The sequence below is a fragment of the Cryptomeria japonica genome, chromosome 1 (assembly GCF_030272615.1).
Source record: "Cryptomeria japonica chromosome 1, Sugi_1.0, whole genome shotgun sequence".
In the NCBI taxonomy this organism is placed as follows: Eukaryota; Viridiplantae; Streptophyta; class Pinopsida; order Cupressales; family Cupressaceae; genus Cryptomeria; species Cryptomeria japonica.
This window is the reverse complement of record NC_081405.1, coordinates 157589037-157733215: the sequence shown is the minus strand read 5'-3', so window position 1 is coordinate 157733215 and position 144179 is coordinate 157589037. Positions and strand designations below refer to the sequence as shown.

The 144179-nt window shown below is 38.7% G+C and overlaps 1 protein-coding gene across 1 annotated transcript; it reads right to left on the bottom strand.

Annotated features, from left to right (window-relative positions):
- Window positions 1-55637: 55637 nt before the first annotated feature.
- LOC131048252 (probable NAD(P)H dehydrogenase (quinone) FQR1-like 1) lies at window positions 55638-108048 on the bottom strand. The gene is made up of 4 exons (XM_057982143.2): window positions 107706-108048; window positions 104934-105027; window positions 87482-87744; window positions 55638-56090 (listed from the first exon to the last, which is right to left on the bottom strand). The coding sequence occupies exons 1-4, from the start codon at window positions 107726-107728 to the stop codon at window positions 55859-55861; spliced, it is 612 nt and encodes a 203-aa protein (XP_057838126.1). The 5' UTR covers window positions 107729-108048; the 3' UTR covers window positions 55638-55858.
- Window positions 108049-144179: the final 36131 nt, after the last annotated feature.

The following is a 144179-nucleotide window of genomic DNA, read 5'->3' as shown; positions in this document are numbered from 1 at the left end:
TAACAATAGATTCCAGAGAGCTTACTCCAGGTTGCGCTCGCCTTACAATGTGAATGATGAAGCAGCCAGAAATATATACTATGTTGCACATGACTGCTTCACCTCTATGTTTGTCCATCAAACCAACCCTACTGATCTAAAGGCGGCCTATGATGAAACTTTCAAGATTGGCCTACGATCACCGACGACTACTGCATGAAAGATGTTGTGACCTAATCACACATCACCCCATCTCATATAGGGATGCCCTAGCTTTTCACCCCTTTTAGTCATTTGGTCTTAGTTTTTTGTGTGTTTTGGTGGCAATCTCTTCAATCTCTCCGCTTTGCAGATGTTCGAGGGTCAGTTAGAGTTAATTTGCTTCTCTATTGAGCGAATTCTATGAAGTCTAGGGCATGTTTTGTCCCTATTTAGGGTTTCTGCCTTTTGTCCTAGATTTTAGGGGTTTCTATTAGGGTTTTGGGAAAACTGAACATACAACTGGAATCAGGATCCTTCAAGAAACCTAGCAGTAAAATTTGAGCCCAAATGAAGCAACTTTCTTTTTCAGAAAGTCCCTATTTTTTAGGGATTTTTACGAGTCCTGGAATGACATCATTTTGCCAAAAATTAAACTTATTGTTTTTAATAACTTTTTATTTATAGTGAGTCATTCCTGCACCCTGTCTAGGGGTCTAATGCTGATACCTTGAAGGTTTCTATTTTTGAAAATTCAGTACTGGTAGGGTCAGTCACACAAGGCGACAAGGATCAAACGTTAGCAGACATTTCTAATTCCAGAAAGTTAGATAGTAGACAGAGAAAGCTATAAATTGGTCAAGTGCTAGAAGCCTATGCCTAAAATGGAAAGCTCAGAAATTCACCAAGGTTCAAGAAGTCATTCCAAAATTGCAAAGGGGTCAAATTGTCCTAGGTGTGGAAATTCGAACCACAAATTTCATGAATCCTTGGCCCATGAGAAAATCCGCCCAAATGTGGACTTGGGTGCCAAAATGGAGGCAAGGATGGATGGAGAAATTTCAAGAATCCTTGGCCCATGAGAAAATCCGCCCAAATGTGGACTTGAGCACCAAAATGGAGGAGGCAAGGATGGATGGACAAATTTCATGAATCCTTGGCCCATGAGAAAATCCACACAAATGTGGACTTGGGCACCAAAATGGAGGAGGCAAGGATCGATGGACAAATTTCATTAATCCTTGGCCCATGAGAAAATCCACCCAAAAGTGGACTTGGGTGCCAAAAAGGAGGAGGCAAGGATGGATGGACAAATTTCATTAATCCTTGGCCCATGAGAAAATCCACCCAAAAGTGGACTTGGGTGCCAAAAAGGAGGAGGCAAGGATGGATGGACAAATTTCATGAATCCTTGGCCCATGAGAAAATCCACCCAAATGTGGACTTGGGTGCCAAAATGGAGGAGGAAAGGATAAGTGGAAAATTTTCATGAATCCTTGGCCCATGAGAGGCCCAAATGTGGACTTGGGCGCCAAAATGGATGAGGCAGGGATGGATGGACAAGTTTCATGAATCCTTGGCCCATTAGAAAATCTACCCAAAAGTGGACTTGGGCGCCAAAATGGAGGAGGCAAGGATGGCTGGACAAATGAAAAAATCCTTGGTCAAGTGTGATTTGTGCCCAGACATGAGGGAAGGCGCTAAAGTGGCATGCCCAAGGAGAGAAGGACAATTCCATGAATCCTTCCCCCAGTGAAAATTAGGGAGTGATTGGGCACCAAAATGGACATTCCATGGCAAGTGTAAAAAAAGAAATATTCCAAGGCATAGTGAATTAAACACCCAAGCTAAAAAGTTCAAATTTTGCCTAAGGCATGGAATCCAGGGGGTCAAGGAGGATTAGAAAGTAAAATTCCCCTCGAGCAAATTTTTGAATTTGCTATTTTTAGACACCAAATCTCGCTGAAATGAGGAAATTTTTATAGATTCAGAATCATGGAAAAATTCTCCATCTAATGAACCTGACTCCTAAATTTTAGGAGGATCCCTAAAAACTCGAGATGTTGAAAAGAGACATGGAAATTCCTTCAAAGGTAGGAGACGCTAAGTTAGAATGGAATCAAGCAAATCCTGAATCCTTTGAATTCCCTCCAAAATTGGAAAGAATGAAAATCAATGAGTTGGCAAAGAGAATCTTCCAAGTATGACACATGACTTGCAGCATTTAAGGAAAGTTCTAAATTTGAACTCATTCGCATGGGAAGTTACCTTTGCATGGCATAGTGATTAAAAAAAGTATGATGCATTATGAATGCAATTGCTAAATTAATGCCTCTTAAGAATTCTATATAAGTTTGGAAAGGCATTTCATTTCTCACATGCAAGATTCAGGAAAGAAGAAGTGGAGAAGTGAAGAATAGTCATACTTAGTCTCTATTTTCATCATTTTTAAGGTGCTTCTAGGATGGCAGAATCAAGAAAGGTAGCTACTATCTCCAGGCAGGCATTGATCAAGGCAAAAATGAAAAGTTGTCTTCCTCATTCTCGATTGAATTCAAGATGAGATGAAATTAGCGATACTAACCTGGGCACATTCAACTTGGTTGCATTCAAGATCCAAATGTTCAAAACATCAGGGCACAATACATCCCCGACAGCTATTAGAATTATGAAAAGTGGAATAGTTGCGGCAGCTGGTTTTCCTCCCACTATTCAATGCCCAGACCTAGTCTTGGAATGTGCTACACATTATAATCTGGAGCGAAAAAACAATCTCAATGCTAGATGGCAAGCTGCTGGCAACATTAACTCCGCAGTTAATTGGTGAGGCTTTTAGAATTCCTTCACATTATTCCATGACGTACAAGACCAGCAGTGGAGCTCAGACAGTATATGAAGCAGGTCCTACCAGGTGTGTTGATTTGATCAATAAGAAGTGGTTGTTGAAGCCTAGAGTGCACGTTTCCAAGATTCCCAAAACTCTCACCATCTTTGAGTTCAAAGAGGAGTATGTAGACCTGATAAAAATGCTAAGCAGAGTAATGGGATGCCTGCATTCTATGAACTTTGAGGCCTGGATGATCTTCTACATAGGTGAGATCATGAATTCAAATATGATGATCGACTAGGCCAAATCGATCAGTCACTACTTGCATGAGCAGTTGAATAACCTAAAAGAGAAAAGATCCCAAACCTTTTTTATAAGCTCCTACCTGTTCTATATGCTTGCGCAAAGAGGAGGATTTGATGGGCTGCCAGCAAGAGGAATCATGGGTTGCAAAATAGCTTAGTTAAAAGTACATGAATTTTATCCCCAGCTGTGTCTCCACAATGTTAATTTCTACAAGTTGGCGAATGACACAATCACCATGTACTTGATACGACTTATGCAGGAGAAGTTGCACATAAGGGTGTCACCGCAAGCAAGTGCCTTGCTCCAGAAATATGGAGTTGCATTCTTACAATTTCCTAAATTCACCTACATTAGGACGCAATGATTCTCATTCCAGTCATACAAGTTGCCCATATATCCATCAGACAAGCTTGTATTGTTGGAGCTCATGAGACAGTTAACTGCCTATGATCAGCTGCAAAAGAAGAAGAAGAAGAAGCAATCAATTGAATTTCCAGTTTTCTTGGTTGACTTCATGGAAATATGCCCAGGCTTGGAAGCCATTGAAAGTGCAGTAGGGGAATTGGCATTCTATCACCTGCCATTTTATACATCCAGGGTCCAATATGATCCTTACAGCCAAATCAGAAAGGTTCCTGGCATCAAATTCATACATAGGTTTCACTTAGAGGATTACTAGGCAAGTGTCGAGGATGACCTTGACATCCAAAAGAGAATGCATTCCAGATTGCCCCTCAACACCATCAGGATAAGTGAAATTTATCAGGTGCCAGATTAGGTGGAGGAAGATGCAAATTTGATACAACCTGAATTTGCGAAAGTGAAGGATCAACCTATTCAGTTGCCAGATTGGTCAGAGCCTAAGGTGGATTATTTGAATATCTTAGCTAGACCAGTGTTGAAATTCACTAAGCACTGGATTGACAGGCAGGAAAGAAAGTTGGTGGAATAAAATGTCCATCTAACATACCAGCTAATGGGAAGTATAAATTCCCATAGTGAGGCAACTGAAAGCTCTTCACAGGTTTAGGTAGGAAGGGAACCTCGGATAGATAAAGGGAGAAATACCCCAAAGAGACCAAGGACAATGAAGAAGAAGGATATCCAGCAAGAATTCCCACAAGAGGTTCAATAGGAAGCCCAGCAGGAAGACCCTCCATGGAAGAGATCAAGGATAGAAAGGGAACATTCACTAGTTAGTTCCTTGAGCGTGCAGGAAGTAGAGATGTTTCCACATTCCATAGGTCCACTTCCAGGGAGTGTTCTAGCACCCAATATACTCAACATCAATGCTTCACAAGGACACCATCGATCGAGAAGTCAGAGGCAAGAAATTCCCCCGCACCAGGAAGAAGCCCGCTAGGATAGCTTCATGGAGGCTATCATTGGTGAAATGGAGGAAGAATCTCATGAATAGGAGCATGTAGAGGATCATAGCCACTCCATCCCCACTCTAGACTGGTTGATAGCCAGGCTAGGTAGTGAAGTAGAAGGAGAAACCAATCCTGCTCAGGAGTTGGAAGAATTATTGAAGAGGATGGATTAGTCGATAGAAAAGAAGGCCCCACATAAATTTTCCAAGGTTGCTAGGGAAGAATCTAGATCTCGAACCTTACACATTGTTGAGCCTATAGTGGATAAAGATAGAAGTGAGATCAGGCAAGAGGATTACGTCATCAGACAAATTGATCTTGGCCATGCTTGCACAGGTCAAGTAATGGGATTCTTTGAAGAATCTTCCTTGGCCATGAAGGACAAATTATTGAAATCTAAGGCAAAATATAAGCGGTTGAGGGAAAAAAGTAGAATCTTGGGCGAATACGTTAGGAGTTTCAAAAGACCCCTCAGGGAGGCAAGTCCTTCATTCACTCCTCCTTCCTCCCTTCCCAAGGAGGTGGTTGATGATGCAAAGCTTATTAGAGCAATGGTGCAAAATTCCCGGGAATGGGTAGAGGATGTTTATGTTGAGGTAGGAAAATTCATTGAGGATCTAGCTTAGCTTCATTCAAAGTTCATGGCCCTCCTAAACAAATTGGAGACAACAAAAGGATTATGGTTGGATGTAGACATTTACCAAGACTTAACCATTCTGCGACTCAGGGCTCTGACGAAGACTCCAAGGCAAACTCTGGTGGATGGGAAAGTGATCCAAGAAAATGAAGCTTATGATTTTCCCCAATGGTTCTACGCCATCAGCTCAAGAAAAAACACCTTTGACAAATTCAGCGTTAACTCTGTCACCTTGAAGGAGTCTATCAGAGGGGTATAGGAGGAAATCATTCGTGCAATAGAAGCATTATTTGCAAAGAAACTCAATGATGAAGGAATAACGGTGAACTCCCTAAAATCTCAATTGCACAATTTCTTCTTCATAGGTTCATTTCCTAAGGAACATTTTGCAAATGTTTCTTCATTCTTTGGTATAATGAAGAAGACATAGGAAGTCATGGCGGAGTGGGAAAGCTTCTTTTCCAAGAGAGAGGAAGAAATTGCCTTGATGGAATTTAACATTGAAAATGTGCCAAGTGTCTCCTTCGGAGAACTGGATACTGTCATCAGTAGATTCATTGTGTACACCATAAATGAATGGGATAATGGTCATCCATTTTCAGATGAAAGTCTTTTGGCTGAATAGTAGTGGCGTACTTATTGCTGAAGGAATTTTGACTAGGTGTGGGTCCAGTCAATGCATGTCACCATCAGATAAGGAATCTTCTTGCATATCACCTTCTCATTATAGTTTTATGATATATTCTCTATGCATGTCGTCGTCACTAGGAGATTGATGGGCATTTATGAAGGTGTCAGTTATATTCTGAGCAAAATCAACATCATCAGGCACAATTAATGTGCCAGTGGGTGCTATTTTAGGCTCTTTGAGTTAATTGTATATGGGCATAAGGGGTTATTAATTACCGATTCCCACCTTGTTGCACCTTGAGTGGGAATATTCTAGGGTTAACCTTAATTAGGGTTTGCATGACCTGAGGCCTATATAAAGGGGTGACCCCCCTCATTTGGAAGAGGAGAGATTATTGTTTGAGATTGTTGCATCAGGATTGTGAAGTAGTCAACTTAATGCATTGTTCAATTTGATGGTGTATTCTTGTTCTACTTTGGCAAGCTGCATGGTCTTTCTCTCTTCGATTAGATTAGATTTTCTTAAATGTTGTTAGAAGAACTAGATCTGATAGGAGAACTCGTTGTAGAATTCGAGATCATACTTTTGGTGTGCAGCCGATTGTTGTACGTCATGCAAAGTTATCATCACCCTTTTGATGTGTATGCCTTTAACTTCGGTTGTCAGTAGAGATTGTTCGATTTGATGGTCTGTATTGATGATCTGAAAAGCCTCCATGCACCCTTTGAAGATTGCACTGCCTTCGTGAGTTGTGCTCTGCTGGCAAAATGAAGCATGGTTTGATTTTGCATGAGTGATCCCATCTCCTGTTCTTAGGATTAAATTAGCTTTAGTGTATATTTTCTCTACCCTATTCCTAGTTACTTTCCGCATAATTCAAAATCTAAAAGATCCAAAACCAAAACTTTTATTGCAAATCATCCATGCAGAAATATTTGAGCTTGCATGAGTCTTCTCCAATTGAACATGCGTAAGGCCCCTTGGGTTATCAGCAAACCCATCAAATATCTGAGTCACATCCACGCACTGAAGGAACCTTGGGATTAGCCATTTTAACTTTAGGCAATCCTAACATACAGACTAATCTTGATCAAGAGAGGATAAGGTGACCATTGGTGACTTTATTCTATGTTAGATGATGTCATAAAAAACACATCAATAGAATTGGCGCTAGAAGGAGGGCATCTGGATTTCATTTGAAGCAGAATTTTTATTGCTCAAAGAAGAAATTATGACTCAAGATGGTGTTGCCTGGCACTAGAAGCTAACCTCCTATTTTGCAACCTGGTTTGGGATTTCATGATCATCAGGAGAATATCATTGCTGACATAGTTGATTTTGCTCAGAAAATAAGCACAAGCGAAGAATAGTACAATGAAATTTGAATGGTTTTACGAGGAGAATGAGAGAAGGCTATTGAGATTGTTGTTGAGATTTAAAGAGATTTTCTCAACCAAAGGTTTCCACTTGCTCCACGTGCTCTGCACCTCCAATGATCCAAGAAACTGGAGCGTAATAATTCATTCTCACCAAAAAGATATCAAATGATTATGTGATCCACCCCAGGAGATAAGGAATTCCAAGAGCTTTCATTCAAGCCAAAATGCGGGAAGAGGGAAACTATCTCCACAAGTCAAGGCTCACCACGTGTTGAAGATCTTACCCGTTTGTTTCAAACCATGCCGCCATAGTGGAGAATACCAAGAGTAGCTAGTGCGAGTATTCAACAAGGATTTTGTAGACACTTAAAAATAATTATTTTAATTATTTTTAATTCCTCGCATAATTAATTAATTAATTATGTTAATTCAAATTCCTCTCAATATTAATTAAATATAATTAATATTGTCACTATAGCATATGATTGATTTATTTAATAAATCAATCCCTTTCTTTATTCTTCTAAAAAAATCAAATCCTCACAAATCTTCCTCTTAGCTAATTAATTTCAATTAATTAGTTAACCTACATGATTCCTACAAATCATCTTCTTAATTCATTCTTCTAGAAACTCCCTAAACTCACTTAACATTATTCTTCTAATTTTTTTTATTCCCTCCACTCATTCTCTCTCCTAGTCAAATTCTCCTACAAATATTAATCCCACCTAACATTTCCTCTAATCCCCCTCCTAATGAGTCGTTAATGGTTAATCATCATGATTAGCCACAAAGTCAACTCTTTGTCCTTTTTCATCTAGCCACTAGCTTTAAATGCTCTTTTCCTAGGTGAATGTAAGATTTTCAAAATCACACATTCCTCTAAGCATCCACTCTCCCAAGGAATTTTTAATTCCTTTTTATTCCTCCAATCCCCATGATATCCTTTTTGGAAAATTTTTAATTCCTCCAATGCATCTTGTGGAGTGTGGAGATACAAAATGGCTTTAAGGCATATTTCTTGGTCTCCGCACCCTCTCTTGGACCTTGTGTGAGCTCACAAGTAAATCTTAGCCCTTCATCTCAAATTCATCCTAGCCATCTGTTTTCCTCTCCTCTTCCTATAAAATAGGGCTCCATCCCTTCATTCAAAACATCTTGAAATCCAGTAAGTTTATGCTGCCCTTTTGAGCCCAGGAAATCATCTTGGCAACTTGATCATCTCATCCTTATCATTTTTCAAATCCATTCCATTTGTGCACAACATTGGAGAGCCATCCACATCCAACAATCAAAGGAGCACATCAAGTGGAGCATTATCAAGGGGCGCCTTCACTTCATCAAGCTCAATCCGAAGGATAAGGTAAAATAGCGAGGTGAAATGGTCTTTTAATGATATTTTAGCATTCTGTATGTTTATTTCGTTATGTTTTGATCATTTGACCTTCAAATCTATTTTCCCCTCTTCAAATTCATTCAAGCACCAACACCACCAGTTGCCTAGCAGTAGCCTATACTTGCAATGGCACAGCAGCAACATCAACAACAACAACAACAAGCCCCGGGACTAAATTGGTGTCCTGTAAATGCCTCGCCGCTCGCTTCTTTTGCCACATATCATGACATGCCAAAGAACCTGGAGCATTTCTATACCAAGTTCTACATTAATGATGTCAATCATACTACTGAAGAGCATATTAAAGTATTTGAATATACTCTCCAAAATAGAGATATCCGGCACGAGGATGTCGCCTGCCGACTATTTCCATATTCCTTAGGCGAAGAGGCATTCTATTGGTACATTAACCTACCAGTGGATTATGTTGGAACTTGGCAACAAATGAAAGACACATTCTTGGCAAAGTTTAGATTGCATGTCTCCCCAACAGAGGTGTATCAGAAATTTATCAAAGTAAGAAGACAAGAACAGGAGCCAATTGGTGCCTTTAACAATAGATTCTAGAGAGCTTATTCCACACTGTGCTCGCCTTATAATGTGAATGATGAAGTAGCCAGAAATATATACTATGTTGCACTAAACTGTTTCACCTCTATGTTTTTCCAGCAAACCAACCCTGCTGATCTGAAGGTGGCCTATGATGAAGCTTTCAAGATTGGCCTACGATCACTGGCGACTATTGCAGGAATGATGCCTTATAATCTACAAGTTGGTATAGCAAATTATCTCCCTGCTATCAATCCAGTTCCCATGTCGGCGAATCAATTAGTGCCTCATCCAGGGGCCCCAATATCACAAGCCCTGCCATCACAGCTAGTCTATCTACAAAACACAGTCACTCCATCCAAAACTCAAGAACAAAGCGATGATATGAAAGAACTGATAGAACAAGTGAAAAGGTTGTCTACTGAGGTGACTTACCTTAGAAATCATAATAACCAGATGCAAAGTATGCACAAAAATTATCAGTCATACCAAGGAGGCAATAGAGGGTATCATAATAACCCTCCAAACCATCATGAAAACCATCAAGGACATAGTCATGGTTTTCAAAATAACAATAATAATCAAGGGTTCCATAAGAAAGCATGGAACATAGCACCAAATAATGGGGGTGTGCCTTCACCGCTGGACAATCTGCCACCCTCCGACAATAGATTGATAGATAAAGTATTCCTCGCAGAAGCTGTCCTGTCAACTTGGTGTAGGCTGCACAATACAAGTCAGCATTCTGAGCTACAATATCATGAATTTCAAGTAGTTGCTGATATTTTCCAGTAGGAAATGAAGAATTCTGAAGGTCTTGAAAATCTTCCAACAACGGGATATGAGATAGTCCCAACGTAAAGATATGACCAGGCCCTTATTCTAGAGGACTTCAGATTCCCACCTAAATTTGAAGACTATACTCCACCATAGGGATCCTACAAATTCCCACCAGCATCAGCAAATGGCCCTGTTGAGGCCCCAAGATATCAAGGATCATCAAAAGTCTCACCTGACAAACTTCAAGTCAAAGGTGGATATATTTTTCTTATGTGGAACAACAATGTTCTAGTGGAAGCGGTTGGTGAGGTTCAAGCACTTCAACAAACAAATGGAAATGCCACTCCAAGGGCATATTAGAGAAATTATCATAACCATGAGCCACTCACGTCTTCTATCCCTCCAAATAATTCATCAACTCCTTCCAATCCCAATGCCAACAATGTTCCTATTCCACTAAGGGATTCGCCAGAGTACAGACAAGCAGCTGCTCCTTAGAGTGAACAAGTCCCACCATCCGCTCAACCTATAGGACGGAGACAACAAGATAATCCTCCCAGGGAGGAATTGAAAAGATTAAGCTATTACATTCCGGAAGAGTTCAAGAAAATTAAGATAAGCTTGCCTCTATTCGAACTAATGAAGATCCCTAAAGTAAGAGTTTCATTGTTCGGAAGCTTAAGCGATGCTCCTGTACCAAGAAGTGTCCCACAAGCCATGGAAAATGTTCGAAGGGGCACTCCCAACAATCTAAACCTGGCATCAAACACAAACATTGTTCAAGATGTACCACAAGTCTTCCCCGACGTATTCGATGCCCCGCAGCAGCCCCCAAGCTTTATCGAAATGGTACAGAATTCTCCCTGTGATCCACAAGAAATGAATCCTGTGACAACTCAACCGGCTCTACAAAGTACCCCTGCAGCAAGGAAAGAAGAAATGACTCAGGAGGTTAGTGAACCTGTGAAGCCAACTTTTACTAAAATCATTCAGGCACTGGCTACGGGTCGAGATTCACAGCAAGAGGCAGGGAACCAAGAAGTTAACAACAGTAGCGAACAAAGAAGGAAGCCCACAATTTGTTATACAGGAAGGGATGAGCCTGCTCCTTTCTTGGTCTCTGTCGGGATTTTTGGCAAACTCTTACACAATTGCCTGATAGACTCTAGCACTTCAAACAATGTAATATCATTGGTAGTATGCCAGAAACTAGGATTAATGCCTCTACATACAAACAAGAAGGTCACCTAGCTTGACAAGACTAAAGTACCCATTATTGGAGAGCTTAACAACATCCACATGCAATTAGCTGTCGATCCTAGGGTGCAAAGATGTATTGATATTTCAGTGATGAACATCCCAGATGGATATGACATGTTGCTAAGTAGAGATTGGTCAAGGAAGTTAAATGGATATATCTCTACTAACTTTTCCCACATGTGGCTTCCATGGAAAGGCGTTCCCAACTAGATCAAAATTGATAGCACGCCTAAACTGCACCTAACAATCACTAAATATGGAGAAGACAACGAGATCTTGTTCCTGGAGACCGATTTGGGTACCTATAGGCCCAGGGTTGGGGAGGTTTTGATGCTGCATGGCTCGACAGAGATGGAACAAATGGAAGAAATACCTAACTCCACACAGATTCTTATTGAAGATGATCCTGAAGAATAGCCAGGTGGGGGAAACGATATGTTTGATAGTTTCATAGATTTTGTCCTGAGAAGTGTAGAGCAGGAGACCCAGTTGGGAAGAGGCATTGGCACCCGTGATCTGTTGCTACCCAATTGGTGCAGAATTCATAATGCCTTTCACTCAGAGCTCACCTATGAAATGTGTAAACTTTCTATCGAACAAGTGATCAAGATGATCCCGCCAAACCGAGCAATGGCAAATATTGTAGGAACAAGTAATGTCGGAGCCTGTTCCAAGGTAGCTTTGGAAAGCAAGGATGAAAAAATGAAAATTTCCCAAGAAAAAGAAAAGAAGAAAGACGCCATTCAACCGCCCCAAATTCAAAATGCCAATCAAATATGGACCTTAAGGTTTGATGGATCCAAATCCAAGAATGGGAGTGGCACTGGAATTGAATTAATTAGTCCAGCTGGAGAAGCTTACCTGGCTGCGTACAGGCTACAATTTCCCTGCACTAACAATGTAGCTGAATATGAATCATTGGTCCATGGATTGCTCCTTGCGATCTAGAAGGGTGCAAAGACCTTGCATGTGCTAGGAGATTCACATATTGTGGTACGATAAATTAGGAAATTATATGCTTGTCATGATAAAAGACTATGTTGCTACCATAACAGAGTATGGGACCTGAATGAAAGTTTTGATGCATTCAACATCAAGACGATACACAAAGGTGACAATGAGGTCATGAATGCACTAGCTCAAGCAGCCAGTCCCTTGGAGCCCCTCGCCATGGAAGGCTTGAAGAAGTTTATAGTTGAATTAACTTCAGTTCCCTCTGTGCCAGATAATGTTATAAATTTCCAAGTGTTCGAAGCTGATAAACACATTTTGGACTTTCTTACAAACTCATATGTGTTTACGGCACAGATAATTGATGAAGAGGAACTTGAAGAAGCAAAATTTGATGCTGACAGGATAATGAACTTGAAAACAAATACTATCCCTCGTGGAATGATTGAGTTAGAAAGACTCTTTGACCCTGATAGGTTGAGCCAGAATCAAACTACGGAGGGCAGTGAGTGTGAAGTTGTGAACCTGGGGAAAGATGGACAAACAAAGAACGTGTTCATTGGGAAAGTTTGTACCCCAGAAGAAAGGGAAGGAATTTTAAATAACCTGAAAGAATTCTCTGATGTTATCACATGGGGATACGAGGATTTAAAAACCTATGATACTTCTCTTGTCAACCACACAATTCCATTGAAGCTGGGAAGAAAGCCTTTCCGGTAGAGACAGTGGCCTGTGTATCTATTGCTAGAACCACCGATTTATCAAGAAGTTAAGAAACTACTCTCAGCAAGGATAATATTTCCAGTCAGGCACTTGACCTAGGTCGCCAATTTGGTTCCAGTGAGGAAGGGAAATGGAGAAATAAGGTTATGTATAGACTTCCAGAATTTGAATAGGGCCTCTGAGAAGGATAATTATCCCCTGCCATCTTTGGACGAGGTGTTGCAAATTGTCAATGGATCTCAAATCATGTCATTCCTTGATGGATACTCTGGATATAACCAAGTTCTGGTGGAAGAAGAGGAAAGACTAAAGACATCTTTTACCACCAAGTGGGCCACCTTTGCCTATAGAAGAATGCCATTTGGCTTGATCAATGTAGGAGCCACCTTCCAAAGGGCAATGGACATTGCATTTCATGATTTATTGGGAAAATGTATAATAATTTACATGGATGACCTCACCGTATTTTCCAAAAGAAGGGAAGATCATGTTGATGACCTGAAGAAAATATTCCAATATTGTAGAAGATACGAGATATCCCTGAATCCCAAGAAGTGCATGTTTGGCGTTACTGAGGGGAAACTTATTGGACACGTTATTTCCAAGAAAGGAATTTCTATTGATCCAGAGCGCATTGAGGCCATTTAAAGGATCGGCTTACCTGCTAGTCAAAGAGAATTGAAATCATTCTTTGGTAAGATTAACTTCGTCAGGAAGTTTATTACTGGATTCGCTGAGATCGCGAAGCCACTGAATGATATGTTGAAGAAAGGAGCAAAGATCGAATGGACAACTCCAACAAAGAAAGCATTTGAAGAAATAAAGCAAGAAATTATTAATGCTTCGATCTTGGTCAGCCCTTATTATACCAAATCTTTCTATGTGTATTCCTTTGCTTCAGAACATACATGTGCAACAGTCCTCACCCAGAGGATTGAAGAGAAAGATGAACATCTAATTGGTTTTATGAGTTCTCCATTGAAATATGTGGAGTTGAGGTACCCAAACGTGGAGAAATAGGCCTATGCATTGGTCAAAGGTATTAAGAAGTTCATACATTAGTTATTAAGAATCAAGGTGTTTGCCATTGTTCCTGACACAGTTGTGAAGACTTTATTGATGCAAAATAAATTAGGTGAAAGGAGAGGCAAGTGGGTCACCACAATCCAATAATATGACATCAAAATACAACCGATGAAGATAGTCTAAGTTCAAGCATTAGCATAGACAATTGCCACAACAGGGCTTGGACTTATACAACAGACTTATATTCTAGAAGAGGTATCTCCTGGAGAATGGTACGATGAAGTTGTTTTCTATCTACTGAACCACAGATGCCCTCCACATTTGAACCCTATCTAGAAGAGAGCATTAAGAATGAAGAGCCAGAAATACATGTTGCAAGGAGTTGTCCTATACAAGAAGAATCATGAAGGAATATATTTAAGATGTGCAGGAAAAGAAGAAGCCCAACAAATTATGGAACATTTTCATGATAGATTTGGAAACAGTCACGAAGGTAGTTTGGCTACAACACATCAAATTGATCGAACAGGATATTATTGGCCCACACTATTTAAGGATGCATACCAACATGTGAAGGCATGTCACACGTGTCAGACGGTTGTTGTTCAAGAAAAGAATCCTACTATGCCACTTCAGCCAGTTATTGAAGTAAGGCCATTTGTTCAATGGGGATTGGATTTTATTTGAAAAATCGACCCCCCTTCTTCAACTCAACAAAAATACATCCTTGCTACCATAGACTATTGCACCAGGTGGTCCAAAACCCAAGCCCTGAAACTATGTACCTCTAATGTAGCAATCAAATTCCTCAAAGAGAACGTTATTACAAGATTTGGATGTCCACACACCTTGGTGTGCGACAATGGCCCTGCATTCTCATCATTAAAGTTTTCTAATTGGGCCTTCGAGTACAAAATCATATTAAAATTCTCTTCGAATTACTATCCCCAGGGAAATGGGCTGGCAAAATCAACAAATAAGAGTCTGTTGAGTTCTATCAAGAATTTGTTAGACAATAATCCCAAGGACTGGCATACGCAGCTAAGGTTTTCTCTTTGGGAAGACAGGACACAAGTGAAGAATTCCTTGGGAACATCTCCCTATCATCTAGTCTACGGGTAGGATCCAGTGGTTCCTGTCCAGTTGAGAATCCCAACTTTGTAGTTCTTGCAAGAATATTTGGATGGTGAAGATGTGGTTCAGACACATCTCTCATAGTTACTACACCTTGAGGAGAAGAGGGACCAAGCATTAGACAACTTTACAAAGCATCAGGGAGTGGCCAAACAATGGTTTGACAAACAGGCCAAGGTCAAATGTTTCCGGATTTCCAACTTGGTTTTGTACTGGGATAAGGCCCAAGAAAGAAGAGGTGATCATGACAAGTTCGACAGGCTATGGATGGGTCCTTATCAAATTTTTGAGATCCTCGGGGATAATGCATTCAGATTAAAGGCTTTGACAGGAGAGGACGTCCCATTGCCTATCAATGGGAAATTCCTTAAACATTATTTCCAATCATAGGCCTTCGTATGAGGCCTTCTTTGTACCATATTAGTTTAGGGTTTTGAGTTCTTTCCTTTTGTTGTGTTTTACTTTCTTTTGCTTTGGTTTTGGTTTGCGGCTTTCGGTGCCAATTTCCCTTGATCTTGTCTACTCATGTGGTTTTTCTTAGGTCTAGGGTTTTTGGGTGGCCTTAAAGTATTTAGAGTCTCTATCTGTTGGTGGGGTGGTGATGTTGTTTTTCCTATCTTTTCCATAGTACCCGGACCTCTGTCCTGAGCCATTCAAGTCTTTTAGGAGAAGTTATGGTTGATGAAAACTTTACATCTTCCTTTAGCACCAGTGGAATATCCAAACCCATAGAAGGATTCACTACTTACGAGCCAAAGGAATTGACGGGAACAAAATCAAATACTAAAAGAGAAAGAAAGAAAGATGAAAAATAAAAGAAATATCAAAATATTGGCTTTGGGAATGTGTGGATAACTCCACCAGGGCTATGGGTGCTTGACCGGAAGTGGAGCAATATTCATGGAATTCTAGATACAACCTCGTCAGGGCTATGGACTCTTGACTGGCAGCGACGCAATGTCCCAGATGCTTTTGAAGTACATATACCACTAGCCTACCATAACTAATTCTTAAGAGTTTTGATGATCTCATAGAACAAGGTTGGTATCCATGCACTTGAATTTTACTCTGGGTTCAAACCCTAAAGTGTTTCTCAACACTCGAAGTGTTTTTCAACACTTCACTTGTGGAGTCGCCAAATGTTGTGACCTAATCACACATCACCCCATCCTAGATAGGGACCCCCTAGCTTTTGGCCCCTTTTGGTCATTTGGTCTTGGTTTTTTGTGTGTTTTGGTGGCAATCTCTTCAATCTCTTTGCTTTGCAGATGTTCGGGGGTCAGTTAGAGTTGATCTGCTTCTCTGTTGAGCAAATTCTATGAAGTCTAGGGCCTATTTTGTCCCTTTTAGGGTTTCTGCCTTCTGTCCTAGATTTTAGGGGTTTATGTTAGGGTTTTGGGGAAATTGAACATACAACTAGAATCAGGACCCTTCAAGGAACCTCCTAGTAAAATTTGAGCCCAAACAAGGCATATTTCTTTTTTTAAAAGTCCCTATTTTTTAGGGATTTTTTCGAGTCCCGGAATGTCATCATTTTGCCAAAAATGAAACTTACTATTTTTAGTAATTTTTATTTTTAGTAAGTTTCTATTTATAGTAAGTCATTCTTGCACCCTGTCTAGCGGTCTAACGCTAACACCTTGAAGGTTTCTATTTTTGGAAAGTTAGTACTGGCAAAGTCAGTCAGACAAGGCAACAAGGATCAGACGTTCGCAAAAAATTTTAATTCTGAAAAGTCAAATAGCAGACAAAGAAAGCCATAAATTGGTCAAGTGCTGGAAGCCTATGCCAAAAATGGAAAGCTCAAAAATTCACCAAGGTTTAGGAAGTCATTCCAAAATCGCAAAGGGGTCAAATTGTCCTAGCTCTGGAAAATCGAACTACAAATTTTATGAATCCTTGGCCCATGAGAAAATCTGCCCAAATGTGGACTTGGGTGCCAAAATGGAGGAGGCAAGGATGGATGGACAAATTTCATGAATCCTTGGCCCATGAGAAAATCCACCCAAATGTGGACTTGGGCGCCAAAATGGAGGAGGCAAGGATGGATGGACAAATTTCATGAATCCTTGGCCCATGAGAAAATCTGCCCAAATTTGGACTTGGGCGCCAAAATGGAGGAGGCAAGGATGGATGGACAAATTTCATGAATCCTTGGCCCATGAGAAAATCTGCCCAAATGTGGACTTGGGCACCAAAATGGAGGAGGCAAGGATGGATCGACAAATTTCATGAATCCTTGGCCCATGAGAAAATCCACCCAAATGTGGACTTGGGCGCCAAAATGGAGGAGGCAAGGATAAGTGGAAAAATTTCATGAATCCTTGGCCCATGAGAAAATTTGCCCAAATGTGGACTTGGGTGCCAAAATGGAGGAGGCAAGGATGGATGGAAAAATTTTATGAATCCTTGGCCCATGAGAAAATCTGCCCAAATGTGGACTTGGGTGCCAAAATGGAGGAGGCAAGGATGGCTGGACAAATGAAAAAATCCTTGGCCAAGTGTGATTTGTGCCCAAACATGAGGGAAGGCACCAAAGTGGCATGCCCAAGGAGAGAAGGACAATTCCATGAATCCTTCCCCCAGTGAAAATTTCGCCCAAGGGAGTGATTGGGCGCCAAAATGGACATTCCATGGAAGGTATAAAAAATGAAAAATTCCAAGGCACAGTGAATTCAACGCCCAAGCTAAAAAGTTGAAATTTTTCCTAAGGCATGGAATTCAGGGGGTCAAGGAGGAATAGAAAGTAAAATTCCCCTCGGGCAAATTTTTGAATTTGCTATTTTTAGACACCAAATCTCGTCAGAATGAGGAAATTTTATAGATTTGGAATCGTGGCAAAATTCTTCTCCATCCAATGAACCTGACTTCTAAATTTTAGGAGGATCCCTAAAATATAGGGATGTTGAAAAGAGACATGGAAATTCCTTCAAAGGCAGGAGACGACAAGTTAGAATGGAATCAAGCAAATCCTGAATCCTTCGAATTCCCTCCAAAATTGGAAAGAATGAAAATCAATGAGTTGGCAAAGAGAATCTTCCAAGTATGACGCATGATTTGCAGCATTTAAGGAAAGTTCTAAATTCAAACTCATTTGCATGGGAAGTTGCCTTTGCATGGCGTAGTGATTGAGGAAAGTATGACGCATCATGAATGCAATTGCTAAATTAATGCCTCTTAAGAATTCTATATAAGTTTGGAAAGGCATTTCATTTCTCACGTGCAAGATTCAGGAAAGAAGAAGTGAAGAAGTGAAGAATAGTCATACTTAGTCTTTGTTTTCATCATTTTTAAGGTGCTTCCAAGATGGCAGAATCAAGCAAGGTAGCTACTACCTCTAGGCAGGCATTGATCAAGGTGGAAATGAAATTTTTTCTTCCTCATTCTCGGTTGAATTCCAGATGGGATGAAATCAGCGATACTAACCTGGGCACATTCAACTTGGCTGCATTCAAGATCTGAATGTTCAGAACAGCTAGGCACAATCCATCCCCGATAGTTGTCAAAATTGTGAAAAGTGGAATAGTTGTGGCAGCTGGTTTTCCTCTCCCTATTCAATGCCCAAACCTGGTCTTGGAATGTGCAGCACATTATAATCTAAAGCGAAAAAACAATCTCAATGCGATATGGCAAGCTGCTGGAAACATTAACTCTGGAGTCAATTGTGAGGCTTTCAAAATTCCTTCACATTATTCCATGATGTAGAGGACCAGCAGTGGAGCTCGGGTAGTATATGAAGCAGGTCCTACCAAGTGTGCTGATTTGATCAATAAGCAGTGGTTGTTGAAGCCTACAGTGCACGTTTCCAAGATGCCCAAAACTCTCACCATCTTCGAGTTCAAAGAGGAGTATGTAGACTTGATAAAAATGCTAAGCAGAGTAATGGGATGTCCGCATCCTGTGATCTTTGAGGTCTGGATGTTCTTCTACATAGGTTAGATCATGAGTTCAAATACGTTGATCGACTGGGCTAGATTGATCAGTCGCTACTTGCATGAGCGGATGAAGAACCTAAAAGAGAAAAGATCCCAATCCTTTTTTATGAGCTCCTACCTGTTCTATATGCTTGCATGAAGAGGAGGATTGTATAGGCTGCCAGCAAGAGGAATCATGGGTTGCGGACTAGCTCAATTAAAAGTACATGAATGTTATCCCCAGATGCATCTCCACAATGTTAATTCCTACAGGTTGGCGAATGACACCTTCACCATGTACTTGACATGACTTAGGCAAGAGAAGTTGCATGTAAGGGTGTCCCCGCAAGTAAGTGCCTTGGTCCAGAGATATGGAGTTGCCTTCTTACAATTTCCTAAATTCACATACATCAGGACGCAAGGATTCTCATTCCAGTCATACAAGTTGCCCAGATATCCATCAGACAAGCTTGTATTGTTGGAGATCATGAGACAGTTAACTGCCTATGATCATTTGCAAAATAAGAAGAAAAAGCAATCAATTGAATTTCCAGTTGTCTTGGGTGACTTCATGGAAATATGCCCAGGCTTAGAAGCCACTGAAAGTGCAGCAGAGGAATTGGCATTCTATCGCCTACCATTTTATACATCCAAGGCCCAATATGACCCTTACAACCAAATCAGAAAGGTTGTTAGCATCAAATTCATACATAGGTTTCACTTAGAGGATTACTGGGCAAGTGTCGAGAATGACCTTGAGGTCTAGAAGAGAATGCATTCCAGATTGCCCCTCGACACCATCGGGATAAGTGAAATTTATCAGGTACCAAATTAGGTGGAGGAAGATGCAAGTTTGATACAACCTAAATTCATGAAAGTAAAGGATCAACCTATTCAGTTGTCAGATTGGTCAGAGGCCAAGGTGGATGATTTGAATATCTTAGCTAGACCAGTGCTGAAATTTACTAAGGACTGGATTGACAGGCAGGTAAGAAAGTTGGTGGAAGAAAATATCCATCTTACATACCAAGTAATGGGAAGTTTGGATTCCCACAGTGAGGCAACTGAAAGCTCTTCACGGGTTTGGGAAGGAAGGGAAGCCCGGATGGATAAAGGGAGAAATGCCCCAAAGAGACCAAGGACAATGAAGAAGAAGGATATACAGTAGGAATTCCCATGGGAGGTTCAACATGAATCCCAGCAAGAAGAACCTCCACATAAGAGAGAAAGGACAGAAAGGGAACATTCATCAGTTAGTTCCTCGAGCGTGCGAGAAGTAGAGATGTTTCCACATTCCACAAGTCCACTTTGAGGGAGCATTCTAGCACTTGATATACTCAGCATCAATGCTTCACAAGGACACAATCGACCGAGAAGTCAGAGGCAATAAATTCCCCCGCATTGGGAAGAAGCTCGCCAGGATAGCTTCGTGGAGGCTATCCTTGGTGAAATGGAGGAAGAATCTCGAGAATAGGAGTATGTAGATGATCATATCCACTCCATCCTGATTCCAGACTGGTTGATTGCCAGGTTGGGGAGTGAAGAAAAAGGAGAAACCAATCCTACTCAGGAGTTGGAATAATTATTGAAGAAGATGGATCAGCTAGTGGAAAAGAAGGCCCCCCGTAAATTTTCCAAGGTTGTTAGGGAAGAATTTGGATCCCAGACCTTACACATTGTTGAGCCTGCAGTGGATAAAGATAGAAGTGAGATCAGGTAGGAGGATTATGTCATCAGACAGATTGATCTTGGCCACGCTTCCACAGGTCAAGTAATGGGAGACTTTGAAGAATCTTCCTTGGCCATGAAGGAGAAATTGTTGAAATCTAAGGCAAAATGTAAGTGGCTGAGAGAAGAAAATAAAATCTTGGGTGAATATGTCAGGAGTATTAGAAGACCCCTCAAGGAGGCAGGTCCTTCATTCATTCCCCCTTCCTCCCTTCCTAAAGAGGTGGTTGATGATGCAGAGCTTATTAGAGCAATGGCACAAAATTCTCGGGAATGGGTAGAGGATGTTTATTCTGAGGTAGGAAAATTCATTGACGATCTAGCTTAGCTTCATTTGAATTTCGTGGACCTCCTAAATAGATTGGAGACAATAGAAGGATTATGGGAGGATGTAGACATTTACCAAGACTTAACCATTCCATGACTCAGGGCTCTAACAAAGATTCCAAGGCAAAATCTGGTGGACGGGAAAGTGATCCAAGAAAATGAAGCTTATGACTTTCCCCAATGGTTCTATGCCATCTGCTCAGTGAAAAAACACCTTTGACAAATTCAACGTTGACTCTGTCACCTTGAAGGAGTCTATCAGAGGGGTACAGGAGGAAATCCTTAGTGCAATAGTGATAGGGAGGCAGCCTAGTTTACCATCAATTTTGTTTCTTTGATGGTTTACTTCTATCCCTTTTTGTGTTCCAAGTCTACCCCTCTAGACTTCTAAGGGCTTCCCTACCATTTGTTTGCTTATCTCACCTTCCTCAAGCTCACAAAGTAAGCTTGTTCACTAAATCCTTGCAGGGGTTTAGGACACATACACATTCACTCTCTTTTTGCAAAACCACCCATCTTGTTTGGTTTAGCAAACTTTTCCCTATGGTTACACAATGTCTCATTTTTAGGCTTGTAGCCTTCTCGATCTTTTCCCAGTTCTCAGCAGTTTCCTTCCCCTGCAAGTTTCTCCTTCAAATGACTAATGCCTAGCCGGACAATCACCAAGCTCACCTAGGCTCAATATGCAGAAATGGCAATTGCCATTTCCTGGTCTCTTTCAAATGAAAAACTATTGTACATATCTAGATTTTCTTGACAACCTCCAATGATCTTGTGGAGTTTTAATTTAGAGCCATATGATTATTGAAAATAGGGAACAAAAACTGAAAGGGAAAGCTTTATTTACAAATCCTGAATTTATTCATGGGTACAAACTAGGAACTCACAAAATAGAGAAAAGAAGCCTTTACATTAGTAGCATACGTGAACTTAAAGATTCTAAAACATTATTTTCAATTCACAAACAGAAATTCAACTCTGAATGGGAAACCAAAAAATAGACTTCTCTCTTGCTATTTGAAAAAAATAGATTTGTTCTCCGAGGCCATCAACCTCTTACAGATGCCCATTGGGTCTTTTTATACATTCCATCCTCTGTTCGGAACTCCTCCTATTGGATGAGATAAATCTCGTTACCAACGGTTTCCATTTGCAACCGTTTCACAGGTTCCATCAAAACATCGGGGTAACATCCAAACAAGGTTACCGATGTCTGATGACAACCTCCAACTCTTCATACTTCCTATCGGGTCTTTGGTGAAACATCAAAATGGGGCTACCGATGACCGATGACAACACACATCGCTTCGCATTTTCCATTGAATCATCGTGGAGACTTCAAAACCTGTCTTCCGCACTTCGCCACCTAGCACCCCCTTATTGGCTCTGGGGTCCCTACTCTGCCACCTTAGTATGGCCTCGCTAACCGCCTGAATGAAACTCTTCTTTTTCGTTGGGTCCCACCATGGTTGCCAAGTCGCAGGGAAAAAAATTTGTGCATCTTGCCATAGTAGTATAATGACAATCGTCCAATTATCCTGGACATTATCACTCGTTAACTTGCCTGAGCTGCTCTCTTGTTGGGTCCCACCTTGGTCACCAAGTTGTGGGAGATAAACTTTGTGCATCTTGCCATAGCAGTATAGTGACTGCCCTTGATCCACCTTCAACTAGCACGGTCGTTAACTTGGCTCTTTTTCTGCACGTGCTTTGTCGCCAAGTCATGAAAATTATCTGGTGATCATCTTCCCATCATGGTATAGCAACAACCGTAGGATCATCCACGATCACGGTCCGAGTATAGGTCAAGTTAATCATCGGGGAAAATTGAAACTGCTCCTTCTGATACCCGATAACAATACTCTAAGCACTGACGACTTATCGGGTCATTAGGGTAAGTGTGAACCACTTCAAACTCTGGCGAACTCATCGGGGAAGACTTGTCGATCGGGGGTAGGTCTTGTTGATAAGAGAAAATTTTAAAAACTGCACTAAACAACCAAATAAATGGATTAGAGCCAGTCCTTATGTATTTACATGACCACTGGAAGGTCTCACAAGCCAAAATGGGTTAAGGGCATTTCAACCCTTAGGTGCTCCTACGCCATACTCCCCCCAAAACAAAGAAGTCAAGTGATTATGCTCGGTAGCAAGGAAAGATCAATTCCTGACTTAAGAAAGTCTGATGCAGGGACCCAAGTCACTTCAAAATCAAGTTTATGCATCCACTTAACAAAATGTTCCATGTAGACATGTTGTCTAGTCTTCTTGAGAACATGGGAATCCAACACTTTCTCAGCCTGAGGCATGGAAGGAGAAAGTAATGGCAGGTCGGCAAGTGACTGTTGAACATCTGAAACTCGCGCATCCTCCTTGGGAAGTTGTCTCTTATAGACAACCAAATCTGCGACATTGAAAATGGGAGACAAAGCAATATCAGATGGCAAATCAATCTTATACGCATTAGAGTCATACTTGGCTAAAACTTTACATGGGCCTATTCCCTCATTCGTAGCTTGCTGGGAACTCCTTTCTGAAGTCGAGCCTTGTTCAAATGTACCATCACCAAATATCCAACTGAAAATTGCACATCTCTTCGTGTGGTATCAACTCTAGCGTTAACTTTTTGTGAATAATCTTGGAGAGCTCGCCTAACTTGGTCATGAACCTCCTTCATAGATTGAGCGACATCATCAGCTTGACCACTTATGTGCGACAGATTACCAAGATCTTGTAATTCCATAACACCTCGTGGGTGCATACCATACACTATCTTAAAAGGACTCTTCCCAGTAGACATGTTGACACTATCATTGTACACAAACTCTGCCTGGAAAAGAACCTGATCCCAACTCTGTCCATACTCTTTTGTCAAACACCTTAAAAGATTTCCAAGAGTCCTATTGACCACCTCTGTTTGACCATCTATTTGGGGATGATAAGCTGAACCAAAAGACAAGTTAGTTCTCAGTCTTTTCCAAAGAGTTTTCCAAAAATGTCCAAGGAATTTGACATCTCTATCTGAAACAATACTAACCGGCAAACCATGGATTCTTATAACCTCTTTGAAAAATAAGTGTGCAATGTGACTAGCATTATGGGTAGTTTTACAAGGAAGAAAATGTGCCATCTTACTAAATTTGTCAACAACAACAAAAATGCTATCACAACCAAGCTTTTTTTTAGGTAATCCAACCACAAAATCCATACTGACACATTCCCATGACCTTGTAGGAATAGGTAATGGCTGATAAAGACCAGCATTACTAGTTGTACCTTTAGCTTTCTGACAAACCATACACTGCTCAACGTACCTTTTGATATCCCTCTACATTCTAGGCCAATAGTAGAACCTTTGCACAAGTTCCAATGTCTTATTAAGGCCAAAATGACCACTCTAACATCCATTGTGCTTTTCTTGGATCATATTTTCCCTCATCGATCCTTTGGGAACACACAACTGTCCACCTTTAAACAACAAACCATTCTGCAAAGTAAAGTCAGCATATTCACTATGAAAGTGATTTTGAAATTCTTGACAAACCTTGTAAATGGCTGCAAAATCTTCATCATTGGGGTACAAATCCTTGAAGTAATCAACTCCAATACTCTGAATCTTCACTTCTTGCACTGTTAGCAGCCTTCTACTCAAAGCATCTACTACTTTATTACACTATCCTTTCTTATGCTTAATAGAAAAAGAATATGACTGCAAATACTCAACCCATTTAACGTACCTATGACTCAAATTATCTTGTGAATTCAAAAAACTTAAAGCTTGATTATTTGTATAAATAACAAACTCTTTAGGTAACAAGTAGTGCCTCCACTTCCTAAGAGCTTGGATAAGAGCATACAACTCAAGATCATACGACGAATATTTCTTCTTGGTATCATTGAGTTTCTCACTAAATAAAGTTGCAGGTCTATTCTCTTGACTCAAAACAACACCAACTACTATATTACTTGCATCACATTCAATTGTGAACAACTTTTCAAAACTAGGAAGAATGAGTATTGGTTGTGTAGCTACCTTTTGTTTCAAAATTTTAAACCCTTTGTTAGTTGCATTGGTCCACTGAAACTTAGTCTTAACTCCTCCTTTGATGGTATCCAGCATGGGTGCACAAATCTCATTGAACCCTATGATAAACTTCCTATAGAACTGTGCCAATCCATGAAAACTTCTCACTTCACTTGTTTTCTTTGGTGTTGGCCAATTTGTGATGGCTTCCACCTTTGATGTGTCCATCTTCAAATCTCCTCCTGAAACTACAAATCCAAGATAGACAAGTTCCTTCTTCATAAACTCACACTTCTCCAAGTTTATTGTTAGTTTCTCATCATACAATTTTTGCAATACAATACCAAGATGCTCTATATTTTCCTCTTTAACTCTAATGAAAATCAAGATGTCATCTAAGTATACAACAACAAATTTACCAATAAAATATTTCAGCACTTCATTCATGAGTCTCATGAATGTACGGGGAGCATTACTAAGACCGAATGGCATAACAAGCCACTCATAAATTCCTTCATTTGTTTTGAAGGTTGTTTTCCATTCATCACCTTCTTTTATCATGATCTGGTGGTATCCACTCTTGAGATCAATCTTAGTGAAGTACTTTGCACCTCCCAAGCAGTCCATCAAGTCTTCAATTCTTGGGATAGGAAATTTGTAACTGATAGTGATTCTATTTATGGCTCTTGAATCTGTGCATAGCCTCCATGTTCCTTCTTTCTTGGGTGCTAATATTGTAGGTACGGCACAAGGACTTATGCTCTTTTTTATCAACCCTTGGTCCAAAAATTCTTAGACTTGTCTAGCCACTTCCTTGTTCTATTCAGGAGTCATCTTATAGGCTACTTTGTTGGGTAATGATGCTCCTAGAATGAAATCAATCTGATGGCTTATGGCTCTAATAGGATGTAGGGTTGTCAGTGCTCCATCACTTATGATCGCTTTGAAATTGTCTAGTATCTGTTACACTTCATGAGGTATTTGAACCTTCTTTTCTTGCTTTGCTTCCCTTGGTTTCACTATAAGACAAAACCCCACTCCTTCTCCTTCCTTAAGAGTGTTAATGAACTCTTTTTCACCTACCAGTAATGCCTTTGGGCCTTTAGTTTTTCTACTCTCTCCTTCATCACTTAGGGATTGAATATGGTATGTAACTCCATCCTTTTGAAAAGAATAAGAGTTCTTCTCTTTGTTGTGAATGGCCTTTCTATCAAACTACCATGGTCTACCAAGAAGTAGATGGCAAGCATCCATAGGCAAGATGTCACACAAGACTTTATCCTTATAACTACCTATGTTGAACTCAACCCATGTTTGTTCATTCACTACCACATGTTGCTCCTTGTTGAGCCAAGTGACCCTATATGGATTACTATGTAGAATTCTTTTCAACTTCAGTTTACTTACTGCTTCTTCTAACATAATGTTGTCAGTAGACCCTGAGTCTATCACCACTCTACAAACCTTACCAAGGACCTTGCATTTGATTCTAAACAAAACTCTTCTTTGAGTTGGTTCTTCTTTGATTGGTTCTTTAAACAAGGCTCTTCTCATCATTAAATGTTCTCCATCTTCAGGAGCTAAGCTCACACCTTATGTCTTTCTACTTTCTGCTTTCTACTTTCTACTTCTTCTTGCGCATATGTCACTCTTCTTTCACTTCCTTGAGATGAAGAGGATTTCTCTGGACATCTATAGGTAGGGTGACCCAACTTTTGGCAATTGTAACACTTCATGGTGGAGAAGTAGGACCCTCTTCCCGGTCCACTAGATCTATCTCTTCCTAGGTTTCTAGATGATCCCCTTCCTCTATAGCTTCTCTTGCTAAGTGAATCCTCACTTTTCTCTATAAGTTTGGACTCTTCTTGGGACCTTTGATCTACTCCTCTTCTACCAAAACTACCTCTTTGGCTTCTACCATCTCTCCTTCTGCATCTTTTTCTGTTGCTTTGTTCTTTCTTCTTTTTGTTCTTTTCCTCCACCTTCAATGCCAGTTGATAGCACTTATGCACAGTGTTAGGACATAAAAAACTCAACTCTTCTTGAATATTTCATCTCAAGCCATTCAAGTATCTGGCTACCTTGATACTCTCATCCTCTACCACCTTGGATCTCAAACACAACTTCTGAAATTCCTTACTGTAGCTGCTCACATCCAAGTCTCTTTGTCTCAGGTTTTGTCTCATGTTGTGCAATTGGATCTCATAATCTTCAGGGACATAGGCTTCCCTCACCTTGGCTACCATTTCGTTCCAACTGGCTATTTGGTTCTTACCCTCTTTTTGCCTTTCTTCTTGGATAAATTTCCACCAAGTCAAGGTTGCTCCTCTCAATCTAGACTTAGCTACCTTCACCTTTTGGGCTTCACTAATTCCATCACACTCAAAGTCATTCTCCAATCCTTCAATCCATTCCATAACTATTTTAGGCTCCATTTTCCCATAAAAAAGTGGCATTCCTTCTAGGGATTTTTCTCCTAAGGCTTTAATTGCTTTAAGGAAAGGTTCTTCAGGTAGGACAGGGTCTGGGGGAGTTATCCTATCCTCTTCCATTGATTCTTTATCCTTCCCTTCACTGACCTAGATTGTTACTTTCTCAGTTTTATCCTCAACTGTGTCTAGTTTTCTCTCCAATTGTAGCAATTTTTCTTTCAGGAGTCTATTCTCTTCTTCCTGATCTTCTACCATCTTGGCTAACTCTGCATTGGTCACCATTCTGAGACTATTTTCTCTTATTGATTTAGTATCTGACATCAACTACTTTCTTCCAAAGTCTAAACTTGCTCTGATACCAATATGATAGGGAGGAAACCTAGTTTGCCATCAATTTGGTTTCTTTGATGGTTTGCTTCTATCCCTTTCCGGGTTCCAAGTCTACCCCTCTAGACTTTTAAGGGCTTCCCTACCATTTGTTTGCTTATCTCACCTTCCTCAAGCTCACAAAGTAAGCTTGTTCACTAAATCCTTGCAGGGGTTTAGGACACACACACATTCACTCTCTTTTTGCAAAACCACCCATCTTGTTTGGTTTAGCAAACTTTTCCCTATGGTTACACAATGTCTCATTTTTAGGCTTGTAGCCTTCTGGATCTTTTCCCAGTTCTCAGCAGTTTCCTTCCCCTACAAGTTTCTCCTTCAAATTACTGATGCCTAGCCAGACTATCACTAAGATCACCTAGGCTCAGTATGCAGAAATGGCGATTGCCATTTTCTAGTCTCTTTCAAATAAAAACCTACTGTACATATTTGGCTCTGCTTGACAATCTCAAATGATCTTGTGGAGTTTCAAGTCAGAGCCGTAGGATTTTTGAAAATAGGGAACAAAAACTTAAAGGGAAATCTTTATTTACAGATCCCGAATTTATTCACAAGTACAAACTAGGAACACACAAAACATAGAAAAGAAGCCTTTACATTAACAGCATACATGAACTTAAATATTCTAAAACATTATTTGCAATTCATGAACATAGATTTGACTCTGAATTGGAAACAAGAAAATAGACTTCTCTTTTTCTATTCAAAAAAAATAGATTTGTTCTTCGAGGCCATCAACCTCTTACAGATTCCCATTGGGTCTTTTTATACATTTCATCCTCTGTTGGGAACTCCTCCTATTGGATGAGATAAATCTCGTTACCAAAGATTTTCCATTTGCAACCATTTCACAGGTTCCATCGGAACATCAGGGTAACATCCAAACAAGGTTACCGATGTCCGATGACAACCTCCAACTCTTCGTACTTCCTATCGGGTCTCCGGTGAAACATCAAAATGGGGCTACCGATGACCGATGACAACACACACCGCTTCGCATTTTCCATCGGGTAATCAGGGAGACTTCAAAACAATTCTTACGCGCTCCACTACGTGGCACCCCCCGATTGGCTCTGGGGTCCCTACCCTGCCACCTTAGCACGACCTCACTCACTGCCCGAAATGAAACTCTTCTTTGTTGTTGGGTCCCACCATGGTCGCCAAGTCGGAGGGAATAAACTTCATGCATCTCGCCATAGCGGTATAGCAACAATCGTCTGATCATCCCAGAATTTATCACTCATTAACTTGCCTGAGCTTCTCTCTTGCCAAGTCCCACCTTGGTCGCCAAGTCGTGAGAGATAAACTTCTTTCATCTTTCCATAGCGGTATAGCGACTGCCATTAATCCACCTTCAACCTGCACGGTCGTTAACTCGCCTCTTTTTCTGCACATGCTTTGTCGCCAAGTCCTGAGGATTATCTGGTGATCATCTTCCCATCGCAGTATAGCGACAGCCGTAGGATCATCCGCAATCACCGTTCGAGTATAGGTCAAGTTAATCATCGGGGAAACTTGAAACTGCTCCTTCCAATACCCGATAACAATACTCTAAGCACTGACAACTTATCGGGTCATCAGGGTAAGTTTGAACCACTTCAAACTCTAGCGAACTCATCGGGGAAGACTTGTCGATCAGGGGTAGGTCTTGCCAATAAGAGAAAATTTCAAAAACTGCACTAAACAACCAAATAAATAGACTAGAGCCACTCCTTATGTGTTTACATGACCACTAGAAGTTCTCACAAGACAAAATGGGTTAAGGACATTTCAACCCTTAGGTTCTCCTGCACCAAATAGAAGCTCATTATTTGCAAAGAAACTCAATGATGAAGGAATAACGATGAACTCCCTGAAATCTCAGTTGCATGATTTCTTCTTCGTAGGTGCATTCCCTAAGGAACATTTTGCAAATGTTTCTTCATTCTCCAGTATAATGAAGAAGACACAGGAAGTCATGGCGGAGTGGGAAAGCTTCTTTTCCAAGAGCGAGGAAGAAATTCCCTTGATGGAATTTAACATTTAAAATGTGTCAAGTGTCTCAATCAGAGAACTGGAGGCTGTCATCGGCAGATTCATTGCATACGCCATAAATGAACAGGATAATGGTCATCCATTTTTTGGACGAAAGTCTTTTGGCTGAATAGTAGTGGCGTACTTATTGCTGAAGGAATTTTGACTAGGCATGGGTCCAATCAATGCATGTCACCATCATATAAGGAATCTTCTTGCATGTCGCCTTCTCATTATGGTTTTATGACAAATTCTTCATGCATGTCATCATCACTAGGAGAATGATGGGCATTTATGAAGATGTCGGTTATATTCTGAGCATAATCAACATCATCGGGCACAATTAATGAGCCAATGGGTGCTATTTTAGGCTCTTTGAGTTAATTGTATATGGGCATAATGGGTTATTAATTGTCGATTCCCACCTTGCTGCACCTTGAGTGGGAATCTTCTAGGGTTAACCTTAATTAGGGTTTGCATGGCCTGAGGCCTATTTAAAGGGGTGACCCCCCTCATTTGTAAGAGCAGAGATTATTGTCGGAGATTGTTGCATCGGGATTGTGAAGTAGTCAACTTAATGCATTGTTCAATTTGATGGTGTATTCTTGTTTTACTTTGGCAATCTGCATGGTCTTTCTCTCTTTGATTAGATTAGATTTGTTTATATGTTGTTAGAAGAACTAGATTTGATAGGAGAACTCATTGCATAATCTGAGCTCATACTTTTGGTGTGCAGCTGATTGTTGTACATCGTGCAAAGTTATCCTGAGCTTGTTGATGTGTATGTGTTTAACTTCGGTTGTCAGTAGAGATTGTTCGATCCGATGGTCTGTATTGATGATCTGAAAAGCCTCCATGCACCCTTTGAAGATTGCACCGCCTTCGTGTAGTTGTGCTCTGCTGGAAAAATGAAGCGTAGTTTGATTTTGCATGAGTGATTCTGTCTCATGTTCTTAGGATTAAGTTAGCTTTAGCGTAGATTTTCTCTACCCTATTCCTATTTGCTTTCCACATAATTCAAAATCTAAAAGATCCAAAACCAAAACTTTTATTGCAAATCATCTGTGCAGAAATCTTTGAGCTTGCATGAGTCTTCTCCAATTGAACATGCGTAAGGCCCCTTGGGTTATCAGCAAATCCATCAAACATCTAAGTCACATCCACGCACTGAACGAACCTTGGGATTAGTCAGTTGAACTTTAAGCAATCCTAGCATATGGACTAATATTGATCAAGAGAGGATAAGTTGACCGTTGGTGACTTTATTCTATGTTAGACGTTGTCATAAAATACATGTCAATAAGAAAGATCCAATGGTTCAATCCAAACTTGTAGCATTTTTTTGTAAAACCGGTAACCCTCATTGAGGGTTTTGACAGTTTTCACCAAAACGTGCATAACTTGCTTCAAAGTGATTGAATTAAATGAAACCAAAAGGAAAACAAATTTAACTCATTCCATTATCATATCCAATAGATTTCTAATGGAAACGAATAATTTTTCATAAAGAAAAATGTGAATGATCAGACTGCAATACCCAGAAAACAATGTGGAATGTGTAAAACTTCAAATGTTATTAATTTCCTTCCTCCAATCATACACACCCTCATTGGATTTGACCAAATGATGAATATTATATCCTTCACACATCCATATGGCAGTTACAACTTCCCAAGACCAATTACATCCTTGGTTTGCAACTTTTAGAACATGGTTTGTTGTTTGACAACACTTTACATCATTGACAACTTTCACATTTTAGAAATAATGAACTCTAAACTTCACTTAGACACTTTGAACACCTTGTAATGGACTCAAAACAACCTTTTACATCATTTTTACCCTTTCATGACTCTTTTACACAAGATTGACCTCCTTGACCATATTAGGACCCAAATACTCAACTTGAGTAACTTGTTACAAATGAGTGACATTGCCTTACAAAATGATTCATCGTGCCTTGAATTACATCCAAATGGACTTAAAGACAATCATAGACTCAAAACCTTATGAAATTACTCATGACATGACTGTTGACAAGGTGCTCCTGTACCAATTAAGTTGTTGAAGGCATTGCAAAATATGTTGGTGATGCAGTTTTGAGTGAGTAGAAGAGGATCTAATCAAGCAAGTTGTGCTACTTCTACATCACACCACCTGTTGTTTTCTAATCACTACAACAGTCAAATTCCCGAACTGGGTAAGCTCTAACAAAATTCATTGTACAAATCCTTTAACAAGGTGATCCATTAGTTTAAATTCTGAAATCCTCTACTGAGGTTACTCCTAACAAGGTACTACCTTTAGCAGGGTATAGCTCCAAATAGAGCTTTGGGATCTTTAACAAGATTTTCTTCTAGCAGAGCACTTTTGTAAACCTTGACTGGTCAATTACCTATTACTGCAGATAGTTAACTTGTGAGTCCCATCTCACAGTGGTTTTTCCCATTTGGTCTTTCTACATATAAACACTTGTGTTATGGTGGATGTTTTACTTATTGTGGATGTTTTAATATCACTTTGGATTGCATGCATAATATTTAGTAAACTTGTTAAGTATCTCTATCGATCAGTGTTTAAAGTAGTATTGTTTTTGTTATCACTGATTCACCCCCCGCCCTCTCAGTGCTTTAAAAGTCTATCAATCAATATCATAGCCTAAATTCTTTAAGGCTTAATCACTTGGAAGGAAACCCTAAAGCCACCGTGGGGGATATGAGCTACTTTGGGATGTCTAGAGTGCTTCAAGCTACCAAGGAAGAGCCTGAAACCCTAAGGGTCAGATTTAAAGCTTAACAAGTCAAAAGGAGAGAGCTGACTGAACAACTATTGGAAATATCTGATAATAATTCTTTAGATGAAGCTAACATTGATGCATTGGTTGAAGAAGTTGAAAAATTGAACGGTGAGAATCTAAATCTTAGAAGAGAGTTAGAAGCCCTAACAATCTGCATGAGTCAAGAGTTGGAAGCTAGGAGGGCATTTGAAGACCTTGTTAAAGAAAGAGATCATGATATTTCTAGGATCAAAAAAGAGAATGAAACCTTGCATGAACATTGTCATGAAGAGAAAGAAGAAAAAAAGGCTTTGCGGCTAGATATTGAAATGGCATCATCCCTAAGAGAGACTCTTACAAAACACAATGAATATCTTACCAAAGAACTCACTGAGGCTAATGGAAAGCTAGAAAAGCTCAATAAAAGTTATTCTATGTTGGATGAGCAGATCCAATCTCATAGGATGAAAGGAGATACATCTAGACTAGGCTTTAACACATCTGATAAAGGAGAGTCTTCTGGAACAAAGAGCAACATTCACAAGGACAAAACTGCTCCTAAGGCTAACAAGCCTACTGGTAAGAAAGTTTTTAAACCTATTTGCTTTGTCTGTCATAAACCTGGACATACTGCAAATGTGTGTAGAAACAGACCCAATGAGAATGCAGGCTACAATGCAAATTCTAGGTATGTATCTAGGAGATTTGAAGGTCATTGTTTTACATGCAACATGTATGGACATAGATCAGTTGAATGCAGATATGGAGAAAATAATCCAGTACCTCACATGAATCCAAGACCTAATGGTAATAGAAAGAGAATCTATGACAACCTGGGAAATGTGAACTAGCAGAAACCCTATGTCAACCGATTTAGTCCATTTGAGATGGAAAAGGTAACCAATGTCATTTGCACCATTTGTAACAATTATGGCCATGTGTCTATGAACTTCAGAAGGAGAACTAGAAGAGGCAATGCAAGATCTTGGAGATCAACTGGAATGGCCTACTATCATTGTCACAAACCGAGACACATGGCAAAGTTTGGTAGAACCAGAAAGAACAAACTGGTTAATCATTATGTAGACTGGAAAGGTAAGCAGAAGGTAAATGTTGAGGAAACCAAAGAAGAGATGAAACGAATCTAGAAAAAGAAGAGTGATTGTATGCCTGCAGAAGAACCTAATCCTTCACCCAGTGTGAAGAATCCTGCACCGATGAATTAAGCATATTCAACAGGGTTAAGGGGAGCATAGCGATAAATCTACTTCAGGGCCCCTTGAAAGATGCATGGTAAGAAAGTGTGCATTTTTAAGTTGATATATGTGAAATATTGATATCTTTATTTATCGATTTTTTGAAAGACTGTCAACCGGTTTTACACTTGTTAATATTGGATATACTGTTAAGCAGTGTATTAGGGTTTGTAACCCTCGCGGTCGAGCAATTAATGCAGTAGGTAAAGATGATAAAAGTGAGTTTTACAATGTTATTTTTACCCTAAATACATTCAAAAAATAATTCTTGAGTTCTTGCAGACCAAAAAGAGAATTGCTAGCTGGTTGTGGACGAATTTGTGTTGTGAATTGCGTGATTTAAGTTGATTCAAAGATCAAAGAAGGTGGAACCGGTTTTGCATTTGTGTAATCAACCTAAAATCAAGGCAGTGTGGGAGAATTAAGGTATTTCTTTGTAAATCTCTTTCAAATTGAGTTTATCAGAATGGTGTCGTCATCTAAGCAAGTAGAGAGACTTATGATCACATCAGAACCTATGGAGATTATGTAATTTGAACAAATTGTGTCATATAATGCTTTGACTCAAGTATCTGATGATGTTATCATAAAAGGTGATTTGTCTAGTTATATTGATTCTAAAATTGAAGATTTAGGATCATTAACAATTTAGTCTCAATTGAAATCCCTGTGTGATAAGAGCAGAAAGATCCAACCCAAGTATATTAGGGTTTATGAGAATGGTTTTCATAATGCATCTTATTTTCTTGAGGATTTTGAAGAGGAACATATCAGAATCATTCTTAGTCAATTTCATTGGGAAAATATGTATCTAGAAAGGTCGCATACTATAACTAAGGAATCTATCCATGTTGTGACTGGTTTTTGGTGAACCGGTGAAGTTCCCAAGCTGAGGCAAATTTCTAAAGAGACTGTAACGACATTAACCCAATCTACCTCTGATGGGCGTACGTTTTTGTTAATAACATTAAGGACCTAATAGTTATATTGGCTACCATGGTTATAGGCTACAGGATATTCTATTCCAGTAGAATGAACAATGTACCATCTGTGGCAGTGCATACAACATATAGAATGATTGTTGAGAACATAGATTATGACCTATGTGAGGCCATAAGAAGTCAATTGATGTTGAATCTAAAGTCAATTAAGAAGGACAGCAGTCAGAAGTTCAAATTTGGTCAGTTATTGATTGGTTTATTCTTTTACTTTCAGAATTTCCTACCGGGAAATGGTGACATTGAATGGTCAAAAGACCTACCGGTAATTGCCCAAATCAAAAACAACATTAAGGTTGTTAAGAACACTTTCTCTGCTGCAATGAACAGGTACTTTAATGAATTTCAGAAGAAGATGAGTATGAGGGTAAGGCTACCTGAAGACGTGGTGAAAAACTTTGTTAAGGACATCATTTTCACAGTCACCACCGATTTTTGTCTCATGGAAGCTATCGAACCTAGGGAGGATCAAATGGATGACATGAGCTATGAAGTCGATTATGACTTATTGATCGGTTATGCTAATAACCTGTTGGCATCTCCAGTGGACAAGAAAAAGAAAATACTAGGAACATTCGAGGAGAAAACTGCACCGGCTCAAACCAGTAGTGCTCAACCCAATAGTCTTAAAGGAAAGAAGAAGAAGGTTGAGAAAGCACCTTTTGTACCTGCTAATACAAGGGTGACAAGAAGTGTACAAGTAAAAAAGGAATAGGCACCCAAAGTGAATGCTACAAAGTAGACTGCAACAAAGAAGAGAGGTAGGCAATTGATTCTTCAAGCAAAAACTGAGGATACTAACACAGAAGAAGAACCCAAGAAAATGAAATCAACTGGTAAAGTAGCTAAACCAATAGTAGAAGTGTCAAAGGAAAGTGTTCCTATTAATGTTTTATCTTATAAGCCTATGACTGATTTTGAGAAGACATTAAAAACATTAAGGGGGAATAGATTTGATAGTGTCAAAAAATGTTTTGATTCATTTGATGAAGACCAGAAGTAACAAATAGCTCAATAGGTAATCAGCTACTTATGTCAATACAATCGATTACCTCAAGACTTTAAAGATGATATTTCTGATTCTTTGTACTCTGTTCTTCAAATAAGTGGCAAAAAGATGTTGACCAAGATCAAGAAATTATTGATAATGTATTTATTTAATATTTTCTTGAATTATCTAGAGATGAATTAATTGTATTACTTGATAATTACAAAGGATGGTTTATTTCTAAGGCAAGAAGATTGAAGTTATTAAATGGAAAAGATCAATCTATTGAAGTTGAAACTCATTGGATATCTCAGAACATTCAACGGATACATAAGCATACATAGTCTTATAATGATGATCAAACAGAGCCTGATGTACGTCCGGAGATGAATGAGGAAGAAATAGTGCAAGCTGATATTGTTTATCCTACAAGAAAAAGGATGACACTACTTCCCAACTGGTGATCTTTGTTGATGACATACAGGATACCATTGATCTATCAGGAAATATTATTGAACCAGATAAACTACTACAACAACCATTGGTTATTGCTATTTCACGGGTTAAAACAGTGGATGTGTCGGCGACTCAACCTAGTGTGGATATTCCACCCCCACCGGTAAAACATCAACAAATGAAAATGCAACTACCACCAGTTTCATAGGTTACTCGGGAGAAACCTGCAGAAAAATTTGAAGAGAAGCCCTCTGAGCAAGAAAAGGAACAAGAGCAAGAGAAAATTGAGGAGAAGAAATCTGCTGAACTTGAAAAGGCATTAGTCAAGCAACATAATGATGATGACAACTCATTAGGCATCAAAGGGCCTATAGATGTAGAGAATATGAGTGCATCAAAACTTATGGTGATTGTAACTGTGATGCAATCCAAGGCTCAGAAGAAGAGGCTTAAGGAACAAAGGAAGGAAGCAAAAACTATCCAAACTGATGTGGAGATTTTGTCTATTCTTCTACCGGAGACTGCTATAGGAAACTTGTCAACTCCTATTGGCAAACTTGGCCAATTGGTTGATGATGCCTCTGACCAACTCAAGTCCCTTGAAGAAGCTGCTCAGACTTTGGCTGAGAAAAATTGCAAGAAGAAAAGAGGAGAACACATAATGAAAGATATTGATACAAGGAAGATTGATTTATCCTTGAATAAAGATCTTTTGAGAAAAGCTATTGAAACAGGAGGTAGAATTCTAACCTATACATTTAATGTTTCATTTTTCTATACTGATTTGATTAAGTGAACTGAGACAGAACTGGAAATAGAAAATATATGTAATTCCTACATACCTTTACAGGATTCAATCTTAGCTTTTGGCAAATTTGTTGATGATTTCCAAAATCAGTTAGATTTGTATGATTTTGAACAAGCAAAGAATTTTCTGCACAAGCCATGACTACCATTGAGATTACTGAAACCTTACTGGAAACATGGGAAAATGATTTTTCTCAAATGAAGCTTACTTTCAGTAATATTTTCTTAAAAATTGAAGTGAAAACTCCTTGATAAAGACCTTTACATTTTTGTATCTGTAAACTTTTGATGCAATTTTTTCTATATATATTTTTTACTTTTCAATTTGGCATTGTTGTCAAAGGGGGAGTAGAAATATATGTGTTATAAAAAATTTGTATGTATTGTTAAGGGGGAGTAGAAATATGTGAACAATTTTTGTAAGCACACTTAGTTGTAAAGTTGTAAAATTTTCTAAGTGTTGCCATCAATGCCAAAGGGGGAGATTGTTGGCTTGATGATGATTGTAATGGATGACTTCATGTGTTGTCATTGATGGAACATGTATACACACACATATATTCACATTGTCATTTTAATCTTAGACAAAACGATGTCACTTCTAAAGTTACTTGTATTGCAACCGGTATTGGATGTTTAGTTTGTGATGGTTTAGAGAGTGTTAAACCGGTATATGTGTCAAACCCGTATATGCAGGAATGGCTTGACACCAACGTGGATATTCAACAGAAACCATCAAAGAAGCAATGGAGGACAATCAATTTATGTATTGATAGTAGTTAACTCTTAACCGGTATCAGTGTTCCAATTGGTATTCATTGATTATGTGATGAGTTATCACGAGCCGTGATGAGTTACCCCTAACCGACAAATTTGGTGGCAATTTGTGATGAGCTATGTTTGATTGTCCAGATACACTACACCTAGGAAATTGTGATATGATTTCTAAGCCGACATGAAATATAATGTCTATATAATGATAATATGATGAACCATTTTTTATATATGATGTGATGCGAAGATAGAAGTGTTAAGTTGTTGAAGCCATTGCAGAATATGTTGGTGATGTAGTTTTGAGTGAGCAGAAGAGGATCTAATCAAGCAAGTTGTGCTACTTCTAGATCATACCTACCATTGTTTTCTAATCACTACAACAGTCAAATCCCCTAACCGGGTAAGCTCTAACAAGCTTCATTGTACAAATCCTTTAACAAGGTGATCCATTAGTTTGGATTCTGAAATCCTCTACTGAGGTTACTCCTAACAGGGTACTACCTTTAATAGGGTATAGCTCCTAATAGAGCTTCGGGATCTTTAACAAGATTCGCTCCTAGCAAAGCACTTTTTTAGACTTTAACCGGTTAGTTACCTATTATTGCAGATAGTTAACTTGTGAGTCCCATCTCAACGTGGTTTTTCCCATTTGGGTTTTCCACATATAAACACTTGTGTTATGGTGGATGTTTTAATATCACTTTGGATTGCATGCATAGTATTTAGTAAACTTGTTAAGTATCTCTACCAATCAGTGTTTAAAGTAGTAGTATTTTTGTTGTCACTGATTCACCCCCCCCCCCCTCTCAGTGCTCTATAAGTCTATCAGTCACTAGCAAAGAAGAGAATGTTATTCAAAGGAATGACCACTTGAGTCATTGGTACACAAGTTACTGTTTGACTTGTGTGGATGATATAGACAAGTTAACAGTATAGTATGTCACCGATAAGGAGAGTATATCAACTGGTAAGTGATGTGTTGACATGAAGAAGACAAATCAACCAAGTGAGTGGTTGCCAACTGACAAACTTATGACCACTGGAGTCACTAGTACACAAGTTAGTGTTTGACTTATGTGGATGACATGAACAGGTTACTAGAATAGTGTGTCACCTATAAGGACAGTATGTCAACTCATAAGTGATGTGTTGACATGAAGAAGACAAATCAACCAAGTGAGTGGTTGTCAATCGGCAAACTTATGACCACTGGAGTCACTGGTACACAAGTTAGTGTTTGACTTATGTGGATGATATGGACAGGTTACCAGTATAGTCGGTCATTGGTAAGGAGAGTATGTCAACTGGTAAGTGATGTGTTGACATGAAGAAGACAAATCAACCAAGTGAGTGGTTGTCAATCGGCAAACTTATGACCAGTGTACAAGCAGGATGAACGAGATGTTGAGTTGTTTTTTGTGATGAAGAAGTGGAATGTCACCTGAATCACATCAACACAAGAGGAGAAGGATGTACAGGTTATAGGTATGTTGTGTGGATGCAAAACAATAGGACTCCCACCGGATAAAGATGCACTCACCATGTGAAGAGATGACTAACAATGAATGTGCCCACACCAAATCACATATGCATGTTTGAAGATATGTTGCACAAACATTGAAGCCACATAAGTGCATTGCAAGATGCAGATGACAAGGATCCACTACCACCGGTAAGTGGATATTATCTCCTATTATGCATAGTATGTATCATAGTTATGTGAGATAAGGAAGAAGAGGTAAAGATGGGTGTCTGAAGGCTCACACTGGATCTACCGGTGAATCAAAGGGATGCCTCAAGTGCATGAAATCAGGGATATGCACTGGACCGACAAAGAAGGCATGTTGAGTTGTTGGGATAGATGAAGTGTGATGGGTTTGTCACTTTGACAAACCGGTTGAGATATGGTTTGGGTTGATGAAGAAGAAGGCAAGGCTGAGCAACTGCAGATAGAGGACAATGCCCGGATTGAAGATGGAGTCAGTTGAAGGTTGATGGCATGGTGTCATCAAGGTGTTTACTGGTAAGTATGTCCACCGGTAATACTGACAAAGTGCAGATGCAGAAGGCTCCCATTTGATGAAGGTGATCATGAGGTAGGTTGGCATATGTGCTAACCGATTTTGGTGCTTTACTGGAAGAGAAGTAGAGTGCAAATTTGAAGGTAGACCGGTTAGGGTATAACCGGTAGGGACTGTGAACCGGTAGATGAACTCGGTTGTGTGGCTGGTCGATGATCTTGTCTGGACTGACATAGAAGACTTAGAAAAGGTGAATGTCGACAAATGGGCCGCATGGAAGTGAAGTGGCATGCATGCACAGGTCAGTGTGATGTGTCAGTTAGATTGTTGGTGATTGGTCCAGCATTTATGATGACTACGAGGATCGAGGAAATAAAGAAAAGGATTGCAGCTCGAGATGAAAGAAACAACAAAGATCCAGATAAGGATGATCTTGCATATCAAAGAGGGTGAAGGAAACCACATCAATCACATAATTGATCAAACAAAAGGTTGAAAAAAATGCTACAGATGGCTAAAGAGAGAAGATGTGTTTCGCAGGGTAGACAGATGGGCAATGCTCATTGATTAAGTGTTGAACATCGATGAAGGACATGAGATCAAATTGGATTTGATATGTCATGATGACCAGAGATAAAATCGGATGCAGATTCAGTCTATGGCGGAAACCCTAATTGTGCCAATGTTCAAACTCATGTCTTGGTGGGAAAGTCAGGCTATATGTATGTGAGCCAAAGATATTGTTTGGGTTGCTGAATGATAGAGTGTTGTTGCTGCATGAGAGAGAAAATCAGTCAAGAACTCAACAAGAATAAGAAAGGAGACTGAGTGTGTGAGTAAGAAACGGGTTGAAGAGTTCAATCGGCAACAGTGAGGCAATCGATAGACAAGAGTTGCAAGAAGATTGCAGAGAAGGCAAGCTAAGGACCGGCAGGAATCAGATGGTAGACATCTAACTAAGTTACCAAGACCGGTGGTGGATAGCAGTTGTGTGGCAGAAAGAAAAGAGAACCAGCATAAAGCTAAACCGGCAAAGAAGGAGAAGAGGGTGGATAGGCAAGAGTGCAGTAGAGAGTGAGGTTGCAGAAATGTGAGGGTTAGCAGAGAACCGACAGTGAACTGGATAGAAGATCCAGCAGAGAGATTTACAGAAGAATTACAAAATCCTTTTGTAACAAGGTTATTAACTTGTAAATTATTATGGTTTGTATTCACTGAGTTGTAGCTCGGTGCAGGGGTTGTATCTCCTTGGGTCGGTGCCCTTAATCAGGGGTTGTAGCTCCTTGGGTTGGTGCCCTAAATCAGGGGTTGGTTCTCCTTGAGTTGGTGCCCTAAATCAGGGGTTGGTGCTCCTTGGGTTGGTGCCCTAAACATTGTAATTAGGGATTTACTGTGAGGATGGATTGGAGCAGTAGACTCGAGCAACATTTCTTGCCGAGGTTTTTCCCATCTTGGGTTTTCCTCGTATATGTTGGTGTAATGTGATGTCTCCTTTGTGTGTGATTGCATTTGTGTTGTTCTCTCTTCTAATTGTTAATTCTGCATTGAGTTAGATCTGATAACTGGTATACACACATAGGGTAGTTAAAGGGAAAAGTTTGAGAACCACTAATTCACCCCCCTCTCGGTGGTGCATTGTGTCTAACATCATACCCCCCTTACGAACAAAAAAACCCAAGCAGTAATAAAACCGGCCAAGAACAACCAGAGGATGAGAGTCGGCCAAAACCAAGATTGTACGAATGTATAGGAAGGTATATATATCCAAGCCAAAGCATAAAAGAAACCTAGAAATAATAGTTTAATATTCTCAAGTCTAAATTTAATAGGGAAAAGAAAAATATGATTTAAATAGTACCAATGTTTAAACCTGGAAGCATTCAGATGATTGAAAGAACAATAACCATGATAGCTTACATACACATCAAAACCAATCAACACAAACACATTTACAGGTTGTATCCCCATTCTAAGATTCTATGTATCCACAGAGATTAACATTCAAATAACATTGCTCAAGAGAACAATTTGACCAACTTGAAAATGCAAAAATCCAAGACCTGAGCAAGTTGGAAATCTCTCGATCCAGACCACAGCTCCTCTACACTAACTTCTCTCTGATCTCCTCCCCAAATTTTCCCCCCCATTTTGTTTTTTTACAAAACCAGCCCTTCCTTTCAAAACGCTTCCCGAGGAATTAAAACCTCCCCAACCGTTCAAAAACCAACTATTCATGGATAGTAATAAATTATTAAAATTAATTTTCCTTTAAACTATTGTTTAGTCTTATTTAATTATTTACGTTATTGTATTTATTAAATAAACTTGATTAATTGCTTATGATTAGTTGATTAAATTTTTTATAAGGTTATAATGTTTGTACATATTAAATAAATATAAACCATATAATTAACATAAAGAATAAACAATTAATACCTAAGACATGGCTAAACCATTACTTACACAAACACATACAAGCATAAACAGGATTATCGAATATTGCCTAAGCAGCATTCTGATCAAGTGGACACACGACAATGATTGTTCCCTGATATAGAGGAAAGGTTTAAGGTTGGGATAATTGGGCCAATATGATATCTCTGACAACCTCCTTTGGGACCATGTAGGCACATTCAGACCTGTGGAACCAGGTGGAGTCGATGCCCTGTACCTGCAACCCTACATCACAAATGAACACATATGCAAATATGGTATAAATAACATATACATGCACATCTGTGAAGGGAAATTGTGACATCCTATGTCTCTCATAAGAGAGTGATAAGACATCATCCCCCACATTATGTGTTCACATATTCATAATTTGCTACAATGTAAGCACAAATATAATTCATGGCATATATCAATCCTAACATCATAACAGGGTCTCATAAAATAAACCATCACAAAATGTAGCATCACCAAAACCACAAATAGAGTCAAAGAAGTCACCATGAGTCCAACTAAATAGAATCAATGTCTAAATGAGGAAGGGGTATCACACTGATCTATCCAGTTAAAGGGGACTCCTTTATGGAGTAAACACTAGAATGGATGGCATTTATCTACCAATTGAGAAATCGATCTTCTAATGAATTATAATTTTCCTTGTAAGCTCCTTTATGGAGTAAACACTGGAATGGATGGCATTTATCTACCAATTGAGAAATTGATCTTCTAATGGATTATAATTTTCCTTGTAAGCTCCTTGGTTGTCTGATATTAGAGGGTAGAGGCATGCCCAAGATGCTTTGACTTTTTTTGGATCCACTTTGATTCCTTAGTGTGAGACAATAAACCCTAGGACCTTCCTTGAAGCAACACTGAAGACACATATCTTTAGGTTCAATATAACATTATACTGCTCTAATTTGTCAAAGATTTTGGCTAGGACTGTAAGGTGACCATCATTTGTAGTTTACTTTACCAACAAGTTGTCAACGTAGTCTTCCATTATAGTGTGTAGCTTATCATGCAAGAAGGTTGTCATGGCTCCTTAATAAGTTGCTCCACTATTTTTTAGGCCAAAGGGGATGATGTTCCAACAATACATACCCAAGGACAAGTGAAGGTGGTCTTATGTTGATCCTCGAATGTTATTCTAATTTGGTTATATCTGAAGAATCCATCTATAAGAGAAAGCATCTCATATCCAACAGTAAGATCAACAATCATATCAATATTTGGTAGGGGAAAGTCATCTTTTGGACAAGCCTTGTTTATATCTTAGAAGTCAGTGCAAATCTTGATGCCCCCATTTGGCTTGGTTACCAATACCAAATTGAATATTCACTCTACATAGTCAATTGATCTTATGAAACCCACATCTAATAACTTTTTGAGTTCAACTTTAGCTAACAGGTGATTTGTGGGTGCATTTTTTGAAGCTTTTTCTTTATTGGTTTAGCTTCAGGAATAAGAGGTAAGTGATGAAGAGCTAACTTAGGATCCAGTCCAAGCATATCAACATGGGACCATGCAAAGTTTATTTTCCTTTCTTTGAAGAATTTAATGAAGCTCTCTTTTTCGGTTGGTGTACACAACTCTACAAAGTGGACTATTTTTGTATTATCATTCTCGCCCAAGTTAACTTCCTATTTTTGTTATACCAGTAAAGAGGATCTTACTCAATCTATGGGAAGAGGGTCCACCTGTCCATCCTTCGATGCCTCAAAGAGGTTTTCACCTTTGGATACGCCTTTTCTTTTTACTATTTTGCAATTTGAAGGTGCCTTTAAATTTTTACCTAAAGACTGAGCATTTTCATTTTCTTAGCTAGAAGGAGGAATAGACTCTCCAAAGTAGGTGGCGCGAACAAGATTTATGGCAAAACCAACTTTGTGATCCCTAGAAGGTATTCTTTCTTGAATTCCTAAAAACTCTACAATAGCTTCATCATTTTCAAATATGTCCAAATATGGTGGATTTTGTTGGCCCCAATCAGTAAGGTTTGGGTGTACAAAACAAATTTTATCATCATGATCTATATATGTAGCAGGTACATCGGTTAAGATACAAGAAGTGGTGTCAAATTAAAGTCTCTAGGATTTGGGATCTATTTCCTTGTCTTCAGAGGTTATGTCATTGACATTAAGGTCAAAGCCTCGATAGGATTTATCAACGACATAGGTGTTGGAACTACTAAGTGAGTCTCATTTGTATTCAATGGAATCGGTCTTGATATAGCTCTCCTCATCTAAACCATCATCATTAGTAACACCAACACCTTCATTAGGAGGCAACTGAGTACTTGTGTAACCCACAACTGTTTGTCCATTCCTTGGTCCTTGCTTTGTAGAACTCTCAATTTTTTGTCCATACCCTTGTTCTTGGTTTCTAGGTTTCATGTTGGGGAGAACTCATTCTATCATGCCCTTCCCTTGTGCACCCAGTCCACTGTGACCATCATAACCATATCTTTACAACATAGTAAACCCTTTTCCATGTTTCTCTAAGGGTAATTGAATAGGTGGTTCAAGTCTTCTTCATCTTTATAAGTCCAATTTGATATATCCTCTTCAAGGGATTCTTCATTAAGCTCACCTTATCAATTGAAGATGGTAGGGGTCTAATATTGGATGCTGACTTTTTCTCAGTGTTGCATTAGTTGCAGTTCACGTAAGGTTTGGATGGCATTGACAATTTGCCTATATATAAGGCTTTGCATAGGTGTATTTTATGTATCCTTTGTCACTAACTTGGATCTTGACCTTGAGCATAGAAGTGGATGGAGTCGAGGATTGTGAAAAGGGATTTGGATAAGCTAATGTGGAAGAAGAGGTCACTTGATTAATGGGGGCTTGATTTTTAGTGGTGCATCTTAAGTTATTATAGTATTGGAAGGGGTTTGGACCCCCTTGTGTCATGACCTTTGTTCCTTTATAAGAAAACATGACACACATGTGATATGTGGATGGTACAGCCTACACAGCTTGGATCTATGGTCAGATGCGGAGTATGTTATACCCGAGGTCCAAGTCCAAAATGTGGAATACAATGTCTTGAATTGCAAGGCCAAATTTTATAAGGAGCATGATAGGACATTTGGAGAGACAATCCACATCATCATATGCCTCAGTGTTTATGTGCTTTGATATGTCAACACTATTCTCATAAAATCCCAAAGGTTCGACCAATTTTAAAGTGCAGATATTAAGGCTAACTCCATCATCTACCAAGACTCTTCTAATCTTGTGTTTATGAATGTAGACTTCAAGATGAAGGGGGTCGTTATGAAGGGGTTTATGTGTTGGTAGTTCGTGTTTGATGAATGTGAATTGAGGTGTTGTGGAAAGGTAACTCACCATGGTCTAAAATTCATCAACAGTTATGCCATTAGGCACTGCAAACTCTCACAAGGCTTTGTCTAGGACATTTTTATGATTCAGTGATATGCACAAGAGTTCAAAGATGGATATATATCCGAGTGGGAGCTTTCTTGAGATGATCCAAGAGGTTTTATTGACTTGTGGTTTGGGAAGTTGTTGATGCCCCTTACAAGGTTACCTTAGATCAATACATCCCTATGCCACAATCAAGATTTTTGCCTTTGATAGTTATGGTGGAAACTCTTTCATTAGCTTGACTGGTGTGGTTAATTGTATACTCATGAGACTCATTGGTATAATTAGCCTTGTTATACTAACTTCCTAAACTAGAGGCTTTCCCTTTATCATGGTTTTGAAATGGATTCTTGAAAATAGTATGGTCTATGTTAGGGGTTTCTTTAGGATTTTCAACTGCTATCTCACCTTGATCAATTAAGTCCTTAAGAAGATTCTTGAGCTTAAACCAATTTGAGGTCTTGTGACCTTTAATCCAATGATAGTCATAGAAATCATTATCATTCCAGCAAGCCATCTTGAAGAGACTTGGTTTGTAAGGTTTGATTTCTAGTAGAGTGATAACATGAGAATGAACTAAAATTTTCAAAACTACCTCAATCAGTTCCCCTAGAGGAGTGTAGGTTCACCTTGTATTATTAGTCCTAGGGTCGCACTATTAATTAGCTTGAGCAGTATTTGCCAATTCATCATTATTCCATGGTTGATTATTTTTAGATGGTGGTGTATTAGCATTGTTTGGCCCTTTAAGACAAATTGTGGGTTGATCCTTGTTGACCACCTTGATGTCAACCACTCTTATCACTTGTGACATTTTTATTTCTAGACCAAAAAAAAAATTATCTTTTGAAGCATTTGAGTTATTTGTTTGGTTACTTTCTTTAAAGATTTTTATGAGGCTCTGAGGGACAAGACCCCTTTCACATTTTAATCCTTTCTCAATCACTTGATGGAATGCATCTAGAAATTTCATCTATAATGCAAACTTCATTTATGGATTCAAATTTTTGATAAACATCTCGACTTGTTCCTTTTCTAGGATATGACACAAAAATTTACTCGCAAGGGGGTCGCTAGCATTGCAAAAAGGTGGAAAAGGATTGCTCATATTTTTGTTTGGTAACACAAAGGTCTATTATCATTATTAGGTTCTCTATGTTGTGTGAGAAGTGTGCTACAAACTTTTTTATCTATCTCACCCCATGTGTGTATACCAGGGGTAGATGTGAGAACCATTCCATAACCTGCCCTCCTAAGCTTTGAGAAAAGAGGCACATAAGATAAGTGTCATTGCGAGCAACCTCTATGCTAGTAGTTAGAAAGCTCTCAGATATGGTCTTGTGGATCCCCTTTTCCCTTATATTTGTCAATTTAGGTGCCTAAAATTTCAGAGGGAAAGGTGGCATATACAACATCTTTTCAAAGGGGTAAGGACATGAGTCATCCATGGTGTAAGTCTTTTAGGTACCCCCTTCTTGGATATTATCCATTTGTTGTTGCAAGTTTTGCACCTGTTGTGTGAGTATGCTGCTTTGCGTTAACAGGAGTTGGATGTTAAAAGTTTGATTTGGGTCCACAAAAGTTTTGGTGTTTGTGTATATTGGCAGCTAATAGAAGGTAGAATCACTTGAAAGTTGATAATTGGTTGCAGCATTTGGTGGAGTAAAGAGGGTATATTAAGGATGGGCCTATGCTTGGATTGTGTTTTGTTGTAATCCCATATTTTCCATTGAAGATTCTAGTTGGACGCAACATTAGGTGGAACTATGTTCTAGCTATTGGGAGCGGATCCTAACAGAAACGACGTAGAGATTTGCGATGCTCCTATTATTGGTTGAGATGCGGTGTTGCTATTTGATTGAGAGCCTAAGGATGGCATACCTTGGCTCTGAGTTTGGACATTAATTTTAGAAGACATGGTGGCTTGGGTGGTGACAGTGTTATTCAGATTGATAGACAGAAGATTGTATAAAGGATTGTTTAATTGGGTATTAAATGATGAAACAAACATGATAGGATTTTGGGTGGCGGTACATAATGAAAGACTAGCGGACGACCATTGTGATAATGACACTTCTAAATACCCCATACCTAGTGACTTTTGGGTGTTAAACTAGACTACTGTGGATATATCAAAGTCAAGAGGAAATTTGGCTTCATTATGTGCCAATAATAAAAATTTGTCTAATAGGGTCATGGCTTAAGAGCCCATTTATGACTGCAAGAACCTGGGGATCTTGTTGGGCTTGGTCTAATTCTTTCGTGGTTAATCTCGCCTGAATGTTTTGCACCGAAAAGGGATCACTAGGAACAGGAACAGTGACAAGGTCTATTAGCATATCCGATTTTCAAGAGGATGACTTGCATGTGTTAGACCCAAGATTCAAGATGATGGTAGGATTGAACTTTAGGTCTGTGGTAGGATCCATTTGAGTTTTCTTACTTTGTGATCGTGTGTTGGCCATCAATAACTGCTAGAACTGTGGAAGGAGTCAGGACTAAGTCCGACTAACACTATGTTTTTGGTATTTTTAGAAAAGTTAAGATGACTATGCAACTAAGATAATGATAGTTCAAACTTATGTTTTAGGTTTTCAGGACTTCTAAAATTATGACACTACTAAAGGAATGATCATGCAAAATCCATTTCTTTGGAATTTGGAATAAGGTGTAATGATACCAAAAAGATACTAAATGACTTTATCCTTAGTTTTTGAGGTGTTTGAATCGTAAGAAGGTCGAATAACCAAACCTATAAAGAATACTTGAGCTAAATGAAAAGGTATTTTAAAACCTTAAAGATTGTTGATATGGAATGGTGTGTTAGAAATTTCACCCTCGCTAGGCTAATGAGTGGAAGGAATCAATTTGTTGATGGGAGATACCAAACAGATTTGTGAGGTCAAGATAGTCTAATCACCACTATGGCATAACAGTCAAAAATGGATTCCTAAGTCCTCAAATTTGGTCTCAAAGAAAATGGTAATAGACACTAAATGATTCTTATAGCATGCAAATGATTTCTAATAAAAAATTTAAGTATGCAAATGATGTCTACAAATGCTAATGATGACACTATTGACTGGACAGGCCTTGATGATCACAAAAGCGATGCATATCCCATTTCTGGGCTCAAGAATGACTTCAACAAGTTTTAAGATTTGATCAGGTGAATGCATGAATAAAGAAAATGAATGTAGGATAGATTTTAGTGCATGCATAACTTAGACAAGCATATGCACAAGAGATCTAGTGAATACAATAGAGATTTAGCAAACACACTACTTTAATTTTTCCTACTATTTGCTACCATTTTTTGGTGAAAAATTGATATCAGACAATAAAAAAACACAGCAAACTGTATAAACAGTATGGCTGATGACTCAACTTTGACTCACATTAATGTGTATTTTCATAGGCCAAAGAAGCTGAAATTTCCACAAGTTTTACCTAATCGAAGACAATTCAGAAACTCTTTACAACCTAAAAGTCGGATGGGGGATCATCCAAACAGATTAGGCCCGCACTTGGTATCTCAAGATGTTGGTGCATGACACTGTTATCTTTCGAGAGCAAGGTGGGTAGGGAGCTTCAGGCCTTGAGGCATAACCCAGTCACCCTCTTTTTGGAGGCCACAATTAGCCTATGTATCCAAATTTATGTCTCAACCCAAGGAGATACAGATGGCGAGTAACTTCAAGGTGTGGTGCTACACCCTTGCACCAATCTATGTGTTGGCAAGTCCATCACAAAGGTTGGTCTCTAATTACAAGGTTCTTAGTCAATGTTCAGGGACACCCATGTATGTGTTGCAATGGTGAGACACTTCAATCTCTCGTCAACCAGTCATGGCCCATATGTCCACATCCTAATCGACACCACAAGAAACAATTATGGGATTTGGGCTACATCTTTTACTCTCACCCTTTTTTAATAACAGCCTAAACAAAATATCACTCAAGGTCGAACCAGGGGGTGATGAAATCTCCAAGGAAGCTTCTCCTACATAAAAATCTTATGATTTCTCTTATACCCATGTTCCACAAAGGCAAAGAGAGAGGATACTCCCATACGATTATGGGAAGATAACAGGAAGTGTGCAATAGCACCAAACAGTCAAGCAAGTGTTGATTCCTTTAAAAAAGAAAGTGTTATTTACACTACCAAGAACAAACATACCCAAAAAAAAAAAATGAACTTGAAGATCCTACCAAAATAAGTTGATAGTTTTGATCCTCAATCTTCAGCCCACATTCGCCAACATGCTAAAAACAAGGATTCGTAACACAAAATCCTATTCTAGGAATAGAAAACGACAGAAATTGGAGACAACAAACAACAGAAAAGCAAAAAGAAAATAACCAGACTCGAGAATTTACATCCAAAACTTTACCGGTCAAATGTGTGACATATTGTATTGCATGCAATACAAATCGCGGCATAAGTGATAAACAATCAAACTTATGCGGTAGTTTGCTTCTCAAATGCATCGCTATGCTCTACGCATGTGATGTTCTACCCTGCATATGCATTTCTCCTCTTTGCATATGTGGAATTATGGAACTCAAATGCGGCACACAGTTTTCAAATGTAGGATTAACTTTGCAAAAGTGTAATTCCCATCCTGTAACCTGCACACAGTCTAAAACTCACAAAAACTGGATTGTTGTTAATTTGCATTGGGTTCACCAGAATGTGTATGACTGGAAATTGGAAGAAAAACATGAAGTAATAGCAACCACAAGCCAAATCTATCACTAATCCAGTTACAACACAATAAAAGTATGCAAATGAGTTTGACAATCAAATGAACAAATCAAATCAATAAATCAAATTCCATGAGACTTCTATTGCTCTTCTCCTCCTTGTTGCATATGATTGTAGTGGCTCTCAAAGTTGCATGATACCTACAGTATGTAAGCACAAGAATTGAAGAATGTGATTCATCATGATTGAGAATTGATGTTGAATATATTTTTTTTTTGGATTTGAATTGACAGTCAATATTGATTTCACAGCAAAATCGATCAACGGTTGAGAGTTGATGAGACAAGTTGGTTGTAGATGATTACTCAGTCTGGCTGAATTTGATTGAATTGATAACTGATTTGATTGAATAGTTAAGAGAATTGATTGATTAGTTAGAAAAAGGTAATTTAGAAAAGAGTGGATTGATTGGTTAGTTAGAAAAAATGATTGTTGACTCACTAGTGGGAATGAGATTCAATGGCAATTACTCATTTTCAACATGTGATATAGAAAATCGAGATGAAATTGAATTTGGAGAAAATTTTGGTTTTCAAAAATGTGAAATTGAAATTGAAATGAGAGTGAAAGGAGATTAATTTGAATTTGGAAGGGAATGAATTTATTTAATTTGAGGGGACATTATTAGGTTATTATTTAATTTGGGATAACTATTTAATTATGGGAACATAGTAGAAATTGATTTAATTAAATAATCAAATTATTTAATTATTATTAGAAGGAAAGATTAATTGTTTATGAATTAGAGGGAAACTTGAATTATGAACTTGAAATGGAGGAATGATGTTAATTTAGAAGAATAAAGTTGAATTAATTAAATAATTAAAATTATGTAATTAGTAAAGAGGAATAGTTGGTAAGATTAGCATTCGCAGGTGCGAGACAATTAAATAGGTGTCTACAAAAATATCATGGATTCTTATAATGATTCCATCCTAGTTTGGTATTTTTTGCACTTAGGACTCTTCAGAGACTACGTCAAAATATTGTAGTCTAGAATGATCGGGGCAACTAGGGTGCAAAACAAGGCCTTTCTTAGCATTCACCCACTCACTTGGACATAGTAGTGTAGTCAATTGAGCCCCGCGATGCATGAAACACAAAATATGGCTCTCGACAAGTTTTTGTTGAGCACAAATGATGTTTTTTTGCAAATTTTGAAACATTATCACCATGATCAAATGCTTTGGAGATAAGAAAAAAAATGGGACTTTATTATGGAGGGGCCCTATGTAAAGTTGTAATTTTAGATAGAACATTCGTAGGTGCCACAAATTTTGAGATTAGTTTGTCATAGTATGGAAAAAATCTATAATTAAGGCTTTTTAAAGACTACATTGGAATAGTGTAGCCCGAAAAGATCAAGATAGCTAGAATTCAAAATAAGGCTTTTTTTAGCATTCCCCCGCCCACTTGGATGTGTTGGCATAATGGTTTTTTCCCCATGGTGCACCAAACACAAAGTATGGCTTCCAACAAGTTTTTGCTAAATGTTAATGATGCTTTTTTACAACTTTTGAAATATTATCACCATGGTCGAAAGGGTTGGAGATATAAAAATTGGGAGATTTTAATGTGGAGGAAATTTGTGCAGCTATAATTTTAGACAAAACATTCATATGTTCCATGGATTTTGAGAACTACTTTGTCATAGTTTGGCGATTTTTGGCACTTAGGGTTCTTAAGAGACTATGTCGAAATAGTGTAGCCAAGAACAATAGGGTGTCCTCGAGAATGAACAAAGGACATCCCTAGAATTCACCCACCCACCCTATCGTGAATTCTAGGGAAGTCTTTTATTCATGCAAAATGTATCTTTCAACAAGTTTTTGTATAACAAAAATGACACTTTTTGTAACTTTTGAAACATTATCACCACAGTCAAAGGCTTGGAGATATAAAAAATTGAGAGAGGTTGTTGTGGAGGGACCCTCAATGTAGATAAAGGTTTAGACCAAAAAAAAAGGTTTCATGAATTTTGAGAACCAATCCATCGTAGTTGTGCATTTTTTTGTTCATGGTCTCTTAAGAGATCGTTATATTAGAATGTAGCTCAAACGATCAGGTGTCCTAAGGAATGAATAGAGGCCTTCCCTAACTATATACATTTATGTGTGATTGGTAGGGCTAGATTGTGAGATACAAATTAATATGTTGAGAAATATATTGAAGTGATTACGTTTTTTCCCATGGTACTAAGGTTACCTTCTCTTTTTTATTATGTTGCAATAAATTATACTTTATGAAAGATATGGTTAGGTTCGTTTCATGAATGGTATACTAAAAATATTGTTATTGTGAATGTTTTAAGCTAGTGGCAATCATAAATGTAAGCTTCATTTAGTAAACAACAAAGTCAAGATTATAGTATTTATAATAATCATGTATTTGGTTAAAAAATAGTTAAAAGTTTTGTGAAATTTACCTAACTTGTAAAAATATATAATTTAAGCAATACATTAATTAATTGAAGAATGTGTAATACACCAAGTTGCAAGCTATTTGTGCCGGCATATATATATATATATATATGAAATGAGTTTGTTCTTAATATATATATTAATTCAATTCGTAGCAATTATAATGATATCATTGTCAATGTTAGAATAATCTTTTGCTACTCTTGTTGCCACCTAGTAGCTTGATTTTGTTTCTTTGTTTTTTCTTGTACGAACCTTAGGGGTGTAATTTTATATTAACTTACTTTTTTTGTGAATATGTATAATATTATTTCTTATGAATGATAATTTAGACACATTCATAAATAAATAAATAATTGTAACTTATAATCAAATATTTGATAGGAACTTGAAACAAATTTTTCTAATCCAAAAATTGTCTAGTTTTAGAGTTAATGATTGCTAATAATTTCCTCAAAACCCTACTAGAAGAAATTTCATGGGATTACCGCAAAGGTCTTGAGAAATCTCCATGGGGTTTCCACAAAGGTCTTGGGAAATCTCCCTATGAATTAGAATGATATGTACTAATAGTGATGTTTTACTATAGCAGTTTTGGATGGAAAGATTTTATTGGTTTGGAAATAATAGAATGAAGAAAATAGCAATTATGAGTTGAAATCTAACTGAATTTGATTTTTATGTGAAAAGAGAGTATGGGTTTAGATAATGAATTAATCCAATCCTTTACTACTATGATTTTATGTAATAATTGTGATATTGATTTGTAAGATTAAAAAAAAATCAATGCGAGCTAACCGGTTAGAGAATTTTAATTTAACTGAATATAAAGTCTACATTAAACAAAGCCATAAATCTAATCCAAACGAATCAAATAAATCTAATCTAATCAAGACAATCAAACAAACATGAGCTCAACGTGTCTCTAATAACAATGGTTTTAAATTCCTCAAACATTGCCATGCAAACAATTGTTCATACTTGGCTATGAAAATCTATGCTACAACATCTTCAAACCTTCCTTAAAGCTTTGACAACTTGCCCCAATGTTGGGCCAAATTATGACAACTAAAATCCACAGACCTAATAAATTTTCAAGATTGTTGCCTAAACTCAAGGTAATATCACATAATTGTCTTCCATGTTTATTAGTTGTCAAGAAGGACATGAAGCTGAATAATGTTGCACTCACACTCTCATTAAAGATGTAACAGTTTCATATACTTAGAGACAAGTCGCAATGATTGTAGTTGATTAAGAGTAATAAAATAATACTTATAGAGAAGCTGAAACATGAATGCATTTCCCTGTCATCTACACGTCAAATTCATTCAAAACCAATTTTTTGTTTATGGATATTTGTAATTTGTATGTCATTGTAGATGCCTCTCGGCATAATCACAGTATTTCCACAGTTTTAAATTCTTCTACACATTGCCATGCAAACAACTGTATTTTTCTGAATACCTCCACAAAGCTTACATCTTGCTTCAGTGTTGAGCCAAGATTATCGCTACCAAAATGCACGTCTTATTATGCTCAATGAAGTCCAAGATTGCAGCTTAAACTCACGCTGGGTCAAATCAATGTGAAAAAGGGAATGTGCATGGTGGATAAATCATATTATCACATTATCTTCTCGAACATACATCTGACACACAAGCCATTGAAACTAAATGAGTAAAAAACTCTGTTGGGTTATGGTTCCATGGTTAAGACGGGGTGTACAAATGACCTAGGTTCAATCCTTTGACAGCTTAAAACCCCATGCATGTATGTGAGTGTAAAGAGAGGAGATTATGAAGCATATTATTTTGGCAATTCTTAAACATTTGGAGCTATAATTACTGTGGAATGTAATCCTTTTTGGATGCTTTTTACAGTTAAAAAAGAAAGCTGGACTACAAGGGTACCAGGAAATCTTAAGAACCCTATCTTTATGAAAGTGATTCATGTAATATGAGGCATTAATTAACTTGCTACCTATTAAGTTACATTGGAAAAATTGGACGTAAGCACATCAATATTAGCAAGAAATGTCCTAAACAGAACAGAACAATATGAGAAATGGCATAAAGGATCATGATGCTTGGTCAACAAAAACATAAAGAATTCTTACAATTTTTTAACATGTGAGTGCTCGTAGTTAAATATATATTTAAAGTTTCCCAACAAGAAGAAAACAAATCTTTCAAGAATTTCTATACAGAACCCAATAACAGAATGAGAATGGTTTTAGTTTATGATGAAAAACAACGGCTATACATTATCTCTCTAGAAGTAATAAAATTTACTCATATAACTTAGCATTGCCTTCTTTTCCCATGCTTCATAAGACTAGAGTAGATGATGTAATGAATCCTTTCAATTCGTTGCATTCATAAATAAATACCATTTCTTTGGAGCAGATCTGAAAGTGAGTGCATTCAGAAATTCCTTTACATGCGAAGTGCACCATCAATGTTCCATCTGTCAAACTGTAAAAATACCATCTTCAGAGTTGCTTTGCAAACTTCTGAAGGAATTTACATTTACCCTAAAGAAAACTGGATACTTTTTGTACACTATTCTCAGAAACAAACATTGAATGAATTAGGATCCAAGTCCAATATCTGTAAATGTCTCGTACTCTTGCATTCAAATGCTAAAGAAAGAGACCACATTAGCAGCATATCCAAACCAAAACAGTGTTATATTTTAAGTATCATTTGCTTTCAGGTTGAGAAGCATATCCTAATCTATAAAAACATAATGATAAAGCTAAACAAAACATGACAGCTTTTTACATGATAAAAATCAATGAAATATAATGCATTATACACCCAAAAATGTGGGCATTGCAAATCAAGAGCACAATGTATACAGTGCAGGGTACCAATAATGGACAAGCAGAAATCAATGACAAACTGCCATATAATGATGGATACAATTACAAACAAACCAAATTATTTCTGTTGCATCCTCTACCTGGATCCAATTTTACAAATACCAGTTTTTCAATCAAGCACTCCCTTTAAGCTTCTTTGCAATACCAGAAATATATTTTCCCTGATGAAATGCTTGTTCTAGCTCTAACTTGGTTGGTTGGCGTGTACCATCTCCAGCAAAGGTTCCAGCACCATATGGGCTCCCTCCCTTCACTTCTTCCATCTCAAACATTCCAGCTCCAAAAGTGTAGCCAATGGGTACATAGATCAATCCATGGTGAACCAATTGGGTTATGGCTGTCAATCTGCATGAGGACCAGAGATAAAATTTGAGTGCACTGAAGTACTTTCAGAACTTGCAAATTAACTACTAAAGCATGAAAACTAGCAGTAGTAATTTATTGCATCAATTTTCAATCATAAATCTTCTATTTAAGAGAAGTCAGCTTACCTTCAACTGCTCCATTATTATACGTGACTCTGTATAGCCATAATAAAGCAACGATAACTGGTCATTAAGATGAAATCCTTAGAAACATTAACCTTCTACAGTGATAGTGCAAGTCACTGCAATCCACTTCAGCTTCTATAAGCTGCCTTGAGAAAAGTAATGAAATTTTACAACACCATCCTCCTAGCTTCTTTCTCAAAAAGGGTTTGCTAACTAGAGATTTAGATTGACACAAACTTCCCAAATTCTTCCTGTAATATCCTCTTTCCTCAGATCTAGGGTTTCTGGTTAGTTCAATCCGTTCCAATGAAAGTATGGAAGGTGACTCAAACAAATAAACTGTTGTCAATTAAGTGTACCACTATCACATACCATTTTTATTACTGGTAAATATGCACTATTCATAAACTAGGCAGCAGATACAAAAAGGATGCACAGGAACGTATGCAAATCAGGTAATTTGGCAATAACACTCTTAGATATTAACAAAAGAGAGTCCACATACAAACTGTAAAAGCAACATAGGACCTGGTATGATCTGATGCAATGAATAGCAGGCCCAGATCACTCCTGTTTGAGTAGTTTAATGTCCTGAAACTTGCAACGAGTCAATTTCTAACCCTCTGAAAACACGTCGGAGCATTGTCCTAAGAATATCAGATCTGTTTATCATATTTATACTTCATCTTCTTCGGAATTGGAGATGACGGCAAATCTGACATTGAAGGACAACCTGGTATACTGCAATGAAGACTTAAAAGTGTTAAGGCAACATCATAATCAGCTACAACTAACATTTTTCCTTCTTCAAATGGGAAGAACTCCAACCCTTCCACTTCACGATTTTGTGAGAGAAAAAGGAGAAATAAATGGGAAATGCCAGGAATCTTGACTTTGACCAATTTCGAATCTTGGGGAAAATTTTACAAGCATACAAGTTTGGGAAGAATGCACATGCAATTGGATTTTTAAAACCCGAATGCAAGTATACTTGTAAAATGGTAAATGGAGAAATGAGTGAAAAATGAGAATTAGACTTGCGGGAAATGACTTGAACGGAAAGTACGGATATAGGCGTTATGGGTGGATAAAATGGAAAGATTTTGGGAATGACATTTTCATGAAAATGGGAAGGAATTTGAACATGCAATCCGGTTCTAAAAACCCGATTTTGGAAGGATGGGCATTTTTCATCTTTGCAACTTGGAATTTCAACAAAAGATGGTTAAAAAATTTTAACCATAAGGGAAGAACAATGATTTTCATCCAACTTGTAATCGGAGTAAAGATGGAAAATGGGGAAGATCAATGCAATTCAAAAATTGCTTATCAAGGGGGAAAATCTCTCTCACAAAACGATTTTTGGGGAAAAACAACTTATTTACAAATTTACAACTAGAAAGGAAAATAAGAAAACAAGAAAATAAGAAAATGAAACAAGAAAAGAAAAGAAATCATACCTTGTTTCAATCTGAAAATGCCTCTCCAAAAGATGATCAATCTTTGGAAGAAAGAAGAATAGCTCTTAAATAGAGATTAACCGCAATTCAAAACCCTTGCCACGTTTTATCAAAACGCCTAGGGCAGAAAAACGTGGTATCAAATGCAAGTTAAATGGCACAAGAAGTGGCCAAATCTCCCTCTAACTTCAACGCCTAGGCAAGAGAGTCAAAAACGATTTAGGAGATTGTTGCTTTGTGTAGTAAAAATCCCCCAAAATGTGGATCCAAGGAACCACGTGGTAGGCATTGAAGTAGAAAAACCAGCAAACAAAAACCCCCAATTGGCGTGAAAGATGTTTGCAATTGCATGATGATAGGAAAGAAACAAAAACGCCTCTCCTTCCTAAAAAAATCTCCATGAATTTTGCTTGAAATCTTCAACAAAAACGTTTCTCCTTGTTGGTCGGGTTTTTCAGAGGAAATAGCAAGTTCGATTTTGCATGTGTTTGTGAAAATCGGGTTTCTTGAATGAAATAGCAAGTTTAAAATTTGCAGTTTTTCATCAATAAGGCAAAATCGGGTTTTAAAAATGAAATTATAAGTTTAAAATCCTCCAAATTGCACTTTATAGTGAAAATCGGGTTTTTGGGCAAAATAGCAAGTTTTAAATGTCACTTTATTTCATTTCTAGGCAAAATCGGGTTTTGGAGAGAGATGTGCAAGTTACATTTTACTTGTAAATGGAAAATAAAATCCCTACAACAAGTTTTAATAACTTGCACATATGTAATAGAGATTAAAAATCCCTATTACAAGCAAAAGACATTAAAATAGGGGTTTTTCAAAAGAATTATAAGTTAACTTGTAACTTATCCAAAAAATCCCTATTATAACTTAAATTAACCAAAAAGCAACAAGGGGAAAATAAAAAGCAAATTACAAGTTCTTATTTTTCAATAAAGTGCACTTGTAATTAGCCAAAAATTTCCCTACAAAGACCAAAACAAAGGAAATCATTAAAACTTGCAATTCAAGGAAAATTTCCCACCTGCAGTCAAGGAGGAAAAACCCAAAATTGAAGGAAAGACATAGAAAACGAACCCAGAATGCGACGAATTTCAAAATGCAGTTCAAGGATGGACTGAGGATTAAGTCAGTCCAAGGATTAGGCGAAATTCTGCCTCAGGAAGTGTGTCATAGAGTAAAATTTTCATTTTTTGACAAAAATTTCATGTAATGGTACTTCATTTTTTAAAACAAAAATGAGGACAACAGAAATAACTCCAAGGTTCTTATATGTAGGGTCTCTACGTGTGGATAAGCTCTTGTGGTATGATGTGATTATGCTGGATTCACAAGGGGACTTACATTCAAATATCTGAGCGTTTGATTTGCTGGAACTCAAGTCCTATCTACTCAATGGGAAATAAAGAAATATCAAAAGCATAGGGTTTAAAGAATCTATTCTAGGACCTCAAATGTAAGAAGGTAGATGAACAACTAGGTGGAGTCCTACTGGGTTGGGCCTCACCATCTGGTTGAACAATCCGACACCAACTCAATGCAATCTTCTAATGGATGCTTCGAATATGTTCAAATCGTTAAACCATCAGACACTGATCACCATTCAAGTTAATGCATGAACAATACACGCGTAACAATTCGAAATTAAGCTCATTCAATGTCAGTTGACCACACAAGGCGCACTTACAATCAGTAAGAGGCTACTGGTTTGGACAAGTCGGATTCCACGCGAGTGCATTCAGTAACTTCCATCAATCAATCTAATCATTTACTATCTAACATGAAGATTCAACAAGAAACCATGCATATTGCAAAGAAACAACACACTTCACCCTACTTCAATGAAAATGGAGTTCATTTACCATCAAGGCAACAATTTCTTGCCTTCTCTCCCTAATCTACTCTAATTACTATTTATTCTCTATTGATCACTAGATATTCTAACCTCTATTTACTAACTATGCACTATTAACCTTTTACAAATGAAGAGCTGGAGCCTTATATAGACAACTCTTTACAATTCAATGGCTCAGAGTGATTTAGAATGAATGGCTAGGATTTCAGGATGAAAACCCTAATTAGGGTTTGTTACAACAAACTCCTTTAGCCAATGAGAAAATTACATTCAATGCATGAGAACCAATAGGAAAAAGGGGTAGGTACTGTTATCACAAAAGCTTGCACCCTTGCTGAGCTATCAACTCAACAACCTTGTGAAACATGGAAACAACCCCGAAGTGTGGGACCTTGTGCAAGGGGGTTGAATCTCCGGAGAAGGCCTGCTTCCTTCTCTATCTAGGTGCAGGTGTTGACCCAACTCAGCACTTCAAAGCTAATTCCTAAGCCTACCCTAACAACTTGCAGAGGAAAAGAGAAGAGAGAAATTACTTCAAACAAGGGAGGTGATGCACCAAGAAGAGATAGTTCCTCTCCCTACCTAAATGACACAAGTAATTAACTGAAACACCCTGAAGATGCACAACTTTCAATTATATGAGTAACCCCAATGCATAGATGAAGGTTAGAATCCACTGAATGCCAAGAGGGGAGAAGGATTCCCACAAGTCACACTTAGAAAACCAGTTAACACAGCATATATGAAGAGAAAGAGCCACAACATGCACCTATGATGAAGGTAAGAAAGCATACACAACATACATAGGTTGAAAGAAGGCAAGAATAGTGTTCTTCAATTAATCATAAGGCCAAACATCAATCTTACAGTTGCAGAAATGCAAAGATTACAAGTCTTCAAGAGAAGAGGAGAGCATAAGAAAACTGCAACCAGCAAGGAGAGAACCCTTTACAATGAGGCTTAACAGCCTTATATAGAAAAATGGGTTACAATGGTGATGATGACCCCTGCATGTCAGTCCGGAAGTGCAGGGAAGTGCATGCACTTGACTTGTACATGCAAGGAACCTAGCCATACCTCCAAAGGCAATTCTAAGGAACATAGATTGACAGACCTAAAGTCAGACATGACATAAGTCACCCAGCATGGCCCCGTACCTCCCTTGATGGAAATCCTGCCAAAAAACATTAAATGCACCCCTGTGGCTCCGCAAAAAAAGTGCATAAGTCACCAAGCTGTCGGAGCATTGAAAGCCTTGAGTGTCGATCACGCCATCCGGAAGTGTTGCAAGTCGGAAGTAGACCCAGAGACTTCGGAAGTTCGGACTCCCGAAGTGAGGAAGACAAGGGAAGAACTTCGGAACCTTAGGGTTTCGAAGTTCCGGAGGAACTAGAGAGAGAAAGCAAAAGGGGAAGGAACTTCGGAACCTCGGGGTTCCGAAGTTTTGGGGAGAAGAAGGAAGAAGGGGGAGGAGGGAACCTCGGAACCTCAAGGTTCCAGGGTTCCGGGAAAGGCAAGGAAGCGAACCTTGGAACCTCGGGGTTCGGGAGTTCCGGGGAACTTCGGAGACCGAGGTCACCGTAGTTGAAGAACAAGGAACTTCGGAGACCGGGGTCACCGTAGTTGAAGAACAAGGAAATTGGGACCTGGAGGTTCCGGAGTTCTGGACTAGAAGAACAAGGAACTTGGGAACCTGGGGGTTCCGGAGTTCCGGGGTTGAAGAACAAGGAACTTCGGAACCTAGGGGTTCCGGAGTTCCGAGGCAGGAGAACAGAAGAAAAGCTAAGGGAAGGAAGGGAACTTCGAAAACTTGGAGTTCTACAGTTCCAAAGCAGGAAAGAAAGAGGCTAAGGCAAAGAAACTCGGAACCTCGGGGTTCCGAAGTTCCGGAGAAGAGAAAGAGAGGGCCAAGGAACTTCCGACAAGGCAACACCTCAAACCATGATTTCACTGCTTTTCTCCTTGATCAACTGGGGAGCACTCGTCCATGGAACATATCACTGATCGGTTCTCACTGATGGACCAAGGGTGTCATAAAATGCCAACATTTTTGGCGATTTCTACGGGATGCTTGCTTGCTAAGAATGAAGTCCAGAAGCCTTAAGCATCCATTGGGCACTGAGTCATGGAAGACCCAAACATATGTGTGCCATCACTTGGAGGAAAACTGAAAACTAAAGCACACACCCTCTTAAAGAGAATGCGGCATACTTATGAAAGCAAAACAACCTCTAGTCTAATATTTACATAGTCATCAACACCCTCTTTAGAAGCAAGGCTTGAGATGAATCCCATTCACTGGAATTGGAAGAACTTCGCCATCAAGCTTGGAGAGATGAAATGCATTGGCCTCCTTGCAACTAGTGATGACATATGGACCACTCCAAATAGCATCAAATTTGGAGTGTCGCCCAACTTTGGCTCTGTCTGCATCCCACTTGAGAACTAGATCTCCCTCTTTGAAGACCCTATTAGTAGCCTTTTTGTCAAAAACCTTCTTGACCTGCCCTTGACGAGTCTCAAGTGTATGCATAGCCTTACTCCTAACCTCCTCTAGCTCCATCAGCTCAGCTAGTCTTACTGTCATGGCATCATTCTCTATTAATTCCAGCTAATGTGCTACTTCAAGAGAGGGTAACTCCACGGAAGTTGGGAATCTTGCTTCCTTCCCATACAATAGCATGAAAGGGGAGTTACCAATCGCCCTCTTGGGTGTGATCATGTCAGCCCATAAGGCTGTCCTCAATTTAGTGTGCCATGCCCTCTGATTGTCTTCAATTGTCCTTTTAATTATCCTGATGAGGTTCTTGTTGGAAGATTCAGCTAAGCTGTCACCCTGAGGGTAATAGTTGGATGATGTCTTCAAGTATACACCATGCTTAACTGCCCAAGAACTGATTTGGGTTCCAACAAATGCCCTAGCATTGTTTGATATGATGGTGGAGAAGACACCGAATCTTGTCACAATTCCATCAAGGAATTCCAACACTGAGGCCTCAGTGGCATCCCTTAATGCGACTGCCTTCGTCCACCTAGTGAAGTAATCTGTTGAGGCCAAGATCCACTTATGGCCAGCACTAAAAGGTGGGTTTATCATGCCAATGACGTCTAAACCCCATTGGGCGAACGGTTGATCTACTTGGATGGGATGAAGAGGTAGGGCAGCTAGTTTTTTCTTCCTAGAGAAGAGAGCACACTTCTTGTAATTCCTCACCCATCTATGTGAGTCACTGAATAAGGATGGCCAGTAATAACCAGCCCTCATTATTTTGATAGTTGTAGTCTTTGCAGAGAAGTGGCCCCCTGAAGAGCCATCATGAAATTCCTCTAACAATCTGCTGACTTGGTTCTGCTCGATGCATCTTAGTAAGACTCCATTAGAGTCTTTTCGAAAAAGAGTACCATTCACTAAGACATAGGGAATGGACTGCAACCTAAAGTGTCTTTTTTTGGTCCTATCCAGACCTTGGGGGTATCTACCTTCCATTAAGAAGGTGGTCATGTCACTTACCCAACTGAAATGAATGTTGTTGTCAGTTGGTTGATCCTCTTGTAGCACAAGGGTGACCTCTGAAGTAGTCTCGGAAGATGAGACAAGTTGTTCACATAGGCCCCTGCCTCTTACAAGCTTGGTGATCTTGATGTTGATGTCATACTCCATGACCTTGGTTATCCATCCAGCCTTCTTCTCACTGATGTCCTTGTTTAGAAGGAAATCTTTGACAATCGCATGCAGAACTAAGAGTTGGATCCTATTGTTGGACAACATGTGTCTGAACTTTTTTAATGCCCTTACAACAGTGAGGACTTGCTTTTCTACATAGCTATACTGAAGCTCGTAGTCCTTTAGCCCTTCACTAAAGAAAGCAATAGGTTGCTCCAACTTGTCATTGTTCAGCTGTGTTAGGACAGCTGAAATGCTGGATTCTCCTCCGAAGGTATAGAGGATAAAATCCTTTTCATAATTAGGATTGACAAGGGTAGGGGCCTGAGCAATTGCTTGTTTGATTTCTTTGAAACCGGCCCTACCCTCCTTGGTCCAACTGAAAGCCAAGTTTTTCTTCAACATGGAAGTGAGGGGTTTTACCATGGTGGCAAAGTTGGGAATGAACCTCCTCACAAAGTTGATCCTACCAAGGAAACTTTGCAATCCTTTCTTGTGACTGGGGAGTGGAAGAGAAAGAATAGCCTCCACTCGCTCTGGATCAATGGTCAAACCCTCCTTGGATACGATGTGTCCTAGCAATCTTCCTTGATCAGTAGAAAATACACACTTGCTAGGGTTCAAGGACACACCATACTCCCTGCATTTCATGAAAACCTACTTAAGATGACCAAGATGGTCAGTTGCATGCTTCGAATAAACAGTTATGTCATGAAGGTATACAAGCACAAACTTTGCTAATACACCCTTGAAAGCCATATCCATTGCTCTTTGGAACGTGGCACCTACATTGGTTAGCCCAAAGGGCATTTTACAATAAGCATAGGTACCCCATTTAGTAGTAAATGCAGTCTTGTATTGGTCTGATTCCTGGACTAAGATCTGATTGTACCATGAATACCCATCCAAGAATGAAAATCTTTCTGAGCCACTGACCTTTTGGAGAATCTGCTCCATAGAGGGAAGGGGATAGTGATCCTTGAGGGAGGCTCTATTGAGATCCCTAAAGTCTAAACATAGTCTGATTTCCCCATTCTTCTTCCTTACAGGGACAAGGTTGGCCACCCAAGAGAGTGCTTGATAGGGAAGATGATATTGGCTTCTATGAGATTGGTCAACTCCTTCCTCATTAGTGGCTAAATTTTGGGGTTTATTGGCTTTTGTTTTTGCCTAACTGGCTTTGCATCCAGGTTTAGCTCTATGGTATGTTGGGCTAAGCTAGGGTCAAAACCCTTCAAGTCTTCATAGGTCCAAGCAACTATGTCATTATATTGTTGGCAAAGCTCAACAAAGGCTTCTTGCTCAGTTGAGGAACTCACCTTGCCCAAGTTCAAGGACCTACCTTCAGCAACAACAACTGGCTTGTAATCACACCTCTTTGCAGCCAAGTTCATCCTCTTCTTCAACTGATCATCTGAGTTGAAAATGCCCTCCAAGGTAACTAGACCTTTAGGCAACTTGTTGGAATTGAGCTGCATGATTTGATCTCCATACTGATCTTGCAGCTTGGACTGATTTTTAGCAGAAAACTCTACTTCATTTTGCAAGAAGTTGACGATCTGCTGATCGCTTTCAAACACTTGTCAATTCATTTGATTGTCCAGGACCGCAGGCCTCACAACAAGTCTGATGTGTTGCTCTTTCTCTTGTGCAACATGCGTTGGTATGTCGAATTGAGCACCAACCGCTGCAAGCCTATCAGCATGCTTGTTCTGACCTCTAGGAATGCTCTGGATATTGAAGGCTTCAAATCCATCAATCAAATCCCACACCCTGTGTTCGTATGATTTGAGTAGGTTGTTCTTTGCTATGCTTTGGGCTCGGATGTGGTTTACAACCAACTCACTATCTCCAAATAATTGCAAAGATCTGATCTTTCTGCTTTGTGCAAGTTGGAGACCCTGAATCAAGGCTTCATACTCAGTGACATTGTTGGTGCAACCAAATTGAAGCCTAAAGGAGAAGAAATATTTCTCCTGCTTGGGAGAAACAAGCACCACACTGGCATCTGCACCATTCTTGTTTTTTGAACCATCAAAAAACATGCTCCATAACCCCTTTGAATCTCCTTGTGTCTTGATGAGCTTAGGGATAGGAGTATCCTCTTCACGGATACAATAGGTGCCAAGCCCAATCTTTTCGGTATCAGCTAATGGATCAAACTGAAAAGCATTGGCCCATTCGTCCAACAGGCAATCAGGGACCTCCTGCAAGAGAGTAGCAGGCTCACGGACAGCACACTCCTCTCCCTCTTCATGCAAAGTGCAATTCATGTTTATAGGGTTGGGGGTGTAGGGCTCAATGTGGTTTTGGGCAATGGGCTCTGCCCTTATGGTGACCTTGGTACCATACCTTGTTCGAAATAGCGTGTGGGACCAATCAGAAGACAAGTACCCACCTATCTTGGCAATGAAATCTCTAGACAAGCAGATGGCAAAGAAGGCTGGGAGGTCGATGATGGATATGTCTTGAAAGACAGTGCAACCAGGCCATGCATGCAATGTTAATTTCAATTTTTTTACCACCCATACTGTCTTAATAGAAGTGCCATCTAACTGGACCACCCCTTTGGTCACAGGTTCATATTCTATGCCAAGAAGATCAGCTATGATCGTAGGCATGACTAAGCTACTAGCTCCTGAATCTATCATGCAGTTGTGAACCAAATTGTCTCCTATTATTAAGGAGAGATAGAAAGGAGGAGGCTTGCTGATCTTGCTTGAACCTTCCTCCTTGGGTTGCACCAAGCTGGCGGAGACTGTCCTTTCTCTGACTGCTACCTCATCACCTGACTGATTGACCTTCTTAAGTGCCTCTTTAAGCAAATCCCTTTGAGATGGGATTGAAAGGGCCTCCCACATAGTGACGTTGAGGTTGGCCTTCTTCATTTGATCAACTATGTTGAAAGGGACACCACCTGGTTTTAGAGGCCCCTTTGAGGCTACAAGGTCTACCTTTTCTCTTTGGATGACTTGGGTCTCCTCCTGCCTCTTGTTCCCTTGCATGGTACTTTGGCTTGTATCATGGATGGCTACATTGAGTGTTGGAGCTTGGACTGATGTTGAAGGTGAGGCAGTCTCCATGGCTCTCTTCTTTGACCTTGCATACTGCAGCATGGACTCACCATTTGTTTGGTTCAAACCACAAAATTTCGCCTCCTGCCAATTGACAAAGGTAGAATCCCCTTGTAAGTGAGCTTGGGGACCAACACTAGGCTGATTTGGGTCATATTGTTGGCCAAAAGTGGTCGGCCTATCTTGCGCTACTAAAGTTTGAACAAACCCTCCACTTTGGCATACACCTTGGTTGTGTGGCTGATTGCATGGTTGACACCAATCTTGCTCTTGGGCAAGGTTATTTTGCATTGGAACTATCGCCTTTGAGTTGCTTGTGTTTGTGGGGTTCACACTATTCAAAGGGCTGGCATTGCTCCATTGGTTTTGCCCTTGAAAGGGTGGCCTGTTTTGCTGATAATTCTGACCTTGTGCTTGGTAAGGTCTGTTATATTGAGTTTGTTGTCTTTTTAGTGCCACCAATTCATTGCCAAAGTTTTGTAATAGAGCCTTGACCTCATGGAGCTCATTAGAGGATGTAGATGGTATGGATGATTGCCCTGCGGGAGCCATGGGGATAGGAGCCATGGTGGGTTGTTGAGTCTCTGGAAAGAGAGGCATTGGAGGCCTTGGAGCTATCTTCCCAGCCTGAATCAAACAATTTTTTGCTCTTATGGCTATGTCATATGCACCCAGTAGAGAGGCTCCACCCATCGATTGTACCATGACAGCTATATTGTTGTTGAGAGCTCTAAGATAATACAAGAAGGCATGATTTGGGGATGGCTTCACTAGAGCAGGAATCCTATTCCATGTCTTATGGAATCTGAAGTTGAAGTCTCCCATGAACTCGTGGGGTGCCCTCTTGATCGTAGATAATTGCTCCACAAGTGATAGGTGATCACTTTTGTCTTCGAAATGGTTGCACAACCTCTCCCCCAATTCATCCCAATTATGAATGGAGCTGGACGGCAACCCTCTACACCACTGCAAGGCTTTGCCTTTACAAGATGTGGCTAAGAGTCTGACAACAACATCATCCTGAGTGATATTGTGGACAAAGTAGATGTTTGCAATGTCTTGAATGTGCTCAATGGGTGTAGTAGCTGTTTCACCAATGAAATATGGTATACTCTTCAATGCAGCCACTGGTATGTCATTCCATTGAGTCAAAACAAGGGCACTCCCCCCATTAAAGGTAACAAAGATTTGATTTCTTGCCATGTGAAACAATGGTCTATTGATATGAGTGGTGGGAGCCCTTGATAGAAAAGGTCTTGTAAATGGGGGAGTAGAACGAGACCTAGGAGATGGAGTGTTTACAACCTTGTCACCTCTGACTGGTGATAATGAAGGTCTACCTCTCCTCCTTCTAGAGCCTACAAATGGAAGCCCTATGAATTGGAAACTGCCCCTAGAAGATGCCCTTGTATGAATTCTGGGCATGAAATCTGCAACCACCCTCAGGAGCTCAGAGCTCTGGAGTTGCGGAGTCTGACCACTTTGGCACCTCGGGAGCTCGGATGTCCGAAGTGAGGAAGCTTGGGAGTTCAGAACCTAGGGGTTCCAAGTTTCCGTGCCTAAGCACCTCGGAACCTGGGAGTTCCGAACTTACGAAGCGAAGTGGTTTACTGACCTCGGAACCTGGGGGGTTCCGGATTTCCAGGGTAAGCAGAGTTACGATGACTTGGGAACCTGGGGGTTTCGAGGTCCCAGAGTATGAACTTTGTGTGAGCACGAACTCGTCCTCCAACAGAGTCGCCAAGTGCTTGAGAGATGACTGCCTCTAAAGGTCAAAACACTAAGAATAGCACTAAATCCTTAGCATGTGAATTAAATAAGTCCCACCGGGCGTGCCAAAAACTGTTACCACAAAAACTTGCACCCTTGCTGAGCTATCAACTCAGCAACCTTTTGAAACATGGAAACAACCCCGAAGTGTGGGACCTTGCGCAAGGGGGTTGAATCTCCGGAGAAGGCCGACTTCCTTCTCTATCTAGGTGCATGTGTTGAACAAACTCAACATTTCAAAGCTAATTCCTAAGCCTACCCTAACAACTTGCAAAGGAAAAGAGAAGATAGAAATTGCTTGAAACAAGGGAGGTGATGCACCAAGAAGAGATAGTTCCTCTCCCTACCTAAATGACACGAGTAATTAACTAAAACACCCTGAAGATGCACAACTTTCAGTTATATGAGTAACCCCAATGCATAGATGAAGGTTAGAATCCACTGAATGCCAAGAGGGGAGAAGGATTCCCACAAGTCACACCCAGAAAACCAGTTAACACAACATATATGAAGAGAAAGAGCCACAACATGAACCTATGATGAAGGTAAGAAAGCATACACAACATACATAGGTTGAAAGAAGGCAAGAATAGTGTTCTTCAAGTAATCATAAGGCCAAACGCCAATTTTACAGTTGCAGAAATGCAAAGATTACAAGTCTTCAAGAGAAGAGGAGAGCATAAGAAAAATCCAGGCAGCAGGGAGAGAACCTTTTACAATGAGGCTTAATAGCCTTATATAGAAAAAGGGTTACAATGGTGATCATGACCCCTGCATGTCAGCCTGGAAGTGCAGGGAAGTGCATGCACTTGACTTGTACATGCAAGCAACCTAGCCATACCTCCAAAGGCAATTTTGAGGAACATAGATTGACTGACCTTCCAAAGTCAGACATGACATAAGTCACCCAACATGGCCTCGTACCTCCCTTGATGGAAATCCTGCCAAAAAACATTAAATGCACCCCTGTGGCTCCGCAAAAAAAGTGCATAAGTCACCAAGTTGTCGGAGCATTAAAAGCCTTGAGTGTCGATCACGCCATCCGGAAGTGTTGCAAGTCGGAAGTAGAAGTTCGGACCCCTGAAGTGAGGAAGACAAGGGAAGAACTTCGGAACCTTGAGGTTCCGAAGTTCTGGAGGAACTAGAGAGAGAAGGCAAAAGGGGAAGGAACTTCAGAACCTCGGGGTTCCGAAGTTCCGGGGAGAAGAAGGAAGAAGGGGGAGGAGGCGGGGTTCCGGGAAAGGCAAGGAAGGGAACCTCGGAACCTCGGGGTTCCAAAGTTCCAGGGAATTTCGGAGACCGGGGTCAACGTAGTTGGGGGACTTCAGAGACTGAGGTCACCGTAGTTGAAGAACAAGGAAATTGGGAACTTGGGGGTTCCGGAGTTCCGAGGTTGAAGAACAAGGAACTTCGGAACCTGGGGGTTCCAGAGTTCCGGGGGAGGAGAACACAAGAAAAGCTAAGGGAAGGAAGGGAACTTCGGAAACTTGGAGTTCCGGAGTTCCGGAGCAGGAAAGAAAGAGGCTAAGGCAAAGAAACTCAGAACCTCGGGGTTCCGGAGTTCCGGAGAAGAGAAAGAGAGGGCCAAGGAACTTCCGACAAGGCAACACTTCAAACCATGATTTCACTGCTTTTCTCCTTGATCAATTGGGCAGCGCTGATCCATGGAACATATCTCTGATCGATACTCACTAATGGACCAAGGGTGTCGTAAAATGACAACAAGTACATCGGAGTTTGTGCCTTCATGTGCAAGCATGGTTTACTGAATCTAGACATGCTGAGGTGTGCCTTTAGATTGGAGGAATAGTGACTAGGATGCCACCTTGTCTGACACTTGCTCGTATCTCTTTTGATACTCAATTTAGTGATACTAGGAAGCTAACTTTGATTAACTCTTCTAAAACTATCTGCTTCTTCAACGTACCCTTGCACTAACTTTGGTTGATCCTCTTCCGTCCTTGATGTACTTGATGAATGATGTACCTCTCCTTGACTCTCTTGTGTTTGATGAAGCCTCCTCTTGATTTTGCATAATGGTGATAGGAAGTCATGGTCAAGTCACCTTCTCTAGTAGCTCATCTTGCCTTGAAATGTTTATAAGATCCTTCTTCTGATATCTTGTGATCTCTTTGAGGATAGTTCTAACACTTTAAGTCCTTTGATTTTAGCAACACCTTGGGTACCTTCTCATGCATCTAAGGCGTCCTTAATGTGGATGAAGCTTGAAGAAGTCCTTCTTGTCCTCGCGTGATCTTCCTCCAACTTGGTCTTGTTGATCTGCAAAACAAACAAAAGATGATTAAGTATACATAATATATTCATTCTAACATAGCATTTCTTACCTGAAATCATCAACAAGAAGGCTTTAGGATTAATTTCGCTCTGGACCCTCTCTAAGGACAGGACCTATAATGAAATTCGCTCTAGACCCTCTCCAAGGAGAAGACCTATAATGAAATTTATGCTCTGGACCCTCTCCAAGGACAGGACCTATAGTGAGATTTTTGCTTTGGACCCTCTCCAAGGATAGGACCTATAATGAGATTTTCGCTCGGGACCCTCTCCAAGGACAAGACCTATAATGAGATTTTCACTCTGGACCCTCTAGAAGGGTCAAGAGCGAATTTTGCATTTTGCACAAATTCTTCAATTTCTCATCATTTTTCTTTTCTTCAATTGTCTCCAAGGCATGATAATGTCCTGGTTGAGGTTCCAAGGCATGAAATTAGTCCATATTTGAAGCAAAAGGGAGAGTCTTAGGAAAATTCGCTTTGGACCCTTTGAGAGGGTCAGGAGCGAAATTTGTCATTTAGTCTCAATTTCATCATTTCCTTTGCTCCAATCTACTTCTCAAGGCAAGTATACATCAATCCTCTCTCAACCATGCCATAGGAGCAAAATCTTTGACCTAATCAAGGAACCAATATGTGTTTTAGGAGAATTCGCTCTAGACCCTTTGGAAGGGTCAGGAGCGAAATTCTTCCTTTGATGCCATTCATCTTCCATTCGTCATTACTTTGCCTTGAACTTAACTTTCCAAACCTCCTTCTATCATGATTATGCAACTACCCTCCATCCTAGCTTGAAACAAGGTGAAATAGGGAGTCCTTTTAAGGATTTCTCTCTGGACCCTTTGGAAGGGTCAGGAGCGAAGGTGAAATTTGCTCTGGACCCTTTGGAAGGTTCAGGAGCGAATTTTGCATTTAAGCACAAATTCTTCACACTTTATGACCACAACTCACTCAAATGCATTTCTAAGGATGCCTCTAAGTTCAAACAACCTCAACCAATGGTATGCTTGATGTAAAATGGGAGCAAAAGGAGGTTTCAAAAGAATTTGCTCTGGACCCTTTGGAAGGGTCAGGAGCGAAATAGCTATTTGTACTCAAGCTCTCATCATTTCCTTCAACTTTGCTCTTAGACTTGTCTTTTGGGTCCTTCCTTCATCTCAATCAAGTCCATTTGCCCTCAAAGTGATGTCCACTCAATGCTTTTGGTATGAAATTAGGCCTTTGTAAGGATTTCGCTCTAGACCCTTTGGAAGGTCAGGAGCTTAGGTGAAATTCGCTTTGGACCCTTTGGAAGGGTCAGGAGCGAATTTGCTCCTTTAGGCTCAATTCACGCCCCTTTTCACTTGGCTTTATCTTAGACTTGACTTTAGAATCCATTACTTGCCATGCATGACCACCATTCAATATCTATAGTGAGGAATTAGGTCTTCTGGGGGATTTCACTCTGGACCCTTTGAAAGGGTCAGGAGCTTAGATGAAATTCGCTCTAGACCCTTTGGAAGGGTCAGGAGCGAATTTGGCAATTATGCTCAAATCCCTCACATTTTCATCACTTCACTTTGTTGTACACATCCATTCTCTCTCAATTATGCCATAGGGACAAGGTTTATGATGCAAATTAGGATAAATGAGTGGAATTGGTATCAAACAAGTCTCTAGACATAATGCAAAGATTCTCCCAAACTCAATCAAGGCATAATTGTTGAGACATGGACCAGCTAGGACTCAAACCTAGGACCTTCCATACGATGTTGGAGTGCTCTACCACTGAGCTACTGGCCCCTCTTGGACCAATCCATCGTCGATCCGGGTGTGGCTTATTTCCAACACCAACACCCCCCCTTAAGCCACACCTCTCGTGTGCTTGGGGCTCCTAGCCTGGACCTAGCTCTGATACCATGTTGAGACATGGACTAGCTAGGACTCGAACTTAGGACCTTCCACACGCTGTTGGAGTGCTCTACCACTGAGCTACTGGCCCTGTAATGCCCCACCAGGAAACCCCGAAGGGATAAAGCTAAAACACAAGAATAGAGTGCAAATATTTTTTTATTTTTTTTAAAATTAAAACAAAATAATGATACATTGAATTATCATTAAGTTCAAATTACACAACGAAAGACTTAACTAACACCTAAAGAGTTTCCCAACATGATTACTTGATTCAACACTTAACTCAACTCATGCTAATTAATTCAATTATGTTGATTAACTTAATGACATGATAATACTTTAAACAAAGGATAAATTCGTTCGATAGGTTAAAAATATAGATAACATGATTAAGTTCATCCATTACAATTTAACCATACATTACGTTCAATCCTACAATAAAACATATGTCATGCATCTAATTTCCTTACATACTTTAATTGCATTAAAAACTATTGAATACTTTCCATTATACTAACCTACATTCTTCATGATCCAAATAACTGCATTTAATAACTTCATGCATACTTTAAAATTAATATCACCTAATCCACATTATACATTTTAACCATAATGCCATCCATACATGCAAAATAAAAAAGAAAAAGAAGAACACAAACACCACATAACACCAAATTGATATCAAAGTTCACCCCTAGTGGGCTACATCTCCGAGTCTGCTCAACTGCAAGACCCCTCTAATAAATAATAGGGTGAAGAATACAAAAGGTTCACATCATTTACATCCTGCCATCAAGGCGTACATAAACCAATAATACATACGACCGCATCGGTCGAATAGATACATGAATGATCCCAAAAAAAAAGAAAAAAGATCCATCTGAAACATGATAAGAAGCAATCTCAGAAGAACAATTGGAGCACCCTCGAAACTAAGTCCTCGCAACCCATCATAAGCAACCCATGGTCTAACATGAATATCAGGTACTCCCAAAGACATAAACAACTAGATATGACTCCACAACAGTGCTCCTAGCAAAGACAACACAAACTGCACACTAGTGAACATAAGGGACAAGTGTCATCACATAACTTGGTATGGTTACCCTGTCAGGCCTCCATAGGTTCCGACCCCATCTACTGGGTTACCCTGGCAACCTTTCTCGAACCTCTGGCCCATTCAAGTCTCTTGTGGACCCAACACATCCTTTCGTGAAGACAAGGTTGTTGGTTTGCCATTTCAGGCCTTCTCACTGCATGTTGAGTCTGTACTAGCCCTCATCCCATGCGCGAGGCACAATTATCTTACTTAGTGTTTTCATTTACAAAACTCTCTAATATGTTATTAGGTTATCACTTATTTAGACACACTTTTGATGGGTTACCCTGCAACCACTTTGGGCGCGGCCCCCACCCGGAAGCCACTCTCCCATATGACACTAGACCATAATCAAACGAAACTCATAAACCAAGGAATACACCAGGACAAGATTACGGAGTTCAAATACGGTAGGAATACCCACTTGGCCAAACAAGTCTTCATACGAGGTGCACTGACTGACAGTACTCTAACTAGAGACATGACCAGCTACAGTCAACCACATAACAACACCCAACACTCGCATAAAGGACATGACCAAATACAAACAATCACAAGAAAACAGTCCAAAACTCGAGATCAAGGACCTAAGCAAGTTCCAAAATAAACATATGACAATATCCACCAATCACAATCAAGGACTTGCCATTTCTTAATCAAATGTGAATACAGAAAATTAAACATTCATAGACATAAATCTGAAAAGACAACCTTTTTCCATATTGTTTAAAAATACAGATCGATCAAGTTTTTTAATTGATCTAATTTTCCATATACAGTTTTAGACAAAATCACCATTACATAACAATTTCAATACCAAAAATAGCAATCATATGATCGTGCCTATAATCCAATACATAAAAACAAAACATTATAAATGAATTTTCTCATCTAATATCCATATTTCGTTAAGAGAAAATGTCATCAATTTTCTAACTCTATCTATCCATCTTCAAATTTCCCAATGACATATTATTTAATCTCAAAAATTTCCAACTAAGATATTATTTAATTTCCAAGAATTAACAAATAAGATAATATTTATTTTTCCAATATTTTCCAAATAATATATCTATTATTTCATTTATCTAAAATTTACTAGATAACATATATTAATTTCACTTTCAAAATTTACCAAAAACATTAATTATTTTACTTTTACGAGCTATATTTAAAATATACAAATTTAATATCAATTTAAATATATTTTAAATTAAAATTAAAATTATATATTAAAATATCCTTTTTTTTAATAACCACGCTGTTGATGTGGACCAATTTGTACGATGGTCTAATTTTATACCACCGAAAAAAAAGGAGAAAGGGGCAAGTCGCTACCTTGGGTAGCACTGCTACCATCCCACGTGGTGGGGTTTTCCCTGCCACATGGGGGGGTAAGAATAATTTTTTTTTTATTATAATTATTTTCTTCATTAACTATTAGAAATAGAACCCCCCCCCCCCACAAAAAAATAATGCACAGTCTGAGACTAAGCCCAAAAACAAATTTCCAAAATAACCATGCTTTTCATATATTAAAATCTTTTGAATAACCAATTCCAGAAAGATAAAACTGGGCGAATTCCTCCAACCAAATACCATATTTGGGCAAATAGAATTAATTTACACACATTCTTCCAACTAATTTGCCTAACACAAACTAATTTCCCAATTTAACACTTGAATCTGAATGCATTCATTTGGAGTTTAAACAAAAAATTTATTGTGAACAGTTAACCCCAATTTTTAATTTTGAAATCAATTTGAGCAACCAAAATTTGATCTGGAGGTTGGGAATGGAAGCAAGGAGGGTGTAAAATTGAGATTTAACTACAACTCTTCCATATTCCACAAAATATATGAGATTTTCAACAAGCACAACCAAATTTCTTCTAAATATAAATAATCTCTTTTAAACAATAAAACCAAAGAGATAAACAAGAATCCAACCTTATTCAACAATCCTGGGAATGATTTGATGAAGAGCCCAACCTGCAATCTCAAGAAAATCCTTCGCCCACAAATGCCCAAAATTTTCATTCCAAAAAATAACTCCCCCAAAATATTTTCAAAACCTAGGTTAAAAGGGAAATTGTCTGATTTAAAATATTTTCCTCCAAATAAATCATTTTTTTGGATTTAAAATATTTTCCTCCAAATAAATCATTTTCAAACAATTTAAATATGCAAAACTTGTATTTTCTTCTAAAATTGATTTTCTTAATTTAATTAAAACTAACATTTCTATTTCAAAATGCCAAAGAGGGTAAAATATTTCTATTTTCAAATACTATTTACCCTTTCCTTTCAAAATGCATATACTTAATTAATTCATCATTTAAAAATAACCATTTAATCAAACTTGCTACAAATATGAATTTAGTAATCTGATTAATGATTAATCACACAAAGGGGTCCTATTTAATTTAGTCCCTTAATTTACTAATGTGTAAAAAAACACATTTAATCAAATTAAATACTTAGGATTAAATACTCAATTTTTACCGCACGCACAACACGCAACCCAAGAAAGCCAAACAAACACACAATCTGCATAACCAACCAAAGGGGAAACTGACGGACAACTGACGACGCTCACTTGAGTACGATAAGGGTAAAACGAGGGTCTTACAACTACCTAATCCAATTCCTTAGGGCTGATAAGGTACACTCAAACCTGCGAATCTAGGTGGAGACGAACCTCGTACCTATGCGGTACTATACCTGCAATCTCCTACAACCATGAACCACACATGCATACATATATATTTAATGAAAGTGTTAGCCCGAGATTAATAACACAAATCAGAAGAACAAATAAACTTACATAAGAATCGATGCGAAAATAACATTTACAGGTACGCACAATAATCATAATATCTGACTATAACATTACATCATGGTACAACAACCATCCAAGAAGGCCACTTAAAAAGTCAACCAAGGTCAAACCGGTTTTAAAAATCTGATTAGGGCAGGGGTACTACAGGCCCCTCTTGGACCAATCCATCGTCGGTCCGAGTGTGGCTTATTTCCAGGACCAACAATAACCCCAAAACTAGAGCAAGGCCTGACCTAGAGAAGGCTTTCAAAGAGACCCTGACCTGGACCACCTACTGACCCACTTCAATTCAATCATACCCTGCTATCCTAATGACCTCTCTAGCAACTCTCCAATGCAAAGATTAATAGCCAAGATCCAAACGACTAAGACAGGAAGACTAACCCTAGAAAGCAAAAAGTAGGGGTCCCCATTTGCAATGGGGCAATGTGTGAATACGTCACAACAGGTCTTTCTTCAAACAAGGCACCTTTGATTGATGAATCCAATTATGCATTTTAGAGAGTAAGGATGGAAGCCTGTTTGAGGGCATTAGGGTTTGATGTTGGTAATCTGTTGTGGATGATTATAAGATTCTACAAAGTCCTCCAAGAGATCAAGCTAAGAAGAGAGAATGTGAAACTAATGCAAAGGCAAGAAATACTATTTTATGTGGCCTAGCTAACTCCAAGTTTGTAAAAATAATGCAATGCAAGACTGCAAAAGAAGTTTGGGATAAACTCTACAATATCTATGAAGGTGATGATAAAGTCAAAAAGGCAAAACTTCAAACCTACCGAGGATTGTTTGAAGGTCTAAACATTAAGGAGGAAGAAGATATCCATACATACCTACTCTGAGTTGATGAAGTTGTCAATACCATCAAAGGACTTGATGAAAAAGTGAGAGAATCAGTTATTGTTAAAAAGGTTCTCAGATCCCTTCTCCCTAAGTTTCATTCGAAAGTTTCTGCAATAGAAAAAGCCAAAAATCTGAATAGTTTGACTCTAGATGAGCTACATGGGGCATTAACTGCATATGAGATGAGAATTGTGAATGAAAAATTTTCAAGAAAGAAGGCAACTTTCAAAGCATCAATGGAGAATAAGGATTCAGATTACAATGAAGATTTTGGTCTGGAAGAAGCCATTTTTGTGAGGAGATTAAAAAGAGGTTCCAACAAGTATAAAGGTAAGTTACCTTTTAAATCTTTCAATTGTGCTAAAGTGGGGTACATTGCTTCAAAATGCAAAATGAGAACTGGCAGCAATAAGAATGTTGTGTATGCTGAGGAAGAAGGTTACTCATCAGATAACTATGACCAACATACCTCCAAAAATGAAAAGGCTATTTTCATGGCATTGGAAACTCTAGATGGTATTTTGTTTTCCGGAAATGAAGAGGATGCAGAAATAGACTTTGAAGAACTTCATTGTGCTCACAAAGTGATCAAAAATATTAAGAAGAGAATTATAGAGGACATCAAAGCTAACGATGAATTGTTACAAAGTCTTAAGAAATCAGAGAAGATGATTGCAGATCTAAAAGTCCAGATAGAAGAAAGAAGGACGCAAGATGTCTTGACTGACAAATTAAAGATGAGACAATAATTGTGAAAAGATTGAAGCAGAAGTGGTCTACTTGAGGAAGAATTTGGAGAAAGCAAATAGTCAGCTGAGAAAAAATGTAAATTTTGAAAAGTGTACTAAGATATTAGATGAGATTATTTGCAATAAAAGGGCACTGCATATCAAGACCAGTATTGGATTTGAGGAAAAACATATCAGTAAGGTTACTAAGGACTCCACGAAGAAAAGTGCAGAAGATCCAAACGAGCATGGACCCAAAAGTTCAAGATCCAATCAATCCAAGGCAATTGAGGACAGCAAGAAAGTAGATGAAGGGTTCATCCATGTTCAAAGAGAGAAGAGAAGGTTTGGAAGACAACATCCACAAAGACAAGCATACAATACCAGGTTTAATCATTCTTTTTCAGGTTATTGTTTTAATTGTAATCTAAGTCAAAAGGTTCGAATTAGAATTCGAATTTGACAGCCATGAAATTCGGATGAAATTCAACAAGGGAAAAATTCGAAAAAAAATTCGGATAAAATTCGTCTTCTATAATTTTGTTTATTTTTAAATATATGTATACTTCTAATAAATTATCAGAATGGCGACCCTTGTTGGAGTTATTCCGAGGGCGACCCAGCAGTTGCAGACACCCATGACCCAATAGATACAAAGCATATACAAAGAATGCCCACGACCAGCTGAGTTGTGTTTAGAGGCGGATAGCAGTGCTTTATAGAGGAAATTCGATTAAATTCGATTTTTTTATAGAAGTTTGAAATTTGATTAAATTCGAACCTCATCCATGAAAATCGTCGTATCCTGTGACTTAGATTGTAATCATTATGGACATAAGGTAGTGGATTGTAGAATGTTTCCCACAATGAAAAATAATTTCATGAGTAGAAATGAATTTACTCCTTTGATTGATTTCAATAACATGTGTTAGAAGTGCAATAATTTTGAACATATTGCAAGACAGTGCAGGAGTAATTTTGGGAAAAATTCTAAACCGGATAAAAGGGAAAATACCTCTACTAATTAGAGGAATAAGTTTAGGGTGGTGTTAAAAAGGAAGAAAGAATAGCAAAATCTTGAAAGATCAATAATCCCTCATACTGTATTTCATGATCAACCTGAGAGAAGTGATGGATCTGAAAATAAAGACTACATTGCTACATCCAGTATTGAAGAATGTGAAACCATAGAAGGAAGTTTCGGTCAGCCTGTTGTGGACAATTACAGCATAGAAGGTGATGACCTCATTGAGACCAAGGAAATAAAATGCCTATTGGGAAAGAGAGCTGAATACTGGCCTTGGTATAAAAAGGAAGAATATGATAATACATTTGAATTATTCAGACAAAAGATGTGAGAGAGAGAGTCGTCTCCTATTTGATGTTCTAGAGGAAGTATAGGTAGAGGGGGAGTGTTGACTCCCTTCCGCAATAACACTTGGTGGTCTTGCAATGAAGAACAATTTGGTTCAATGCACGGAATATCTCAAACAGGGGAAGATAAAGTCTCAGAAGAAGAATCAAGTGGCCCTTTGCCATTGATGTCAAAGGGGGAGAGAGAAAGCCAGAATGCTTGGCTGACAAACTTTGTTCAAAAGAAGTGTCATTCTCAGGGGGAGCATTTTGTTGGTTTGCCATCAGTGACAAAGGGGGAGATTGTTGAGCAAAGGATGCCATTGATGTCAAGGTATTTGGAAGAGTGCAATTACTGTTATGTCTATGTCTAAGCATTTGAGTTCCAGATTGGCAAGCTATGATGGATAGCTCTCTTAATGTTATCATTATGCTTCGGTTTGAGTTGTTCCTAATTGAATATCTTATGTGGTGTTGTTTGGAAGCATCTCCAGTATGCTTCTGAGATTTGTTATGGCATGCGGTTTGGAAGTTAAGTATACACATAGTGTATCATAATCCAGAGTTTCAGTAGTTGAGATTTAGCAAAAAAAAAGTTAAAAGTGATAGAGTGGTCATTGTGCTTGTTGGCTGACTGGGTTGATGTTTTCAATTGATGTGTCAGAGGATTGTAATGTGTGCCTACCAAAAGAAGCGTGTTGATGTCCATTGGGGCTAGATGAGTCTATGTTGGGTAACGCATAACATGTCGCTTCATCGAGAGTAACGTGTAGGCTTTTGGACTTAACTCATTACACATTTGTCTCAAGGAATTTTTTTGTGGCCGACTTGCGGAAATTGCAAATATGTTCTAGGCCGACATATGAATGTAATTACATTTGTAACGCATATATATTGTTGATTTAGGTTCATTCCTAACATGTGCATGTTGTATAAAGGTGGTTGAAGAGTTGTGCAAGCTGCTTAGTCAATTAGCAAAGATGAATTAAGGTGTGTGAATCAAATTATAAATCCTATACGCATTGAGAAAGTGTTCTATAGCAGATCAGATCTGGCTGATGGTGCACTCTGAGTCCGGAAGGTCCGCATGATTCATATCTTGTTGTAATTGTGGTTGATACCTCAAATCTAGGTTGGGTGCTTAGTTCCAAAATTAGGGGATTGGGGTCTCTTGTAGGTTAGTGCCTGCAAATTCATTGTAAGGGGATTGGTGTCTCCAGTGGGTTGGTGCCCATAAACATTTGTAAGTTTCAAATCTCTTTGTAAGGCTAGATTTGGACAGTAGATCCAAACAACTATTCTCACCGTGGTTTTTCCATTTTGGGTTTCCATGTATATGTGGTGTTCTTATGTGCTAATGTGTGATTCTATTTATCATTTGGTTAGCTGCATTACTGTTCAAGTAAGAACCAGAAATAGTTATAATGATGAATTGGATTTGAAGATTGGATTTTTCACCACCCCCCTATCTAACAGTTTTTGTCAATGGCCTCCTGTTCCATGATCCCATTCTCTTTACTTTAAGGAGGCATTAATTAAAGAATGTCTCCAAAGTCCTTTAGATGTGACCCCACCATAAGATAGAAAATTCAGACAATACTTGAAAAATGCCTCTCCAATGTTAACTATATTGCAGAGGAATTATGGCAAACGTAGATGAGGTAAGGTGGTCCATTATCATGGATGAGAGGAAGGATACTGACCACAAATTTCTTATCAACATCTATAGTACATGTCTGGAAGGCAATATGTTGTTAGATCTGATAATTATTTTGATAAACCTAAGGGAGTGCATTTCCAGCTTTATATTTTGAAAGATGCTATAGAGAAGGTTGGGCCCTCCAATTGGGCATGGGTAGAGATAGATGCAATCTATGTGCACATATTTATAAGGTTAATGATTAACACCCACTAAAAGCATATTTATCTATATTCACCACATCTCATCATAACTAGTCAAGATTGTAATGTCCCATTTTCCACATGATCATTCAGTGGAGTTTCCTAGCCTATTTTATTCGCATAGGCTAAGGTGGGGAATTGCAAGAGGATAAACTAAATTAATTATTCTAAAGTTTTCCCCCAATAAAGTAGAATAATAGGGATAATTTTATTTTAATTAATTCAATTATAGTGACTTAAGTGAAAAATAAATTAAATATTATAAAGTCACTTTATTAAATATGTTTAGTGATACTTCTAGAAGCTTCAAGGGAGGTTAAATCATATCCTTCTAGAAGATTCAGCTGGGCCTTTAAAAGGAGATGAAGGCAAATCATTTGGCATCCATTCCTGACTTGTTATGTTATAGATTTTCTTGGAGAGCTTGTGTTTACAGGTTCAACATGCCTTGGGATGAAAACCCTTGCGTGTTTTGGTTGTGTGGATGAAAACCCATTCAGCCTATTGGGTGGATTCATTTCAAAATTCACACTTGTGCTTATTTGATCAGTTCATGTAGATTTGTTGAAATTTGTGAAGTCTTTTTCAAAGTCCAATTTCAGGAGTTATTATTATTTGGAGATTTGGATGTTATGTCTTATTATTTAGGATTTATTATTGTCTGAAATTAATGAAGCTTTTGAAGATTTTATGAATTTTGAAAGCATACTACAGTATTCCGTACTGGTGCTACAGTGTTTCTTACAGATTCTACAGTGCCCATACAGCCATAGTGGTGTGCTACCGTCTCGTACAACGGTACCTGGTAATTTTAGATTGGTTTAAAGGCTTTGACAATTGTTGAGCATTTTTTTAGTTTATTGGAGTATTTTTAGTTTATACCTGCTAATGGATATTTTATGTGATGAAAGAATAAATTAGTTGAAATCATTTGTCAATGTTTTCATTTCATCTTATTGACATTCATAGCTAAGAATCACTTTTCAATGAATTCAACATATCTTTCATTTTTGTGTGTCTTTATCTCATATTGGGTGAATAGGAAATTGTTGTGTGTTCTTAAAGGATCAGATTTAATACATTTTACAGTATGAAAGCATGATAATATAGGGAGGACTAAGTGACAGGAAATAGAGAGTGTCGGATTTAATTTTTTGACAGCAATTTCTGAATGACATCATTGCAAATGTGCCATGACTATGAGAGGGGCAGCAACATAACAGGTTTGATTAAAGATGCTTCAATGGAACTTGATATTGCCGGTTGAAGACTTCATTTTCTGAGGGCCCACTATCAACAGCAGGGTTTTAATGGTCTGATTTGGACTGAAAAATTTATTGCAGATCTTCTCCAACATTTACAAGTGGGTTCAAATTATTTCTGAGCTATTCTGGGTTGTAAGAGCATTGTAAGGGTCTGCTATGACAAACTAAATCAGCAATAAAGGTCAGAAATTCTCATTATATGTTTGTAATATGTTCTATGCAAATGTATCAATGAATGCATATTCAGTCTCAGTTTGTCACATGCATATGCTATTTCCTTTTGAACGTTTACAGGATAACAATGTTTTCTATGCATTAAAACATTAAGACAACAACATACATCATCATAACAGTAAACTGATACATATTATCAGCCTGCAAACAACTGTTTGACATAATGTTTATTGACCAAGCTTGGGAAAGAGTAAAAAAAGAATTTAGTATAAATTTGCATGGAATTTTACAAAGATTTTGGGGGGGCAAGGAATTCCTCAAACATGTAGAGCATTGAGATACCAAACATTTCATTTTGCTGAAGAGGACGACTGAGGTCTAGGAGGCCATGCGGTCTATGGTTCTGTGTTAATAGTGGGAGAAGTGATGAGAAGCTAAGATGATTTGCATGGGCCACTAGCCCATTAGGTTAGATTTGTAGAGCTAAATGGCCCACTATTTCATACACAAAAAATTACCAAGGACAAACTCACTATTGCACACAACAGCACCATTGAATGGATATTGGGAGCTAAATATGCTTCTCATGTTCCTGCTTTCCCAAGTTGCTGCTTCCTCTGTTGCTAATAGGAACTTATCTGTTTACAGTTTCACTTTCATTCACTCTGCCAAGAGTAACACACTTGGCCTGTAAGACCATATAAGCTTGTTGTAATGCATGATGTTTTTCATCTCCAAGATCCCAAAACCACAGAGTATTAACAACTCCAGCAGAAAAGTGAGATATTGATCATAAAAGCACAAGAGAGATAGATGAGAAGGCTCAAAAACTATTTGTTGGGGTTCCATTGGATGAGCCCACATGATACAGACTAACAGATTGGCAGCATGGAAGATAAGCTACTGATAATACAACGCATAGAAGTAGATGAGCCCAATGAAGGGCCTGATAATGATTGACCCTCCAGCTTATGATTTTGAGGTTTTATGATTATTGGTATCATTGTCATTATTATGTTGCACAATGTTTTATTTGTACTGGACTCTTTTAGATTGATGTTTTATTATTCTGGATCATGAATGCACCAAAATTAAACATCAGTGTTTATACTAGTACAGATATCTTAAATACCTCTTCTATCTAAAAAATGCAAAGAAATATCACTTTTGACTCTTTGAGCAATTATATTTACTTAGGAGTTATTTTTATTTTACTTAAGAAATATTTTATTTACCATATCAATATGCATAAATGGACACATAAATTTTTTAATTTTTAGTTAAGAATTGTTTTATTTTATCTACATAACTATTTCTATATTTAATTATGTTGGATGTGAATTAATTTTTATGTACATGGTCACAACATGACACTCCATACCCTGCTGCCATTGTAGAATGGCTCCTGGCGTAATTATTTATAATTTTAAAAAAATGTATGTTTGATTTCATGGATAAAGAGCATCTTTGCATCACTTAATTGTTATTAAGTTTGAAATTTGTGATGTCCCCTTTTGGGGGTATACCTGATTTTACCTAAAAATAACAATTCCAACAAATGCAATTTATTTACAAATAGAATTCTATAAGAAAATTACATAATTGCAATCCAATTCAGAGAAAATCTTAATTAATTAACATCGAAGCATTAATACCAGTACAACAATTTTTTTCCTTGGGTATAGTATGTTTGGGTACATGTGTGTGTGTATACAAAAAAATTAAAGAAACATATAGAATTGTAAAACTAAATACATTTGATCGTATGATACTTCATCATTGATAAATTCCAAATACCAAAATGGTAGTGATAAAGATAAATATTAAATGCCAATTGATAGTTAAATATTTAATATTTATCGTTATCAATTGGCAAATTATAGTGATAATTTTAGTCATCTAAGTTCTCTTGATTTTGGTCTCCACTCTCAGAACCCCTCATTTTAATCAAATTTCCTATATCACAAGAGATCCCAATAACTAGCGGAGGTACGCTTGGGTATGTACCCTCGGCATACCCACGCATACCCCATGGCAAACCCGTACTCAAACGTACTTGGTACGGGTGCGAGAAGCCTTAAGTGCATATCCGGTACCTTAATATACATTGAAATCAAAACATCATAAATTCATTTGTATCTATTTCATAGCTTATTTCCAATAGCCAACCATATTAGGAATCCAATGGAAAAGCTTTATAGCACATCAGGAGACCGTCCTCCTCAACCAAGCCCAAGGGCACAAAATGAGCCTCCTAGTCATTAAACCCCTTGGCCCACAAGTATGGCAGGACCTCTAGTCCATCCATCTTGGGGTTGGCATATTTTATGAGGGAACCGGTACTGCTGCATCTTCCTATCAAACATTTCACATTGATGCCAAATATGGTTGCTGATGGAAATCAAGTAAATAATTACTAATCCTATATTTCTTGATGGATTGGCAATTTAATTAAGTAAACTTGATGCTTCCTAAAATATTTATGAGGAGATAAATATATAAATACAATAATATTGCATACCAACCACTTCCCTTAATATTATAGAATGCTGTACTTTTTCCGAATTCTATTCCAAATCAGACTTCCTTATTCAATGCTTCTTTCCAATGAATAGATCCACCTTATATAATCCCCATGAAGGGATTAAGAGTCACAACTTTCACAAGGTATACGACTTCTCGTTAATGAAGCGTCCCTCCTTTAATAATCGCTGCCCCTTCGAAACCAATATAGGCTTCTTAATATTGTTTAATAAGACATGTATCCCTTGGAGGAATCAATGCCATTGAGAATCACTCCTCTTTGTATTTCCTTCGCTGGACTTAATGATTTATTAAATGCTGTGATCTGAGTTTCTATGGCAGGGACATGGCAGAATTTTGGTATGTTAACCAATGCATGGCAATGAAAAATATTTATAACAAGCAAAACCACCAAATGGCAACATAACAAAAGCAGAGCATGTTACTTTGAAGAAACTGAAGGACAATAACTAATGGATTAGTCATCATGACTAGCAACAAACATTAGAGAAGGCCTCAGCAGCGGTATCTATAGAAAACTCAATAAGAATCCTTTAAACAAAATATTGTAGACAATGAACAAAGCAATCAGGAGCTCATCTCTAGAGAACATAAAGATAAAATGAATACCAAACAAAGAGATCATATAACCCCTAGAATCTTTGGGCAACCTAAGAAACACAAAGAAGCGGATACAATGAGAACTACTGTTAAATTGTGGATACTGAATTTCCCCCACTTGCTTGCCCACCCACTCACTCCCAACCACCTGCCCACTCACTGTCCAAATGTTTCTGACCTTCACTGTCCCCAATATTTTCATATGGGTTAGAGACCAATCTTAGCTCTTGAATATTGCAGAGAGTGAGAAAAGCAATAAGAGCTCATCTCTAGAGAGAATAAACAGAAAACAAATTTCCAACAAAGAGATATTCAACCTAAGATACACAAGGAAGGGGATCCATCAAGATCTCCTACTGAATTTTGGATACTATAAATTTTCCGCCACTTGCTTGCCCACCTCCCCACCCAATAATAAACTAATTCCAAACAAAGAGATATCAGACAACCCCTATAATTTAGGAACAACCTACGATGCAAAAAGAAGGGGATCCAACAAGACCTGGTGTTGAATTGTGGATACTATAAATTTCCCCCACTTGATCAGCAACCCACCTGCCCACTCATCCCAAGAGAGAGAAAGAGACAACGAGAGACAGAGAGTCCCAATGTTTGTTACCTTCCCACTCATCCCAAACTATTTTAGTTCTTGTTTTACATCATTTTCCAGTCCCTAATTCACATTCCAGGGAGAGAGAGAGAGAGAGAGACCACCATCACAGAAACACACATCACTAAAATCCTTTAGTTCTTGTTTCTCAGCTTTTTCCAGTTCCTTCCAGAGAGAAAAAGGGGATGGGGAGGTGTCCATTGAGAGAGGGAGAGAGAGAAAGGTTATCCCCCACCATCACAGAACATGTACCTAAAATCCTTTAGCTCTTGTTACTCAGCTTTTTCTTGTCCTGAATTCACATTCCAAAGGATCAACCCCCATCTTCACAAAAAAACACATCCCAAAAAATCCTTTAGTTCTTATTTCTCATATTTCTCCAGTCTTGAGTTCACATTCCAGAGAGAGAGAGAGAGATCCTCCTCCGCCATCACAGAAAAAACACAATGCAATGTTTCCAACCTTCCCTGTCCACAAAATTTTCATATAACGCAGAGACCATTGTTTACACCAAAATCCTTTAGCTCCTTTCTCTCAGCTTTTTCCAGCCCTAAATTCACGTTACTTGTAATGTAATCATTAATCATCTGTACCCAAGATAGGGCATCTAAATGCTCATCCAAAAGCACCATTTTTAACAGAATTACCAACCTAATATGATGTCACATGGACATAATATAAAATTAGCTTGCAAGATTTCTGACTACCTAAATGCTTGAAACCCAGTCAACCAACGTGAACATGTGTAGCACATAAGATGCCTATAAATTACTGCATTTTTAAACAAAATTGTCATTAATTTCCTCAAGCTTCAAAGTAAATGCTGACCTGTAATGATACCATTTTTTCTGAAAGCAATCTGAAAAAGCCCTCAAGATAATATGTCTATAATAGGATTTGTAAATTTATTACTCTGCCATCTAATATGATGGTCCTAAGATTATCAAACTTACTTGCCTTCAAAAAAATATGTCATGGTCTTCCAGGTTTATTAGAGAGCAGAAGAAACACCTATGGAACAATTTCAACAAAATATGGCCTATTCTAATTTGAATGTCTAATAGACAATTACAATTAAGAGTTGCATGTATATATCCTCTCCATACACAACAAGATTTTTTCATTGTCCATCACTTTTTTGGGGCAGGAACTTAGAAATGATTTGGAACACAGATATCCTCACAAATTTTGCAGAAAATGTAACAGTTGAAAAATAATGATTTGAAGAAAAAATGTCAATTTCGTAGTGTTTTAAAGTGTAAGGAAGCTTACGGAGTTGTTTCTTGGCCACCACCTTGAGATCCGGTACTATAAAATATGCCTGCTGGTTTTCCTGCCAATTGCTGAGTTCGCCATAATCCACCTGTTGCATCTAAGAAAGCCTTAAATTGGGCTGCCATCATGCCATATCTTGTGGGAAAGCCAAAAATAAGGGCATCTGCATCTGCCAGTTGTCGAGGTTCTATGGTAGGTACTTCTGACCTTGGTGGTACATTCATTTTCATTAGCACCTCCTCTGGAAGTGTTTCAGGAACCTGCAATAACCAGATTTATCAATCTTATTGTAATATTAAAATGATGTTTCAAAAATAAATCTTTGTCTTCCAGTGAGGTTGAAACTAAACTAAAAACCTGTTCCCTGCTCTTCAAGAAACCGAACCCACCTGTCACTGCTTAAGGAGCTTCTTCTGGCAGAGTGAACATGGAATTCAACCAGTGAAAGAGCAGTTTGAAGTTTTACCAGAATTGAGGCACAGGGAACTTCAAACAAGCAGGAGGCAGATGTTCCAAATTTCCAATCACAAGGGACTTCTTCAAGTTAATTAGTGTTATATAAAATGATGAATTGTGCTACAATTTAGTGCACATTTAAATGCCAGTTATTATCTTTATTTTTGGTCCCCTATGGAAGAATGTTTCATATCCTGTCTGTCTTAACACTTATTTTCTAATTGTTCCCTTAGTATAGTTGTACCACTTGTATGTCTAGTCTCTCATTCTGTAATGCTCCCTTATCATTTTCTACATCACAACCTAATGAAAGGTACAAACTCCTGTCTGCGCTTTCGAGAGCAAAGAATTTTGACTATATTGGGAATGGATGTCTTTAATTTCCTGTTAACTATGTCTTTAATTTCCTGTTAACTAAGTTCTTTTCTATAAAAATATGTAGTGCGTAATTATTTCTGCAACTATGCAGAAAACACTTCTTCCTTTTGTAATAATTTTATTTTGAAGAAATGCATCTTATATTACTCCAGAAATCAGATGACTCACACTAGCTGAGCATTATTTTAACAAGGAAAATTTAAACATCACCCTACAAAGACAAAGGAAAAGAGCACATAGGCATGTGCCTCAACAGCCATAGAATTCATATCCTTCCCAAACACAAAAGTAAAGTATAAAAGGTTGCAACTTCCCATACTATGTAGGGAAGCATCTTACTGAAAAGTAACTTTACATCGTACCCCAAGGTTGCCGGGAGACTGAAACTGGTATTATTACAGGAGACTAGTACCGGTACCAATATGGCTATTTTTGAAAATAGGAGACGAGGGTACTTGGAGATGCCATTCTTTTTTAATATATTTAATATTTATAGAAAATATGACATTGAACTTTCAAAACAAGAACAATGGTAAATTTTAGCAATGCACATTAGCTTTAAAGTTTAAACACATAATAATGTGATTGTGTCAAAGATTCAAAGTATTCATCGTTCACAGTACATATTTGATATTAGATTACATATTGAAATTCAGATATCTTGATTCTTGATAGTTTGATAGGCTGATACGCAAACAAAAAACAAAAATCAGAAATCTATTGTCTACACTTCTATGTCGTGATCATCCATATCAAGGTCCTCAACTATGATGCTCTTCAAATACTCGTCACTCTCAAACTCAGGTTCCTTTGTTGGTAGTAAATCAGAGGTAAATCACTAAGCCCAAATGTTTCAATCACTTCATCCACCATGGCTGCAACGTTTTCATCAAGTGAAATTTGGTCCCATTTTTCTGGAGGACACTCCTTGTACCTAGGATTTGCACCAGAGAGAAAACAAAGTGAGCTAAAAATGTACACTAGGTTCTTTGCTTTCTTTGACCCTAATCAGTTTCACTTTAGTGAATAAATAAAACCATAAATACTCCAATTTCTCTTATAAGATGAAGAGTTGGCTACTTGTGAGAGCAATCTTATTGCAAATGATTGCAATTTAGGGGTTGCACATCCATGGTTCCACCACCACTCTATAGGGTCTTTCTTTGCTTGCATATTATATAAAGCTTCTATGGAAGAAAAAACACCATGCCTACATGAAAACTTATTCCATTAGCTACTCATAATTGAAGCATCCTCACCTTGGCCACCATTTATCTTTTTATTGCAGCCCAAAATCCTTTCATTGCCTCTCTATCCTCATATGGAACACTCTTATTGGTCACTTGTAAATTATACCATTTAGGATTGAAGGCATAGGCAGCACAATGAAAGGGTGTGTTAAGTTTGTTCCATCTTCCATGTAACTTCTCTTCTATCAAAGGATATCGAGAAAGATCTTTTGCATCTATTATTTTCTCAACTCTTTCACACATGGAATCTATTTCTTCGTAAATTTCTCCCAAACATGGCTTGTTTGAGTTTGCATATTTGATCACCTCACATATGGGCTTAAAGTCCACAACAAACTTAACATAAGCCTAACAATGGTCATCAAGGACCATACTTATCACTTCAATTGCAATATCTAAAGTAGATTGTCTCCAAGCTGCCCATGCATCACTATCCACTACGGAACACAAAGCTCCTTTGAATTCACAAAGATGGTCAACAAGAATAAAATAAGAAGCAAACCATGTAACGACATGTTTGAGAAGTTCCACCTTGGCATATTTTCAATAAATGGCTTACATATGAGCATATGTATTTTTCTACCCATTTCTATGAGATATAAAATCCACTACAACTTGCCAATATCTTTGAGTGCATTATTCAACAAATGCACACAACAAGGTATCCAAAATGTATGCTTGTACTTTTCTTTGCACCAACATACCTATTGCTTTACAAACACAGTAGCATTTCTAACAACTTGGACGGTAGGTGATGTCACCACCTCCTCAATCATGTCATATAGCTGGTTATGAAGAAACTCTACATTTTTTTCTTGTCCTAAACAATCTACAGCCTTAAAAAATACATCTGTCCACCCATCCATCACAATACTGCATTCTTTTGTAGACCACACTCTTTTCATTGGTGCAATTTGTTGCTCTAATTGAACTTCTTCTTTATCAATTACAGTAGTGCGAATCTTTTCATACCCCAGTGGTTTATACCCAACTAGTCCATTATTGATAGCTTGGACCATCTATGCATAGAAAGATGAGAAAGCAACATCAAACAGTATTCAATTTGCATAAAAGAAACGTGCAATCGCTGCATCAACCACTTCTCAACCTTGCACATCAAATAATCTTCCAATGGGGCTTGAGATGCCAATTGTGAGAATATCCTATTGGTACATCTCTTGAAGACGCATCTACCCCTGACTCTCTGCTTTGATTTTGAGTTGCAGCAATTGCCCCTATCGTTGAAGGATGAAAGCCCAAATTACAAACATTTCCATCAGCCTTTTCTTGATCCCTCACAACATCACATCGTTGCACCTCATTTGGACAAGGATCGACACCTTTTCTAGGTATATGAAGGAAATGAGCCCTCACCCTTGTGCAAGTACCTTGCCATGACATTTGACAAAGCTTACATGTGATCATGGTTGTTGCACCTATATCCTTTGGCCCCGAAACACAATTGCAATACTTCCACAATGGGTATAAGCCTTGTTTTCCACCAACTGCCATTATACACAAAAAAAAAAAAAAATTATAAGCAGCATATCCTAGAAAGTGTGAATTGTGAAATACTATAAAGAAACCAATCAAGTGAACTTGTAATTGCCATTGCAATTGCCCAGGTTCAGATCAATACATATGTTTGCAGATCTGCTAACCCCATTCTCAATGTTCATACTCATGCTTCTTAGTACATACTTGAATGGGCTATAAAAATAGTTTGTAATTTGTAATGGAATCCATTGAAATAACAAGACTTATTGTGGTTATGCTATAAGGCAGACCTTGGAAAAGTGAAAAGAGAAAGACCAGTGTGACTTATATCACCACTTCATGCACCCCAGTATAAGTTAGACAGTTATAAGTTTTTTTTGGGTTGCCACAGGTTTGGGCCAAACCAGTCTGCGCTATCTTTGTTTGAAGAAGCAAACTTTGAGTACAGTAAATTAATAATGAATGCAATGCATGCATATTGGACAAGGCATAGGAATGCAAATGGTGAGTCTGTTGTAGCGGGAACAAATTGGAACATGCAAAGGGAAAAATTTAAAAATCAAAAGTCAAAAATATAAAATGACAAATACTAGTTGCTGCATTGGCGAGTTTAACATCAACTCTAAGGCTCTTCTCCTGCATGTTTTTTCCTTCTGGCATCGACTTTCCTTTTCTGCAGCATGTTTTGTTTATGTTTCTTCGACTTTCTTTACATTTATTGCATTTTAACCTAGGTATTATATTTTATCCAGGCAAGAGATGTTGGGAGACAATGGTGGAGCGTCCCCTGCAAATCGAGATGTCTCTAACCACGTTCCTAATACCGAAGATGCATCTACATTGGCATACTCTCTAAAGGAAGCTGATCGCTGACAATCAAGTTGCATGTCGAAGTCTCACGCAACTTTCCCTAATCATCGAAGAAACCCTTAGAAGAAAAGTAACTGGATATGCCCACACCCCTCCCTAGGTGCATGTACTATCTTATTTGATATGGATATATGTACGATACAACTCAGATACGTGTTGGATACTGTACTCACGCATGCCCAAGAAACACTAATTTTTCAGCTGTGTTGGATATTGTGTATTTTCATCTTTAAAAAGGTTAACATGAACCTTCCTAAATTTAATAAAAAAAGCTTCATTCAAGCAATTTTTTTCTATTTCAGGGACCCATTTTTTTGGGTCTTCTTCATACAAAAATGTACTATTATTTTTGCATTTTAACTCTTACAGATTTAAAAAATAATAATTGTTTATAATTTTATATTTAAAGTCAATGTTTATATTAAGTTGTTTAAATACTAGAGATTTTTTAAAAATTTAAATTTATCCATTAAATATAAATCCAATTTATTAATATGTATTTAGTTGTTTATTCTTTACTAAATTATTAATATTATTTTAATCTATATTTACTTATTTTATTATAGTTTTGATTTTTTAATTAAATGTCAAAGTGAATTTTTATTTATTAAGTTTAGATTATTATTGTTTATTTTGTTCTTTATATTTTATTTTTTTAATTTTAATATGTTTAGGTAAAAAAAAATTAATTTATATTTAAATTTTTCTTTATTTTATTTTAATTTATCTTTAAATTTCATTATTATTAATTTAAATATAGGTCCTAGTTTGCATTTTTTCTGCATATTGTAAATTGTTAAATCAACTTATAATTATTTATGTAGCAATTATGTGAATATATTATTTTTAAAGTAATGAAAATCTCCTCTGATAACTTAGAAGATTGTATTAATATGTGTATGTGTATGTGTTTTTTATGAATGTCATATCCATATTAGGGGTCTTCAAAAAATGGTCATACCATATCCAATAGTGTATCCATATCCATGTCCATGCAACTTTGCTTAGAAGAGGTCATAGCCATGCTATTTATCAATAAAGTTTAAGCTTTTGTTAGCTATGTCTCCATATCCGTGTCCATTCAATAATTTATGAACACGTGGTAGTGAGGTTTGTAACATGGCATGCTATTTATCAATAAAGTTTAATCTTTTGTTAGCATCGTGAGGATAACAAATATGATAATAGATGAGACATCAAGCATCCTAAAGGGATACCATTTATTTTTATTTTTTGTGATCACAATTGTTATTGATTTCACACCCACCATGGGTTGAATTGGGTTGCTAGGCTTGTGAATAAATAAAATTGATATTGCCTATCCAAAGCTTAGATGAGGAAAGAGGCTAGTATTTGGAACAGGTTGAAAAAAACTTAGATTATGTAATTAAGTTAGTGCATTAACCTTTCACAACTATTGTTTAATTCTTTGTTGCTCATTACCAAGTGATTATTTCTAGCATCTCCTCAGACATCAATGGTGGGATAATGGACTCAACAGCATGTGCCTTGAGAAGGGAATTTTTTTGTACCAATTATCATCCCATGCCATAAATCAAATTCTACCCACATGACAAGGACTAAGAGAAAGAAAATCTAAGGTTTGAGCTTGCACATACCCATTGATTTCCTCATGATAATTTTATCCTTAATACTTGAGAAGGCATGCTGAATTGCAACTTCTATAAGTCATTGTGCCAAGAAAAGTGTTGGTTTTTCTATTAAAGTGTGATTGAACAAAAATGCTACATGATATTTTCAATTGTCTTTCTAAATTAGGTTTCAAATCCTCTTGCGACTTGAATGACAAAAATCCTTCTTTTATGATCATGCCAAAATGTGAATCAATGCACCAAAGCCTATCAGATTTTCTACAAGTTCTTAAGTAAAAGACAGTTTAACAGACATTGGAAACATTCATCGAAGTAGTGTCACCATAACCAATAGTAGTAATAGAAGCAGCATCAAACCAAAGTTTTCAAATGCAACGTAGATGCTCAACATGAATGTTGGCCATAGCATCAGCACATTCATTTATTGGAATTTTGATCTATTTAAAATGCCTAGAAAAATCTGAGTTTTATATTACATATAAAGAAAAGTGTTAACAATATTATTGCTCATAGTTGGTACACTTTGCAAGTACTCTCCGAGTTTTATGATGGGTGAGTTGCTTGCTGATTAACTAACGAGAAAATCTTCCCAAGTTTCTGGCGAGTCCATCAAAAAACCTCAACCGAACCTATTAAAACACAAAACACGCCTAAAATGTGCCAAAAACATGTCAAACCACTCATTTTTTTGCCTATAGATGCATGAACACCCTCATGATTCTTCACACAACAATTGAAGAGAAAATTTGAGCTACCTAGAAGGATCTCTAGATGAATTTGAAGAAATTCAAGGGCAGGTTAGTAAAAAAAATCAAGCATTTAAATTCATTTTAATAGCTAAAATCTAGGATGGAGTCGATGAAAAAATCATAATTTCCTAAAAACTAGTAGTATTTTGAAATTTAGTTCCAAAAAAATTTATTTATCACCATTTTTTTACATATATGCTGATTTTTTAAGAAGTTTACTATTTTTTCTTACACATTATTTTTCTAGTTTTAACCTATTTTGGGGAATAAAATAATTAGGTTATATTGAATTTATGTTGATTTAAACTAGTTCATGTTAATTTATATAAATTAACATAGGCTAAATTTATATTGATTTATAGTAATTTATGTCGAATTTAGGCTAATCTTTTTATATTTAAAATTTAAAATGTTGTATTTTCATTTTGTAATTGTAGGTTAACTATTGGATAGAATGGCAAATATAGAGGCCTCTAGATCTGAATTAGGCTGAAGCTCATCCCAATCAACACCAGTTATAGGCACTCATCTATCTAGAGCTAGAGACCCTATTTGGAATGTGTCATATAGGGATTGACACCCAGAACAATTATTTGCATTAGATGCCAAAAGCTACATCATGGAAGCAAAAATCATCTCAAATACCATCTTGCAGGTATTACTCATTGTGGTGCCAAGCCTTGTACCAACATCACAAAAAAGATCAAGCATGAGATGAATGCACACCTTGTATTGGTAGAAGAGGAAAAATTACAAAGGAAGAAGACAAGGGCAGCCATAGCAACATCAATAGCTAGAGGTCATGGTCCTCAGATGCAAGCAGAAACAGATGAAGAAACAACATTTGAAGGCATAATGGATTCCCTTCATAGTCCACGCGTATGAAACACATCAACATCCACTTCAAGTAGAGCACCTACGCACGCACCACATAGCTTATTTGTGCCTAGAAATATACCAGGAGCACAACCATCATTAGAAGGTGCTGAATGCAATTGGAAGGTGCACTAACAAGAAGATAAGATATGTGGAATTGGAAGGTGCACTAACAAGAAGATAAGATATGTATCAATTTTTTGGTACTTCAACAACCTTCCTTTCAATGTGGTGAGCGGTCCTTATTGGGAGAATTCAGTATCTACATTGACAATTGCAGGAAAAGACTTCAAGGCACCTTCATGGAAAGATTTAAGGGGGAGGTTGGTAAATGTATGCTCATTTATAGTAATTTATGTTGGATTTTTGGCTAAATTTATGCTATTTTATTTATGTTGAAATTATGCTAATTGTGTACTTTCACTTTGTACTTGTAGGTTGCTCAAGGATGCAACCAAAGAAGCAAAGCTAGTAGGGGAAGAATAGAAGAAGCAATGCCAACAATATGGCTGCACTATTCTTTTAGATGGGTGGATGGACAAAAAAAACCACACCATTATCAACTTTTTTGTAGCTTCAAATGGTAAGGTGATTTTTTTTTAAATTGGTTGATACCTCTAACAAAGTAAAAAAATGATGCCTCTAACAAAGTAAAAAAATGCAAAAACATTGAATCTAATGTTGAAGGAAGTTGTCATGGAGGTGGGCATAGAGAATGTAGTTCAAATCACAACTGACAATGCAGCAACTAGGTAGCAGTTGAGAGCTTACTCCAAGACAAGCATCAGTCACTCTTTGGAACCCTTGTGTAGCACTTTGCCTTAACCTTCTTTTGGAGGACATAGACAAACTTGATTGGGTGAGACTAATTGTAGATGATGTAAGGAGCATAACAAAAATTTATCGACAATCACTTTTGGGTTCTTAACTTGATGAGATATCACATCCAAGGGAAAGAGTTGGAGCAATCAAGTGTCACAAGGCTTGCAACGATTTTTCTAACATTGCAAAGCATTATTGGTTTGTTGACTTTTTTGAAGCAAATAATTGAGTCAAACATGGTTAGACTCATCATATTCAAAGAAGCTTGAAGGAGAGAGAGTTGCAAGCATAGCCATGACAATATTTTTGCCCAAAGAGCTACAAAGATCGTAAAGGTAATCTCAAAACTTCGATTAAATTCAAATTGAATATTTTATTTTTTAATTTTAATCTTTCATTATAAATTTGAAACATAAACCATCGAAGGAATCAGACTTAGCATTTTATGAAATAATGAATACACAGCAGTTTGACTAAATACTATAGTTTGCTATGAGCTTTTTGTACATAACATAGTAAATGTTGTACATATATACATATATCTCTGCATACTATTGATTAACAATGCACTGCTGTTTATGGCTGCTTATATATCACAGCGAATATTAATTGTATCTGATTAATGTTTTGCCGTTGTTTATTTATTATATGTAGAATGTATGCATAATACTGGAATTCTTCATATGTTCTGAATGTTTATTGAAGTCAGCCATGGTAGAGGAAATGAGGAATTGTAAGAGGGGTACGGTGATGGGGTACTCTTCTAGGTATGTGTTGTGACGTATTCACACATCGCCCCATTGCAAATGGGGACCCCTACTTTTTTGCTTTCTGGGGTTTGCTTTCTAGGTGTTTAGGGTTTGTCTGTTAGCCTTTGCATGATGAGTGTCGCCAGGGGATCAATAGGATGGTAGGCTTTGCTTGAGCCAGGGGAGTCAGCAGGTGCTCCAGGTTAGGGTTTCTTTGAGAGTCTTCCTTAGGGTCTGGTTTTGCCCTTGTTGATAATTGTGTCTTGCTTGGTGAGTGGGTATCATTCTTGAAGGTCCGAGCTAGGTCAAGTTGGTGAGTGATGAAGTCTAGAATGTCATCCTGATCTTCAAATGCCCTGAAATTCGGCTGAGTCTGGAATGTCCTGATCCTGAAATTTGGCTAAGTCTGGAAAACTGAAGAATCCTCCAAAAACTAGATTTTGCAATATAACTCCTGGAGGTCCGAAACCACTCTCAAACATCCTGAAAGTATATATGGAATATAACTTAAAGTATAAGATCTCTTATACTTAAATGTTATATTCCATAAAATGATCCTGACGGAGAGACCAAAATGACAAATTTCGCTCCTGACCCTACCAAAGGGTCCAGAGCGAAATTCTCCATAAGACATTCTACTTTGACCAAAACCTAGAACTAACGCATTCCCAGGCTTTAATGAAGGTAAAAACGCTTGTTTGAATGAAGAAATGTGAAAATGAAGTCAAGGATCCAACCCAAAAAGTGATTTTCACTCCTGACCCTTCCAAAGGGTCCAGAGCAAAAATCTTTGTAGCTCTCATTTTCTTTCAAATTTTGACTAAGTGTTGGTTTCTAGGGCATGTTGGGGAATGAATTGGTATGTTCTTGCCTTGAGATGGAGTTGGATGATTTTGAAGAGCAAGATTTTAGCCTAAAAGAGAATTTCGCTCCTGACCCTTCCAAAGGGTCGAGAGCGAAATTCGCTATGAACCTCTTTTGCTACTTTGTTTGGGATCCAAACCTTGTCCCTTAGGTGGAAAATGATCTAAGTTTGCTTCTTGAGATGGTTTGAAGTTGGAAAAGTGAGCGATCAAGCCTAGAATGAGATTTTCGCTCCTAACCCTTCCAAAGGGTCCAGAGCGAAAATCTTCCTAAAGCTCATTTCCTCCCTAGTTTGACCAAATTTTGATTTGCAGAGCATTTTGAAAGGAAGGATGGACGTGTTTGGACTTTGGAAATGTGTGAGAGCTTTGAAAAAATGAAGGATTCTAGCGAAGAAGGTGAATTTCGCTCCTGACCCTTCCAAAGGGTCCAGAGCGAAATTCCTTGCAAGCCTATTCTTTTGACCTTGTTTTGGCTTAAGACCTTATCCCTTGGGAGAAGAATGATGTTTAGTTACCTCTTGAGGTGATTTTGAGTTGGAGAAATGAAGAATCAATCCCAAATCATGATTTTCGCTCCTGACCCTTCCAAAGGGTCCAGAGCGAAAATCCTCCTAGACCTCATTTCCTTCCCTATTTGACCAAATTGTGATGTCCAAAGCATGTTGAAAGGGGAAATGGACATGATCTTGCCTTTGAGAGTGTTTGATAGCATTGAGGAATGAGGGTTTTAGCCAAGAAAGGAAATTTCGCTCTTGACCCTTCCAAAGGGTCCAGAAAAAATTCCTTGCAAGCCTACTTTTTGACCTTTCTTAGGCTTAAAACCTTGTTCCTAAGGTGAGTTTTGATGGAAGAGGTGAAGGAATTGAGCCAAAAAGTGAATTTCGCTCCTGACCCTTCCAAAGGGTCCAGAGCGAAATTCCTTGTAAACCTAGTTTTTTGACCTTGCTTAGGCTTCAATCCTTGTTCCTTGGATGAAAAATGATGAAATGTATCTTGTAGGGAAGAGTGGGATTAAAAAAATGAAGGATTCTAGCCAAGAAGGTGAATTTCGCTCCTGACCCTTCCAAAGGGTCCAAAGCGAAATTCCTAAAATCACTTATCTTCCTTGCAAATCAAGTCAAGCTTTTGGTTTTTATGGCTTGGGGAAGGATGAAGCAAAGTTTCCTTGACCTTGGAGGTGAGTTGAATGGTAGAATTTGTCCTAAAAAGTGATTTTCGCTCCTGACCCTTCCAAAGGGTCCAGATCGAAAATCCTAAAAACCATCTTTTCTTCCAAAATTTGAGTAAAGTCAAACTTGGACAAGGGTGAGAGAAGTCATTTGGATTGCCTTAGAAGGACTCTTGATCACCAAGAATGCAAATTTTGAGCCAAATCAAGAATTTCGCTCCTGACCCTCCCAAAGGGTCCAGGGCGAAAATTCTTCAATCACCTTTTTTTTTTTCCTTGCGAAATCAAGTCAAACTTGGGTTTTTATAGCTTGCATGAGTGTGAGGATTGATGTTCTTGCCCTTTTGAAGTTGGTTGAGGTTGAAAGATGGAAGAATAAGCCTAAAACAAGAATTTCGCTCCTAACCCTTCCAAAGGGTCCAGATCGAAATTCTAAAATCCACCTATTCCTTTCACATTTATGCCAAGTCAGGCCTAGACTAGGGTGAGAGAAGCTATATGGAATGCCTTGGAAGGATTTTTTTTTATCATTAAAAATGCAAACTTTGAGCTGAAATTAGAATTTCGCTCCTGACCCTTCCAAAGGGTCCAGAGCGAAATTCTTCATCTACCTATTTCCTCCTTGTGTCAAGTCAAGACTAGGAGTCCTAAGGCGTAGTTGAGGTTGAAATGATGTTACTTTGCCCTGCAAGATGAATTGAAGTGAAGGAGATGAGGAATTGAGACCTAAAGCTTGGATTTCGCTCCTGACCCTTCCAAAGGGTCCAGAGCGAAATTCCCAGTATCACCTAAATTGCTCACAATGACGATCAAGAAATGGATTCCCAGGCCTTGGTGGAGAAAAGACTAGTGTATGCTTGCCTTGGAAGGTATTTTGGAATAGAGACATGATGGAATTTGTCCAAAAGTGCAAAATTCGCTCCTGACCCTTCCAAAGGGTCCAGGGTGAGATTCTTATAGGGCCTGTCCCTGGAAAGACTCTTGAACAAACTTAATTTTGTTGTCTTCTTGTTGATGATTTAAGGTATAAAATGCTATGTTGAAATGAATTTATTATGTGTCCTTAATCATCTTTTTGTTTGTCTTGCAGTTAAAAGGGGACCAGGGCAAGACAAGGGCGACCTTCTCCAATCCGGCATCAACAAGGACGACCTTCTCCAACCCAGCATCATCAAGGACGGCCTTCTCCGATCCAGCATCATCAGGGACGACCTCTTCCAGTCCAGCATTCGAAGGAAAGGTACACCATCCATCCTACACATCGAAGACAAAGGAAGTTAAAGCAAGGGTTCGTTGAAGAAACAGACAGTTTCAGAAAAGTTAATTAAAGCTAGCTTCTCAACAACATCAAATTGAATATCTACCAACTTACAAGTGTCAGACAAGGTGGCATCCCAGTCATCACTCCTCCAGTCGGATTGGTCCACCTCAGCGTGTCCAGATTCAATGTACCTGACTCATGGGAGATGGCACAAACTTCAATGTACCTACCCACCTATCCATTGGTTGAATATTCCAGATAAGACATGTGTCCAAATGATGCAATTATTTCATTGGCCAGAATTGAGTTTGTTGTAACAAACCCTAATTAGGGTTTTCATTGTAAAATCTCGACCATTGATCTCAAGTTGATCTGAGCCATCGAATTGTATTGAGGGCACTATATAAGCCCTGGCTCCTCATTTGTAAAGGGGGATAGTTAGTTAGTAGTTAGAAGGTGAATAGTTAGAAATAGTGAATAGTCAGTTGATAGAATAGCAATTAAAGTAGAATAGAAAGAGAAGACAAAGATTGTTGCCAAGATGTTGTTGTAAAAGACTTGTAAAACTTCATTGAAGAAATGGTGAAATCTATGGGTCGATTCAACAATTTGCATGGTCTCTATACTTCTCATATTTGATTTCATGTTATTAGATGAGTGGAAGAAATGTGTTGGATTGATGGTGAAATTCGTATATCCATACTAATAGTAGTTTGTTGATTGCAGACTTGCCTTGTGCAGTCAACTGGAATCATTCAGTTTAAGCTTAACTTCAATTGTCACTTCTTCATTGATATGCATCAACCTGATGGTGTCTATGCCTGTAACGATGATCTGAACATCATAAAAGTTTTCCTCCGAAGATCGCACTAACCTTGCGGAGATGGCCCTGGGATGTCAAAACAAGACTTAGTTAGAATTTCATCAAAGATCATTCATTGCTCCTACATTCTTAGTGTCAGAATTAGATCCTTTCCTCGCCCTCATCCTTTTTCCTTTTTTTCAAAAAATCTAGGCTAGTGAAATCCTGTGTTCCAGCAATGTTCAAAGCAAATCAGACATTTAGTCATCAAGTGTAAGTCCCCTTGTGATTCCAGCAAAATCACATCATACCACAAAGAGCTTATCCACGAGTAGAGAACCTACATACAAGAACCTTGGAGTTGCCTCGACTGATCCTTCGGCGAGATCTTCAGCAGTCAGGAAACTTTGCTCAAGAGAGGATAAGATACTTTGGTATTTTATTCTGTGTTTGGTCGTGTACAAAATACACATCAACAGTATGCCACCTCATGGTGGTGACCAGATGGTCCCATGAGGACAAGGGGGTACAAAGGGTACTGGCTTTGGGCTTAGAAGAGATGGGCTTTTAGGGCACCCTATTGTTAATAACCTCATCCCTCTATCATGGTGAATCAACACACCAAGAAAGTCCAATCATAGGAAGTGGGAAATGGGTGGCAAGATGAGGGGGAACAGTTGTGGGACACCTCATTGGGTACACCCCCTCATATGGATGGCACAGGCCACATGAGGCTAAGTGGGATGGTATATCTGCTCTTGGGCCTAGGGTAGAGGATCCAAGACACCCTATCTAGGTCACCGTGACCCTCTCCTATGGTTGAGCTACCACAAACATACTTAGGATATCTTATGATTAAATTGATATTTCTGCTATATGTTTAATAATTCCTAATTAAGATGATCTGCTTAGTGAATTATTGTTGTAAACGGTTTCTAACCTGTTTTGCAGGGCATCAATCATGTAAAAGGTATCCCTAACCAGCTCTTGTTCATTTGGAAATTGAGAATTAGAGCTAAATTAGGGCATTCCCAATAGGGGACATTACAGTGAGAGACATTATTATTCAATTTGGATTCTTTATATCACATGCATCTTACAAGTTACAAATTTCAAATTTACAACTATTCATAATTTTATCAAATTTAGTTTGACTTTGCTTTCTAACTCTTCAATATTTTATTTTTTAGATTCTTGGAGGATAGATTGAGGTACAAATACCCCAAATCTCCAAATATTAGCCCTCTGCATTTTGTGCCACCTTTGCAGCACATCCAGCTGTGAGCACAATTGGATTTTATTTGAGGTCATCCACACGAAGAAGAGGAACAAAAATTAGCTCAAAAACACCTCAATGACCTTGTCTTTGTGCAATACAACCTTTGGCTTCGCACAAGAAGGGTAGAGAACAAATCAAAGGAGCTCCTTTATTTGGATGATATTGATCTTTATAGCAATTAGCAGAGCAGGATAAGCAGCCCCCATTGTTTATTGAAGATGAGATTCCTGATTTGAGAGGCATGCATTAGAGGATGTGGGAGCAGCAGGAGATATAGGATTGGATGACATTGGTGAGACTGAGTTGGAGCCATTGCCATCTACTAGCAAGATCGAGATCAAGCCAAAGCCACAAGCATAGCATTCTATGCCAAGCAAGGAGCCACAACAAACTGCAAAGATTAGAACCTCAAACTCTTCCCAAGTTTTCACTAGATTAGGAAAGAAAAAGATGTAAAATTTTGTAATCTGTAATATGTAATTTATGAGATCTCCAAAGGAAATCATCATAAATTCATAATAGTTGTTAGCCATCTATAGTATCAACCATCAAGATTCCACATGATGATGTGATTTTGTACTCAATTTGTATTCAAATCAATCAAATTTGATTAAAAAAAAACTCTCGTACTCATTTATGGACTCATTGGATACCATCTTGTCATTGAATTTTTAAAAAAATGTGTTTCTAAAGAAATTTAAGATATTTTTTAAGTTGTGAAGTTTTTGCCAAGTCGAATTTTTTGAATCTACCGAGTTTTTGTCGAGGCCGAGACTACCAACTATGGTATTGATAATAGTTTATCTCTTTGATCTTCATTATAAGTGAGACTATCCTAATGTTGGTCTTGCAATTTAATTTGAATCTTTCAATGAGTTTAAGATTATAATAGAACAATTCTCTTTAGTATTCATTATGGGAAGCATGTTCCTGATTTAATTCTTGTGATCCCTTTTGACTACTTTATGGAGGTCTAGTTTATAATGGTACCTTTCTATGTACTACTCATAATGGGAAGCATGTTTTCTATAAAAAAAATTCTTAATATACTTTCCAGCATTACTTGGCCACTACCACTAACAGACAAAACCATAAACAGCCTGGAGTACTGAGGAAAAAACATAAATTTAAGCTCAAAATCTCAAATTCAGGTCACTCTATCTTTTCAAAGTTCCAATTCAACATGCGAAATTCTTATCAAGTTCTACCTTTGATTTGCTTATTTTAAAAGTATGTCTCACGACAGTAAAATCAAAATGCAATTAAATGTTTAACAGGTTTAGAAGGAAGCTTTCATGATGTGATAAAGGAAAAATCTAGAAATATGTCATGCTAAAACTACCCAGATCACGTCACATGTTCTGATGCATCCTTTTGACCTGTAATAAATAGTTATAAGGAGTATACGGGATCAGGGAAAGTAATTATAGATAAGTATGGACTTCCCCAAAGTAATAGCTATACCTATGAATTCATATGTCTTCTTAGGTTAATATGGAATTTAAATCTCTGATTAATTATTCATATAGGCAAAACATGTAACGCTGCATATTAAAAGAATGTCATTTGTGCGTAGATATAATCACATTTGTAAGTTCTATATTACAACTTTTAAGTTAGCTTTATTATTGGCAAATAGGCAGTTGAAGTGGTTGTTGTGAAATAGAGATGGCAAATACTTCTACGACTACAAACCAAATTCAACCCCCAAACTTATTGCAAGAAGGTGATCCATCATCCCCACAGAAATTGATCCATCACCCCCACAGAAATTGATCCATCACCCCAACAGACATGTGCCAGTGTAGTAAAATGGGGGTGCATTAGTAGGATGCCTAATGATCGCATTAACAGTTGGACACAGGTTTAATCGCACCTCACTGCACTAAGGAGGCCCATAATCTTTTCCAGTTCACTGTTGCAAATTAGCAAACAGAATTTCTAATCAAAAAATCTTATTTGCTCTTCCGATACTCATCTATGGCAGCCACATCTTTTATGCACATTTTCTAAAAGATCCTTCCAGACCCTTCTCAATTGGGAATGAGAGATGATAGTGTGTCAAAGGATCCTTGCATCAACCATGTAATTTATCCATGCTTTCTACCAGGCTTCATCGACTATGTATAATGCATGTGCTTTCTCCAGGCTTCTATCCATATATGTGTGTATTTGTGGGGAGCATAGTGTCTTAATCAGATTGTGAAACAAGGATATATTGATGTTAAACGATTCCAGACTTATAAATGACTGAAACAGTTCGTATACATAACAAACTAGCTTCTCTTGTTATTCTAGTTTGTATATTACACCCATAATATCGTTTGTAGTTAAGCAGAAGATTGCAACTTTGTAATATGATCACTAATTATCAACCTAATAAGCTTCTCCTCAGATGAGGAGGTCCACTGTCAATCTGTGAGTCCCATAACACCTGTCTGTAATTTTCATAATTCAATCTGATGTATCTTCAAAATCAATTCCTTGTCTACTAATTAAGTTCAAGTTTTAAAAATATTACGTATGTCCAATAACATGAAAAAATATAAACAAAAGATGCCGATGTTGCTAAAAGTCATACTCCAAATCATAGTCAAACTTATGTGAATCTACTAAATTATTGTCTCTGCAAAATAGCCATAACACTTGCAACAAAACATATGATTGGCTTCTTATTCCATGAGAGGATCATAGTGTACACTGTAATTGACTTTTAAACTTTGTCCTACAGTGCACTTAACTTGCAAACATTGTGTTGCTTTCCAATAATTTCTTGTATGAAACATAAAACAGAACTGTTTTAGAAAGCAAACCTGCCATAATGTAGCCTCTACACCTTCCACAGAATCTGCACCCTTTTTTATCTCCTCTGCAAGCTTCTCCACGTGTCCATACATTGAATAGTACCTGAAACGATAATAATTTAGTAATGAACATTAAATTCAAAGATGTTGGTAGTGATTCTGATACAGGTAGAATGACAGCCAAATGCACTTTTACCAATGCCTTATGTATAAAAGGATGTAAAGGCAGATTTAATTTAGTATGCCTTATAAGAAATTAGAACATGATGCACAATTACCACTATCATCAACATGAATTTTCTGCCAAAGAAAGTCCTTTAGCTTGTCAATTTAAATCCTAAAAAGAGTCTACATCCTTTAAAGACATGATATTTTTGCTAACAACTGTGTAAGTGTCTGCATCTTTTAAAGACGTGATATCTCTGCTAATAACTGAGTAAGTGTAGGCATCCTTGTTGGACACCAATAGTACTTAAGTCTTGATGACATTAGAGAGTCCATGAGGAGTCCAAAATTTTTGTAAAGCCTTATGGTGGCAGTAATGAATATTTCTGACACACTTATAGCACATAGCCTCTAAAAAATAGAGCATAGCCCCTAAAAAATAGATGTCTTGGGAAAAAGTCAAAGGCCCTCTTGAAGCCAAAAAAAAAAACTTTAAAATATCACTGCGAGCCAGATGGTAAACATGTAGTAGTAGTCTGAAAGTCTCTTTTGAAGCCTGCCTTAGCCATCGCTCTGAGGTGACCACACTTCAAGTGCTCAGACAGTTTCATATCCTACCAACTGCATAAAATTTGGTAGACATGTGTCCAATCATAAGAGTTCTGTAATTATTTGTGTTTAAACTGTTTTTTGACTTGTGAATGGGATGAAAGATATGATAAGACCAAGAGGGCAGGAGCCCAAGCATACAAGTTAATTAGAAAGCTCTACCAAAAGAAAAGGCCAGTGAACCCACTCCATAATCAAGAAACTCAGACAAGAGCCCTTCACAATCTGCTTCTATGGTATACATGATTTTAAAAAAACTCTTCAAATGTCACCAAAGAAGAAAATTCATGAGGAAGGATTCTGGGAGACTGGCACAACAGGATGATATGAAACATCATAGAGTGATGTTTTTAAATCTGTCCACATTTGGAAACATACCTGGGGGAGCATGGTGTACTACTGCTCAGACTGAGTTTAACATACCAGCCTGTCAGATTGATTTCAATGCAGCAAGGAGAAAAATATTATGTTGTTCAAAAAAAGAAAAAATGGATGAGGATGCCATCCTATGGAGTGGTCTACACCTCTCTTTCTCCTGCATGGGATGCCCAAGAAACCTATGAAACGGGAAATAGGAAAAACTAGAATCTTGTCCTTAAAGTTAAACCTCAAGCAACCAGTAGAGACAGGGTTGCTGGAACTTTGCAGCTCCCCCTCAGATATGTAAGTAAGACTACTTTCCAAATGACAACTTGTGTGTAGTGATCTTTTTGTAATTAATTTTCTAATTACAGCTCCAAGTGCGGTCTCTTAAAATTTACAGAAGAAATTTCATATTTCATGGGACCATTTCATTGAAATTGCTCCAAATGCTTCTCAGAGGCACCCGCTGAGATAACCACGGTACACCCCTCCACTGCCTGAATGAGAATGTCATAACAGGTTCATACATCTGGCTATATAGCATACACAGAAAAAATTTAAGGGATCAAGATTTTGTCACATATATAGATGGTTAATTCTTCGACAAATAGGATCTCATCAGCCCAAGCTACACTGGGACCTAAAAAATATGCACAGTTTTAATTTCTTGATTGACAAATTGTGTAAAAATGTGCACAGTTTTTCATCTTGATGGACGAATAGAGAGTTGAAGGGCCCTCAGCCATTGCCACACAAATGGGGACTCAATATATTACACTTCCTATCTGCTCCCGTGGAAATTTGAACCGGACAATCATTGTGATGAGATTCCAACTTTACCACACAATCATGCCTGGTGTACTCACAGTCTAGTAGAATTAAAGGAACCCTTTTTGCCCAAAATCCTAGAAAATTTAAAGAATTGCAATGCTCTCCTAGGATCAACTGCCTTAATCCTTTACCTGATGATGGGTTCAGTTGGGATCCCTCAAACTTTGGAACATAATCATTTTATGCAATTGATCCCAGAAGAACATTACAATTCAATGCAACATGAATAAAACATTCCATAAAAAATACCCTGTACTACTACACTTAATCCTGAACAAAAGATAAGAGAATTTCTAGACATCTTTGCAATATACTATTTGCATTGGTCCTACTAACACCAGTCGCAGGATTTCGCCAACATAACAAGTGGTAGGAGACTTTGGCGACCTATTGCTGAAGATTGTCTTTATATGTTCACTCCTTGGTATTCTAACAAGCGACTACCAAAATTTAACTAAATACGATAATCCCAAGGATTTTTAGCTCCCGACCTGCTAAAATATTGATAATTGATTGAAGAATTTGGCACTCTAGGCATGTAATTCAGATTGACATAACAATTTTTCAGTTTTGATCACGAAGCCATCAAGATTCAATTAAACAATTCAAAATAAAAAAAATTCAGAACTGCCATGGTAGATCGAACTTTAAAAACTTAGAATTCCCTCTCATATGACACAAACGACTTCTGAAAACGCATTTTAACAAAGCAGAATTACAAATTGACGCGTCGATCGGATGCATGGATAAGGCTTGATATATATACACAAAATATACAGCACAGAAGGAAAAAAGGGCGATTAAATGTCTTACACGACGTAAACTTTGGTAGCCATTTCGGGATACTCTCCTTACTGAAATCAGCGACAATTGATCCAGCAGATGGGCCGAATTTGAAGGGTTGTTTTCCAGGCAGCGTTAAACTGGATTTAACAGTTGTAAAACCACTGATTGTTATCTGATTCTAATTTTTTTTTAAACATATTTTTGGTGAACAGCGAAATTGGCGTTATTTTCTGCCGGCGTTACGGGTTTTATATTTTATTTAGGTGACACTATGATTCGTTGCGTGCAAGATAACTTTGATACAATGATCGGAATGGCCATGAATAGTCCAACAATATAAGAGCATTTTTTAATGGTTTCCTACGTCTTTTCCCCTGCTTTTTTTATTATTAACTCAGGTGGTATTTATGAATGGCGATTTTAATAATATGGGATGGAGTCGGGGAGAGGGTCTTATAGTGGAGCACTTAACTTCGGCCTTCTTATTTAGATATTTCAAATTATTTTGAATTTTGTATGTTGCTTTTTAATGCTTTTTAAAATCTGTCTTAGATATTTTAAATCATTTTGAATTTTGTACACTTCCTTACATGTAAGTCTTTTATTTTAAATTTTTGGTTTCAAGTCCACATGATCAAATATGATACCACATCACCTGCCTTTTTTGCCAATGTGTCCAAAATGATCCCAAAAAGAAGTAAGATCCATAAATTTGCCTTAGATATTTCAAATCACTTTGAATTTTGCACAACTACTTACATGTCAAGTCTTTTATTTATAAAAATTGGTTTCAAGTCCACATGGTCAAATATGATATCCCATCACATGTCTTTTTTGCCAAGGTGTCCAAAATGGTCCCAAAAAGAAGTAAGACCCATAGTTGTGCATTAAGTCATGTGTATTGGTGTGTTGAGGTGGTATCACATAATTGGTTGCTTTTTCAAATTTAATGGAATCTTTTTTGGGATAAAGATTGGCATGGCCTTGTTGTGCTCTACTTATAGATTGTTTGTGTCCCGCTGTCATCCCCACTCTTGGACCCCACTCCACTATAGGGCCCTCTCCCCTAGTATATAAGTCTTAATGGGAGAGTGACCCACTATCTTCCCCACTATTGGACCTCGCTCCACTATAGGGCCCTCTCCCCTAGTATATAAGTCTTAATGGGAGAGTGTCCCACTGCCATCCTCACTATTGGACCCCGCTCTAGTATAGGGCCCTCTCCCTTAGTATACAAGTCTTAATGGGAGAGTGTCACATCGTCATCCCTACTATTGAACCTCACTCCACTATAGGGCCCTCTCCCTTAGTATATAAATCTTAATGGGAGATAGGAGATCAAATTTTATAATGTTTGTAAATTTTTCTTGATGTCAATTTCTTCAAATAAGATGTTTGGATTTTCTATTTTTAAAATATCTTCATAATTAATTGAAATGTTGTAATAGATCAACACTTCATAATATAATGTCATTCATTATATTTTCACAAATTTATTTTAGACATTTTTTCAATATTGTTGATTCAAAATTTTTAATATATTGAAAAAATTATTATATATAAAATGAAAAAGAAATTAAAATAAGAACTGTTTATGTACATGTAATATATTTAAAAATTATGGGCATGACTCCATGATGCAACAGTTAGCTATGAGCCTCCTACATGGGAGGTCTTGGGTTCGAGTGTACTCAATTGATTGTTAGCTCCAAGGTAATTTATATATAAATTATACATTTTATCATGTATTTTTTATGATTTTAAAATGTCATATATAAGTCTTGTTAATTTATATGAAAGAAAAGTATTGGCTTACCATTTTTATTTATTTTTCATTAATTTAGTCTGTAAAGCTAACATCATGCATTGATTAGTACATAACTACAAAGTAGACAAATACATGACAAATGAGCATATGTTGCTTCACTTAATGACTAAACAAAGCTGATAGTTTGGTTTATCTAATTAAAATATTTTTTTTATCTATGACTTTTAATTTTTATAAAAATTATTCTATACATCATTAAGGATATATTTTTTAATTATATTTTTTTTATATTTATCAAAATTAAAGATTAAAATAATGAATATAATTTTAATGAGCTCTTCAAATTTAAATCATGTCTAATGTATTTTTTTATAAAAGATTATACTATATTAGAATATTGGTTTATGTTTGTGTAAAGCGGAAAATCGCGATCGAACCCTAGTTGCTCTCCCCTCTTCCAACTCCAAGGAGAGAGAAGGGAGATTCACTAGGGTTGATGGTTTTCACTTAGGGGAGAGACTTTACATTCAAAAGAGGGGTTGAAACCCACAAGATCCAATCCCACGCAATGCAAGATTGGATGTTAAATGAGTTTCAAGGGTTAAGAAAGCAAGGCTACCCTCTTTTGTAAAGAATGTGCATAGAAGAATTAGGCTAGGAATGCATAGAAAGTGACAAAGATTCGCTTATAAACTGAGATAGGGATATAGGATGAAGCTGCGGACCTGGAATTAGCAGTGAAATGTCGATACGGCGTTGTCCTGCAAATTTGAGCAAAAGTTGTCGGGACGATGGCGCCCGGCGCCACGGTCCTTCGAAAAATCCGCGAAACGAAGGGGGATCTGTTTGTCTCTGCACAAGGATTCCAGATCTTCAATTTCAGCCGCGTACCTGCAACCTACACACAGAAAAGCGAAGACGATTGGGGGGTTAGGGATTAGGGGTTTGCCTTTAGGTCAAACCCCGGTTTTGGAATTAACCAAGAAATGAGCAAGTGCTGTAAATGTAAATGACTGTAATGTAAAACAAGTACTAATACCTTGTTGTAAGGATGTTTGTATCCTTATGTGCGAAGGTATAGATGTTGTATGTTGTATGTTGTAGTAGTATGTTGTAAGTGATCTCCTCTTCAATGGTTGAATCCTTGTCTTGAATGCAACACTTAGCCTTGAATGGAGACTTGAAATGATCAATTGCTTGAAGGAATGCTTGAATGCTTGAATGCTTGAGTATAGTTTCCACGCCTTTTCCATCATATCGAATGAAAGAGGAAAATGTAGTTTATATACTTGTCATTTAGGGCTGATAGACTGATTTTCCCGACCTTAGGCCGACCAGGAAAGTTTATTTTCCAAATTGCAAACAAAAAGACCCGAAGTCCAAAGGAGACCGGGCCCAAAATAGGACCCAGGGACCAGGGCGCTGGGCGCCATGGTCCTGGGGGACCAGGGCGCTGGGCACCCTGGTCCTGAAGGACCAGGGCGCTGGGCGCTCTGGTCCCACCTCCCGGGACAGCAGGGTGCAAGGAGGTTCAGGCCAGGGTGCTTGAAAAATGCAGTTTTCAGTGTCGTAATCAGGTTTCGGGGTCTCCATTCAGGTTGCGTGTTGCGTCACCATCATGAAGACCGAAATGCAGTCGAAATTGCAAGTGTCGCAATTTTAGGATGCTACATTTAGCCCCCACTTTAGCGGGAGTATGTATGCTCATACTTCCGGTAAAGTACAAGGAACAATCATTGAAAGACTTTCACCACGTCAAGGAGGCAAGACACACCAAGCCCCCAGTGGACTAAGGATCTTACGACTTCGATTGACAAAGTAAAAGGGAAGATCACGAGGGAGAACCATGACTGTCAGTAGTAAGGTTCCCTCACTATGAGTCATGCAAAAGGAATACCGAAAATTTTCAAGGCAAAGCTAAGTTCGCCAAGAAATTTTCAAGTATCTTGAAAAGATATGAACGGGATGTATGCCCCCCTACGTTAAAGCGATCGCACACGCCTCACCGGGGGTGATTGCTTTAAGGTAGTGATACATATAAGAAAATGAAAAGGGAAAGGAGCACGTTATCGCAAGGATTTAGCCCCCAAGTGTGAGATAAGCCCAAGGATAATAGACACAAAACACAAAGCACGAGGTGACTTCACTTTCCTCGGGGTCAGTATGCTGTATGATAAGTCATGTATATATATCATATGTATGTATGCATAATTGTTCTTCATTCCCCAATCAAGGAAGGTCACCTAGAAGAAGGGAACACATGTGTCTTTTGAGTCAACATGAGAGAGATCGAGAGATCTCAATGCTTTGCATCGTCCTCAAGTAGACAACACTAAGGACAACAAATAGAAGAATGAGAATAACATATAGAAGAAGTAACACAAGAGAGGAGGAGAGAATCTGCTATGCTAATGTAACTAGTCTAGCACGTCATCTACCCCCCGATCTTGCTGATCAATGTTTCGGGAAGGCAGGGAACACGCTAGAGGAGGAACATCCAACACAGCAGATGGAGCTATCACAAGATCCAAACAAGGGCTATGTTCATGTTCCAAGCCACATTGTTCTTGTCTAGGAGCTAGGATAAGTGCTTTAGAAAATTCATTAGATAAATGGTCATCAATATCAACAAGTTCATATTCACTATCAGAAGCAAGAGGAGAAGTAGCATTTTCATCATGAATAACATTTTCATCTATATCATCATCAAGATTTATAAAAATAGGGTCTTTAATTCGCACAGGATCAAGACCATCATGCATCTTATGTTTTGGAGATTTTGGAGAAAATGGAATAATGCTTGTTGAAGGTGTTTTTAGAGATTGCAAAGTTTGAGAAGCAGCTGCTTGAGCTCTAAGATGACGCTTTCATCGACGTTCGCATGCAGAACGATTTCGTCTAGTCTTAGTAGGAAGTGGAGAAGATTGAGGAGGAGGAATGTTCTCATCCTTATCACTTGGGTGTTTAGGTTGTGATCTCTTAGGCTGGATAATAGGAGAAGAAGAAGGTCTCTTCTCTCTATAAAAAGAAGGAGGAGGAACTGCTCCATATAAAGGAGGAATTTTTGGTTTAGGAAGAAGACCAAGTCCATCATGACGAGGAGGTATAGGTCTACTTTTAGAAGGTTTATTAGGCATAGACATAGTCACATCCATAGGGATGGGTTGGGAATCTTCTTGAGGAAAGACATTAGTTTTATCTTTCAAAGGAAGAACTTCCTTCTCAAGAATGATAGGGATGTCAAGTTTAGGTGTTCTAGGTTCACTTAAAGATAGGATCATATCTGTTTTCCATTTTTGATAATATTTGAAAAGATGATCACTTCGCGGAAGAAGAGATTGGAATTGTTTAGGCCAAAAGTAATCAATAGGAACGCTAGAAGTTCTTTCAGCTGGTTTAAAGAGACTATGATTAACAGTAACAACTTCACCATTATGGGGAAATTTCAAACACTTATGAATAGGAGAAGCAATAGCTTTCATGGAAGATAGCCAAGGATAGCCAAGCTTCACACGAAATTGTTCGGAAGATGGAATAATAGCAAAGTTCACATCAAGGGATTTGTTATGGACCTCAATAGGCAATGTAATAGAACCAATTGCAGGAGAAGAAAATGCATCAAATAGTTTCACAATCACATCTGTTTTGTCATATATCACTTGATTCAATTGCAAAGTAAAAAGAAATTCTTCAGTAATAACATTAACCATGCACGAAGGATCAATAAGCACTCCACGGCAAGGTGTATTCTTGACTTTTGCAACTATATATAAAGGACCATCAGGTGCCCTAATGGTTTCACTGGAATCAAATGTGATGGAAGGTTCTTTAGGGTTTTCTTGCTGCTCTACAAAGTTAATCACATTCGGAGTCATAGACACAGGACCATCAGATGAAAGAGAGGAATCATTAGCCTCAATCGCATTAGAAGTATGAGAAGGTAATGGATCAGTGAAAATCTAAAGATTTTGATTAGGAGGAGCTACAGATGTATTGCCTTTATCATTCACTCCAGAAACAGAAATAGTATTATTATCAATCAAATCTTGAATTTTACCCTTTAAAGAAAAACATTTTTCAGTATCATGCCCAAGCTGACGATGAAATTGACAAAAGGCTTTGTTATCAAAATAAGGTGAAGTAATCTTTGCAGGATCAATTTGTCTTATAGGAGGAAGAGTAAGCACATTTTGTTCCAATAACTTATTCATAATACTATGCAATGATTCATTCAAAGGAGTATACTTTCTTTCTTTCTTGAAAAATTTAGAAATAGGAGGCACACCTGATGTTGCATTCACATTGTTGTTGATGATGTTTTCATTGAATTTGATGGAATCTCTGTTCGGTTTAAACTTCCCAAATGGTTGTTGACTGCTATCACCCTTATCACTTGGAGCCATAGGATGTGATTGTTCCATTTGACTCACAGTCAGTTGATAATTGTGAAGAGTTGCACACAACTGTTGGAAAGAAGTAAACTCAGAAAACAGAAGTTTGTCTCGAATATCTTTTTGTAAATTAGAAATAAAGATTCTTTGAATATCATTGTCAGGCACTGGAAAAGAAATTTGAGCATACAAATGCTTATATCTACCAATGAAATCAGTCACTTTTTCTTTAACACCTTATTTACAATGCATTAAATCAATCAAAGTAACTTTAGGACTTATATTGTTTTGAAATTGTTGAATGAAAGCATTTGCAAGTTGTTCGAAAGAAGTAATAGAATAAGAAGGCAACGAGCAATACCATTGTAGGGCTTTGTCTCTTAATGTTCTAGTGAACAGTTTTGCAAGCAACCTTTGGTCATAAGCAAAATCAGTACAAATTGTTTGAAAAGTCTTAACATGTGTTAGAGGATCTCCTTTACCATTATAAAGTTCCAAATGTGGAATTTCAACATGTTTAGGGGGAATAGCTCGGACAATGTCAAGAGAAAGTGGGCTCGCAACGTCAAATGTGGGCACACTAAACTTAGATTGATTCATAGAGGCAATTTGTTGCTGTAAAGAAGAGACAGTTTGTGCAAGATTGTTAATGGTCGCTTCAGTCGAAGAATTCATATTAGATGTGTTAGATTGAGATGGAGGTGTTATGTTATTGAAAGAAGGCAAAGAGTAAGGTGGTGGGACTCTATGATAGTCAATTATAGGGGATGATTGGACAAGAGGAACACTACAAGGAGGAATGGAATGGTTAAATGAATTGCCCCCTTGCATCACGTTCATTTGTGGAGATATAATAGGGACACTCATTGAAGGAATGAATGAAGAAGTTGGATTAAATGAAGGAAGAGGGTTAATTGAAGAAGAAGGATTGCCCCCATGACTGGTGATCACAGGAGGAATGTCTTGTGTAGAAGTAGCCATTATGTTTGATGTAAAGGTAGGTATGCTAGCAATAGAAGTCATCAAAGGAATAGAATGATTGGCTTGAGTAGGAGGTTGTGTATAACCTAAAGATTCGGCACAACTCTTCATAGGCATCACATTCGAATCCACAATGTGTGCAATACCACGCAAAATATCAATTCCATTCTTATCACTTTGAAGCATACGTTTTAGACCCTCAATTAAAGGAAGAGCTTGACTATCGGGGTATTCTTGAGACATCCATTGTCGAAAATCGTCAAATTGGTTATCCAATTTCGAAAGTTGTTCTACAGAAACCTCATGGAGAGCTTCTTCATCATTAGGAGGATTAGAGGAATTACCCATGTCCTCGTTAAAAAGGCTATTCAAATTAGGTTCCATCTCTTCGGTAATTAAACCTCGGAAAGACTTAATTCTCAGGCTTCGTCTAACGGGAATAGTGTAAGTAGGGCTTATTGTTGTAAAACTCATGCACTAGAAAGAGAGAGAAGATTTTGATTTTAGAGGTAGCAATTTTCAGTAAAATCAGCCAATCTTCTGGATTTAAGCTGTTAAATGCAATCACGACAGTCTCCCGAAATTTCGGAAAAAATGTCCGGGACCGTGGCGCTCGGAGTGCAACACGGTCCTTGCAACTTTTTTCGAAATTTGCAGGGATGAAAGATATGATGATTTTAGAGCTAATCTGAAAAAATTGAGTGATTTTACGATCTATTGATAGGCCAAATTAAAGTTGCAATCTCAAAATTGAACCCTACCCAGATTGTCGAAAAATGCGAAATTTGAATTTTGAAAAAAAGAGAGGGAAACCGAAATTTTGAATTTTATGATTTTAGAGAGAATGTCAAAAGCAATGCAAGTTTTGAAATTTAAAAATTGACTCAATTTCACGCAAAATTCAATTTTGAAAGCGGAAATTAAAGTTGTTGTAATTAAGCACTTAATTTCAAAAGTCACGAATTGCAAGAATTTGAATAAAGCACTGAAATTGTTAATGAATGCAAACACACTTTTCAGATTTAGGACAGTAAGAACACAATTTTGACACAAAATTTCAATTTCAATGATTTTTGAATGTTTAGAAGCCTTAATCCAAGCAATCACAAGACCAACTTTGACTGTAATTTTGAAAGTTTTAGATTTGATGAAATCAGCCAAAATTCTGGATTTTAGCAGGAAAATACAGTAAGATCTAGCTCCCGAAATTTCGGAAAAAATGTCGGGGACGATGGCGCTCGGAGTGCACACGGTCCTCGCAACTTTTTTCCAAATTTTCAGGGATGAAAGATATTGTGATTTTATTGCGGAATCCAAAGTTACAGCTGATTTGGAGATGTTTTGATCAGTGAAATTGTCGGACAAAGGTTGAATCAAGAGGGTTTTAAAAATTAGGGTTTTGACACTTAACCACTTAATTTTCAAAATTAAAGCACCAATATGAATTGATAATTTGTAATAGAAGGATAGATCTGAAACAAGCATTAACATTTAGACATTTCACAAGCTTAATTACTAAAAAGAAAATTTAGGGTTTTCATGCAATCACCTCTAAAATTTTGCAAAAGATCAAACATGGAAATGTAATCAATTTTTTCAGATCTAAGCATGAAAAATCAGAAAGGATGTTCACGTCGGGTTCACCAAAATGTAAAGCGGAAAATCGCGATCGAACCCTAGTTGCTCTCCCCTCTTCCAACTCCAAGGAGAGAGAAGGGAGATTCACTAGGGTTGATGGTTTTCACTTAGGGGAGAGACTTTACATTCAAAAGAGGGGTTGAAACCCACAAGATCCAATCCCACGCAAGGCAAGATTGGATGCTAAATGAGTTTCAAGGGTTAAGAAAGCAAGGCTACCCTCTTTTGTAAAGAATGTGCATAGAAGAATTAGGCTAGGAATGCATAGAAAGTGACAAAGATTCGCTTATAAACTGAGATAGGGATATAGGATGAAGCTGCGGACCTGGAATTAGTAGTGAAATGTCGATACGGCGCTATCCTGCAAATTTGAGCAAAAATTGTTGGGACGATGGCGCCTGGCGCCATGGTCCTCCGAAAAATCCGCGAAACGAAGGGGGATCTGTTCGTCTCTGCACAAGGATTCCAGATCTTCAATTTCAGCCGCGTACCTGCAACCTACACACAGAAAAGCGAAGACGATTGGGGGGTTAGGGATTAGGGGTTTGCCTTTAGGTCAAACCCCGGTTTTGGAATTAACCAAGAAATGAGCAAGTGCTGTAAATGTAAATGACTGTAATGTAAAACAAGTACTAATACCTTGTTGTAAGGATGTTTGTATCCTTATGTGCGAAGGTATAGATGTTGTATGTTGTATGTTGTAGTAGTATGTTGTAAGTGATCTCCTCTTCAATGGTTGAATCCTTGTCTTGAATGCAACACTTAGCCTTGAATGGAGACTTGAAATGATCAATTGCTTGAAGGAATGCTTGAATGCTTGAATGCTTGAGTATAGTTTCCACGCCTTTTCCATCATATCGAATGAAAGAGGAAAATGTAGTTTATATACTTGTCATTTAGGGCTGATAGATTGATTTTCCCGACCTTAGGCCGACCAGGAAAGTTTATTTTCCAAATTGCAAACAAAAAGACCCGAAGTCCAAAGGAGACCGGGCCCAAAATAGGACCCAGGGACCAGGGCGCTGGGCGCCATGGTCCTGGGGGACCAGGGCGCTGGGCGCTCTGGTCCCACCTCCCGGGACAGCAGGGTGTAAGGAGGTTCAGGCCAGGGTGCTTGAAAAATGCAGTTTTCAGTGTCGTAATCAGGTTTCGGGGTCTCCATTCAGGTTGCGTGTTGCGTCGCCATCGTGAAGACCGAAATGCAGTCGAAATTGCAAGTGTCGCAATTTTAGGATGCTACAGTTTGCTATATAAAGTTAATATAATGTAGTTAGGTATGTATATTGGAAGTAAAATAAGATCTATATCAAACTTTTATGAAATTATTAACTTTATAATTTAAACAAAGCTCAGTACCAACATTTAAAACTTGTCTCAATTAAAATTGGATGTCATTCACTGTATTTTGGAATTGCATTACCAACACAACAAGTACCTTGTCTTGTTACTAGTCAAGTACAAGCAATGTATACGTTTTTTTTACATAAATGTGATCATAGTGGGGCACTCTCCCTAATTATATGATCAAAACAAAATAGTTGTTGTTTTCCAATGTGCAAAGAGGGCAACAAAGAATAAAATTGAAAAACTATAGACACGTTTTAGAATTAAATTAAGACATGTGAGCCAAACTAACACACCTAGCATGCAAACCAGAAAAAATAAACAAAACCTATGCTTTTTCTCCCACCATTTGCTCCCTTTTTGTCATGGGAGCATAGAGTCATATTGTGATGATCCATCTCTTTTGGAGGAATGTTTCTTCTTATGCACAATTGTCCACTTATTCACAACCTTGGGCTCATAATCAACTATTGCGGATTTTGAAGAAGCACACATTGCTACTCAAGTAATGGGAGCCAAAATTTTCCTTGGCACTCAACAGATGACCAAAAACACAACTAGACCATATTTGCAATTGTTAGAAGAGATCATTGAGGATCAATCTCTAAGTAAATGGGGAGATAAAGAGGACACTACCTAAATCAAGGAAAGGCCAACCCAACAATGATGGAGTTGATCCTTATGCCACCAAGTGGAACACCATTTATTATGTTATTTTGATCCACTACAAACCCTCCTTGGACAATGAGATCAAATGCCCATAATTGAAGCACCTTCAACGCCTAAAGAGGCTATTAACACAATTGAGAACTTGATGACAACACCATCCTTTATTTTTAGTGAAATTGATTCAAGAGGATCCTTATCTAGGTCCATCTTAATAAATTAATCTTTGGTGTCCTTGTAATCATGAAAGAATTTTTCAATCCCTTGAAATCCAAAATATTACCAAAGTTCTAGAAGATAGGAGAGATAGACCCTTACAAGGATCGTGGTCAAAGAATATATGTTAGGGTTGAGGGTAAGGAACTAAGGTTTTAGATATATGAAATGTTAATTCCAAGTCGTGACATAAAATCTAATATTGAATTTCAATCATATTCTCTCACAATAAATAATGAAGAAGCCCTTTATGTAGTGGAATAGGTCAATTTGGCCTTAATTAACTATTTCCATTCCTTTTATGCTCATTTTTGCAATTCTTTCAAATTAGTCCATGAGTCATGAAACTTGTCTATGATACCATGGCACGCCAAAGAGTTTTGAATAATATCAATGTACATATTTGTACCAAAGCTTACTTCTAGGACATACCAAACATTTTTGTAAAGTTTTTTGTCCTAAGATGCATTACATCATTAGAACACTACATTGATTCTTCAATTTCAATTATTGCAACACCTTCAATATTCCTATGATGTTAGAACCTACAAGACCCACACACCCATTTGTGGACATGTTCATGAGTCTTTAAATATCATTGATACCTCCTTACATGATCTAGGAACAAAGAGGGGTGGCCCTTAATCATACACTAATGAATTTTTAAAAGGAAATAGAGCTACAACACCAAATTTGTGACCTAGACGCAAAACAAGAGCGTGTAATTTACTAATGCATCATTTAGAATCCCCTACATTCAAGTGCCTATCACAATCACCTTGTGAAATTCTAAGAGTGAAAGAAGCAATGCTCATTAAGGTTTCAGTAGGGATAAAAAAAAGGAAGTGACATGACCTCTATAATTATAGACAACTTCTTTTTTTTTATCAATAAATATTTATATATTTATATTAATAATTATAAGGAATATTACAAAAAATATTTCCAGTTGTGGCTCAACCCATAGATCAACATGGAAATCCAATCGCAAGACATAGAAAAAGTCTCTCAATCAAAACTAAAACTAAGAACATCTAGGATTTCAACACCAAATACTACTACTAACAAACTATACATATATCTCAACCACTGTTCCATAATATATTTGTCCAAAGCATACATAACTAGCAATAATGATAGAAATACCCATACAAAAAGGCCTAACCTGCTAAAAATCAAACACAAAATAGAGTTACTAATCAAGAGCTTGTTCCTTTGCCTCCCCATGAGTTAACAAGTAATCCTCCTCCTTGAAAACGATTTGCTTCTTGACTTTCTTGGTGTCCTTTGGAACATTGGCTTGAGGCTCCTTCTCGTGGCTTCTTAGATAATCATTAATATGCTCCCAACCCCTTTGTACCTCTACACACCTTACTTTCATGTCCATATCCCACAAGGGGGTAAGGTATGTACCCCTCGTTTGTAGCGCAATTAGGTACATCCCGCAAAGAGTACGAGGTAGTCCCGTATTGCTCTAACCCATCTATGGACCCATACACAATGACTGACGTTGTGAACTATAAAAGACCCTTTCCTTTCCTTTCCTTTTATCAGCACCCCACGAAAAAAATGATCAAAGGAGTGAAATAAAATCAGCAAAATGCATCCACTCACCACTCTTTGTCATGAAACCTTCTCCAATTTGGGCCATGACCATGAAGACGTCCGTCCTATTCTTCCATCATTCTTTCACACATTCCCTCATGACCCACTTGACATCTTCATTTGTGCCCATCTCCAAATCCCGAGTGAAAAACATTGATGCCAAATCTACATTGGTTCGATATCTTGAAAACATTATGCATGCGTTCCTCTTATATAGAACCCATGAAAGCTAACTGTTGTTTGGATGCAACCAAGGAGAAATTTGGCTCCATTGAAGTCGTTTGAAACCACCTTTACCTATTGCTTTGATAAAATGAAAACATGAGACGTGCACCTGTTGCTCTGAGAATAAGGAAATGGCTATGGGAAAAAACTTGTCAAAGAAGTTTTAACCTGCCCTATCACTTCCCGTGTCATATCACCTGCTACTACATAAACACTCGTACGCAAGGAAGCAACCTCACAAAAAGGGGAAATCACCTACTCGATCTTACCCAAATCAGCGATGGTGTACTTTCTGTAGAAAAGGAAGGCAAGAGGGATAATATGATGGCCCTAAGGTTAAGGACATCACAAATAATTTAGAAAGGTCTAATCTGCACCAACCTTCATTAATGGAAACATACACTAGGTGCCACCCACACAATCATCCACATCTGCCACCAATTGCCACTATCTTTGCCACTTACAAGCCACGAAGATCCATCCACCAATCTTCCTCTTGATCTTCATTCAAGATGCACCCCAATTTGAGAGTAAATCTACCTCTCGAATGACTTCTCTTCGAAAACATGGGAGATCTTGAAGTTTTAAAATGAATTCAAACTTTGATTAATCAATTCAATGAATTTGTCAATCTTCCAATTCTATGTCCTACCCTTCAAAATTACATCCACTATAATATGAGAATCACCTTCAAGATGCAAATTTTCTACTACAAGTTTATTAGTCAAGTTAATAGCAAGGAATGTTGTTTGTACTTTTGTTTCGTTATTTGTCCTTATAGGCAATTTCGTAGCTCCTAACACTAAAACATTACCAAATTCATCTCTCTCTATGCAGCAAGCCCTAGAGAGCCCAAGGTTTCCTTTTGAGGCACCATCAAAATTGACTTTTATCCATCCTATATCAGCTTTTGCCATTGCACTGATTCCTTTGAAAACTTCAACGGATCAACCCTGACCTATCCATTTACGGGCCTATAGACAACACATATTACTTAACATTTAGCATACATTATACTTCTATCACATTGGAAGGAAATAAATGCATCCTCTTACATAAAAATATCTTAGAGGTGATACTTAAATAATAATAAAACCTAAGTTAAGGTGTTGATACTAGAATTATAATATATAATTAAGATTAAAATAAATTAATTAATTAAATGTGATAAATGGATTCCAAATTGGGGAATATATTGAAAATTCTAGGAGTTAATTTTTAAATATGCTAAAAATAGGGCCTTGCATGGATAAATACCTTAGAATTTATAAACTCACTATAATTTGCTTTGATTTAGATCGACACATATAGAATTGATCTCTATACTTGTGAAACTAGCATGGCTACAAATTTGAGCCTAGACATACAGAAGTGAATTAACAAATTATTGACTATCATAGTAAATGCACCATGACTCGTCAGAATTGTGTTTAAAATAAATGGATGTTTAGAGACACTAGTAAGAACTTGTTATGAAAGGGGATGATGATGGCTTTGCATTTGCGTAGATGTCGTGCTAGGGCCGACGTGCCCTAGCCTGTGTCCTGCGCTTTGCTTCATTTTGGGAGGGTTTCTTGCTTGCTGGGGGTCGGTTTTTGCTTGCCTGTGGTCGGGTTTCTGGGTTGTCGCAGGGTTTTTTTGCAACCATTTTATGTTTCTTCTTCTCTAGGTTGTCATTGGGGGTGTGTGGGGTTGGGTTTCCCGCCCCTCTTCTTTTTTTTCTTTTGGTATTTTCTCTGGGTCCATGGAGAATAGAGGATTATCCTCTTCTCAGATGATCTCTGGAGATCTGGATATGGCGGATCTGTCTCATTTGATGCATGCATTTGGAAAGGAACACATTAGTCATTCCCAATCAAGGGCAGGAGTCTCTTCTTCGAAAGAGCCTTTTCGCATGAAAAAGGTGAATGGTTGTTTGGAGAGATCCCAAGATTGTCCAGTTCTAGTTATTCAACCTGAGAAAATTTTGAAGGATGTTGAATATTGGTGTAATCATGCTCTCATATACAAATTTATTGGTTTTCGCCTCTCTATACTTGTTTTAGAGTCTTGGACACATCATGTCTGGAATCTTGAAGGAGACATGGAGCTACTTATGGCAGCCAATAACTATTTTCTGGTTATTTTTTCCAACCTAGCAGACAGGAACAAGGCTTTTGAGGGTGGCCCTTGTTTTTTCAACCAGGTGGGACTCTTTATCAAACCTTGGCATATTGGCTTTAATTTTGTTGAGGAGATTCCCTCTTGTGTGCTCGTGTGGATCCGATTGTCGAGGCTTCTGTTGGAATTTTGGAGAGAAGATATTCTTCACTCAATCTCACTGCTTCTTGGTAAACCTGTGGGTTCGGCTTCACAAACTCAAGATTGAAAGGTAATTTTCTACGCTCGTATATGTGTAGAAGTTGATTTAAATAATCCTTTGCCATACTCTATGGAAATCTGTTTGGGGACATCCTCTTGGATCCAACATCTAGACTATGAGACCCTGTCATTTAGATGCAGAATTTGTCATGAATATGGTCATTTATAGCGGAGATGTCCCAGAAATAAATCTTCTAAACTGGTTGTTTCCAATCCTCCTCACTATGTTCTGGGGGAAGATAAGGGGAAAGCCCCTATGCCTAATGGTCCTACTGATAAAGATGGCTTCATTCTTGTCAAACCTCAGAATAAAAACAAAGGAAAGAATAGAACCTGGTTGGATAGGCAAAATGATGTCACCCTAAATAGGTTTGATGTTCTAGAGGATTTGGTCTAAGAGGAAGGAGTTCCAGTTGAAATGTCCTTGGGTGCCCAATTTCAGCATGAGGTGCTGGATGGGGATTCCAAGAAAGAGGGTCGGGCCCTATCTTTGGAGAATCAACAGGATGTTCAAATGGTTATGGATTTGCCTTCCCATGTTCAGGACAATAGAGATCTTAGTGGGTCATGGGTCCTTGAAGGTGCAGTGGTCATGGTGTCTACTCCTCCTTCCACTATAGTGGCCTTGGGTTCTGTGAAGAGTAATAAAGCCCCGCCTGTTTTAGGCTTGCAGTAGAAGACCCTCAAAAAGGGTTCTTTAGACAAACCTTTAAGGAGTGGATGAAGAACGGATTAGGAAAAGGTTAAGCTTATTGGTGATACTTTGGTTGAGTCAGGGTCTGTGAAGCCCATTGATTTACACTTCTCTCAACCACATAAATGATTGTTCTCTCATGGAATGTAAGGGGGTTGAACAACATCCCTAGACAAAAGGTTGTTCACAGATTAATTGACTCTGAGTCTCCTGATGTTGTTTTTATTCGGGAGACCAAGCTTTTAGTGGATGGTTTGGCCAGTTGTGCTTTGCGTGTCTAGCCCTAGGGCCTTTTGTAGGGAGTGAGCTCTCATAGCAGTTCAGGTGGAGTTTCTTGCTTCTGGAACCCGAGGAAAGTTTCCCCTTTGTGGTGGTTTTCTAGCAGGCCTTCCATTTCTATGGTCGCTTCTAGCTTTGAGACTGGAGAAAGATGCCTCTTCTCTAATATTTATGCTCCTATTGATCTTGTGGGTAAGTCACATCTTTGGGCTCACATCAATCTTGTTCGGGCTCAAGATCCTTTTCTCCCCTGGATTTTGGTTGGAGATTTTAATATCGTTCCTAGTTTGGAGGAAAAGCGAGGTGGGTTATTCAAGCTTTGATCCTTCCTCAAATTTACTCAGAGACAATATTGGTCTCTTGAATCTCATTGATGTGAAGCTAATTAATGGTGTTTTACATGGAATAATAGGAGGAGTGGTGTTGAGGCTATCTCTAAAAGGCTTGATAGATTTTTGGATTCCTTCTATTGGGTGCATGATAGGTGGTCCACCAGTTCAGAGATTCTTGATTTAAGGGGTCCTGATCATTGGCCTATTAAGCTTTCTATTACATCTTTTAGAACCTCCAAAATCCCTCTTTCAAATTTGAATTGATGTGGCTTCGTGATCAATCGTTGAGGGATCTTATGGTTGATTGGTGGTATGAAGGGGTGCCTACCCACTGGCGGGCTATGTACACCTTTGGGAAGAGATTACAACATGTGAAATATAGGCTGAAGAGGTGGAACAAACAATGTTTTGGGAATCTTCTCTAAAGGACTTAGAAGAGTGGGAGTTGCATGAGGAGATTTTCTGGAAACAAAAGTCTCGTGTGGATTGGCCCCAAGAAGGTGATAGAAACACATCTTTTTTCATAATTATGTTAAGGCTCAAAGGTATGGTAACTCTATTACCTCTCTCATATCTTCAGAACGGGTTCATCTTTCATCTAAAGAAGAAATTGCTACGGAAGTTGTTAGTTTTTTTTCTAATTTATTTACCAAAGAGGATCCTGAAGCTATGGTGGAAGAGAGGGTCATCTTGAACTGTATTCCCCCTCTTGTCTTTGTTGAAATGAATGATTCTCTCTTGCGCCCTATTTTGTTGTCTGAACTTGAGGGGGTTGTGTTTCAAATGAAAAAAGGCAAGGCTCCTGGCCCTGACGGGTTTCCTATTGAGTTTTTTCAACAATTTTGGGAGATTATAATGTATGATCTTCTAGATGTGGTTCAGGAATCTCATAGGAATAAACAAATGCTCAAATCTATTAATTATACCTTCTTTGGCTCTTGTTCCTAAGAAGGAGGGGGCTAATAGCTTGGATCAATATAGGTCTATTGCTTTATGTAATGTTATCTACAAGATAATCACTAAATTGATTGTTGAACAACTCAAACCTCTCCTCTGCACTTTGGTTTCTAAGGAGCAAGGTGGTTTCATTGATGGAAGACAGATCCTTGATGGAGTTGTGATAGCAATGGAGGCTATTCATTCGATGGCTTCCTCTAAGGAGAAGGCTATGTTTATTAAACTTGACATGGCCAAAGCTTATGATAGGGTGAGTTGGGATTTCTTACAAAAGATCCTTTTCGCTTTTGGTTTTGGAGAAAAGTGGGTGAATTGGGTTCTTAGTTGTGTGACTTCTACCTCTTTCTCAGTTATTATTAATGGGGAACCCTTAGAATTGTTTAGCGCTTTGCGGGGGCTTCGGCAAGGGGACCCTTTATCTCCCTATTTATTTATTCTCATGGCTGAAGGTCTTGGCAGATTTCTCACTTCCCAGGTGAGACACATGTGGTCTTATTCAGAGTTGGAGTTGGAGCAATTCTCTACCTCCCTTCTCTCATCTTCAATTTGTGGATGACACAGGTTTGATGGGTAGGGCTAGAATCAATGAGGCAGTGAATTTCAGGAGAGCTTTGGATATCTATTGCAAAGCGTCAGGTTAGAAAATTAATGAAGATAAATCATCCATATATTTCTTTAATACCCATCGGCTTATTTAGAATAGGATTGACAGGATCCTCAAATTTCAGACAGGGTCCCTTCCTTTGTTGTACCTCAAGATTCCTTTAGATTTGGGGTTCAATGCGAAGATTTTTGGCAAGGAATTTTGGATAAATTTCGTTGCAAGGTTAATCATTGGACTTACAGGTGGTTATCCTCTGTCGGAAGAGTGATTCTTCTGAAGACTGTGGTGCAAGCGCTTCCCATTTATAGGCATTTTGTGCAAGCTCCCCCTTCCAACTTTGTGAGGGAGTTTGACGATCTTTCCTATCAATTTCTTTGGTCTGGTAGTTTTCTTTCTTCTAATTGGAGTTTAGTTAAATGGGACTTTGTTTGTGGACCGAGACATGTTGGGGGTCTTGGCCTCAAATCTATTGCTTTGGTTAGCAAGGCCTTGCCAGCTAAGCTATAATGGAGGTGGTGTAATAGTTAGGATCAAAACTGGGCCAAGATTTTAACCCACAAGTATCTCCTTGGTGCTAATGATCATGAGGTGCCTCATCTTAGTTTAGTGGGTAGGGGCTCTTGTATCTGGGATACTCTTAAAAAAGGCGCCCAACTTATTAAAGATGGCCTTTTCTGGATTTGTAATAGAGTCTCTGAAGCTCTCTTTTGGTTGGACTCTTGGGATGGTAACCCTCCTATTATGTCTAGTTATCCATAGCTTCAGCCTCTTTGCAACATTTTCACTAATGCTAGATGGGTTAAGGTGGAGAATTTTAAAACGGTTAGGCGCATTGGATAGGTTGAGGTGACTTGTTGGAAGGATCCTCTTGAATAGACCTTGGGTGGCTCGGATGAAGATCGTGTGGTGTTGGTTAATATCATGGAGGGTAGGTTATGTAGTTCCCTCAAGGAGAGAGATATTTTGGCTTGGGGTCCTAACCCAAAAGGCAATTTTTTTGTTGCTAAAGGTTATGCTCAGCTTGATAGGCAATTGTATGGCCTGACGGATGTTCCCTAGTGGAAGAAGGTTTGGAATAGCTTCTCTTGGCCGAAATGTATTTTTTTCTTATGGCTGGTTACTCAGAGGAAATGCCTCATGTGGGAGAATCTTTGTAAGAGAGGCTTCCAGGGACCATCTATATGTTATATTTGTATGCATAATGAGGAAGACTACTCCCACTTGTTTTTTCTATGCCCTTTCTCTAGGGATATTTGCCACAAGTGGTGGGAGGCTTAGCATCATGCTTGTTTTCATGCTACCTCCTTAATTAAATTTTGGGATAGCTTGGGTAGACCCCTAGCAAAGACCTCTTTTCTTCCTGGGCTATTGGGCTAGCCCTTATTATCTAGAATTTGTGGTTGGAAAAGAATCAGAGGGTCTTTTGTGATTCTCATATAAGGAGTCCTCAACTGTGGCAAAGGATAGTTAATAGGCTTCAAGAGACAATCTTGGCTAAGTGCAATTTGTCTGAAAATGTTGATCCAGGTGATTATGCTATAGTAAGGAATCTGCAATTGGAAAACATTAAAATGGATTGTGTTGTTGGAAATAGATCTCGACATGCGAAGCAGCGGATAAGTAGAGATGGAAGGTGGATTCCCCCTCCTGTGGGAATCTTAAAAATTAATACAGATGGCTCTTCCTGTGGGAATCCTGGACATGCAGGTATTGGAGGTATAGGTAGAGGTGATGATGGTTGTTCATTTTTTTCTTCTCTTTTTATATTGGGCAACACTCTAACAATCTTATGGAGGCCCTAGCTATTAAGATTGTTGTTGAGCAAGATTGTTCTTTAGGATGGAGGAAGCTTATTTGTGAGTCGGATTCTCAGACTATTGTGGACATGTTGAACAAACAAAATTTGAATGATGTGAGTTGGCAATTAGCTTTTGTGGTCAGATAGATTTTACAACTGTGTAATACATTGGAATTTGTCTCCTTTTGTCATTTTCCCAGGGAGTGGAATAGAGTGGCTGATTGTTTGGCCAAGTGGGCTTCAGAGCATGTTGATGGTTGGGATTTTAGTGGAAGGGATGGTCTGCCTCTTGATTATCTTGAAACTTTAGACAGGTTAATGCTAGAAGATAGGATGATGCAAGAGCACCCAATGGTGTAGGATCAATTTCCCTTTTATGTTTGTTTCCTTTTTATTGTCATTTTTGAGGCCCTTCGAGGCTCCTGATGAGCCTGGTTTTTGGTGTAATTCCAAAGTAGTTGGCCTTCGATGCCACGTCATCTTTCTGAGGGCTTTCCGAAAAGTTATTATCATTGGAAATCTGACGGTCGGATGTAATTATATGGTCACTAGACTTTGTAGTGGTGGTGTTGGTGATTCTTTTAGGATCCTTTTAGTTTTTGTTGTTGTCTTGGTGGGCCTAAGGCCCATTCTTTGTATTTCTGTGATTTCTGAATAAATCTTTACCCCTTTTTTCAAAAAAAAAAAACCTGTTAGGAAAGTATTTATTTTCTTTTGGTTAAATCCTTAAGTAGACTAATTTAACAATAATGAACCAAGATTATATATAACAACAAGTATGTTGTATGCCTAGTATAATGATATAGTTTGACAATACAATTACAATCCTCAATGATAACCTTAGGATGATGTGCAAATAGATAAGGAAAATGACATGATTTCAAATGGATGAGTTATGTTATTAAATGTAACATAAAACACAAATTCACATAAATGTGTGTTAAGTTAGTTCACAACTATTGAGAAAGGTTGACAAGGTTTAATTTACATTTTGGGATTTAAATTAATTGAGGTTTAAATCTACGCACACATAATTGACCTAGGTTGATTCCACATCTATTAATTTAAACCAAGGTGAAAATTGAGATATTTAGGTATCAAAAATAGTTCATAGGAATGAGTAGTCATGGAGGCATGTTGAGACAATATCATAAACGATCCTTCATGCAAGAATATGTCACTTATAGAATTGTTATTATAAAAATGAACCTCTAATTAAAGTGGGCCTAAAACATAAGGGAAAAGGGCATGGATGTGTAATTCTAACCATTAGATTTTGCCCCCACTTTGATATTTGTGTGAACTGCTATAGGAATACATGGTAAATCAAAACGAAAAATCAACATGTAAATTAAATATTTTAATTCTCAAACGATACAAATATGGATGATGATTCTTGTATTCTCCTTATAATGAATGCTCCATTTGAAACTTGTAAAATAGAAAAAACATGTAACGTGAAGAATATGTTGCATTTTTAAAATAAACATTGTGTAGACACCTAAAATTGTCATGTCTAATTAAATAAATATTTTATTTATTTAATTACTTTAGCTTAATTCTTCTATTAATTAAATAAATCTTTATTTATTTAATTAATTCATTTATCCTCTTCTAGCCTTATTTCTCATTTAATTAAATACAGTTATTTATTTAAATTATCCCTTTCCTAAATTAAATAAATATTTTATTTATTTAATTACCCTACTTCTTCTATTAATTAAATAAATCTTTATTTATTTAATTAATTCATTAACCTTTTCTACGCATGACACATGTCATTCATCTCTTATTTCCTACACTACCTACCCCTTTCATTATTTTGGTATTTCTTATACCTACCCTCTAATCCTAGCCGACCTCTCTTTTTACACCTCTCAATCTTAACCCTCCATTTTCTATTGTGTCTTCTATTTAAGGAGATGCTTTCTTCATTGTCAAACCCTAAGGACTGATTTTGGAGGACTTGGCTACACTACGATCCTACTTGCAACCACATTCCGTTCTTTGTTGAGCTCTTGTGCATACAAAAATCTGAGAGCAAGCATATCAAACAAGATCAATGGAGATAGGAAGAATGGAGATCAAAAACCCTAGTGGACATGTGATGGTATAATCTTTGTGATTTATTGAGTTATTTTGCATTGTCTTAGGTTATCTTCATATGTTATGGTGGATCTTTGTTCATTGTTAGGCTAGGGTTTGGTGGTTGAATCCATTTTAGTCTTTCAATATTGTTGTTTATTGCTATCCATTTTCACCATATACATTTTGGCACGCCCGGTGGGACTCTTGTCCCTTTGCATTTAACATTTTGTTGCAGATTTTGCATTTTTGAAGTTGCAGATCGGACGATTTCGACGACATTTTAGGTTTTTTTTTCGCGTCTGCGAGTGTTCGGATCGCGTTTTTGTATTTCAGAGGCGTCTGTGACATCTTTTATCGCGTCTGTGTTTCTGTCATTTTCTATTTTTGCAGGTTTCCGAAAGTCGCGTCTGTGATCCCGAATCGCGTCTGTGAACCATACGATCGCGTCTGCAGAATATAGAGGCGTCTGTGTTCTGAAATCACGTCTGCAAATCACAGAACCGCGTCTGTGTCGGACAGACGCGTCTGTGTCTGGTATAACAGCGTCTGTGCATTCTGTTTTGCAAAATTTTTTTCAAGTTTTTCGATTCGGCTTTTCGGATTTTGTACTTAGGGTTTCAGATCTGGTTTATTTTTGGCTAACCTTTGCAGATCTAGCTAACCTGGTTTGTGCAGCTTGCTTTGGAGGCAAATACGTTTTTGTTGAAGGCCCCTTTTCACAAAGTCTTTTTTTTGGGTTTTCTAAAATTTACCTAACTTGTGTGCTTGCAGGAAGGGGTTATCATTTGAAACAACCCAAACTACTAACAATTTTGTTGCAGGGCCTTAGCTAGGGTTTTGTAATTTTATTTGTGTGCCTTGTCTTCATAGCTTAGCAAACACTTCAATTGGTGCACTAAAATTGAACCATTGTCTTTTGTGTCTTGAGCAATAGGCTCTTTGTGTTTATTCTTTAGAGGGCCTGTCTTCCCGTGTGGTCATTAGGACTACTAGTGAGAAGAGAACGACCCAAGTGGTAGCAAAAGAAAAGCCATCTTCTTCCAAGCCACTATAATCAAATGTATTCATGGTGAAAACTATGAATAACGTGTGCTGATTAGTTCATACCGACACTATGTCTCCCCATAAACCCGTTTGATCAAATTTATTTGATCATTTGTAGGGCGTAACCCCTACCGGCTGGGAGCCTTCTGTATTTACAGAGCTGAAAGTGCCGCATGTATGGCCACACGAGCGGATGCCCTTACTAGCACCTCATTGTTTTAGATGCCCAAATCCTTCTAGTTGTTGAGGCAGGAGGTCGGACCTCTGGTAGCGGCCCACACACATACGGTTCTTAGTAGAGATACAAAGTTCGCCATGGGGAGTTTTCATGGGGACTGATGCTTGGCTGACCCGAGAAGTGAGTGCCGAGGGTGGAGCCAGTGAGGTCAAGCATCTAAGTATCCGCTCTGAATAGCGTAGCCTCGGGGGTAAAACCCCATGTGGGATCAACAATTATTGTCCTGGCCAGCCATAAGAATTGTGCTTGACTTATGATAAACACTCAAACAATCAAGACAAAACAGCAAAACATTGTGTCTTTTGTGTCTTCAAGTGTATGCAAAAACTTTTTACATCAAACAACACACTTTTTGGAGTCTAAACAGTCTGCAAACATTGGGTCATCAACACTGTGTCCTCTTGTCACGAAAAACAGTCGAAAAATCAGATTTGGTCACAGCAAAACAAATTCACAGATAGGAAAGGTTGCACTAAGGTTACAGAAACGCGTCTGTGTCTGTTAAAACCGCGTCTGTGTCTGATAAACGCGTCTGTGAAGTACATAATAGCGTCTGTGTTTTTATCAGCGTCTGTGTCGAACAGAGACACGTCTGTGTCTGGAAATCGCGTCTGTGAAGTATACAGGCGCGTCTGTGTCCACAATTGCAAAAATCTGTCAGTCTTAGCAAACATCAGCAGGAAATCTCAGAATCACGTTTGTGTCAAACAGAATAGCGTCTGTGTCTTAAAACCGCGTCTGTGAAGTATACAGAGGCGTCTGTGTCAGGATTTGAAAAAAGTTTAACAGTCAAGCAAACAAAGAAATCAGTTTCGGCACACTTGAGCTTCCTAGGTTATCTCTTCAGGTTCATCTAGCATTCAGCCTGTTCTAAGGTCTTACACAGTCCATCATTGCTTCATACCTCATTTTACAGTCATACTTGTCTAAACTTGAGTCAAAGAGTCACTTGCTTGTCCTCACTATACTTTGTCAACACACTACATACTACAACACTTTGCTAAGTGATCCCTCATCAAGGTTTCTTACCTTTGGGTCTCATTTGGTCTTACTTAGAGTCAAGGTCAGCTTACCTCATCAAGAGAAACTATCCTCTCTTTGGAAGTCACACCTACTCTACAACATACATACTTGGTCTTACACTTTGGACATTGCAAGTAAACTTCAGATTCATTTACACTCCATACAACTCTTGGTCTTACATACCCTTGTCATTTTCGTCTAAGTCTCTCACATATTGGTCTAACACCTAGTTCATGGTTGAAACCCGTCTTCAAAAATCTAGGAGAAAAGCTAAAGAAGCTCAAGGACCCGTAAACATGAGTTCTTATGAGTATGACAATGATGTCTTCTACAATCCTGAGCACACTACATTACCAGACATGAATGTTTATAGACACAATCCAAATATGGAAAGCGCAAACGCTATACACAACGCTACACACAATGATAATGTGGACAATTCTTCAATACTATCAGCAGACATACAAGAATCTATAATGGATCCTCAATTCAATAGATTGGTTGAAGAGATAATGAGGAGGGATCGTCAATACTTTCTAAACATGATGGCACAAAGTGGAGCTAAGATACCACATGATTTTGACTTATCTCAACTTATGGAAAGTAGACCTTCACAACAAACTCAACCAAATAGTGGAGGACCAAATAATATGATGCCGGAGTCACCATCAGTTTTGCTTCAGAAACCAGCAATCCCACATACACAAGCTCAAATGCACGATACTTACACTCAAAAACCATCATGGAGGCCTTATGTTCAAACACATGCTCAAGATATAGGTCAACCAAGACAAATGGATACTCAAGGACTTCCTCAAAATTTTGACACAAGAAGACCTCATGCCAAAATTGGGGGCAACACAATGGAAAATGAAAGGCCCATTGAATATGGTTTATACACACAAAACAGATATGGGGTTCCTCAACAAGAAATTATGCCAAGTGCTCCATACATGTCGCAACAATATAGACCTCCATATGGACATGTCTACGATCAGTATCATCCATACATGCAACAAGCTCCTCCTCAAATGGGTGTTTCAAACATGGGATATGCTACAAGAAATCCATCTCCTCCCAAAAATAATTTGGAGCAACAAATTAGAGATCTACAAAAGAAAGTGGAAGACATGGGCACATCAAAACCCACATATACTATGAGAGATATATGCCCTTATCCCTTTGATAAGAGCATTCCCATGCCTCCGTTTCCTCCGCACTTTGCAACACCGAAATTTGACAAATATAGAGGGAGAGGAGATCCCAAGGCACACATAAGACAATTCTTCACAGCTTGCATTGAGGTAGCGGCAGAAGAAACATACTTAATGAGGTTGTTCCCACAGAGCTTAGGAGATCAAGCGATGGAATGGTTTTCTCAATTACCTCCTGGTATTAAGTCATGGGGTGACTTGGCAGAGGCATTCATTCAACATTTCTCTTACAACATTGAAACAGATGTCTCAGTTACTACCTTATGCAATACGAAACAAAAAGAAGGAGAATCTTTTGCGTCATTTTTGCAAAGATGGAGGAACTTAGCTAGCAGATGCTCTTGTGAAATCCCGCAAAAACAAATGGTGGAAATGTTCACACAAAATGTTAACAAGGCTATTGGTTATGATCTCAGAAAAGCTTGTTTGTCTACATTTAAGGATGTCATTGAAAAGGGCCTAGCAACAGAAAAGGTCTTGATTGAACAAGGAGTTATCAAACTATTCAAAGAAAACAAAGAGGACTTTAAGGGAAAGGACAAACCAAAGTTTTGGAACAAGAACAAGAACACCGTTAATGATGGTGTTGTTGATGCCAACACAGTGAGACCAAAGTTCATCTTTTCTGGATCAAATTCTACCAACAATCAAGTGAACAATCAAACGGCTGCTAAACCACGAAGGAAGTACACTCCATTGGGAGAACCACTTGAATCAGTATTCAAAAAGCTTGTAGCAAACAAAGTGATCACGGTCCCAGATTTTCCTCCATATGAACCAAAGGTAAAACCGAATTGGTGGAATGATGATGAATATTGTGAATTTCATAAGAGCAAGGGTCACAAGACAAGTAATTGCCATCGATTGAAAAACATTGTACAAGATCTCATTGACAGAGGAGATATTGAGATTGAGGGACATTCATCTAACCAAGAGCATGAGGTGTTTAAGGAACCATTCCCAAAACATGACAAGGGAAAAGGCAAAGTCACAGATGATCAAGCCAATTACACCAGAACATCTTACAATTATGATTCCACTATTAACCACATCTCAATGGACAATCATATTTCTACCATTACTATCAAAAATAAAAATCCTGAGAATCCTCCTCAGCGACCTAAAATTGTCCTAAAAGGTGTGGGATCTTCATCCGAAGCTACCTCTGAATGTCATGTTACAACTCGTCGAGGTAAGATCACATTGCCAGGAACCTCTTCTAAGAATACCAATCTTCCGTCAACTAAGCCTGAGTACGATCTTGTAGAGCAATTAGGGAAAACACCCGCACTCATCTCTATTCTTGAGCTCTTACGTATATCTCCTGCACATAAAGCTGTCCTTGACAAAACCTTGAGAGATACTGCTGTCCCTACGGATCTAAACGTGGATCAGTTTCAAGCCATGGTGGGATACCTATCCGTTCCACACTCCCTCACATTTACAGAAGCCGATGACGCCTCCATAAGTCAGCCTCACAATGCACCTCTACATATTGAAGCCTTCATACATAAACACCGAATAAAACGAGTCCTGATAGATGGAGGAGCAGGTCTTAATATTTGTACATTGAGCACCATCAGACAATTGGGATATTCTGACAAAGCTGTGAATGCTACAAACCAAATCACTATTAAGGCTTATGATGATGAAGAGCGTTCGTCCAAGGGCACAGTCATCTTACCACTAAGAATAGGGCCAGTCACAAAGGACGTGATTTGTCAAGTCCTGGATCTAGACCTCACGTATAACATATTGCTAGGACGTCCATGGATTCATGAAATGAGAGCGGTCCCATCAACATACCATCAGTGCATAAAATTTCCTCATAATGGAGTCGAGGTAACGGTCAATGGTGATCCAAATCCATTCATATATTGCAATAACTTGAGATCACATACTGAGATTATCATTCCCAGCAATCGTGAGGCTACTCCTTCTTCAGCAAATATTGATCCTGAGTCATTAAAGCCCTCGACATCCAAACAGGGTGAACTTAGAGCCAAGTTTCAAGACAAAGGCATGGGAGAATACACTCTGAATCAAACAATGTTCTTACGACAAGTCATGAACTCCCCCAAGGAATATGGGCGACCACATCCAAATAAGCAAATCTCCATCATGCTCCTCAAATGGGATCCTACCGTCTTTCAAAAATGGGGCGAACTAGAGGAAGAAAGTTTATATAAAATGCTATATAAGGACGCTGAAGATGATACACATGATCAAATTATAATACCCTGTGAAAACTATGGTAAAGGTTTCAAAATTCTGCAGAGATTCGGGTATGATGGAAAAAGTCCTCTCGGACTACGCAAAGAAGGTGTCATGGAGCCTCTACAACCTGAGCTAACTACAAGAAGGGAACGCTCTAAGGGGCTTGGTTTTCTAAACCCCAAGATTCAACACAAGAAAACAAAACAGGTATGGCAAGTCAAAGTGGCTGAAGTTCAACAAGAGGATAATTATTCCACAGACTCCAATGAGTGGGAATGGGGTTCAGACAAATCCTCCAGCGATTATGAACTTAATGAGACATTTAGAGAGCCAGATGAACCTACAGAGGAGGAGGAGTTTTACAAGAAATTCAGAGTTGGTCAAGAACCGACCCATAAGGATCCCGCACAAGCTTCGTTTCAGGGCCCTAGGTCAGGATCACATAGGATGAGGACACCTGTCCCTGAGGGTGCTACTAGTGATGATAATTTGGACTCACTCACGATCGACACTGATGAGGAGAGTGCCATTGACGACCTCGATGACTACCTTGACATACCTGAATATAACCACATCTTCACTATTAGCCTTGCGGATTCTAAAAACACTAAAGACCTTCCCCTCGTTCACCCCCAACTCATTGACTGGGATCAGGATGGACCACCACAGATTGATACATTTCAAAATGACGAAGCTATTGTTGATTATCTTGGCATTCGCGATGATCTTCCTCTTGGAGACCATAAAGCAGGATACGCCATAGAGCTAAATAACATGGCATACTTTGGTGAGGGTGTCGGGCCTTCTAGTCGCAAAAATGTGAAAATAAAGACAAAACAAGGGTCTTATGGCGAAAACCACACTGTGGCGCTCTCTGACTCTAAAAAAGTAAAAAGAAAGGACGTATCTGAGGGTGAAAACCTCTCTGAGGCGCCCGAAGATGGAAGGCTTGACATTCTCCCAGCATCATACGAGGAAAAATCATCCATGTTGGTAGAGGAGACTATAAAGACAAACATTGGTACAGCCGAGGTTCCACACAACATATTTTTGGCTCAATCATTGACAGAGGCCGAGAAAGCAAGGTTCATAAGCTTCTTTAAGGCACGACAAGTCAACTTCGCCTGGTCTTATGCTGATATGCCTGGACTAGACCCCGACTTAGTAATGCATCATTTAACAGTCAAACCGGGGGCAAAACCAGTAAAACAGAAATTGAGAAAAATGCATCCACAGGTGGCATTATTAGTCAAGGCAGAGCTGGAGAAATTACTAGATGTCGGATTCATACGCCCAATTGATTATCCTGAATGGATTTCCAACTTAGTGCCTGTTAGCAAACCAGATCGCAGCATCCGAATATGTACAGACTTCAGGGATATCAACAAGGCTTGTCCGAAGGATGATTTCCCATTACCAAACATTGATTTAATTGTTGATCTCACAGCAGGCCATGAGATGTTATCTTTAATGGACGGATTCTCTGGATATAATCAGATCAGGATTGCACCTGAAGATCAACATAAAACATCATTCACTTGTCCATGGGGAACCTTCTGCTGGAATGTCATGCCCTTTGGGCTGAAAAATGCAGGTGCCACGTATCAACGAGCCATGACTACTATCTTCCATGATCTCATGCATGTAAAGGTGGAAGATTATGTCGATGACCTTTTGGTTAAATCAATAGACAGAAATACACACTTGGACATACTTTCAGTTGCTTTTGATAGGCTGGAAAAATACAAGGTAAGATTAAACCCAAGGAAATGTGTCTTTGGAGTAACCTCCGGGAAGCTCCTAGGATTCATTGTGTCTAAAAGAGGAATAGAAGCGGATCCAGCAAAAGTCAAGGCTATCTTGGACATGCCGCCACCCAAGAATATCAGTCAACTTCGGTCTTTACAAGGGAGACTCCAGTCCATACGAAGATTCATAGCACAACTTGCAGATAAGTGTAATCCTTTCCAGCACCTGCTACACAAAAACATTAAGTTCAAATGGGACGAGAACTGTCAACAGGCTTTTCAGGCACTTAAAGACTATCTTTTGAACCCGCCAGTTTTGATGCCACCAATTCCGAATCAACCATTGCTACTTTACATATCAGCTACTCCAACAGCACTGGGGGCACTACTAGCACAGCAAATACCTGACGGCAAGGAAAAAGCAGTCTACTATATCAGTCGCACATTGGTGGGATATGAGCTCAACTACACACCAATTGAGCGTGCATGTCTCGCTGTGGTCTTCGCTTCACAAAAATTACGACATTATATGCTCACTCACAAGACCAAGTTGATTGCCAGAATTGATCCACTAAAATATCTGCTCAACAAAGCTACACTTACTGGGCGACTGGCCAAGTGGGTAATGATTTTGAGTGAATTCGACATAGAATACGTGGACAAAAAAGCAATCAAAGGACAAGCCATTGCAGATCAACTGGCAGATGCTCCTATGATAGATGATGTTCCTCTACAGTCAGAATTTCCAGATGAGTCCATTCTAACAATATCACCTGCAAAGCCATGGCAACTATACTTTGATGGCTCATACACACAGCACGGGGCAGGAGCGGGTATACTCTTTATAACTCCCCAAGGCGATTCTATACCAAAGTCATACCGCTTATCATTTCCTTGCACCAACAATATAGCGGAATACGAGGCATTAACAACGGGGTTAAGAATAGCAGTTCAGTGGAAGATCCAGGAACTTCATGTTTTTGGTGATTCTCAACTTGTCATCCGTCAAGCAACTGATGATTATCAAACAAAAGATGAAAAGCTAATGCCTTACAAACAACTGGTAGATGATCTGAAACAACACTTTGCAAAGATAGAGTTTGAGCAGATACCAAGAGAACAGAATCGCGCTGCTGATGCCATGGCTACAATTGCTTCACTCATTGACCTACCACAAAATGAGACCTGTTATGAGTTCCTGGTTGACAACCTGCTGATTCCGTCATATGAGATCACTCTCACGGAAATGATATGTGTTGTTGGTCCTGAATCCCAGTTATATGGTTCCATATTCACATACCTTCGCGACAACATTTTACCTCCCGACTTATCGAACAACCAACGCCGCACTTTCATCCGCCAATCCTCCCGATACGTTATCCTAGCTGATATCCTATACCGACGAGGTCTAGATGGCACCCTCCTTAGATGTTTAGAGAGTGACGAAGCTCAGATTGCGTTACGAGAAGTGCACGAAGGGATATGTGGTCCGCATACTAGTGGTCCTACCTTGGCCAAGAAACTCATCAGGACTGGATACTACTGGCCTACTATGGAAAAAGATGCATATCAGTTTGTCAAGAAGTGTAAGCAGTGTCAAATTCATGGAGACCTCATACACGCACCAGCACAAGAACTACAGCCACTTGCATCTCCTTGGCCCTTTTGTCAGTGGGGACTCGATCTCATAGGCAAGATTCACCCTCCTTCTTCCAATGGACATAAATTCATTATCACAGCCACAGAGTATTTCACAAAGTGGATTGAAGCCGTGCCTCTCACGCAAGTTACTGGGAAACAAATCGCTACTTTCATCCTGAACTACATCATTTGCCGATACGGGATTCCTACTTCCATTATTACCGACAACGGGCGTCCTTTCAAGAATCAGGATGTTCATGAACTCTGTGAGCGATTCCATATCTCTCATCGTTTCTCCACACCATATTACCCCCAAGGTAATGGCCAAGCTGAGGCGTCTAACAAAACAATTCTCAAAATACTTAAAAAGACAGTCGACGACGCTGGCCGTAACTGGCATGTCCAACTCAATCCCGCACTTTGGGCCTATCGTACCAGTGTCCGCACACCTACAGGAGCTACACCTTACTCACTTGTCTATGGTGCTGAAGCCATCTTGCCTATTGAGGTCGAGTTACCTTCTTTACGGGTCTCCTTGAGAAACATAATCAACGATGAAGACTACAGGGTCTCTCGCTTACAAGAACTAGAACTGTTGGAGGAACGACGACACACTGCTTTTAATCATCTCAAGGCTTACCAACAACGAATGAGTCGCAGTTACAATCACAAGGTCAAGCCTCGCACATTTGAGGTAGGTGACTTAGTCCTCAGAGAGAACCCCAAGAATCAGCAAGATAGAGAAAAGAAGGGCAAATTTGAACCCAACTGGCTTGGTCCTTACATCATCACAGCAGCATATGGATCTGGGGCATATCAGCTCTCAACTACAGAAGGTGAATCTTTGGAGGACCCTATCAATAGCATGCACCTTCGCAGGTTCTACACATAAGCTCTTTTTGAGTATCCTAATGCAAAAATAAAATAAAAAAATCAAAAAAATTCAAAAATACAAAAAAAAATTATAAAAACAAAAAAATTGTTACTTGGTGAAAACCTGGCAAACAGGCGCCTTGTGACAACAAAAAAAATTGCAAAATCCAAGAAAGTAAAGAGAAATAATTTCGTCCAACGGTGAAAACCACTTCGGTGGCGCCCTGGGCAAGTACCATGGTGAAAACTGGGTCACCAGCGCCATGCGTAGGGACTTTGCTCCTCCCTCTTTCAGGATTCCCTTTCATTCTTTCACTTCGCACACAATCACGACCAATTCACTCACAATAAACTTACCCATTCCCATCATGGCTTGTTATTGATCTACCCAAGATTGGTTAGCCATTCGTAATAAACCCTCCCTTTTCACTTTCTTTCCATCCATAATAAATCAGATCCTATCTGTGACTACGGCCAATTCCTGTGTCTAGTAATGGGTGTGGAACTGAGAACATCACATGTTTCGAGGAGTACAGTTTCTTTCAGCTCTCTTCAGTCTATCCGCGCACAATTCGCAATAAAGCAACATTTTGCATCGCAGATCCGCAATAAAGTTCCATCTTCTCCACAATAAGGTATCAGTTTCATGGATTCAGTCAGTTTCCAAGGAGACACAGCAGCAACAATGGGCTTCAACAAAATCAAATCTTTTAACAGACTCAGACAACATATGGTTCAGTGCTATCTATCCTTTTTGTGAAAGTGAACATTGTGACCACAATCAAAATTTGACTTAAACAAGTGACAAGAGACACAAACTTGAGGACTACAGTGGATGTGGGTGTCGAGTCTTGGTTTTCTTTTGGTTTTATCTTTTTGGTGACATGTCTTTTAGCTTTTCCGGGATGTCTTTGACTAGAGATTCTATCTCCAGGATGTCTTTGACTAGAAAGGCGAGGATGGGGTATCGTCACTTATTTGCATTTGCTGTCTGTGGATTGTCTTTTAGTAATACTATGACTTGTCCAAGGATATGAGGACACTGTGAGTCTAGTGTGAACTGGGGCATTCCTTGTTTGTGACTGTCTTATCTCCATGCAAACAGGTACAATGACTTTCTGGGCCGAATATATGCCTCGATTGTCATAACCTATTCTGCCATAATAAAGCTCAATGATGATAACGCACAAGAAGCTCTTTCACGTTCATATCTTCTGTCTTCCATCCCCCTTTCTTGATTGACTTCCATTGTCCTTCTCGAGTCCGCGTAGCCCGCTATCACATGACTGAGTATAATGACACACCAAAAACATGTGCATTTCATATAGTTGCACCTGCATCACCACATATAAGCATTTCATACATATAGATATTATAATGGCATCACATCCTGCATACAACACATGTTAGCACATCTCACATTTTCATTATATAAATAATCATTTGCATCACATACATTTTCATTTGCATCATGCATCACATATACAACATAAAAGAACAAAAATATATGGCCTTGCATCATATAAGCATCCATATCATAAAACATGCATCACATAAGAACATCTCATCACACAAGGTACACATGCATATAGCTGCCGCAAAAGATGAATCATCTCATATATATAATCAATCAAATGTGTCATAATACAATGATGTCAAAAGAATCATATGGCTACAAAAGAATCACCCGCAGGTGTCTACAATACAACAATGATACATCTACTGATACAATGGGAGCCCACTATAGCTATGAGGAACTCCCTCCCTCGGAGCCACCTCGCCTCGACGGAGTCTGAGCTGTAGATGGCCCTGCCCCTGGATCCCCCTGTCCCTCTGGTGGTGGTGGAGGCCCCATAACCCCACCGCTGGATGCCTGTCTCCTGCGGCTCCCTCCCGTAGCCGTCGCTGTGCGCGACGACCTCTGGAAGCTCCTAGCCCGCTGCTCCGCTGGCACGGCTGCATAATATAGATCCCTCCAGTAGGCGATCTCCTCTCCCGCTCGCAAAACATAGGCGTAGCCTGCCCCTGCATCCTCTGCTGCTCGCCTACCTGCCCTCAGAGCTGTCTCGGCCTCGGTATATCTCTGGATGGCCTGATCCCTCTCCCGCTCTGTGTCTCGGACCCTGATCCTGAGGTGGTTCCTCTCTCGAACCAAATCCTCAATCTCATCTGCCTGGCCCTGGCAGATCTCCCGCAGCCTCACCACCTCATCCTCCTCGGAGTCTCCGCTCTCCGCCCCTGCCTGTGGCTCCTCCTCTACAGGTGCCTGTCCCTGTGCCTCTGCCTGCACCTGTCCCTGTGCCTGTATAGGTACCTGTGGCTGTACCTGTCTCTGTCCCTCTGGCTGCACCTGTCTCTGTCCCTCTCTGGGACCCTGTGCTGCTGGCACCTGTAGGGGCAGTCCACCCCGTCCTCTCACCACTGGAGCTGCTCTCTCCTGACCTCCCTCCCTCCGAGGTGCTACCCGTCTCTCTCCCACCACTCCCCTCCGTCTCCGCCGGCCCCTACCTGCATCCCCTCCTCCCTCATCATCATCTCCTCCACCCTCTCCATCCACTGGCTCTGCCGGATCTGTCAACCTCGGAAATGGATGCTCTGCCCAGTACGCAGAGTACTCTGCGTCCATCCCTGCATCATCTACCTCTGGCCACATGTCCCATGGCATCGGCATCATCTCTGCTAGCTGCATCACTGCCTGATCATAAGATAGCAGTGGGCCAAACTGCACCTGATCTCTAACAGTACGGGCATACATACCCGAGCCTCGGGGCATCCTCTGAATCCGGCCATACTGCCTGCATACCCTATCCACCAGCTGTCTCTCTAATATATAGGGCGTCCGCCCAATCAGGTACCTGCTCCGGAAGGTGTAGGGTAGCTCCAGTGCGTCATCACCCCACTCCTCGCACCCCAGGTACGGCCTCCAGATCACCATATCCATGTCATCAATGACTCTCCTCCAGTGCTCCAATCTCCCAATCCGAGGCTGGGATGTGATCATGGCATACAAATGAACAAAACTCTGTCCCTGTCCTCTGCCTCTGAAATGAATCGGCCTCGTCACTGGAAGGTGCTCATAGGCCCACACCTGCAATAGAGTCACACCGCAGCCCAGCCCCACTGATCCGTGGTATACAAACTGATGCAGCTCATAGTACAAATGTGCTAGGACACATGGCCCCCATGCATACCTAGTGTGCTCTGCCATCAGCGTCTCCAAGGCCCCTCCCCAGCCCACTGCCAATCCTCGTGTGGCCCTGTCTGGACACAGGTATCCACTGATAACTCCCCCAATAACTGCCGGCAATGCCAATCCTGTGGCAGTCATGGTGTCCCAGGCTACATGCCCTGCTCTCATCTCCAACTCAGGATCCTGAAAAACCCGTCTCAAGGCCTCCCTGTCACCGTCACGGTCGTAGGGGATCAACTCTCCATCAATGGGAACATGTAGTATCCTGTAGACATCCTCTAGTGTCACTGTCATCTCACCCATCGGCAGGTGAAACGTGCATGTCTCTGAGTGCCATCTCTCGGCCAATGCAGTCAGCAACCCCATGTTTGCCCGAAACTCAGGCACATAGAGCATATATGTGAGACCCATCTCCTCAATGGAAATCATGTCCTGGATGGACAACTCTGGACGCAGTCTCTGAGTCGATGGGAATCTCTCCCGTGACTCCAACATCGGCAAATACTCCTGCAGTCAAGCAAATCAATCTTGTCAGTTATTGTGGCATTCACTGTTTATCACAAAATGCTACTCGCTACCCAAATGCATATGGCTATCTACCCTAGTGACACTCACTGTTCATCACAAAGTGTTGCTATTTATCCTAGTAGTGCTCACTGTTCATCACAAAGTACTACGTGTGTGACATTCCCTGTTCATCACAAAGTGTCACTCACATTCGCACTCCCTGTTCATCACAAAGTGCTGCTTATCCTGGTGCTCCCTGTTCATTACAAAGTGCCTTGATCTATCCTAGTATTCCTAGAGGACCTGCTTGAGTGTATCCTCTCAGTAGCTTATCCAATCGACAGCGTATGTTCATCACAGAACTGCCGATTTGACCTAAAGGACTAAAACCATGCATTTAAACACATAAACGCACTTTTTCAACACAAACGCGCTTTTAACTCATAAACGCGCTTATAGACTGCACAAACGCGCCTCTGCAACACAGACGCGCTTTCTAAACACAAACGCGTCCGCATTCAACACAAACGCGGTTCCAGGCACAGACGCGCCTGGACCCGACACAGACGCGCCTGTTGGACACAGACGCGCCTGGCGCTGACACAGACGCGGTTGCGCGTTTTTGCACTTTTAAACTACCCTATTTCTAGCGCATTTATTGCTCCTAAACATGCATTAATGACAAAACTTGAAATGCGTGAAAGTACGAGGAGGTTTTCGGGTACTTACCGGCTCTCCTGCATCGGCTGGTCGCTGGAATCGGCGGACACGATCGAATCTATGAACGAATGCCATCGCTGCTGACTGCTGCTGCTCTTTTCTCGCTCTGCACTGTGATCTTCTATGGGTGTGGATGACA

Excerpts from the sequence above, each read along its gene's own strand:
- LOC131048252 (XM_057982143.2), bottom strand. The coding sequence starts at position 107,728 with ATGGCTACCAAAGTTTACGTCGT. Across the intron at positions 87,745-104,933 it reads TAGAGGCTACATTATGGCAG|GTTCCTGAAACACTTCCAGA; the intron begins GTTTGCTTTCTA and ends TGGTTATTGCAG. Across the intron at positions 56,091-87,481 it reads GGTGGCCAAGAAACAACTCC|ATTGACAGCCATAACCCAAT; the intron begins GTAAGCTTCCTT and ends GTCCTCATGCAG.